The following is a 111139-nucleotide window of genomic DNA, read 5'->3' as shown; positions in this document are numbered from 1 at the left end:
GGAGGCGCCCTTAGACCAGCTGGGGCCCAAAACATCTGCTTAATCTGTTTCCACGCTTGTCCCCCCCAGGCCAGGAGTACCATGTTTCTGTGAACGCCATTATTCACGCCGTTTGGCGCGGCGACAGCTCACAGAGAACCAAACCTCATAACTTATTCTTAGGACGGAAATAAAATGTCTGCCTCTCCGGCACTCACATCAGCCTCACTTTACAGCCGACCACGAGCTGGAGTACCACAGCGACCTCTGCTGAGCAACCAGAGAACGCTCTAGGAAATGACATCCCTGCCCCAAAGAGCTTACAGTCCAAGCACTTTTACCAAATACTCCATATCACACAGTACCATAGAAACCCAGAATCCGCCGGCAGATCGGCCCCCATCTAGTCCCCCGTTTCTCCTGCTGTAACGACTCAAACCATAATCAGTCGTTGGTCTCGTCTTAGATTCAGGAGCCGTATGTCTGTCCCATGCGTTTTTAATACCCTCACTGTATTACCCTCTACCACCTCTGCTGGGACACACTGCATTGCCTAGTGGTGGAACTGGACAGACTGCGTCGCTCCAGTATCAGCACCGGATACACAGCGGTACTGGATGCGGAGGGCGAGAGCTGGAGAGAGTACGTATCTCTAAGTATATGGTGTAAGAGTGTGAGGGTGTTACAGTGAGTGTGTGTAGGTGTGTAAGTGTATTATGTTGGCGTGATTGTGTGTTATTGTATGGTGTTGCAGTGTGTATGTGTGTGTGTTAGTGGATGATTTTAGAGGGCATGTGTGTTAGTATATGGCGTTGTGGTGAGTGTGTGTGGGTATTAGTCTATGATGTTAAACTGTGTGTGGGTATTAGTGTATGATGTTAGAGGGAGTGTGTGGGTATTAGTGTATGATGTTAGAGGGAGTGTGTGGGTATTAGTGTATGATGTTAGAGGGAGTGTGGGTATTAGTGTATGATGTTAGAGGGAGTGTGTGGGTATTAGTGTATGATGTTAGAGGGAGTGTGTGTGAGTATTAGTGTATGATGTTAGAGTGTGTGGGTATTAGTGTATGATGTTAGAGGGAGTGTGGGTATTAGTGTATGATGTTAGAGTGTATGTGGGTATTAGTGCATGATGTTAGAGTGTGTGTGGGTATTAGTGTATGATGTTAGAGTGTGTGGGTATTAGTGTATGATGTTAGAGGGAGTGTGGGTATTAGTGTATGATGTTAGAGTGTATGTGGGTATTAGTGCATGATGTTAGAGTGTGTGTGGGTATTAGTGTATGATGTTAGAGTGTGTGGGTATTAGTGTATGATGTTAGAGGGAGTGTGGGTATTAGTGTATGATGTTAGAGTGTATGTGGGTATTAGTGTATGATGTAAGAGTGTGTGTGGGTATTAGTGCATGATGTTAGAGTGTGTGTGGGTATTAGTGTATGATGTTAGAGTGTGTGTGGGTATTAGTGTATGATGTTAGAGTGTGTGGGTATTAGTGTATGATGTTAGAGGGAGTGTGGGTATTAGTGTATGATGTTAGAGTGTATGTGGGTATTAGTGTATGATGTAAGAGTGTGTGTGGGTATTAGTGCATGATGTTAGAGTGTGTGTGGGTATTAGTGTATGATGTTAGAGTGTGTGGGTATTAGTGTAGGGTGTTAGAGTGTGTGTGGGTATTAGTGTATGATGTTAGAGGGAGTGTGTGTGGGTATCGGTTTATGATGTTAGAGGGTGTGTTTGTGGGTATTAGTGTATGATGTTAGAGTGTGTGTGGGTATTGGTGTATGATAGTAGAGTGAGTGTGTGGGTATTAGTGTATGACGTTGGAGGGAGTGTGTGTGGGTATTGGTGTATGATGTTAGAATGAGTGTGTGTATAATATAGTGTGTTAGGGAGGATTGCGAGTATGCATGTTAGAATGCGTGTGTGTTAGTTATGGGGCACCAAACAAATACTGCCTCCAGGCGCCACTAACCCTAGGCTCCCCCCTGCACTTCATACAGCGCAGTGGTATCTGTTGGCATTACGACTCTATACCCCTGCCCCGCCACACCGGAAATAATGCATTCCTCCTGTAAACAATTTCAATGTGCGTGGGAGGAAAGGGGTTAATGTGTGACATCGCTTCCCTGCTGTGTCCTGATTGGCTGTCTCAGTGTCCCTGTGTCAGCCCATGCCTGCTCCGGAATTCCCCTGTACTGTGAGTCATCCATTAACCCCTGCATGGCCCAGGGCCACATTCTAGTGCTGCACAAAGCAGGGCTGCATCCAGCGCACAAAAGGTTAATCCCGGACTGCTTGCTCAGCCCAGAAAGAAAGAGAGAACGGAAAGGGGCAGTGGAGAGAGGGGAGGGAGAGACAGTGGGGAGAGTGAAAAGGAGGTTAGTAAGAGAGGGGGAGAGGGAGGGGTGCTTGTTTTGCTCTGTCCTACTTATGGGAAGTGCAGTAAATGCTGAGCTCAGACAGAAAGAGACAGCCAGGGTAGAGAGAGACCCCAGAGCAGAGACACTAGACAGACCCAGCCGGCTGAGGGAACTTATTAGGTGGCTAGCCAGATGGGATTTAAAGTTAGGCGGGCGGCTAGCGGGTGAGATTTGGAAGTAGTTGGACAGAGCCAGGTGAGAGTCTTACACGGACGGCTAGCCAGGTGAGAGTTGTAGTTAGACAGACAGCCAGGTGAGCGGGTAAGTGAGGGTGAATCTCCCCAGCGATGTCTCATGACACGGGCTGTGAGACCCCCGCATTTAGCAGCCCCCCACCGCACACAGTCTATGTTCTTGTTGGCTCCAGCGCTGACAGCATCCAGCTGCTCAGGTAAGATCCAGCATCGTACTCACTACTGCTCTATGTGCCACCACAGGGCAGAGGGCATGTGGACTGAATAGCTGGCTAGGTGTGTATCTACCTGTGTGTTGGGGGGGCAGTGTGGGTCTATGTGTTGGGGGGCAGTGTGTGTTGAGGCGGGAGTGTGTGTGTCAGGATGGCAGTGTGGGTCTTTGTGTTGGGGGGCCAGTGTGTGTGTGTGTGTGTCTGTCTGTGCGGGGGCAGTGTGTGTGTGCCTGTGGGGGGAGCAGTTTGTGTGCCTGTGGGGGGGGGCAGTGTGTGGCAATACCCTGGATTTGCTTAGTCATTCAGAAACACCAGAGGATAAAAACAAGTCACCTAAACATGTAGCTAATACTATCCACGCTCAGGGCCAGGGGGGTAATACTATCCACGCTCAGGGCCAGAGCGGGTAATACGCTCTAGGCTCAGGGCCAGAGGGGGTAATACGCTCCAGGCTCAGGGCCAGAGTGGGTAATACGCTCCAGGCTCAGGGCCAGAGTGGGTAATACGCTCCAGGCTCAGGGCCAGAGTGGGTAATACGCTCCAGGCTCAGGGCCAGAGGGGGTAATACGCTCCAGGCTCAGAGCCAGAGAGGGTAATACGCTTCAGGGCCAGAGGGGGTAATACGCTCCAGGCTCAGAGCCAGAGAGGGTAATACGCTTCAGGGCCAGAGGGGGTAATACGCTCCAGGCTCAGAGCCAGAGAGGGTAATACGCTTCAGGGCCAGAGGGGGTAATACTATCCACGCTCAGGGCCAGACGGGGTGATATACTCCAGACTCAGGGCCTGTGTGTGCGTGTGTGGTCTCTATGGTGCTGTCCTTCTTTGAGAAGAAACTAATCCTTCAATTATCAATGACTGATACCAGCAGAATAAAAACAGCTCACACATATTCTACATAGAACCCAGAGTCCCCCTCTATCTGCATATAGCACCCAGAGCCACTACATCTGTATATAACACTCAGCAAACCCATGTATAACACATAGGCACCTCCTCTATCTGTCTATAACACCCATGATACCCTATATCTGTACGTTACCTCCAGGGCGCTATTTGTCTGTCTGTAATCCCCCTTTTTCTGCACATTACACCCGGAACCTCCCCTTTGTCTGCACATTACACCCGGAACCTCCCCTTTGTCTGCACATTACACCCGGAACCTACCCTTTGTCTGCACATAACGCCCGGAACCTCCCCTTTTTCTGCACATAACACGTAGAACCTCCCCTTTTTTTGCACATAACACCTGGAACCTCCCCTTTTTCTGCACATTACACCTGGAACCTCCCCTTTTTCTGCACATTACACCCGGAACCTCCCCTTTGTCTGCACATAACATCCGGAACCTCCCCTTTGTCTGCACATAACGCCCGAAACCTCCCCTTTGTCTGCACATTACGCCCGGAACCTCCCCTTTTTCTGCACATTACACCTGGAACCTCCCCTTTGTCTGCACATAACCCCGGAACCTCCCCTTTGTCTGCACATAAAGCCTGGAACCTCCCCTTTGTCTGCACATAACGCATGGTGCCCCCTTTTGTCTGTATATAACACATGGGGCCCCCGTTAACACCCAGGGCCTCCCCCTTTTCTGTAAATAACACCCGGGGCCTCCCCCTTTTCTGTGAATAACACATGGGGCCCCCTTTTGTCTGTATATAACACCCGGGGCCCGTCTGTGTGATAATGACGGGTGTTACATGTGTCCTCCTTGCAGTCTGAGTCCTCTCCTCCCTGAGTCAGGGATCGTGGAAGACATTGACGTGGAGCAGGCTCTGGTTCCCAGTGAAGACCAGTTCTACCAGTTAAAGAGTCAGCCCATTCCTGCAAGGTGAGGGTCCTCCTGTACCATGGACAGACGAACAGACAGACCACCAATCCTCCGCTGCCACCTGTTACATGTCAGCCTCATGTTTGCGGAAAGTGTTTAACATGTGGGAGAGCCACGTGTAATAATATGCATGGACGTATCTAACGGAAAGCAGCCCCGTAAAGCTGTACGTTTACACTTCTCGACCCGCAAATTCCAATCATTTCCATCAGTGGCTTCCCACGGCCCAGTGCTGCCGGCCAGTCGGCACGTTGTTCTGGTGCTGCAGCAGATGGATCGCCTTGTGGCTAAAATCAGGGTGTCAGCTGGCAGAGGGGGGGCAATTACCTAGTGTTGGGGGGGGCTTTGGGAAACACTCGATTTGGATTTAGCGTGGGATTGAACTAATAGGATGTGGACAGACACGAGGACGGGTGGTGGATTGTGAATGGCTGGGTTTCAGCTAACCATGACATGGCCTTTCGCTTCCACAGTCAGAGCTCCACAGAAGCCCCTGTGGTACCCCTTCAGACTCCCGGCACCATGACATCGCGGGTCCTGCTACGCCAGCAGCTCATGAGGGCTCAAGCGCAAGAACAGGAGCGCAGGGAGCAGGAGCAGCAAGCAGCCCACATTTTGGTAGAACGCAGCCATGTCACGCCGGCCATCAGCGTCAACCCTGCCAGCCGCCCCACCCCGGCACAGGTGCCCCTGGAGGTCCTAAAGGTAAGGTATAGGGCATGAGTGCCCTCTGTAATGTACTGTGCATTCTCCACCATACACAATGCTACTTCCCACGTGGCTTCCGTCATGCAACCCCCCGCCAGCGCCATCCTGCAACCCCCCGCCAGCGCCGTACTGCACCCCCCGCGCCGTCCTGCAATCCCGCCCGCGCCATGCTGGAACCCCCCCCCCGACCCATGCCGTACTGGAACCCCCCCACCCTCACCTTCTCTCCATTGTCTTCCTCTCAGGTGCAAACTCACCTGGAAAACCCAACCAGATACCACATCCAGCAGTCCCAGCGGCAGCAGGTCAAGCAGTACCTCTCCACCACGCTGGCAGTTCACGCCTCTGCTCCAGGTGCCACCACCTCGGCCACGTCCCCCCAGCCTGAGCAGGCTCTCATCACGTCTGCCATCAGCGCCCCAAACAGCCCTCTGGCAATGCTCAAAATTGGCTCCAACTCCGAAAAAGAGGTAAGGAGGGACCAACACATGTTTTTAAGCACCAGGGGAGCCACGATGTGGCTACACAGTAACATCGGGGGTGCTTGCAGATATTGAGATTTTTTTCCCCCCTAATTTAGATTGATGATGTCATTGATGAGATCATAAGCCTAGAATCTAGCTTCAATGACGAAATGATGGGATTTGTGGACCAGAGCCACCTACCCAGCACAGTAAGTCCACAGAATTCGCAGACACACATGTCAGTGGCGGAGAGACACGTGTGTCATCTATATTAGTGGCGCAGAGATGTGTACTAGTGACCTGTACTTACCACGGAACATGCCTCTTCCTGCGCAGCTGCCTGGGAATCTCCTGGATGGTTACTGCACCCACGGGATTTCGGCTCCTACCGTGAGCAACTCCTGCCCGGCCGACCTGCCCAACATAAAGACGGAGTACACAGGTCCGTACTCAGCACCGCTCTATACTCTCCGCTAGAGCCCACGTGAGCCACAGACTCACACCCATGTCCTCCTTTTTCAGATCAAGACACCAAAGTGTTAAACAAAGAGAGACAGAAGAAGGACAACCACAACCTAAGTAAGTGAGGGCTCGGGGGCCTGACGTGGTCTGCAAAGGGCCCCTGTACAGTGACACAGACTAAGGCCCCAATCACAGCCGACCCTGTCACACAGCACCCATGTGGTCCACGCCACTGTAGGATAAACTGGCCACGGCCCCTTCCAGCATGTGACATGGTCACAGAAATCATTCAGTGTGGCTGAGGAGGTACCGCAGCCACGGAAAGTGAGCCACATCCTTGAGGTGACCTCCACCCCGGGGTTTGGGTTACTGGCCTCCGTGGTGGGAATTCCAAGGAAATCCACTGAATTTTTGGGGAAGTGGTCTTATCACCATAGCAACCGACGGAACGGTTTGTTCAGCAAGTGCACTGGACTGGTTGCTATGGTGATAAGACTACTTCACTTAACGTGTCCCCAGCAGCAGGTTTGCATCCTGTTAGCCTCAACACTGTTTGTACTTTAGCTCAAGGCCACTAACAATCTACAAAGATGGAGGGGAGCAAACCTCCCACGACAGCCCACTTTACATGAACCTTTATGTGCTGGGCATCCACGGAGCTGCAGTATGAGCTGTACCTGCCAGCTGCGGTGACTGAGGGCGCTAGAATATGATGTCATATATATCATAAATCAGAGAGACTCAACCACTCCCTGGATGGACTGTGAAGCACGGTGGTCACAGGATGGCGTGGGGTCTCCTTGTTACCCCACTGTTTATGCCCCATTCTTTACCCCCCATTCTTTATGCCCAACTGTTTACACCCCATTCTTTGTGCCCAATTGTTTACGCCCCATTCTTTGTGCCCCAGTGCCAGAAGTGAATTCCCTGCAGATGATTTCAGCATTTTCCCAAATAGAGCCTTCCAAACCGGTCGGACCGGCCCTGCGGCTAACATGGTTTTACAAGAAGTCACCTGCCTGCGCATGCCCGGCACAGAGTAGCTTGTGTTCCCCCGATGCTGGCCTGTGCTCAGTTTCAGCCGTTACTGTTTGGTGCGCCGTGTACCCTGCGCCACGCCGGCTGCTGCTGACTGAACGTCCTGCCTGGCCGGATTCCGGCTAAACACTTTTCTCCGGTTCTGCTGTTTTGGTTCCCCTCTGACTTTGTGTCAATTTAACTCGCTGGGGCATTAAACTTACTGCCCCAAGTAGGGCGTTGGACGTGTGCGCCGGTTGTCCCAGTCAAAGGAACGAATACATCCGGTGCCCCGACTGCCAGCCCTTGCAGAATGGGGGTAATGACCACATTGTGTATGACCCTCAGAGCCGCGACCCCTTCGGCCCGCGGAGCCGCGACCCCTCTGCCCGTGTAGCCGTGGCCGTACTTTTCTCAGATATTCATATAAGTCTCTTCTATCCGCAGTTGAACGTCGAAGAAGATTTAACATTAATGACAGAATAAAGGAGCTGGGGACACTAATCCCAAAATCCAGTGACCCGTAAGTGGCAAAACCCTGTCCTTCACCCCGTCACCCATCCAAACCACCTCTCCCCACCATCCACTATCAATGAGCCTGACTGCTGCTTCCCTTCTGTACCCTCTCGGCTGGTCTCACCTTCCATGTCCGGTATAACATTCCTGTGATCAGCCCCATCGCTCCCGTTTGACCCCTCTGTTTGCCCCAGGGAGGTGCGCTGGAATAAAGGAACCATCCTAAAGGCGTCTGTGGAATACATCCGGAAACTTCAAAAAGAGCAGCAGCGCGCCCGTGAAATGGAGGGCAGGCAGCGGAAGCTGGAGCACGTCAACCAGAGCCTGATGCTGCGTGTACAGGTAACACATACGTGGGTGGAGGAAACACGGGCAGCATGCGTGGCCGGGGCAAGGGAGAATGTCTAACATTTTGCCGTGTGCCCCTCTGTCTCAGGAGCTGGAGATGCAGGCTCAGATGCATGGACTCGCCACCACTCCTTCCATCGCTTCAGACGCTCCCAAGACGCAGTCCACGGCTGGAGACATGGAGAGCTTCTTCACCCAGCTGTCTCAGTCTCTCAACCCCTCGGTGTTAGAACTGGAGACATCCCACTTCTCAGACCCTCTGAGTGACCTGGTTGACAGCAGCCTGAGTTTCCACGTGAGCTTGACAGGGGACTCGGCCATTGAGGACATTCTTATGGACGATGCCCTGTCCCCAATGGGGAGAGCCGACCCTCTACTCTCCTCTGTCTCTCCTGTGGCCTCCAAAGCCAGCAGTCCACACAGTAATTTCAGCATGGAGGAAGATTCCTGACTGGGCTTTGAAAAGCCTAAAATAAATGGACTCGGAAATAATTCTCACCAAATCTCCTCCCGGAGATAACCTCCTGAAACCGACGAAGAAGCAGAATCCCGCCACGATGACACTAACTTCCCTCGCTGCCACGCAATGGGCTTCTCACCCAAGTGAACCCAGCTTACCCACCCGCGGACACTGCGAGTCCACCGACTCTGCGGAGGCCGAGTGGTGATGAGCAGCGAGGGCCGGAGAGGTTATTCTACGTGGCAGTAACAAAATTCTTACAAACACGGGGCACGCATCATACGATGCAACCACAGAACCAGCCATGGATGGTCTGTGCGGACACGTAGCACTGATATGTACCAGAAGGCGGTTACATACGTGGCCAAGCCCAGTTAGGTAACCAAACACTCCTTGTTATCCTTCATACGTGAACTTCCGTAACCATCAGCTGACACCTTGGCATGAATCGCGTGTGCAATGGGGCTTCCCTAAAGGGATCCTAACACGTAGCGGGAGCCACTGAACACCAAGAAAACTGGCCATTTGTAGCTCTGGGGCATAGACTTTTCCTCATGTTCACAGATGTCCCTCAGTGACACCTTTATAGGTAACACCTTCCGATGGTGGTATTTGGGGGGGGGGGGGACAGACTGAATGCCGGACAAAACTGAGACAGCAGATACAACATGGAGTCCATGAAGGAGCTGTGTGGGGAGCCAGAAATCACGGCAGTTACATGTTAACGAGAAAGAGTCATGTGTGACATGCAGTGGTCCTGGGTACACGGCGTGCAGGTTCACTCATGTAGCTTTACCTCTTGATACATTTACAAGGAACATGTCATTCATGATATCTCACTCCTGCCCCAGGCAGAGCCCAATGAAGACTCCTGCCCCGGGCTGCTAGATACGTGATGCCCATCTGGACAGGCTGGGTCCAGCACTGCACATGGAAACACTCCTTACATCTCCATCTGTATGCAGCTTGTTGACCAGTCGGGAGGTCAGGACTAACGCTACTTACGCTACGCCAGGGCATCTTTTGGGCTCATAGGGCGCGAGCCACCTGTAGTTGAAATGGACACAATGCACGATCTGTATGACTCCATTCCCCCGGCCGGTTTATATCAATACTGCAAAATAAAACAAAGCGTAACAACACTAAACCCCCTGACTTGCGTGTTACAAGCGTGTTACATGTACAGACAGATCTGCAATTGCCGTCCCTTGCAGCACGTTGATTGTGACCGAAGAGGGGTTTGGGCAGGTGATGCGGGAATCACGAGGACAAATGTTTTTATTTTTGGGGCAGATTTGGTGAATGTTGGGGCAGAACAGACATGTTGGGGGGGGCAGGCCTCACCCCATCTCTTCACACTTAAGGTTTATGTTTTTCTATTACTTGTAACGCTAATCCTTTAAATAAATCGCTTTATATTGTCTATAAAATGCCGTCATTTTCTTTGCACCAGGACAGAGACTTGCCCCAAAGAAGGGCAGAAATATGATGATAGCCAATAACGCCATTAAAACCGGCATCCAATCCCCTGCCCAGCACAGCCGGTCAAGTCGATACGGCCCGTACCCTCTTCATACGCCCCAAGAATCTGACCCAAGGGTCCCAAATCTTTGGTAAGCAGCGGAGTCTCAGCCGCCCAATCAGAGGGCCGAGCTTTTACCCTTGCCCCAGAGGACCATGCGTTTACACCTGCCCCACAGAGCCGAGCTTTTACCCCTGCCCCACACAGCCGAGCTTTTACACCTGCCTCCCGGGTTACATCCACAGGTAATGCCCCTGGCGTCCTGCAGAGGGCAGCATATCTGGGCTGAGCCGGTTCTCCAGGCTCCGTTCTACTGTCCAGCCGGTGTAGTCTCTATGATCCCGAGTTGCGTTCGGATCTGCTCTGGCCCTGGTTGCGCTTTCTATGGTCTGTTGCGGGCGGTACCCTTGCGCGGTGCTGCAGGAGGGGGGTTTGGCTAAGCGCTGTAGGTGCAGAGATTTGTCCGGTTTCCCCTCCCGGCGAAGGGATGATGGCGCAGGCTCTGTCCGAAGAGGAGTTCCAGCGGATGCAGGTGAGAGAGAGCGGCGGGGAGTGACGTCATCAGCTGTCACTTGGTGTTGATGCCATACTGGAACTGCGTGACGTGAATGCTCATTAGAGAGTTCTGCATCTCCTGGGGGAACATGGTGATATTCTGCCTTTGCAGGGGTGTGTGATGATGGCCTTCTCCTCCGAGGGAATACTTGGCAATGCCCTGCCCTTCCATGGGGATACCTAAGGAACTCTGCCCCCTCATCAAAGAGTACCTGTCTCTGCCCCTCCCCTTGGAAGAGAGTACCTGTCTATGCTCTGCCCCTCATCACAGAGTACCTGTCTATGCTCTGCCCCTCCCCTCCGCTGAGAGTACCTGTCTATGCTCTGCCCCTCCCCTCGGCAGATAGTACCCTCCGGAACCCCTGTTGATGATGTCATAGGGTGATGTCAGGGGATGCGCTGTATGTTATGACTGCGGCTTCCACTTTATTCATCGTGTTTTTCTTTGTGTTTCAGGCTCAGCTCCTTGAACTCCGGACGCAGAACTACCAGCTGTCAGACAGCCTGCGCAAGAACAGCCAGGGTGTGTGAGATACCCCACCTCCCATCTATATAATTACATATTATCTCATACCCCGCGCCCGTCTATATTATTATATATTATCTCATACCATGCGCCCGTCACCCGTCCATATTATTATATATTATCTTGTACCTTACACCCGCCTCCTCTCTATATTATTATATATTATCTCGTACCCCGCGCCTACCTCCCGTCTATATTATTATATATTATCTAGAACCCGCGCCTGCCTCCCTTCTATATTATTATATATTATCTCGTACCCCGCGCCTGCCTCCCTTCTATATTATTATATATTATCTTGTACTCCACGCCTGCCACCCGTCTATATTGTTATTATATATTATCTCGTACCCCGCGCCTACCTCCCGTCTATATTATTATATATGATCTTGTACCCCGCCTCCCTTCTATATTATTATATATTATCTTGTACCCCGCGCCTGCCTTCTTTCTATATTATTATATATTATCTTGTACCCCGCGCCTGCCTCCCGTCTATATTATTATTATTATATATTATCTCGTACCCCGCGCCTGCCTCCTGTTTATATTATTATATATGATCTCGTACCCCACGCCTGCCTCCCCTCTATATTATTATTATATATTATCTCGTACCCCGCGCCTGCCTCCTGTTTATATTATTATATATTATCTCGTACCCCGCGCCTGCCTCCTGTTTATATTATTATATATGATCTCGTACCCCGCACCTGCCTCCCCTCTATATTATTATATATAATCTCGTACCCCGCGCCTGCCTCCTGTTTATATAATTATCTATATATATTTATATAATCATACCCCACGTGCTCTTCTCTGCTCCCGCTCCCATTGCCCGTGTTCCTCTGTAAGTCTGCTGCCTTTTTCTCTGCAGAGCTTTCGTCTCTCCGCCAGAAACAGACCTCGCTGGAGCGAGACTTTGCAAAAGCTCAGAAGGTAAAGGCCACGCGCTCTCACAGCGTTCGCCCCACGTGTAACAAGGCAGGAAATCTGCCCCTCCATCACCTTATTTCTCTCTCTGTGGCTGTCCCAGTGTCGTAGGGCACGCCTCACCACTCGTTTACCCGCTTCTTCTTTCTTTTGTAGGCACTGAGCAAAAGCAAGAAGGCCCAGGTGAGATAAAGGGCCCCAGTACCTGAATTTTAACCCACTGTGTGCTGATGGAGCCACAGACTTGTTTATATTTTCTGTATATTTTTCTTTTGGCTTGAAGTCTGTGCAGGGGAATGTAGGCCGGCTGTGCTCCTATGCAGCCAGGTGGGACCCATGGGGTTTGGCTCCTCCCATGCATTATGTGGGGGCCCTGGGTCTGGCCCCTCCCACATTGATGGGTGGTGCCCCGGGTCTGGCTACTCCCACGGGGATGGGAGTCACGCCAGGTCTGGCTCCTCCTACATGGGTGGAACTCCATGTATGGCTCCTCCCATGCTGATGGGTGGTACCACGGGTTTGGCTCCTCCCATGCGGATGTGTGATGGCCCAGGTCTGGCTGCTCCCATGCAGATGGTTGGTGCCCGGGTCTGGCTCCTCCCACAGGGATGGAATGGAGAAGGGTGCAGTTTTTACTCTGTTCCCCATTGGCTGTAGTCTCCTGCTCTGAGGGACCTCGTCAGGCCCTCTCCTTTTGCCCTCCCCCTGTTCTTTTTTTCTGCCCCATGCAGGAGGTGGAGGCTTTGCTGGGTGAGAATGAGATGCTGCAGGGGAAGCTTCACAGTCAGGAGGATGATTTCCGCCTCCAGAACAGCACGTTGATGCAGGAGCTGTCCAAGGTACTGGCCTGTGGCCGCCTGCAGGGGACGCTGCCTTGCAGGGTTGGTGGTATATTCATGGTTGTTTGCTCTTAGCTCTGCTCCCAGATTGAGCAGCTAGAAAGAGAAAACATGCAGCTGAAGGAAGGTGGCCCGTCCCTGGCCCCGGGGGCCACAGACGAAGAGCTAAGAAGGCTACAAGCAGAGAACACGGCTCTGCAGAAAACCATCTCAGGTGAGGAACGCTCCGCTGGAATCTGTGTTTTTGGGTGTCCGTCTACTATCTCTGCTCTCTGTCTGTCGGTCCCTCTGATGCATCTGCAGACCGTCTCTCTGGATATTGACAGCTTATCTCTCTGTTTTTAGCTCTGAGTGAGCGCCGCGATAAGGAAACGTCTTCCCTCAAGAGTCAGGAATTACAGGCCAATGGTCACCTCGGGGCACAAAACAGTGCTGAGACTTTGCCACTGCCAGGGGCAGATGGACTCACTGGGCAGGTAATACAAACTGCATGCCGAGCTCTCTGTGTGTCCCCACCAAAGCTCCTTATTCCTACGATCGGATACGTACAGACTGGCCGGGATTATTCTCAGAATCGGATAAAAATATAGGTTTTCCACAACCCTAGTTTTCCCCCAGTTGTAGTTTTTGCCCTACTGTTTTCAGGCCGCTGCATATTAGCCATTGAGAGTCCTCGCTCTGTTATCTGATCCCCAATCTACTCAACAAACACACTGCCTCCTTATAATACTGCCTGTGGGTAACAATAGAATGGCTCTGTCTTAACCACCCAGATGGACTCTTAAGACTTAATTAGCATTTCCATAAAGCGTCAGTGGCAATGGCGGCTCCAGGTCTGCAGATAAAGGGAGTTTATTATTATTTATTGTGTTATATAGCGCCATCAAATTCTGTAGCGCTGTACAATAGGTAGACAGGACATAAGTAGTATATAACAAAATTGACTAACAGAGACAACAGGTGAGGAGGGCCCTGAGCACAGGAGCTTACAGTCTAGAGGGAGTTGGGTGTATTACACAATAGGTAAAAGTGCCGTTGTTAGGGATAGACCAGCCAGACGAGTAAAAGTATCGCAGGAGAGGGACTAGGAAAGGTGAGCTATGGGAGTATGGGAGGGCGTTAGTGTGCTATGTTGTATGGGAGGAAAGGGGTTAATGTGCTATGTTGTAAGCATCCTTAAAGAAGTGGGTCTTGAGGGATTTTTTGAAGGAATAAAGGCAGGGGGAGAGCCGGATAGACAGGGGAGAGAGACGGATAGACAGGGGAGAGCGTTCCAGAGGATAGGGGCAGCCCTGGAGAAATCTTGTAAGCGGGCATGAGAGCGAGAAATCAGAGGAGAGGATAGAAGGAGATCATCGGATGAGCGGAGAGAGCAGTGAGGAGGGTATTTAGAGATGAGGGAGTAGATGTGGGGGGGGGTCGCTGTGAAGTGCTTTGAAAGTAAGAGTGAGAATTTTGAAATGAATCCTGAAGTGCACAGGCAGCCAGTGAAGAGACGGACAGAGGGCAGAGACGGACAGAGGGCAGAGACGGACAGAGGGCAGAGACGGACAGAGGGCAGAGACGGACAGAGGGCAGAGACGGACAGAGGGCAGAGACGGACAGAGGGCAGAGACGTTAGTAAAGCGATGGGAGAGGAAGATAAGTCTGGCGGCAGCATTCATGGCGGATTGTAGAGGGGTGAGACGGTTAAGAGGGAGACCGGCTAAGACAGAGTTACAGTAATCAAGACGGGAGATGATCAGGGCATGGACGAGAGCCTTAGTGGCACGCTGTGTTAGGAAGGGACGGATGCGGGCGATGTTCTTAAGATGAAGGCGACAGTTTTTAGAGACAGACTGAATGTAGGGGGTGAACGAAAGGTCGGAGTCAAGGGTGACACCAGGACAGCGTGCATGAGTAGACGGGGAGATGATGGCGCCATTAACAAGGGAATTGATGGGGGAATCTTAGCATTGGAGGGAGGGAAGATGAGGAGTTCAGTTTTGGAGAGGTTGAGTTTCAAGAAACGTGCAGACATCCAGGTAGAGACAGAGGCGAGACAGTTAGATACACGATCTAAGACAGAGGGAGAGAGATCAGGGGAGGATAGATAGATCTGGGTGTCATCAGCATACAGATGGTATTAAAAGCCAAACGATGATACCAGTTTGCCAAGGGAGGAATTGTAAAGAGAGAACAGAAGGGGTCCTAAAACTGAGCCTTGGGATCCCCGACTGAGGGAGGGGAAGCGTTACTGGAGACAGAGACACTGAAGGTACGATCAGAGAGGTAGGAAGTGAGCCATGAGAGAGCAGTATCACGGAGGCCAAAATGAGATAAAACTAGGTTTCTGTCATCGCGACCGACATTATTACTGTATACAGCGCTGGGGGGTTATATTACTGTATACAGCGCTGGGGGTTATATTACTGTATACAGCGCTGGGGGTTTATATTACTGTATACAGCGCTGGGGGTTATATTACTGTATACAGCGCTGGGGGGTTATATTACTGTATACAGCGCTGGGGGTTATATTACTGTATACAGCGCTGGGGGTTTATATTACTGTATACAGCGCTGGGGGTTATATTACTGTATACAGCGCTGGGGGTTATATTACTGTATACAGCGCTGGGGGTTATATTACTGTATACAGCGCTGGGGGTTATATTACTGTATACAGCGCTGGGGGTTATATTACTGTATACAGCGCTGGGGGTTATATTACTGTATACAGCGCTGGGGGTTATATTACTGTATACAGCGCTGGGGGTTATATTACTGTATACAGCGCTGGGGGTTATATTACTGTATACAGTGCTGGGGGTTATATTACTGTATACAGCACTGGGGGGTTATATTACTGTATACAGCGCTGGGGGGGTTATATTACTGTATACAGCGCTGGGGGTTATATTACTGTATACAGTGCTGGGGGTTATATTACTGTATACAGCGCTGGGGGTTATATTACTGTATACAGCGCTGGGGGTTATATTACTGTATACAGCGCTGGGGGGTTATATTACTGTATACAGCGCTGGGGGGTATTACTGTATACAGCGCTGGGGGTTATATTACTGTATACAGCGCTGGGGGTTATATTACTGTATATAGTGTTGCGGGTTATATTACTGTATACAGCGCTTGGGGGGGATATATTACTGTATACAGCGCTGGGGGTTATATTACTGTATACAGCGCTGGGGGTTATATTACTGTATACAGCGCTGGGGGTTATATTACTGTATATAGTGTTGGGGGTTATATTACTGTATACAGCGCTGGGGGTTATATTACTGTATACAGCGCTGGGGGTTATATTACTGTATACAGCGCTGGGGGTTATATTACTGTATACAGCGCTGGGGGTTTATATTACTGTATACAGCGCTGGGGGTTATATTACTGTATACAGCGCTGGGGGTTATATTACTGTATACAGCGCTGGGGGTTATATTACTGTATACAGCGCTGGGGGTTATATTACTGTATATAGTGTTGGGGGTTATATTACTGTATACAGCGCTGGGGGTTATATTACTGTATACAGCGCTGGGGGTTATATTACTGTATACAGCGCTGGGGGTTATATTACTGTATACAGCGCTGGGGGTTATATTACTGTATACAGCGCTGGGGGTTATATTACTGTATACAGTGCTGGGGGTTATATTACTGTATACAGCACTGGGGGGTTATATTACTGTATACAGCGCTGGGGGGGTTATATTACTGTATACAGCGCTGGGGGTTATATTACTGTATACAGTGCTGGGGGTTATATTACTGTATACAGCGCTGGGGGTTATATTACTGTATACAGTGCTGGGGGTTATATTACTGTATACAGCGCTGGGGGGTTATATTACTGTATACAGCGCTGGGGGGTATTACTGTATACAGCGCTGGGGGTTATATTACTGTATACAGCGCTGGGGGTTATATTACTGTATATAGTGTTGCGGGTTATATTACTGTATACAGCGCTTGGGGGGGATATATTACTGTATACAGCGCTGGGGGTTATATTACTGTATACAGCGCTGGGGGTTATATTACTGTATACAGCACTGGGGGATTATATTACTGTATACAGCGCTGGGGGTTATATTACTGTATATAGTGTTTGGGGTTATATTACTGTATACAGCGCTGGGGGTTATATTACTGTATACAGCGCTGGGGGTTATATTACTGTATATAGTGTTGGGGGTTATATTACTGTATACAGCGCTGGGGGTTATATTACTGTATACAGCGCTGGGGGTTATATTACTGTATACAGCGCTGGGGGGTTATATTACTGTATACAGCGCTGGGGGGTTATATTACTGTATACAGCGCTGGGGGTTATATTACTGTATACAGCGCTGGGGGTTATATTACTGTATACAGCGCTGGGGGTTATATTACTGTATATAGTGTTGCGGGTTATATTACTGTATACAGCGCTTGGGGGGGATATATTACTGTATACAGCGCTGGGGGTTATATTACTGTATATAGTGTTGGGGGTTATATTACTGTATACAGCACTGGGGGGTTATATTACTGTATACAGCGCTGGGGGTTATATTACTGTATACAGCACTGGGGGATTATATTACTGTATACAGCGCTGGGGGTTATATTACTGTATATAGTGTTTGGGGTTATATTACTGTATACAGCGCTGGGGGTTATATTACTGTATACAGCGCTGGGGGTTATATTACTGTATATAGTGTTGGGGGTTATATTACTGTATACAGCGCTGGGGGGTTATATTACTGTATACAGCGCTGGGGGTTATATTACTGTATACAGCGCTGGGGGGTTATATTACTGTATACAGCGCTGGGGGTTATATTACTGTATACAGCGCTGGGGGTTATATTACTGTATACAGCGCTGGGGGTTATATTACTGTATACAGCGCTGGGGGTTATATTACTGTATACAGCGCTGGGGGTTATATTACTGTATACAGCGCTGGGGGGTTATATTACTGTATACAGCGCTGGGGGTTATATTACTGTATACAGCGCTGGGGGTTATATTACTGTATACAGCGCTGGGGGTTATATTACTGTATATAGTGTTGGGGGTTATATTACTGTATACAGCGCTGGGGGTTATATTACTGTATACAGCGCTGGGGGTTATATTACTGTATATAGTGTTGGGGGTTATATTACTGTATACAGCGCTGGGGGTCATTACTGTATTGGACTTATACTGTCTGTTTTGCAGGAATCATCATGCTGGCCGCCTGGTGTCGAAAATTTACAAGGTGAGTGCGGGTTCCACATTCATGCCCCTGATATTAATGTACAGCACTGGGGGTATATTATTGTATACAGTGCCGGGGGTATATGATCGGATACAGCACGGGGAGGTATATTAATGTATATTAATGTATACAGCGCGGGGGGGTATATTAATGTATACAGCGCGGGGGGAGTATATTAATGTATACAGCGCGGGGGGAGTATATTAATGTATACAGCGCGGGGGGGGTATTATCTGTCGCTGAATCACTTCCTGTTTTATGTAGGAATGACACTGAAATTAGAGGCAGAAACGGAAGAGAAGCAGCTTTTACGAGAGCAGATAACCGCCCAGCAGGTGAGGGCTGCGCTCCGAGACCCCGTATCTCCCACCTGTCTGAGCAGGACTGAGCTGGCTCTGCCCAGCTACCCCGAGCCATTTACCCCCTGCCCTGTTACCCCCTGCCCTGTTACCCCCTGCCCTGTTACCCCCTGCCCTGTTACCTCCTGCCCTGTTACCCCCTGCCCTGTTACCCCGAGCCAGTTACCCCCTGCCCTGTTACCCCCTGCCCTGTTACCCCCTGCCCTGTTACCCCCTGCCCTGTTACCCCCTGCCCTGTTACCCCCTGCCCTGTTACCCCGAGCCAGTTACCCCCTGCCCTGTTACCCCCTGCCCTGTTACCCCGAGCCATTTACCCCCTGCCCTGTTACCCCCTGCCCTGTTACCTCCAGCTTCTGAGGCTAACATTTTATTTGGTTCTGAACAGGGGAAAATTTCTGTGCTACAGGAGGAGCAGATAAAGGTACGTCCCATGTGACGTGTGTGTGCGTGCGTGTGACATGTGTGTGTGTGCAGCGTGTGACGTGTGTGTGCAGCGTGTGACATGTGTGTGTGCAGCGTGTGACGTGTGTGTGTGCAGCATGTGACGTGTGCGTGCGTGTGCAGCGTGCGTGTGACGTGTGTGTGTGCAGCGTGTGACGTGTGTGTGCAGCGTGTGACGTGTGTGTGTGCAGCGTGTGACGTGTGTGTGCGTGTGTGTGTGTAGCGTGTGACGTGAGTGTGCAGCGCATATGGCTGGCCTTGTATGTAGATATTTTAAGCTTTTCTTGTTCTCCTTTCAGATTGCTGAAAAATTAAAGAAGAAGCATGATAGGTCTGTGTAACGGCATCGCTGCTCCCCATTCACCACCCCTTTACCCTCCCCTCCTGTATATCTCTCTCCTCACCCTCTCCCCTCCTGTATATCTCTCTCCTCATCCTCTCCCCTCCTGTATATCTCTCTCTTTACCCTCTCCCCTCCTGTATATCTCTCTCCTCATCCTCTCCCCTCCTGTATATCTCTCTTTTTTCCCTCTCCCCTCCTGTATATCTCTCTCCCCACCCTCTCCCCTCCTGTATTTCTCTCTCCTCACCCTCTCCCCTCCTGTATATCTCTCTCTCTCTCTCTCTCCTCACCCTCTCCCCTCCTGTATATCTCTCTCCTCACCCTCTCCCCTCCTGTATATCTCTCTCCTCACCCTCTCCCCTCCTGTATATCTCTCCCCTCACCCTCTCCCCTCCTGAACATCTCTCTCCTCGCCCTCCCCCCTCCTGTATATCTCTCTCCCCACCCTCTCCCCTCCTGTATATCTCTCTCCCCACCCTCTCCCCTCCTGTATATCTCTCTCCTCACCCTCTCCCCTCCTGTATATCTCTCTCCTCACCCTCTCCCCTCCTGTATATCTCTCTCCTCACCCTCTCTCTCTCTCCTGTATATCTCTCTCCTCACCCTCTCCCCTTCTGTATATCTCTCTCCTCACCCTCTCCCCTCCTGTATATCTCTCTCCTCACCCTCTCCCCTCCTGTATATCTCTCTCCTCACCCTCTCCCCTTCTATATATATCTCTCCTCACCCTCTCCCTGTTTATTCTCTCTCCCCTGAGATTGAGTCCATGGTCTGTCCTGACACTTTGTATGTTTATCCTGCGCATGTTGCAGCTACCTGCGGCTACAGACAGACAAAGAGGCTTTGTACAACGACAGCAGGTAAGACATGACGTGTCTGTGTATGTTCACCAGTGACACCCCAAGCCCTGTCTGTCCAGTGATATACTGAGCCCTGTCTGTCTGCCCCGTTGGCACACTGAGCCCTGTCTGGACAGTCAGCATTGGCACGCTGAGCCCTATTTGCCCCGGTGGCCCGCTGAGCCCTGCCTCTCTGCCCCGTTGGCATGAACACTCTGAGCTGTGTTGTCTTATCTTGCTTTTTATTTTTTTTATGTGTTTACAAGAACTAAAATTGAAGAAATTCAGCAGAAGAAAGAGAGCGAAATAAAAGCTCTGAACTTAAAGAATCAAAAGATGCAGCAGGAGCTACAGACAGCCTATCAGGTCAGGGGCTCTTTGTGGGTATAAGAGCCGCGGGCACATGAGCCGGTCAGGGGGTCTCTGGGGTATAAGAGCCTCGGGCACCCGAGCCGGTCAGGGGGTCTCTGGGGATAAGAGCCGCGGGCACCCGAGCCGGTCAGGGGGTCTCTGGGGTATAAGAGCCGCTGGCACCCGAGCCGGTCAGGGGGTCTCTGGGGTATAAGAGCCTCGGGCACCCGAGCCGGTCAGGGGGTCTCTGGGGATAAGAGCCGCGGGCACCCGAGCCGGTCAGGGGGTCTCTGGGGTATAAGAGCCGCTGGCACCCGAGCCGGTCAGGGGGTCTCTGGGGTATAAGAGCCGCGGGCACCCGAGCCGGTCAGGGGGTCTCTGGGGTATAAGAGCTGCGGGCACGCGAGCCGGCCAGGGGGTCTCTGGGGTATAAGTGATCTGTGATAATGGTGGCCGGTTCCTGTCATTTGGTGTCTCTACAGAGCTGTACCGAGCTGAGGGAACAACTTCAGAGCCTGAAACAGGAGCATGAAAGGACTCTCCAAGGACTGCAGCAACAGGTAATTACCCCCTTTGCCGCCACTCCTCGCTCCTGCCCCGGACACTCACCTTACATTCATGCCTTTAGTTGCTGAACTCTTCTGCTTGTCTCTCTCGCCTATGTCTGTGGCCGTGTTTGGGGGCAGGTGGCATGGCGGAGCGCGGAGAGCCAGGAGCAGGTGGAGTCCGTTCTGTCTGAGAACAGTGCCCTGCGCACCAGCCTAGCTGCCCTGGAGCAGGTACTTAGCCACCTGGAGGGCACAGCTGGGGCAGTTTAACCCAGTGCCTGCAGAGTCTGATCCCTCCATTAGCGGGCGCAGCAGGGTATAGAATAGTTCTAATGGTTTTATTGTACTGATTAATCCCCGGCCAGACCCTCTGTGGGGATTTGGCTTCATCCAGGACCCCGTTTGAGAGTCGCCTGCGCCGGGAAATTTCTTTCCATCTCGTCCAATTTCCAAAACGCTGTCACTGGAATCCTTTAAATGATTCCATAGCGCCGGGTCCGGCTTGTGTCGGGACGGTGATTGTGCCCGTGCGCCTCGTTTAACGGATTATCCCCCACACTGTCTGATACGTCAATCTTTGGCATACACAGATCCAGACGTCACGGACTCAGGAGCTCGGTCTGCTGCGGGAACAGAGCGCGTCCCTCGCCGAAGAGCTCCAGGAGCTACGCAGAGACAACGAAGCGCTACAGACTCGGATAGAGGATCTGAACACGCAGCTACAGGTGTGATCCCGGCGGCCCCGGCACTCGCTTTCCATCATGGTGGGGAAAAGCTGTAGTCTAAGACGCTGCGTTTTTCTTAGCCGTCCATTTTTTTTTCTTTAGAGGCCGGTAAGGATCTCTCGCCCCGTCTCGTTACTCGCGACTCTGTTCTCTTTCTTTGCAGGAGTCTTTCCGAGCAAACGCTCGGCTGGTAGAGCAGATTCAGGATCAGACGCAGGACATTCGGCGCCTACAGCAGGACCTAGAGGAAGCTCGTAAGGTAGCGCATGCTTTGATTTCAGTTGCCCTCCAGATCCAGTGACCCGGCGACCGACTCGTTCCCCTGTCCCTTGCAGAGTGCTGACAAGAGAAAAGCCATGCTGGATGAGATGGCTATTGAGATGTTGCAGGAGAAGACTCAGCACAAGGACGAGGTGGGAAACATTAAGCTTCAGCATGAGAAGGAGGTGCTGAGTATCAGAGCCAAGTATGAGAAGGAGCTCCGGGAGCTCCATGAAGAAAAGAACCGAGGAGAGGAAGCGCTACGGGCACAACTGCGTGACGAGAAGGTGAGAGGTCCCGGCTACGGCCACCATCCTAAAATCGAATGGGAGCTCGTTCTTTCCTGTAACATCCCAAAACCATGTATTAAAGTCAGAAGTTCACTAAATACCAGGACTGAGATATCCACCCCAAGCAGGGGCCGCAGCCCAACTTCCCGCTGAGCGCTTGTGACCCTATTTTGGGTTTGTTGTGGATAAAAATGGCTGCTTGAGCCAGGACAGAGTGACAGTCACTGTGATTATGGGCCTTGTTTAATTAAACCTACGCAGTATCCCCTTTAGACAATTAGCGGGGATGTAAGTAACGCGAGTATCGCTACCCGTGTGTGTTGCAGGCCCGGAGCCGGGAGCTGGAGGGTCTCCAGCAGACAGCCGAGGAGCTGCGCTTACAGATCCAGTCACTCGAGGGAACCAAGGGATGGTTTGAGAGGCGACTGAAGGAAGCAGAGGTATGTGCAAGCGGTGCTGCTGGGGTATGTGCGAGTGGCGATGTCGGGGGGGGCAGAGGTGCGTGCGAGTGGCGATGTCGGAGGGGCAGAGGTGCGTGCGAGTGGCGATGTCGGGGGGGCAGAGGTGCGTGCGAGTGGCGATGTCGGGGGGGCAGAGGTGCGTGCGAGTGGCGATGTCGGGGGGGGCAGAGGTGCGTGCGAGTGGCGATGTCGGGGGGGCAGAGGTGCGTGCGAGTGGCGATGTCGGGGGGGCAGAGGTGCGTGCGAGTGGCGATGTCGGGGGGGGCAGAGGTGCGTGCGAGTGGCGATGTCGGGGGGGCAGAGGTGCATGCGAGTGGCGATGTCGGGGGGCAGAGGTGCGTGCGAGTGGCGATGTCGGGGGGGCAGAGGTGCGTGCGAGTGGCGATGTCGGGGGGGCAGAGGTGCGTGCGAGTGGCGATGTCGGGGGGGGGCAGAGGTGCGTGCGAGTGGCGATGTCGGGGGGGCAGAGGTGCCTGCGAGTGGCGATGTCAGGGGGGGCAGAGGTGCGTGCGAGTGGCGATGTCGGGGGGGCAGAGGTGCGTGCGAGTGGCGATGTCGGGGGGGGCAGAGGTGCGTGCGAGTGGCGATGTCGGGGGGGGGCAGAGGTGCGTGCGAGTGGCGATGTCGGGGGGGCAGAGGTGCGTGCGAGTGGCGATGTCGGGGGGGCAGAGGTGCGTGCGAGTGGCGATGTCGGGGGGGGCAGAGGTGCGTGCGAGTGGCGATGTCGGGGGGGCAGAGGTGCGTGCGAGTGGCGATGTCGGGGGGGGCAGAGGTGCGTGCGAGTGGCGATGTCGGGGGGGCAGAGGTGCGTGCGAGTGGCGATGTCGGGGGGGGCAGAGGTGCGTGCGAGTGGCGATGTCGGGGGGGGGCAGAGGTGCGTGCGAGTGGCGATGTCGGGGGGGGGCAGAGGTGCGTGCGAGTGGCGATGTCGGGGGGGGGGCAGAGGTGCGTGCGAGTGGGGCGGCGGGGGCAGAGGTGCGTGCGTGCGAGCGGGGCGGCGGGGGCAGAGGTGCGTGCGAGCAGGGCGGCGGGGGGTAGAGGCGCATGCGTGTGAGCAGGGGCAGAGGCGTGTGAGCGGGGTGGCGGGGGGCAGAGGTACCTACATCTTTCACAGAGGCGTAACCATGTTTCTGCAGGAAACCATCGAGAAGAACGAGCTGCGGCACCAGGAAGATGTGGCCGGACTCCGAGCCGAGCACACGGAGGACCTCAATGTAAGTCAAGGGCTGGAAAGCCTGGCTCTGTGCGGCGTAATCACTTATATCAGATATTCTGCCTCATTATACACAGGAGGGGTATATCAGATATTCTGCCTCATTATACACAGGAGGGGTATATCAGATATTCTGCCTCATTATACACCAGGAGGGGTATATCAGATATTCTGCCTCATTATACACAGGAGGGGTATTAGATATTCTGCCTCATTATGTGAGGTTAGGGTAAGGTTTTCCTCCTGCTGGGGTCACCGGGGGGTTTCTCTGATGACCGTTTCTTTTGAATATCAGTTAAAGAGCCAGGAGCTGAATCAGATGAGAGGAGAGCTGGAAGCTTTTACACAAGAGAGAGCAGATCTCCAGCTAACCATAGACCTTCTGAGACAGGTACATCCTGAGCAGCATTCATTCTGATTCAAACCCTAATTCCCTGCGTTTAGCAGCCAAGTTCCCTATTGCCTCTGTAATGCGGGTCACCGGCCGGGCCGCCTCCGGCCCTTCTGTTGCCGGCCATGTTTCCCGCTCATTTTTTTGGTGAGACCGGGGGCCACGTTACCCGACCCACTGTCATCGCGTTCCGCAGCTTTTCTAATATTCTGTATTCCTGCAGGAAGTGAAAGATACCGCGGATGGACAGCGAATTCTGGAGAAAAAAGGGAGCGCAGCGGTAAGTTACGTTACCTAATCATAGACGTATTTAACACTCCTAATACACGGCCCCCGGGATACATACTCCTCTCCTAATACACGGCCCCCGGGATACATACCCCTCTCCTAATACAGGGCCCCCCGGGATACATACCCCTCACCCTCTCCTAATACACAGACCCCAGGACAAGGACCCCTCACCCGCTCTTAATACAGAGATGGGTTTTGTGTCTGTTGCAGCTGAAGGATCTAAAGAGACAGCTTCACCTGGAACGGAAACGCGCAGACAAGCTGCAGGAACGTTTGCAGGACATTCTCACCAACAGCAAAACCCGGAGCGGTGAGTGACAGCCTGACCTGGGCGCGCTTCATTGATCTGGTTGGCAGAGAGTCATGGGATTTGTAGTCCAGTGTAGGCTCCCATGTCAGTAACCGAGTAACAGGCGGAGTGGAGACGTTGTCGAGCGTGTCGTGGCCGGCAGGACTAGCTTCACTCGGGGACCCTGTTTGTATCTGGTAGTAAAAGCCACAAGAGCCCCAGGAGGTGAACACCGCGGGTTGCCCGTGTCGCCCCGTGTCCACCGCGGATGTGGTCTCTCCGTGTGCTTTGTGTACTGTGCGCTACTGTGAGGTGGGGGATTCGTGGCCGCCATCTCCTTCGTGGCCTGCGGGGGGCAGCGTAGGCAGCTGATCAGTGTCTGTAAGGAGGTTGGTTATTGGGGAAGGGCTGGAGGCATCTGGCTTTTGGAGAAATCGTGGACGTGGGTTAGGGTTAGACGAGCTGTTTAATGGCTGCTTTTCTCCACCGGTCTGACCTCTGTCTGGCTGTTTGCTGCATTGCCCTCCAGAGTGAGGGTTTTTGGCTCGTGGCGCATCCTGTGGGTGGCAGCGCCCAGGTGGGGAGGAGGGACACGCTCTCATCCCACGATTCTGCAGACAGAGCCTCCCTGCCGTCCATCCTGCTTCCCCCTACTCCCACCGGAGGCATTAAGCATCCACTCTCAGCAGGGTATTAATATTTAATGGCTGCAATGACTCTTATAAAACTAAGAAAGTGCTGATCACCGGTAAGCGTGGGCGGCCTGCGATCCACATCATCTCACAGCGAGCCGTGGGTTAATCCTGTGTGTCGTGTCTCTATATATATATATATACGTTACACTGTATATAGTACCCCCTCCCAGGGGCGGAGCCTGTATATAGGTTACACTGTATATAGTACCCCCTCCCAGGGGCGGAGCCTGTATATACGTTACACTGTATATAGTACCCCCTCTCAGGGGCGGAGCCTGTATATATGTTACACTGTATATAGTACCCTCTCCCCGGTCCGGAGTCTGTATATACGTTACACTGTATATAGTACCCCCTCCCAGGGGCGGAGCCTGTATATACGTTACACTGTATATAGTATCCCCTCTCAGGGGCGGAGTCTGTATATACGTTACACTGTATGTAGTACTCTCACCCAGGTCCAGAGTCTGTATATACATTACACTATATATAGTACCCCCTCCCAGGGGCGGAGTCTGTATATACATTACGCTGTATATAGTATCACGTTCTACGTCTTCTGTCTCTCCCCTGTAGGTTTGGAGGATTTAGTCTTGGCTGAGATTAGTTCTCCGAGTCGGACGCAGACAGGGGACGGCAGCAGCATCTCCTCCTTCAGTTACAGGGAAATAATGAAGGAGAGCACGGCCCCCAGCGGCAGTAAGGTGCGGGCAGAGGATGAACCTTCCGGTCCCGTGGGGGCGGGCAGAGGATGAACCTCCCGGTCCCTTGGGGGTGGGCAGAGGATGAACCTCCCGGTCCCGTGGGGGGGGGTTGCAGGGTGAACCTCCCGGTCCCGTGGGGGCGGCAGAGGATGAACCTACCGGTCCCTTGGGGGTGGGCAGAGGATGAACCTCCCGGTCCTGTGGGGGGGCGCTCAGCAGGGTGAACCTCCCGGTCCTGTGGGGAGCGCTCAGCAGGGTCAACCTCCCAGTCCCATGGGCTCATTCTGTATGTGTTTCCAGTCTAACACAGGCAGCCCAGCGTCGCAGGCGCAGAGACCCGCCGACCTGTCGGACGAGGAAGTCACAGACCTGTTCCAGAGACTAGCAGAGATCCAGCAGGAGAAATGGCTGCTGGAGGAGAAGGTGCTGCCTTGCGTGTGATCTGCGTGTCTGTCCGCGTTCTTCTTATATGTATTGTACAGTATGTGTCTATATGTAATCCATACAGTGGCAAGAAAACGTAAGTGAACCCTCAAATTCCCAGCATTTATGTATAAATTGGTCTTAAAATATGGTCTTCGTCTAAGTTACAATAATGAACAAAAACAATCTTTACAACTAATAACACAAGTTACTGTTCTTGTCCATATTGAATCCGTCATTCGCAGCATGGCTACGACTTCAACAAAAGCTAATTGGAGTCAGGAGATTTTATTACAGATATATGTAATATACGTGTATCTGTACATGATATATACCGTATTGGCTCGGATATAGGCTGCCCCGTATATAGGCCGCACCCTAAAAGTTTGGTGCTTTTTTTAAAGAACAAGGTTTTTTCTTTAAAAAAGCACCAAAAAAACATGCTGCCACTGCCCCCCCCCCCCGAGATATGCTGCCACTGTCCTCCCCCCCCCCAAGATATGCTGCCACTCTGCCCCCCCCCCCCCCCCGACTTACCAGAGCAGACTCCCGGGTGTCTTGCGGGGCCGGCAGGGGACATCTACGCAATACGCGTATACAACTTCCGGTGCCGGCACTCAGCCCCGCAAGACACCCGGGAGTCCCCCCCCCCCCCGTGGAAAGTGCTGGCAGGGGAGGCTGTCTGAGCGTATCAGAGAGTAGGATGCAGGTCCCCTGCACCGCTGCGGGGGATCTGTATCCTAACCCCGCTGCCATGTCCCAGGCGTCGGGCGCTAGACCCCGAATATAGGCCGCACCCCCACTTTAAAGACATAAAGTGGGGGGGGGGAGTGCGCCCTATATTCGAGCCAATACAGTATGTGTCTGTATACAGGACCCCCCTGTTTCTATACAAATGTTTTCTTCTTCAGGTGAAGCATTTGGAGGTGAGCAGCGCGTCGATGGCCGAGGACCTCTGCAGGAAGAGCGCCATCATTGAAACCTACGTAATGGACAGCAGGATAGGTGAGTGCCGGCTGAGGGTGTTGGGGTATGAGTCAGGGTGTTGGTGCTTCCTGCCACAGCTTGTTTGCCCCTCGTCACCTCTCTGCTCCCCCCAGCTCCCTCTGGCTCCTGTCTGCCCTTGAGCAGCCGCTGGATCTGGTTACAGATTCGCTCTGTTGTTTGATCCGATCGCATCTCGTCCCTGGTTGGTGTCTGTGTCCCGTTCTCTGCTTGTGGTTTGTGGCGGTTGCTCCCTGACTTGTGGGTATATCATGTGGCTGTCATACTTGGTTCTAACCCCTGTGTATTGAGCCAGACCACAATAACCCATTGGGTACATTCAGCAGTTAAATGCAGCCTCGTTGCAACACACATCCTTCTTTTACCCAAGCAAGGTGTTCCTGGCCCGCAGTGTGTTGCCCAGGGCCGGGCCGTCGACGTGGCTGATATCAGCTGACGCACACTCTGGATTTTGAGGCTGTCAGCATGCGCGGTGCAGTAAGGTGTGAATAATTCAGGTGCTGGAAGATTGGCTCATGTTTTATTTACCGAGACATAGAACGAGGAAGCGTCAAGAAATGGAGGGTCAGCCGCGGCTGCATAATCAGCTCGGCTTCCGGCCAATAAATCATCTTCATAGAAACCTCAATCATTTCTCCCTTCGTTCCAGCAGCTGAGAGGTTAAACACGCTCTGTGTTTGTTTTCCGTGTGACACGTGAAGTCACTCGGAGCTCTTTTTCATATTATAGCTCTGTCTGTCACTTTGTTGCTTAACATGTCTCCCGATTCTTCCTTGCGCAGATGTCTCGGCAGCTCACCCTCAGCTGGATCGGAGCAGCATCGGCAGCGTCCTGCGGGATCTGGTGAAACCTGGAGATGAGAACCTGCGCGACATGAATAAGAAGCTGCAGAACATGTTAGAGGAACAGCTCACCAAAAACATGCACCTGCAGAAGGTGAGTGTCCAGCGACCCCCGTTCATTACCGGCAGAGACCCCCACACAGGTTAATGCGCAGTGTGTGAGTACAACGCACTGGTTATGGGGAGACGGGGTGCAAATGACAGGAGCAGACAGGCGCATTTGGGGGGGGCATATATGCTGGGCGCAAGCACGTGAGGGGGGCGTATATGCTGGGTGCAGGCACATCGGGGGGGCGTATATGCTGGGTGCAGGCACATCGGGGGGGCGTATATGCTGGGTGCAGGCACATCGGGGGGGCGTATATGCTGGGCGCAGGCACATCGGGGGGCGTATATGCTGGGCACATCGGGAGGTGTATGATCTCTGCTGACCAGCGACCGCAGCGAGCGGCTTTTCTGCTGCTGGGATTACATTTTCCTTTTCAGTCCATCATTTAATGAGGAAGTCGATCAATATTTGTTGTCACCCGGAGAGGATCATAAACCCCGTCCCCCTCACTGCCTATTTACTTACCACTTCACCCCTCCCACAGTGTCCCTCAGCCCAGAGACCCCTGGGAGTCGGACTGGATGCCCCTGCCTGTTAGAGGCGTTGTTAGGGTTTTGCGAGGAGCCGAGCAGCGCGTTTAATGCTGATGCAGTTGCCCTGAAACTGATGCCGCTCTGCAGAATGGGCCGCGCAGGACCGGCCGCCACGGTGCATTACAGGGACACCCAGCGGGGTGTAAAATCCTGAAAGCCCCCATCACGCAGCTTTACGCATGCTGCGTGGTTTATATGTGGAGCGGGCGCCGCATGGGGCGTGAGATGGAAACGTTCTGTCTCCGATTTGGATTCATTCCCACGGATGCTTCCATCGGCCGCCGGGTAATGGGGGGGAGGCCGCGGGCCACCATATAACCGTTCACCGCTCTGCAGGGTCTCTGAAAGCAGCTTTGGGCAGGGAGCCGGCTCACCCCATGTCATCACTGGCCCGTGAAGCGTGTAACTGGCGTGTTACAGCCTCAGCGTCCTCTCATCCCCTGCTGTCACTTTCACTCAGAAGGTCAGACGGAGCGCGAGTTGCCGCCAAGCATGGAAGCTGCCATTGATTTTCCCACCACCTGGGAATTCTCAGTGAAACGCGTCTCCCGCAAGGGGGGTAGCAGATATCCGCACGTCTCTTTAACCTGCAGTCTCGTACACCTTCTGTGCAAAGAGGTCCATAGTCAGATCTGGGCTTCGATACTCTCTGTATCAGACTGTCCATGTGCCGTGGGACGCGGCGTGGCAGTTGCTGACAGGGTTTAGAATATATATTGTAATGTAATCTCATCCACTTTGCTGCAGCGATAGGAAGGCGGATCTGTTCTGGAACACATCTGCAAGTGTTACGGGAGACCCCATAAGCCTAAGAAACACCCCACCTGTACTGAAATATTCCGGGGTCGGAGTGCCCGTCCGGGAGCGGGGGTCGCAGCGCCGGCGCTCTAATGTCTCTGCTGACCTGGTGTCTCCCTCTGTCTCTGCAGGACCTCGAAGCTCTCTCACAAGAGATCGTGCGACTGAGCAAGGAATGCATCCCACGTCCAGAAAGCCCCAAGACTCGCCCGTCCAGCTGAAGCCGTTTCCGCCCCCCCCCGGCCTCGCTTGTACTTTTATTTTTAGGTTGGGGTCAGGTTGACGTATTTACCCTCGGCCTCTCGCTGTCCCCCCCCCCCCCCCCCCCCCCCCGTTGTCCTTCCAACGTCTACCTGTGATGCCCATTTTTGCCTAACCTGAACGCCCCCCCCCCCCCATGTCTGAATGTTTCTCTTGGGCGGACCTTACAGACCCCAAACGATCACACATTCCTTCAGCACCAAGTACCCCGGGAACGGCTGAGTCCTGCGCTTATCGGGGTATCCAGGACTAGCAGTGATTTGTATATATTGTAACACGTGTCTCGTTCCGAGGACGCCGGCCGCGATAGGGCTGGCTGTGAGTAATGAGAACTTTACTCTGTAGTGGCAGCTCCACTCGCTGGTGGCTGGCGTTATGATGTCATGCATGTCATGTGCCAGCCTACAGGCAAACGTATACGTCACTGGAAATAAAGTGGGAAAAGCCTACGTGTGCTGTATGATTTATTACTCTATGGGGTGTGGAGTGGGGGCCGGGGGTATTTATTCATTAAATACATTAAATGATGCCCTCTCTAACCGACACACAGAACGTTACCGGCCCAGCAGGGTATGTTTGCTGCCTGGGGGTCTGGGCAAGCATGATGCTGATCGGCCCCGCTCTATGGGACGTAATTTCCCGTATGGGGAAGTCCTGGAGCCGGCCGGCGCATGTACTGGGGAGAAAGCACCATTTAGGAACTACAAGCAGACTTATAAAGGCATATGGGGCAAAATACATTACTAGATGCCCCAAAGCACAAACAAGTGGGAAGGGCAGTGCCTGCCAGAGTAACAACAGAGGGATAAAAACTTTATCTATAAACGGACACGATGACAGCAAGAGACACGAGAAGGAATAATAGGAGGATAACGATCCAGACCACAACAGATCCTGGGGCCCAAAAGGACCCCAAAGAGCCGCTAGCAGCCTTATTCAACCAGTCGCTACAGACAGGAGCCGTTCCAGAGGACTGGAATCACTTAACAAAAAGGAAGCTTACAGCCCATTCCAGACCAGTAAGTCTTACTCCAGTACTGGATCCCATCATCTCCTTTCACTTATATAAAAAGGTTTTAGCCCTTTTTGTTACTCTTGCCGCAAAGCCCCCCTGTGTGTTTTGGGGCATCTAATAATGCCTTTTGCCCCCCTAATCTTAGATTTAGAGTTGCTCCCATCCTATTCTGAACCGACTCATAGTTCCTAAATGCTGCCCCCATATTCCGCCACATGTGCAGAGAACCACAGCGGGCCCTTCTTCCTTTTATTCCGATGAACCTAAAAAGAACCCTGAAACCCTGTCTGGGGCCGGCGAGGACGGGAGTTGTGTGGTCCTGGTCCGCATCCGGCACACGGTCTTCAGGGGCATAAGAGGAGCTTGTCCCAAACCCAGCCCAATAAGAGGAGAGAAGATGTGGGGTGAGAAATAAATGGCATCTAGGGAAAGACATCCCTCTTGCCCCTGATGCCCCATCTTGCTGCACTATAAACACGTCTATTTCCTGACAGGACGGCAGAAACCCATCTGCCCCTCTATCTACCCCAGTGATGTCTGAACTGCCCCATCAAGCTTCAGGTAATTGGAACCCGTTCTAGTCGGCTCACGTCCGGTTCCGATACACCCCCCCACACGGGAAGTTCCACCAAAAATATGAACTTGTCTCACCCCATCCCCTCTATCTGTAATCCACCCCATACAGCAGAGAGAAAGCCAATTCTGCCCCCCTAAGGGGGGATATATATATATATATATATACATACCTCTGGGGCTGCCTCTATGCCCCAGCGGCAGAGACATGGGTGCTCCTGCCCCCTGAAGAGGGGTAGGTACGGCTGTTGCCTCTCACTGCAGAGGTGAGGGCACTTCTACCCAACTCGCAGGATCCGGCGCTGCGGTGGAGAGGATAATATTCCTTTACCCCACTTGCAGCCTGCGATGCCCCCATACCCTCTTTCTGCAGCCCCTGCCAGCTCTCTCCTCCTGCATTAACAGCATGACAAGGGGGGAGTGAGGCTGCGGTGGGGGGGGGGGGGGGAAGCGAGGCTGCGGTGGGGAGGCTGCAGGAGAGGGGGGGTGAGGCTGTAGGGAGGGGGAGGCTGGGTGGAGAGGAATCATCTATTCCTGATTCTCGGATGAGGGAGAGAAGCATCCCTGCCCTGAGCTGGACCCGTGGGGGGCATCAGCACCTGCAACGAGAAATTGACAACAGGTAAGGAGTGTGTATGCGTGTGTCGTATGCGTGTGTCGTATGCGGAGCAGTGTGTAACGCAGCGCGTGTGTGTGTGTGTGCTGCAATGTGATGCACTAACTGCAATATTTACTGGTACTCACTTGGTTAAATCTGCTGCGTTGTCGGGTGCTGTGTGTGGCCACCGCCGGTGCATCACATTCAAATTGCGATAGCAGACCCCGCACACCGGACCCCGCAGCCAGTGGGATTTCTAAGAAGCTCTCTGTGCCGCCGCTGCCGCCTCCATGCGTTTTAGCGACACGCTACATGTTTAGTGGGAAATGAAGGGGGCTCTCTGGGGACCGAGTCATGGGGAAGCTTATTACTAATTTACACCAGCGGTTACCCGGGGGGTGGGGGGGGTATTCGTGTTACACAATCTGTGGGGGGGCTGGGTGCGGCGATGCATGGGGGTCCTCTCCATCCAGAAACTCCCTGGATCTTTTTTGGCTCCCTAACGAGCCAATAAGAATGCAGCAACTTTTGACCTTCTCCTAAAGCCTAAATCAGTCTCCCCCAATCCTCCAGCTCTCTCCCCCACTGCCGGTGTCTGTGTATTAGGAGGTGGCGCGTGTCCCAGTGTCTGTGTATTAGGAGGGGGTGAGAGGTCCGTGTCCCGGTGTCTGTGTATTAGGAGGGGGCGCATGTCCTGGTGTCTGTGTATTAGGAGGGTGAGGAATGGATTAGTAATGAGGATCCGTGTTTTTATGATGTCACAGGATGTTGTTCTCGGTGAAGCTGCACTGAAGTCGCCCCCTCAGCATTAGACCCGGAGGAGGCAGAGACTCGTGGAACGTGCAGAAGAGCCGCACATGGTGCTGTGATACACGCCAAGGAACCGCCTGTATCATGCCACAGGAACTGAACCCCTGACCGTGTCAGAAGATCTGGCGTCACAAAATTCAATGTTGCAGGAAAATGGCTGAGAGCCACGGCAAGTTCCTTGCAGGACACTGCGGTGGGACTCTTTAGGCCGGAGACATCTGTGGCTGGTGCTGCTCTGCAGTCTTATGGGGTAATTACTCCTTAAATGTGGACCTCCCACCATTCCTGATACAGCCTCATATCAATTACAAGCCCTGCAGGTCGCTCTCAATTAATCTGGAGCATTAACCCCTTAATGCTCGGCCCTTTTTCACGATTAGATTCTGAAATTGCAGCTACCGAGAGCTCAGCTGTACAATCATGGCGGCAGGAGTGGCAACCTGGCTCCCGTTTGCCCGGGCAGCAGCGGTGGGATGGCTACCTCTGGCAAAGAAGCCAATGCCCAATCCTCCCAATGACAAGAGGAAGAGAAACGACGAGATCCTGGTGGTGAACGTTAGTGGAAGGAAGTTCCAGACCTGGAAGAACACTCTTGACCGGTACCCAGACACGCTGCTCGGCAGCACCGAGAAAGACTTCTTTTTTAACCAGGAAACTCAAGAGTACTTTTTTGACCGAGATCCAGAGATGTTTCGGCACATCCTCAACTTCTACCGCACAGGCAAACTCCACTACCCCCGCCACGAGTGCATCCAGGCATTTGACGAGGAGCTGTCCTTCTACGGCATCATTCCAGAGATCATCGGGGACTGCTGTCTCGAGGAGTACCGAGATCGCAAGAAGGAGAACCTGGAACGGCTGGCCGAGGACACGGAAGCTGAGACCACTTTAGATACCCCCCTACCCCCTGGCAGTACCTTCCGCCAACGACTGTGGAGAGCCTTTGAAAACCCTCACACCAGCACAATGGCCCTCGTCTTTTACTACGTCACTGGCTTCTTCATCGCAGTGTCAGTCATCGCCAACGTGGTGGAAACTGTGCCATGCCGGCCCGAAGCTGGACGCCTTAAGGAATTGCCATGCGGGGAGAAATACACGTCAGCCTTTAACTGTATGGACACAGCCTGTGTACTCATCTTCACCTTCGAGTACCTCATGCGTCTATTTGCTGCCCCGAGTCGCTGCAAGTTCATGCGTAGCGTCATGAGCATTATTGATGTGGTGGCCATAATGCCTTTTTACATCAGCCTGGTTATGCCAAAGAACGAAAACGTGAGCGGTGCCTTCGTCACGCTGCGGGTTTTCCGTGTCTTCCGCATCTTCAAGTTTTCCCGGCACTCGCAGGGCCTGCGGATCCTCGGATATACGCTGAAAAGCTGCGCCTCGGAGCTCGGCTTCCTGCTCTTCTCCCTCACCATGGCCATCATCATCTTTGCCACCGTCATGTTCTATGCAGAGAAGGGGACACACAAGACTAAGTTCACCAGCATCCCGGCTGCCTTCTGGTACACCATAGTGACCATGACCACCCTGGGGTAGGTGCACATTGCTTGTCGGTCTCCTGTTTGTGTGTATATTCTTAAATGAAATGTCTAAATATCCCCTTCAGTACCGTCCGCCACCATAATTCCCCCTGAAAAAGAGACCTCCGAGGTCTCAACAGCTTATGCAATCCTACACTATGATAATCCTACAAGATACTGTCCTCTCTTTGGCCACAGATCTCAAATGTACAAAATGTTAATACCTCACCACCCGCAAATCAGGAAGAACAAATAGTTAAGGGTTAAACGAGCCGTGTGGTTATTTCTGGGTTGTCCACTCTCCGGGCCCGGGGCTTTTTCCTCCTTTATCTGAACGCTCTGGGATTGGTGGCAGCTGGTTGCAGGTTCATTAGCAAAGCCTCCTGATGCCGCCTTATATTGGAGAGTTTGGCACAAGGTCTCGTGGTTAGGATGTTGCCGGAGCCGTGGCCTGTTCCGTGTTCTGTGCTTCTAGGTACGGGGATATGGTTCCCGACACTATCGCTGGGAAGATATTTGGCTCGATTTGTTCGCTGAGCGGCGTGCTGGTCATCGCTCTCCCTGTGCCCGTCATTGTGTCAAACTTTAGTCGCATTTACCACCAAAACCAGAGAGCGGACAAACGCCGTGCGCAGCAGGTACGTGGCTCGGGAGCACCTGCCTCAAAACCCACCCCCGCCATGTCCCTCCCTGCCCGGACCCTGTCCGTGTTTCACCTTGTCACAATGCCGCATGAGAAAAGTGTCCCTCGTGCACTCGAGTGCGTGTCTGTGACGTGTTTTTATTCTACGTCACACAGAAAATACGCTTGGCCAGGATAAGACTCGCCAAAAGTACCACGACCAACGCGTTCCTCCGCTACAAGGAGAGCGGAGGCTTGGAGGTGAGAAGCACAGGGCTGGCCCGGTGGGTTTGGTGAATCAGAAGAGGGCGAGAGCGGGTAGCGGAGGGTGTAGGTAATGGGGGGTGCCGGGAGCAATAACACTGAAGCTGGACCCGCGGGGAGGGCTGCTCCATGATGTCTTGTACTTTACAGGAGGGGAGCGAGATGCACGCGCTGTGTGTGAAGAACCGCTCTGCGTTCGAGCTGCAGCACCACCACCTCCTGCACTGTCTGGAGAAGACGACGGTGAGTGGCAGGCACGGCCTTGGTCGAAAGGCTATTGTGGTGCGGCTCACGCACCTCTTGGCCATGACTAGTCATCATAAATGAATAAAGCTTTCTTCTATATACTCCAGGGTGACCTGCATGAATCCTGATCGCCTGCCACCATATACTTTGTACTGATAGTATACTCGCTTATCAACACCGCACAGGCAACCATCCGTACATTCGCTATCTACCCCTTCTCTATCACGACCCATCTGCCCTGCTCTCTTGCAGTGCCACGAGTTCACGGACGAGCATACTTACAGCGAAGCTCTCATGACCGAATCGATTGGGTACCGTACCAGCCGCAGCACCTCCGTGTCCTCCCAGCAGGGGCTAAGTACCTCTTGCTGCCCACGACGCGCCAAACGCCGCGCCATCCGCCTGGCTAACTCCACTGTGTCCGTCAGCCGTGGCAGCATGCAGGAGCTCGATACCCTGCATGCGCACAAAGGTCTCACCCAAAGGTAAGATGAATCAATCGCTCCCCGCCGCCCGCTCTGTCTCGCAGCGCTCCCCGCTCGGGCCGTTTGCTCTGTCTCGCAGCGCTCCCCGCCAGCCGTTCTGTCTCGCAGCACTCCCCGCTCACGCCATTTGCTCTGTCGCTGCCATGTACCTGCGGCTCCCTCGGACATAACCCTCTTTGCGTCCTGTCTAGTCGATCCAGCCTCAACGCCAAAAGCCCTGAGAACATGAGGCTGAACTGTGAGAGCGCAGACCTGACGGCTGCCATAATCAGCATCCCGACGCCCCCTGCCAACAGTCCCGGTGAAAGCCAGCCCCCCTCCCCCGGCGTTCTGCAGAACTCCAACATCACCGCCCGCTATTACCACGACACCGTGAGGATCTCCAGCCTGTGACACAAGCGCACACGCAACGAGTCTAACCTACAACACTGTGTCCAACAGACAATCAGCTTCCCCGTCCAAACAACACGCGATGTGCCGTCACTGCGTCACATACCGAAAAGGGCAAACACCGTATGCACAAAACGCTCTCACTCTGCACACACGTGCGGCACACGGGGTACACGCACAACACACATTTCACGCATGTTCTGTGCACAGCGCCCATGCAGCATTGACATGAAACACCTCTGCCATCCAACGTGCACACGGCAAGCACACACAACAACATGCATGTACACCCTGACAAATATTTATACAAATGCACAAAAAGGAGAAATCTATGCACACGTAATATATGTAACACGGAAGGTATACGAGAGAGAGGTACACGGACTGAAGCATAACCAGCGCTGTATGTTCTATTAACTATATGTGCAGCACTGAATATATTCATGGCTATATGCAAAGCACTGTATGTATTGGTATACTAATGGTTACGTATACCATAGACACGCAACTAGTACAGCGTAGGGTGTACGTGGAGTGCTGTATACAGTCAACACATGGTATAAGCATGTCATATGTACACAGGGCTGGGTTCAGCCATTATCCCACCAGTCCCGGCTAACGAAGACCGAGAGGTGTCAGAAACGGGAAAGCAACTCAGGGAAACACAAACCTCCGTCTGCGGAGCCGGTCTGGGCCAACTTTCCAACCAACAAGAAAGTGGCCATTGCACTCGGGAAACCTGTTGGTACCGTATGGCCACTGGGCATGTATCCCAGGGATGCCCACCAGTGACTATGCCATTCAGCTGGACGTGTCCCCGTGTGTTAAAGGAATTCATTAGCCTTTCAGACCCACGATGGGTTATCACGCCAGGCCAGTGGGAAGCACACACCGTCAACCACGTTAATTCACCGGGACCACGCGCTGTGAGGGCGTCCACCAGATGTCATATTATTACGCGATTGTCGTGCAATCATTGTGTGGCCGGAAGCATCTGCTCTGTGCTGCCTGCTGCTTGGGCGCAGGGCATCATCGCATTACAGGGGGCTGTTTGGGAATGAGATGAACGCTGCCCTCTGAAGCACTCACTGGGTACTAGAAGGCCCATGTATGCATGCGCTAAGTTACTCATGTAGACTTGAGGCAGGTAATATTATAGGGGTGGGTGGGGGTCCAGTGTTTCACATTTGCACGTGGGCACAATGTTAACCACAGAAAAAAAGCCATAGCGGGAGGGCATGACACATAGCACACTGTACTGTTTGGGTGCCGTTCTAGGTACTTGTCTGAGAGCATCTGGGGTACAGGGGCCGAGGTGGGGTTCAGTCTCAAGGAGTTTTAATGTTAATATTTTACAAATATTAACTTGTATTGACCCCAAATCTGCAGAGCCTTGCAGCCTCCCCAGCCTGCAGAGCCTTGATGCGCACGTCTTGCTCATTGTCCACTTCACTTATGAAGGATCGCTCTCTGTCTGCCACAAGCACTGCAGGAAATCGCTTGCCTGCTTCCTCCCTGTTGGCACCGAGATAGTAAGGCTCGGCAACCCCCAGGATCAGACGGGACCATTTACAATTAGGGGGTGTGAGCTTGTTAACACGAGACACAGAATAAAGTGGCACTTAGTGAGCGGAACGGAGAAATCTTCTCATCTTGTTTAATAAGAACAGTATTGGGGTCTTCCCTCTCACTGAGGGTCTTCTTACTATGTTCTGGTGGAACCTCTATGCAGGAGCCAAAAGTAGAAGCCACTGCCGTGGGTCAGCACACAGTCACACCTGGTACGTCTACAAGCTTTTGGAGTCGCGCATGCTTCCTGTCTCTACGTTAATCCCAAATGGATGATGAGAGAGCGCCCGTGTCCCCCAGAAACTGCCCCTCCGAGTTGTCTTTTATGCATGTCTTGCCATCTTCCAAGGAGAGCCTGCCTGCATCTTAAGTGTTCCTTTAAAAGCTTTTTTTGAGATTTGATGGTACAATTTGGTGCAAATTAAAAAAGTAATAATAAAAAAACAAAACTAATAAAAAAAGGTATCAGTGCATTCATTAAAGCAACCCAAATACCCCCACCTGGGACAATAGAGCAACTCAATATGCAGAGCCCCCACAGAGAGAAAACGTATGGGACAGAGTCACAGGACGCCAATAATTCACGCTGGTGTCAGGCAACAAATTCAGGAAAAGTAACATTAAAGAGACACAAGTTCCACCGGCCCTCCCCGCTGCTCATCCATTTCAGCGATATATATGTATATTCCTCATATTATATATTATATACTCTCCGGCCGTATAACTAATCCCGTCCTTATAACTCTTTATATCCTGTATATTCCTCATATTATATACTCTCCCCCCGTATAACTAATCCCGTCCTTATAACCCGTTACATATCCTGTATATTCCTCATATTATATATTATATACTCTCCCCGTATAACTAATCCCGTCCTTATAACCCGTTACATATCCTGTATATTCCTCATATTATATATTATATACCCTCCCCGTATAACTAATCCCGTCCTTATAACCCGTTATATCCTGTATATTCCTCATATTATATATTATATACTCTCCGGCCGTATAACTAATCCCATCCTTATAACCAGTTATATCCCTGTATATTCCTCATATTATATATTATATACTCTCCGGCCGTATAACCAATCCTGTCCTTATAACCCGTTATATGCCCGTATATTTCTCATATTATATACTCTACGGCCGTATAACTAATCCCATCCATATAACCCGTTATATCCCTGTATATTCCTCATATTATATATTATATACTCTCCCCCCGTATAACTAAACCCGTCCTTATAACCCGTTATATCCCTGTATATGATGTTTCCACCCCCGTGCTTCACCGTAGGTATGGTGTTCTTTGGATGCAACTCAGCATTCTTTCTCCTCCAAACACGACAAGTTGAGTTTCTACCAAAAAGTTCTACCTTGGTTTCATCTGACCATATGACATTCGCCCAATCCTCTTGTGGATCATCCAAATGCTCTCTAGCAAACTTCAGACGGGCCTGGACATGTACTGGCACTGCATGATTTGAGTCCCTGGCGGCGTAGTGTGTTACTGATGGTAGCTTTTGTTACTTTGGTCCCAGCTCTCTGCAGGTCATTCACTAGGTCCCCCCGTGTGGTTCTGGGATTTTTGCTCACCGTTCTTGTGATCATTTTGACACCACGGGGTGAGATCTTGTGTGGAGCCCCAGATCGAGGGAGATTATCAGTGGTCCTGCATGTCTTCCATTTTCGATTAATTGCTCCCACAGTTGATTTCTTCACACCAAGCTGCTTGCCTATTGCAGATTCCGTCTTCCCAGCCTGGTGCAGGTCTACAATTCTGTTTCTGGTGTCCTTCGACAGCTCTTTGGTCTTGGCCATAGTGGGGTTTGGAGTGTGACTGTTTGAGGTTGTGGACAGGTGTCTTTTATACTGATAACAAGTTCAAACAGGTGCCATTAATACAGGTAACGAGTGGAGGACAGAGGAGACTCTTAAAGATGTTACAGGTCTGTGAAAGCCAGATATCTTGCTTGTTTGTAGGCGACCAAATACTTATTTTACCGAGGAATTTACCAATGAATTCATTAGAAATCCTACAATGTGATTTCCTGTATTCTTTCCCCCCATTCTGTCTCTCATAGTTGAAGTGTACCTATGATGAAAATTACAGGCCTCTCTCATCTTTGTAAGTGGGAGAACTTGCACAATTGGTGGCTGACTGAATAATTTTTTGCCCCACTGTACTCTCCGGACGTATAACTAATACCCTGCACTAATGTTTGCACCCTTGGTAAATATGAAAATAAGAAGGCTGTGAAAAATTCCCTTTACGGTTTGATCTTTTCATTAAAAAAAATACACAAAAATACCCTGTTCTCATGGATATCAAACAACTGCAAACAAATAAAATCTGTGAAATATACAGTATATGCAACACAGTTATTGCGACCTTTTGCTATGTTCTTATAGTCATTTTGTGAAACTCAAGAACCTTTTTGCGGCTCATCCCAGCGATATTCCTTGGGTTTACCCATTGCGATGAACGGATAAGGGAATTTATCCGATGTGTTACCTAATATTTATTCCCCCATGAAACAGGAAGTCACGGCTGAACAATTTCCTGTTCCTAGTCACCCAAGTGTACTAAAAATGTATAATATCACTGGGAATATACCGCAAATAGATTTTTCTCATATGAATTCATATATTTAACAATTTATATATATTTTTTTTTTTTATAAACCTATGTTGTGTTTTCAATCGTTTGAGATCCATGAGAGCAGAATAGTTTTGTATATTATTTTAAGTCAAGATCAAAGGGTTAAGCAATAAAGACAGAGCCTTCTTTACTCATATTTACCAAAAGTGCCAATATTAGCGCAAGGCCATGTATTATATGGGCAGCTGTCACCTTATAACCGCTGTAACAGCCAGGTCTCTAAGGAACGGGGTGGCTGTCACCTAATAACCGGTGTAACAAGCGGGTCACTGAGGAACGGGGAGGCTGTCACCTAATAACCGGTGTAACAGCCCGGTCTCTAAGGAACGGAGAGGCTGTCACCTAATAACCAGTGTAACAGCCGGGTCACCGAGGAACGGGGCGGCTGTCACCTAATAACCGGTGCAACAGGAAAGTTGTGCAGCTTTCCCCCAGGAAGCGGTGTCATTAACATCAATAAAAACATTAAAAAAGAAAATTGATTACTTAACGCTGAAACCTCAAACTGTGGAAATCATCGGTGCCATTGTTCACGTGCCAGACTCTGGGCCCCTCCTTCGTTGCTCCGGCGCCGGATACCGGCCTCAGCGCCGTTATTTAGCTGATAGACGCAAGAAATGCTACCATGATCTCCATGGCAACGTCGGCTTAGTCTGCGAGGCTTGGAACGCAAACTTACGCGCCTCGCGCCGCTCAGTCTGGGTCTAAACACGCCCACATGGCGTCTTCCAATCAGCACGCCCGTCAGTTACGCCCCGCCTGCTGCTCAGAACGCGCTGCGTGGTGACGTCTCCGCTCAACCGACAGGAAGCGATCGGAGCGGCGCTCGGGTGACGCATCCTCGGTGTCCGGTGAAGGTGACCGATGACCATCCTCCCGAAGAAGAAGCCACCTCCCCCCTCGGACCCAGAAGATGGGGACCGGGGCGGCTCGGGCGGTGGGGACCCTCACCAGCATTCCCGCCCCGGGGCCCGACCCCGCTCCTCCCCACCCCCGCGCTGGGCATACCCGGGAACCCCGGGGCCTGGAGCTCAGCAGGCCTCATCTCCCCCAGGCGGCGGAGGACCAGGAGGAGCGGGGTCCGGCTCGCTAGGGGAGGGGCTGGGGTGCTGCAGCGGGGCGGGTCCCGGGGGCTGCTGCTCAGGGCCCGGACACAGCAAGAGGAGGAGGCAGGGGGGTGTCGGGCCCGGCGGCGGGCCAGGAGCCGTAGGGGGTGTGGCTGGGACCGGGACCAGTCCGGACCGGGACGACGGAGCCGGGAACAACAGCGAGGACGAGTACGAGACGGCTGCCCGAATCCAGGTCATGGATCCGGACACTGCGGAGCAGGTGAACCCGGGAGGGCGGGGCTTGGGACCCCTGTGTATAAATGTGATGGGAGGAACCTTTGACCCTTGTATTTATGGATAGAGTGGGACTTCTGGCTCCTAATATTATATAGAGGGCGGGCCTATGATCCCTTTACATGGTGGGAGGTGCTTGTATGTAACCCCTGAATCACCCAAGCATCTGATTTCCCTATATTGTGGGGCCAGCTCCCGGTTCGCTCGCCGTTGTAGCCGAGTGTCACGACCGATGGGGCAAACAGGGCAATTACTGAAATGCTGCAGCTTAACCGGAAATGTCCGCGTCTCACACCCCAGGGAGAGGTTTAGGTCATTTGCCTCATCTCCGCCGTTAGCTCGGTGATCTCCGATCCGCATTCTGCACAGCAAAGGCTATTGGAGGCCACACAGAATGCTGAACCCCTGTGCCGGGGCCCGGTATCGGTTCGTTACCCCAGGAACCCGTAAATAGAATCAGAAAGGAATCATGGGGTGACACAAAACACAGTTTATCCCAAGGTCCTGTCTTACAGCGCCCAGCGATGTATCTACATACGACATACCGTCCTCCGCGGGCTAAAAATGGCTTTAGATGCAGAATGTGCTGGGGGGGGGGGCAGTTTGTTAACCCTTTCCCTTCACTGGTTTGGCTTAAGTATCGGGAATTGGCTCATGGTTCGGGACCCCCGACACCCAGGAGGCATCTCAGAGCCCTCGATCCATCCCCAGAGACCTGCCGTTCTGACCCTGAACCCCCTTTACAGGGATGGCGTGAAAGTAATGTGATCCCTGCTTCCCACCAGCAGGAGGACTGTTATCTCAGTAATACCCCCCTGGTATCTCCATCAGTCGGTAGGAGGGGTAATTATTGGCAGTGGGTAGGAGAGTAAGGGTTGGACCCCTCTCCCCGAGACCTGCCGTTCTGACCCTGAACCCCCTTTACAGGGATGGCGTGAAAGCGTTAGTAATGTGATCCCTGCTTCCCACCAGCAGGAGGACTGGTTTGAGAAAGTGCTGAAGGAGAAGAAGGGATTTCTCATCAAACAGATGAAGGAGGACGGCGCCTGTCTGTTCCGAGCCGTCGGTGAGTGTGCCCCCCGTATCTCAGTCTGTGGGTAGGAGGGGGGTAACTATTGGCAATACCCCCTGGTATCTGTCAGTGGGTAGGAAGGGGGTAACTATTGGCAGTACCCCCTGGTATCTCAGTCAGTGGGTAGGAGGGGGTAATTATTGGCAGTACCTCAGTCAGTGGGTAGGAGGGGGGGTAATTATTGGCAGTACCCCCTGGTATCTCAGTCTGTGGGAAGGAGGGGGTAAAATGCATGGAACTTCTGGGGTCCTCCATTAGCCGCAGCGTGGCACACTTAAGACAGAGAGCGAGACACTCGTGTCGTGTTAGTTAAAGATTGTGTCCCACTGGCCCTAAGCTGCCATGTGCTCGTGGTGCGGATCCGCTAACGTGGTTCTCTCTCCAGCTGATCAGGTGTACGGGGACCAGGACATGCACGAGGTGGTGCGGAAGCATTGCATGGATTACCTGGTGAGTGAGGGCCCGGCGGGTCCGTGTCTTCTTCCTCCCATCCGTGTGTTTTCGGTCATGTGAATTCTCTTCTCCTCTGGGTGGCAGATGAAAAACGCAGACTACTTTTCAAATTATGTAACAGAAGATTTCACGGCGTACATCAACCGGAAGCGGAAAAATAACTGCCACGGCAACCACATTGAGATGCAAGCCATGGCGGAGATGTACAACCGGCCGGTGGAGGTGTACCAGTACGGAACAGGTAGGGTAACACTCAAAGAAGATGCGTGGCAGGTGACTCGGTCCTGAAAGGGTTTGCCGTGGGCAGCCCCACGCATGAAAAGTGGGTTATATTATATCCGTTTCTTGTCTCAGAACCAATCAACACGTTCCATGGAATCCAGCAGAATGAAGATGAACCAATCAGAGTGAGCTACCACCGGAATATCCACTACAATTCTGTCGTGAACCCCAACAAAGCCACCATAGGCGTAGGCCTAGGACTTCCATCCTTCAAGCCTGGGGTGAGGTGGACGTGGAGCGTGGTGGGCCACGGACACCGCGTTACGTGAATAACGGGCGGAATGCCTGCCATTTGTATTTAGTTCTGTTAAATGATCAGCAGGAGGGGCCAGGGAGAGCGAGCCACGCCGGCCACGCACACCTGCGATCTCGGCTCTCTTCTGTTATCGGGAGGGGGACGCGCAGGGGAAGTTTTACTGGTTCTAATGATGCCCACGTGTGCCGGCGCTGTCTGTAACGTCCGTTTGTCCTCAGTACGCTGACCAGTCCCTGATGAAGAACGCGATCCGAACGTCCGAGGAATCCTGGATCGAGCAGCAGATGTTGGAAGACAAGAAAAGAGCCACAGATTGGGAGGCCACAAATGAAGCCATTGAGGAACAAGTAGCGCGGGAGTCCTACCTACAGTGGCTACGGGACCAAGAGAAGCAAGCCAGACAGGTGAGGTCACATTAGTCCTTCACTTGCCTGAAACGCCCCACGTTGGGCCCTAGAGCTCTGTCACTGTGTGGAGGGCCCTGTGACTCCATCCTTCGTGGCTATGGAAAGTTGTCTGATCCTCCCCTGTCACCCATTGAGGCCCCCCCAGCAGTTGGTCTAAACATTCTCTGGTATTGCCCTTCCTGTCAGAACTTGTCCCTTTTTCCATTTCACAGCCACGCAAAGCCAGTGCCACGTGCAGTTCGGCCACGGCAGCGGCATCGAGTGGGCCGGAGGAATGGAGTAGTCGCTCCCCAAGGCAGCGCAGCACGGCAGGGTCCCCAGAGCACCTGGACATGCATGGAGAGCACAGTATGAAGCCCCCGTCCCCAGGAGCTGCCCTGGTGCTGGCCAAGCCCCCCTCGCCCTGTGCGCCAGGTAGTTGCCTTTTCTCGGGGTACGTGGCCTGTGTTCTTTGCCCTGATTGGCAGGTTCTGTATGTTGTGGAATGAGTCCCCTTTTGGGTTTTGATCCCTGCTGAGTTCTGTTTGATCTTTCAGTTTAAAACCCTTGGAAATTAATGTGGCTCCGGTGTGTGTGGGGGGGGTGTTTTGTATGCCGTGGCTGCCCGGGGCCAGTGTTGGTCAGGGCTTTTATCTTTTATGTGTGTCTCTTGCTGCAGGCCCCAGTAGTCAGCCATGTGCCGGAGCAGACAGAGCCACGTCGCCCCTTGTGTCCTTATACCCAGCCCTGGAATGCAGAGCATTCATGCAGCACATGTCTCCCACGGCTTTTGGTGAGTATGGGGCATTGTGCCACGTGCCGTGTGCCCACCGCTGTGCTCCCTCCTCACGTTCTCGTCCCCTGTGCAGGGCTCCATTGGGATGAAGATGAAATTTTGGCGAAAGTCTTAGCGGTATCGCAGCAGGAATACCTGGACACGGTGAAGAAGACGTCCCTGCGCAGGGAGCCGTCGCCCGACCACAGCTGATAGCCCAGCGAATGGCCACTAGTGATCGGTGTGCCCTGCCTCGCGTGGCGCACTTGGACTGTCTCCCTGTGTCTGTGCTTGCTTTTCCTTCTCTTTCTGCCCTCTCTGGTTTTATCCCGTCCCTGTGACCCCGTTCTGTAAATGTACCTCCGGCCCACCGGGAACTGTATAGCTGCATGCCACGGCTGCCTGGGCATTTTAATCCGAACCTCCTTCCTTCCCCGTGTCACGGCGGCTCGTCTTCGTGTCCCTGCCTTTAATTTTTTTTCTTTCTTATTTTTGTGCGGAGGGGAGTTTTTAAATTAAGGACTGACGCGGCGGCCGCCATCCACGCCATCCACGCCTCTCCTATCAGCACCACTTTTGTAACTTTTTTTTTGTATTTTATTAAGAGGATGTTCTGATCATTCAGAGAAACTTAAGGGGGAAAAAAACGTGTCTCGACGATGTGCTGCGTCTTTTCGTTTTTGCTCAGCGGTGGGGGGGGGGTTGGAGCCCACGGCGCTATTGCCGTGGAAGGTGCGTCATCGGGCCGGATTTTTACCACCTGCGAGTCCGCGAATCGGCTCTCCATCCAGCTATGGTGTGTTACTGGCTTTCACAATAAAGGTCTTTTCTCAGAGGGGTTGGTGGCACTGGGGGGGGGGGGGGGGGGCTATTCATTAGAACCAAGTCTGGGGCATGTTGTATTGGGGCGGTAGACATGCTGGATGTTGATGCACGGGGAGGGGGCGGGCGTGGGAAGGCTGGTCATGTGATAGCGCTGGCGATGGCAAACAGCATGTGCGCAAAGCGGCCTATTTACAAAAGTACCAACATCTACTCTGGGCTGACCGGACCCCCCCCCCCCCCCGTATAATGTATAGATAAATCAGCGAGCTGGCCCCCATATAATGTAGAGATAAATCAGTGAGCTGGCCCCTGTATAATGTATAGATAAAACAGTGACCGGCCCCCTGTGTAATGTATAGGTAAATCAGTGACCGGCCCCTGTATAATGTATAGATAAATCGGGGAGCCGGCCCCCGTATAATATATATAGATAAATCAACGAGCTGGCCCCCGTATAATGTATAGATAAATCAGTGAGCTGGCCCCTGTATAATGTATAGTTAAATCCGGGAGCCGGCCCCCTATATAATGTATAGATAAATCAGTGAGCCGGCCCTCTGTATAATGTATAGATAAATCAGCGAGCTGGCCCCCATATAATGTATAGATAAATCAGTGACCGGCCCCCTGTATAATGTATAGATAAGTCAGTGACCGGCCCCCTGTATAATGTATAGATAAATCGGGGAGCCGGCCCCCGTATAATGTATAGATAAATCAGTGAGGGGGCCCCTGTATAATGTATAGATAAGTCAGTGACCGGCCCCCTGTATAATGTATAGATAAATCAGTGAGGGGGCCCCTGTATAATGTATAGATAAGTCAGTGACCGGCCCCCTGTATAATGTATAGATAAATCAGTGACCGGCCCCCTGTATAATGTATAGATAAATCAGTGAGCTGGCCCCCGTATAATGTATAGATAAATCAGCGAGCTGGCCCCCATATAATGTATAGATAAATCAGTGAGGGGGCCCCTGTATAATGTATAGATAAGTCAGTGACCGGCCCCCTGTATGATGTATAGATAACTCAGTGACCAGCCCCTGTATGATGTATAGATAAATCAGTGACCGGCCCCCTGTATAATGTATAGATAAATCAGTGAGCTGGCCCCCGTATAATGTATAGATAAATCAGTGAGCTGGCCCCCGTATAATGTATAGATAAATCAGTGACCGGCAGACCCCTGTATAATGTGTAGGTAAATCAGTGAGGGGGCCCCTGTATAATGTATAGTTAAATCGGGGAGCTGGCCCCCTGTATAATGTATAAATGATGTTAAATCAGTGAGACGTGCAATACTGCGCTGTGCAGTGGGGGGAAGCGCGACATGTGGAGCAGTCACCATGGAAACAGAGCATTCTGCAGCAAAACAGAAATGGCGTCATTGTTACGCGTCGCCTTTGCAACCCACTAATCCTTGCGGTCAGCACATTAACCCTTCAGCCACCACAGCTGGAAATGTTAGGCATTGATGGCATTGCTATGGAAACGTTAATAGCTGACCCCCTAGCACGGTTTCTAGCTGCTCTGTGCTCTGTGGGAGAGCCCACGCCTCCCTCCTAAAACATGGGGGACAAACTTCGTCCTGGCAACAGTTTCGCAACAGAAATTTAGCGGCCTCCCGAATGACATACTTCCGCCTGCAGGGACGCTCCCCCGGAAGTGAGCTGGAGCTGTCGCCGTGGCCGAACCGGAAATGCAGCGTTACCGGGAAACATGGCAGCAGGAACAGTGGGTGCTGGGGAGGGAGCGGAGGATGAAAGGGACATGAAGCAGCTTCAGGCGGATATGAGGGAGTCCGGGGCCCAGCTCGGCCGAGGCACCGGGGATAGTGAGTACGGGGGTGTGGTCTCTGGGCAGTATATCTTTTTATTACACGTTTCTGTGTCGAGGGCGTAGGGGCCCCCGAGCGCTGTTCTCATTGATTCAGTTCCTGGTATTTCTTGCTGGGTCTCTACTTCAGACCTGTTCCTGATTTGCCCCCTGCCAAGGTGGGGCAGTTTAGTGTTGCTGGTTACGTGTGTTGCCCTAATGCAGAAACACCTGTGATTAGAGGTGCTGTCCCGGTGCCCCCCCCTCTTCCCCGTGCCGTCAGCCCCCTAACCCCTGTATAAAATGGAGGGACCGGTCGTTAGATTCTGGTCTCACGTCTCTCTCGGTTTCCTTTGTGGCTCAGGAGGGAACCGTCGGCTGAAGTACCTGAGTCTGGCCGTGCTGGTCGTACAGAACGCCTCGCTCATCCTCAGCATCCGCTACGTCCGGACCCTCCCCGGCGAGCGCTTCTTCTCCACCACGGCCGTCGTCATGGCGGAGATCCTCAAGGGAGTCACGTGCATTCTGCTCGTCCTGGCACAGAAGAGGGGTAACCTGACGTTCTCTGTGTAATAAGCCACGGAGTGTGTTCGTATCCCGGCACACAGAAGGTGGCATTGCACGTGTTAATAGTCCAGTACACAGATGTGGCTTTGTGTGTGCGTGTGGTAATATTCGTGTGTGGCATTGTGTGTGTGTAGTGACGTGACACATTTGGGGGTGTGGTAATATTCGGGTGTATGGCATTGTGTGTTTAGTGACATTCACGCGTGTGATAATATTCGTGTGTGGCATTGTGCGTGCGTGTAGTAATATTTGGGTGTGTGGCTTTGTGCGCATGGTAATATTGTGCGCGGGTGTTGACACATTCGGGTGTGTGGCATGTGTCACTGATCCGGTATTCTGTTACGTGGCTCCTCTTAGGAAATATCAAGGAGCTGGTTGTGTTCCTGTACGACTCGGTCATCGTGCAATACGTGGACACTCTGAAGCTGGCCATACCCTCCTTGATATACACTCTGCAAAACAACCTGCAATACGTGGCCATCTCTAATCTCCCCGCAGCCACGTTCCAGGTGAGACGACTCGACACGTTCACGTCTCAGGCTCGATGTACTAGTCACGTTTTAACGTGGTTTGTTCTTTCATGTTTCTCCAGGTCACGTATCAGCTGAAGATCCTGACGACTGCCCTCTTCTCGGTCCTTCTCCTGAGAAAGAGTCTGTCCCGGCTGCAGTGGGGGTCGCTGGTGATCCTGTTTGCTGGCGTGGCCATCGTTCAAGCAGAACAGTCTGGCGGAAAGGAGAGCGTGGCTGCAGGTGGTCAGAGCTACGTGGTTGGCCTCATGGCCGTGGCTGTCTCATGTCTCTCCTCGGGCTTTGCCGGCGTGTACTTTGAACGCATTCTGAAGGGCAGCTCTGCATCTGTGTGGCTGCGCAACGTTCAGTTAGGCATCTTTGGCACAGCCCTGGGACTACTGGCCATGTGGCAACAAGATGGCGCTGCAGTGGCTGAACATGGTTTCTTCCATGGATATACACCTCTTGTCTGGTGTGTCATCTTCAATCAGGCATTTGGTGGTCTCCTAGTGGCTGTGGTGGTGAAATATGCAGACAATATCCTGAAAGGCTTTGCCACGTCTCTGTCTATCGTGGTATCTACAGCTGCCTCTGTTCACCTCTTTGGTTTCCACGTGGATGTTCCATTTGCTCTTGGTGCAGGACTGGTAATCGGGGCAGTATATCTATACAGCCTCCCAAGGACGCCAGATCCTCCTCCCTCCTCCGCCGGTCAGGCTTCCTCCCACAAGGAGATCTTCCTTCCCAAGTCAGTGCTTCCCAAGTGACCAAACATCAGTAACGTGGCTCCATCTCATCCTAACAGAGCTAAAGACGTTACAGGGCGGGGATCCCTCTCCTGGATACTAGGAGAGCGGGGGCGGGGATCCCTCTCCTGGATACTAGGAGCGCGGGGGCGGGGATCCCTCTCCTGGATACTAGGAGCGCGGGGGCGGGGATCCCTCTCCTGGATACTAGGAGCGCGGGGGCGGGGATCCCTCTTCTGGATACTAGGAGCGCGGGGGCAGGGATCCCGCTTCTGGATACTAGGAGGGGGGATATTATGAGGGCTCATTCTCTTGCTGCTTTGTGAGGACGTGATACTTTAAGGGCCCGTTCACACACCTGTATTCGTGGATGTATTGTGTGGGAATGGTGAATAATATTCCACGCGCTCAGTCAGCTGCAGTTTATAAACTGGAAAGGTTACCAAGGGGTTAATAGGTCTTCAGATGGTGAATGAAGTGTGCGGTGTTTAGGCGAGGGGCGGGTTCGTTTCCGTGGCCCTTCAGTTCAGCAGATAACCCGGGAGAAGATGCGGCAGGAAAGCGCATGCTTGGTAGGCGACAGTCACAGCGGGCGGTTCCCTGTATGTCACGTGTGGTGGCGAGCCGCGTGCTGTGATTGTATGTCACGTGTGGTGGGGAACCGTGTGCTGTGTTAGCTTGTCACATGTGCAATAGGAATGGCTGCAGAGCCTCTACTGCCTGCAGGGTTCCTGATCACAATGTTAGTGATGGCTGACTTTTGTATCCCAGAGGCCACGTGTGGTTGGCGTGTTTGGAAGCAAGCGGCCAGGGCCCCGTCTCACAGGTTACTCCTGATGTGCGCGACAATCTGCGAGTGCGTTGAAACCAGCTATTTGTGGGTGGAGGGGGGCTTTTAATCCTATGAATAATGTGGGGACTCCGTTCCGGGGGGGCTGTCAGTGATGGGAGTTGGTGGCTGGAGGGACCCGATCGGCTCTACTTTTGCATGATTACGACGGGACTAAAAACCAAACGTTTCAAATAAAAATGCTTTGTATTTATTTTACTTTCCGTCTCGTCTGTTTGTGCCGATAACACGAGCTTTACTGACCCTTAACCCCTCGCCAGACCCCTTAATCCCTCGAGCCACCGGCCCTGGAGCTCCAAGTACCTGCACCTGTAGGGAGCTGCCAGCAGCCACGCAGAAGAAAATGAAGTGCAGCGGCTCTCTAGCGCCCCCTTGTGCATGCGCATGCTAACCTTGGAACACCTCATGGCACGTCCTAGAAGCTCCCCGCTCCCTCTGACAGGTCTGCGGGCATCCATCCCACGCTCAGACCTCACCAAACGTGACTCGGTTTAGAGGATTTTGGGAAATTTTTTAATTCTGTCACTTTGTAAAACGTCTTCTTGGAGCAAATGAGAAAGAAAGAAAGAAAGAGGCTCCTGTGAGCAAAAAATAACCCTCCTTCTGCTTTACTAAGCCGTGGCTTCCTGATAAAATCATCAACATTTTTCTTTTTTTTTATCTTGCAGGGTCACTTCCAAGCAGAAAGGCTCGTGATGGCCGTCCGGCGGGTACATGGCCTATACTGCCCCCCCACGGGAGCTGCTGCCCCTGTGATCGGCTTCTAGCCACGTGCCAGACGCTCGGAGGGCCCCGCTTCTCCCTTATGCCGTCCTCACTGGCCTGCATGTCTTCTTCACAGCTCCAAGTAAAAGCCTAAACATGGAGCAGGTCCGATGGAAGAGGGGGTACCACAGAGACCCCCTAAGCATGCTGGGCAAAAAAACGTGACCCTGCTGACTCCCAGCTACTGCAGCCATCTTTATACAGCTGGAGGCAGAGTATCCATTCGCACATGTGGGGGCCCCTAGGCAGGTGCCTGATGGATAATCTGCCACTGGGGTGCAAGACCATCCGAGACCCCCATTAACCCAGAACAGCAAACGATGACTGTAAAACCAGACGGACACAGATGCTTTGCTTAAAAAGTGTTGCTGGTGTCGCTTTCAGCAGCTAAATCTTTGTATTAAATCTGTCCGTGGCATTGTTTGGTGGTGTTTGGTTTAGAACAGTTCAGTTCATAAGCCGAGATCAGAACCGGTGCCGTCCGCTCCATTCCCTGACCCCCCCCCCATCCCCCATCAACCACCATCGGCGACAGCGCAGATAACTGAGGGGGGGCACGGGAAACATGTATATTTCATCACCCGCCACGATTTACCACACAAAATGGGACTGAACCTTAAAAAAAAATTCACCGAATAAGGAGTTTAAAATCATTTATTCTGGAAAAAAAATTAAATAAAAAAGCCACGCTCACAGTAACCGGATCCTTGGACATAAAGTGCTAAGAAGTCCCACACGCGTGTGTCACGTGTCTCATCCAGTGGGGTGGATTATGTCTGCTAAGGCACGCTTCATGATGGGCAAGATTTCAACCCCTCATCTGCTGAACGCAGGCGGCTATGTGACCAATCGCCATTTGTCCAGGCAGAAACGGTGTTAACATGTTACCATGGTAACGGCAAAAATGAACAGCTCGTCCAGTGAAATGTTATGCGGGGGGGGGGGGTTGGGGAGGCACAAATATACAAAATAAGTCCACAAATACATATACATTTCTATAGAATATTCACATATTTACAGTCACCCCGGCGGGTCCCTTCCACGGTCACGGAACACATCAAGCACAATTATGGAATGTTTCGTGTTTGGCAAATGGGGAACGTTGGCAGTGGTTCTGGTTGGAGAATCAGACATCGGCCGGCCTGGTGTCAGGCGTGATGTGTGATTCCGTGTGCGGGGCTAGCGTGTAAGGAAAACAAACTCCATGTATAGAACCTCACGTTGTCCGTGTCCTTTCTCAGCACACTGAAGCCGGCTGTGCGTCTGACGCATGCGCACATGATGCGTTCGTACAGGCACCTCCAATGCGCGATGGTACAAGAGACTGCGCATGCGCGGAGGCGGCTCCGCGTGAGCGGCAGACATGCGCAGAGGCAGCGTGTAGTTATTGCTTTTTCTCAGGTACTTTGGTTTGTGTCACAGGAAACGGCTGGGCAGCCGCAGACCACGGGCAGATGTGATGTCACTGCAGGCTCCACCCCTCCAAGAACTGGACTCCACCCACCACCCCCAAACATTTCTTAGCCTGTGCACAGAGCAGCACTCGGGGGTCAAAGAGCAAGTGCCATCCGTGGTTGGGGTCACAATAGGCAGGAATACCAGGCATGACAACACAAACTACCCGCTAGTGTACAGACATGGTACAGACACGCACACGCCTAGCTCCACGCGTGGAACGATTATCAAGCACCGCGCGCAAAAAATAAATTAAATAAATTAAAAGCACAGGGTGAGACGGTGTGGGTTTAACCCCCTCAGTGCCAGGGGTATAGCTACAAGAATTAGGTGGGTATGAGGGGCTTTAACACAAATAAGACCCCCCCCCCTCCTTAACACCCCCACAAGGAAAATCAGCACTGATATTGCATGGCACAAAATCCGAATACAAATTACCCAAATTCAACACAAGACACAGGGGCCCCTCCTACTTCCTACACGCTTAATCACAGAGGCCCCTCATCACACAGCGCCCTCTGCGGGTAATGGGGCCAGCCACGCATGATAAAACCGGGACAGACCGGTGACCGCATGACAAGAGCAGCAGGAGGTGGGGGACGATAGTGCAGTGAAGTTATCTGTGGGGAACCGAGACACGGGGCCCCTCCGAGTCATATGGCTTAACGTGTTACAGAAACTTGGACAAAGCGAGAGGCTGGATCCGAGTACGGAGCGGGATCGGGATCTGCCATCCGCGCAGAAAGCACAAGGCACCCAATGCGCAGGTCTGGAGACAGCAAGTCGCACTGTGGCAGTGCCGTAGCTTCACGTGGCAACCCCTCCCCCTCCCGGGCTTCTTGGGGTAGTTCTCCAAGTCAGACTTTGGCTCGTCGCCGGGTCCCGGGGACACAGAGCTGATCTGAGGGAACAAGGGGTGGCAACGGCCTCTGAAGACTCAGCTGTTACTTGACACCATGTTGATGACATGTTCCAGCTTCTGGCGCAGTTTGTGTTTCCGGCAGTAGGAATCGCGGTCCATCGCGGTGAGAACCTGGAAGAGGAAGCCAAGATATTGCACCAGGCGGACAGCGATATGAGTGAGTGAGAGTGAGAGTGAGAGTGAAAGGGGAACGGGATGAGAGGAGAGAGAGGGAATGAATGAATCATGGACTCAACTGCACCTGGCGACAAACAGCTAACAGCTGTCTGTTAATGGCAGATGTTTGGCCCGCGGGATATAGCGAAGAGATGCCAACACAATAACCTCGACACCCCCCCCCCCCCCCCCCAAGCAAAAGGGTTCGGGGCAAAACTCACCTCCTCGCGGTATTTGTTCACATAGAAGTAGAGTTCACTGAGAGCGCTCAGAGAGTTAAACTCATTGGCGTGAAGCCTCGATTGTTCCACCAGGTAGGCATCCATGTCCTGGTCACTGATGGGTGGCATTTTACTGATGTCTCTGTAGTACCTGCATTTCAAGAGAGAACATGTTGGATTAGGGAGCCCAAGGGGCATCATGAGAGAGACTCTTCAAATTAAATTGTGGGGATATAACAGCCTTTGGAGGCAAATTACAGATGAGGCTCCCAGAAGTCAGCTCGACCGGCGTGGCTCATACATTTTGGGGGCAAAACTGCCCTGTTGAAAAGCTACAACTGATGTCCCTTCTGCGGGGTGGGAGTTGAAAGCCACCAGTAAAGACATTTTGTAGAGTCATTAAATTGTTTACATTCACCAACCGCATCGCGTGGACTTCATCCATGTCTGGAGAAGTGGAACACATTAGGTAACTCCTGAGGGGAGAGTTCCCAAAAACTTATGGGATCGACCTCAAATCATCAGGGAAAAGGACAAAATACTGGATGAAAAGCTGCGTGAACCGGGGGCCTCTGCTCCTTCCTGTCCAGGCTTCTTTACATTGGCCACGAGTAAGGCCACTAAAACCCGTCGTGGCCCATTGACAACAAAACTGGCTCTCACCTCTCCACCCAGGTCTTGTAGTTGGGGATGTCCTTGGCGTAGAGCAGCTTATTACTCGGAGAGTCCTTTCCCAGCCGATGCTCAGAGGTGGAACATGAATCCATGAAGGTTTGAGCCACCACGGAGAGACAGGCGTCTGTGATGCTGCTCTTGTGAATGTCAAAGACAAACTGGGGGTTCTTGATCACATTCACCCAAAATCTCAGTGGGAGGCTGTGATGGAAAAGACAATGTTTACAGCTTCATGTCATTCCCCAAACAAATGGATAAAACCAAACCCCAGAAGAATGGAAGCTGCCACTTACAGAAAATGTGCGACTGAACGGCTTCCAGTGGGTGGGATGTGGGCCAGAGGGGACAGCGGGCTCTGGAGGTTGAGTTCCCATCTCATTCTCAGAATCTCCTCCAGACATGCAACTCCCTGAGCCGCTTTCACCCCCAAGGTCTGGACAATCCCTCCCAACCCTCCCCAGCAGGGAGGCTGGCTTTATCCTGGTGGCTTCCGCTTAAACTTTCCCTGCAGAATAACCACGCTGAGCCCCCACGCCACAAGTTTCTCACCAGTTGCTTTTCCAGGTGTGACGAACGTCCGGATCGGTGATTTGCCGATGATCTGCTTGCTCATCTAAGAAGTCAAACATGTATTTGATGGCGAGAGGAAGGGCGCTGCCCCTGTGCGCGGTGCTGAACACGGTCTCAAAAAGGTCATCGACAAACTTCTGCAGCGTTCCCTGTGGATGGTACCAAGAGTCAGTCTAGAGCCACCAGTAGAAAACACATTCCTTCAACTATTTTTCCCCAGTGTGACTCGCACCTTGGTGGCCAATAACCGGGTCAGGTAGATCTCAGACACCATTTTGCTGCCACGGTCGCCCTCTTTGTGATCAGTGTGGTCGTGATTTTTCACAAGGTGCCACAGTTTGGTGCCAGTCTCCTGGTCCGGAGTAATCATGGGGGCGCGAGAGCGCAAGCTGTCCGGGCTGCTGGATGTCCGCAGGAGACTCTCTAATCGGGAGAGAGCAGTTAGACGTTGGGATGTAGCTCACTTACCGAAACAAGGAAGAATTTGCCCCCCTGTGTGGACGAGGGCAGCGAGGGGTTGATTTTGTTTTAGACATTCAAGTGCCAGTAAAGCCAATGAAGCGGCTGCGATTGGCGGAAGAGCACTGGAAGTAAACGAATGCCCACGGCTCCACGTACGTACCGTATCGGCTGAGAGAGCGCGTAAAGGTGAACGAGTTGGTGATGTTATAGGCAGACACCTGCTTGGGAATTAGAGCCACCGTGGAGCCATCTGTGACCTATGCAGAGACAGACGGCGCGAGAGAGACATCAGTCACTGAATGGAAGGACTTCGCCTATAAGCGAGTGTCGTCTGCGTTACCCCACCTGGTAATGCACCAACGAGTTCAGCCTCTTCCAGTCGCACTCGATCTTCGTGGTAACGTCCTCATCCTGCAGGATTACGCGGGTGATCCGACCCTGACGCCATTCTGCACGGAATCAAGAAGGTTAGGACCCCGTGTCCTCCGACGCCCCACAGACCCTGCACCCCCTCTCTACTCACCCAAGTCCATGTCTTCAGCTTTTGGCCTCTGGGTGTAAGGAATTCCCTTATAGACGGCATCCAGGAGCTTATCCTTAACCTGGGTCACCGTGTCACAGTTCAGGACTTTCACCAGAATCTCGGTCCCGTTTTCACTTTCCGGGCAAATGCAGCTTAGGGTCTGAGGGAAATGCAAAGAGTCACAAAGCGTGTCTGACGAAGGGGCAGCTTCTCGGGGCAACTGGACTCACCAGCACTTTGTAGTCAATCTGTTGCCGAATCAGCTTGTCCTCGCTCAGCGAGTATCGCGCCTCCCCAGTGATGGCATCGATTGGCCCCTTTTCCATTTGTTGTTTGATGGCGCAAAATAGCATGAACAGGGGCTCCCCAGCACACTCCTAAAGGACAGAAAGAGCGTGAGCACTGTGCCACGGGAGCCACGCAAACGTCCACAGACAACTCTCCCGTGGACAGCTGCCTCGTGCGACGCGTCATGCAAACCCCTTGCAGTCCCCTCCGTGTTACCTTCAGAAACTTGTACAGCAGAAACGTGAACCAGTTCGTTAACATCTTCTCTGCCACAGACTCTGTCCTGAGGAGACATCGCAACAGTCACATGCCACACGTGACCCCTGAACTGTATCCCGCTGCAGACCCCCCGGGACCCCAAACTTTGCCACAACCCACGCTATGGGGGTTCTCACCTGCGCAGCAACAGCTTTGGGTGGTTCTTACTCTCCAGGTTCTTCTCGATCAGGTCACTGAGCAGCTGTTTCAGTAAAACCGTGGCATACTCCATGCGTCCTTGTAGTGTGACCATGGTCAGGGATGCCACGTTGCCACGGTCACGCATCGAAAAGCTGCGTTGAGCCTCCAGGGTATGAATAAACGTCAGAAGGAACGTCTTGTTATTCAGGAGCTGCCCAAAGAGGCGAAGAGCCTTCTCCACATTGGGTGGGATCTGTGGGGAGTTTAATGGGTTAATCGTGGGACAGTCGCTGCTCCCCTCGTATCACCCGTCACATTTCACCGTGCCGGCCGGCTGCCATTAACCACGATTTCTATACCGAGAGCTCCCACGAGACGGTCAGGGAAACGCACATCACTCACATCCAGCTCCTTCAGCACTGGGTGATCCTCGATGCCAGGGAACAGGACGCGCATGGCGTAGGTTTTATAATCCAGAAAGGGGATCTTGACTCCGTCCATGTTATTGGTCAGCTCGTTGATGTCCGTCTGGAGCTCAGCGAATGCTGCAGACACGGAAAGGAAAAAAGAGTAAGACGAAGCCCCGCTCCAGCCTGTGGGCCCCCCCCCCCCCGGCTCCAGCCTGTGGGCCCCCCCCCCCGGGGTCCAGCCTGTGCCCCCCCCCCCCGGGGTCCAGCCTGTGCCCCCCCCCCCCCGGCTCCAGCCTGTGCCCCCCCCCCCCCCCCGGCTCCAGCCTGTGCCCCCCCCCCCGCTCCAGCCGACAGGAAAGGGCGTCTCCATTACAGGCTACAAGGGCCCATCTTCTTACCTTCTTTGCATTCCAGAGCTACGCGAGACTCCAAATTATCCATCTGCATCTGAAGCCTTTTGAGGGTGCGATCGGCATCGCGGGTTTTCCTTTTATAGGCAATGAGCACGGCAATAATAGCGAGCAACAGGAGCCCTCCTCCTGCACCAATCCCAACAATGGCCGGCAGGGTCAGCAAGCTGTCGGCGTAGATCCTCAGGGTGCCCGGGGTATACTCCAGTCCCCCAACTAGGACCTAAGAGGAGAGACACAGAGCGTACAATACAGACATCAGGAACTCCCCGCTCATGGGCTGGCGTCGCGTGGCTGGCGCTGCACTCACGGTGACGCGGTGTTCCCCCGTCTGGCTGGGAGAGTCACACACCAGCTGCGTGTCCGACACGGTGAAGGAGCACGGCACGTCTCCGATCAGCACGGTGTAATTCAGCTTGGCGCCTCCGGGGGCAGCAGGCTGCAGGTTCCTTCCCTGTAGAAGGCAGACACAGGGTGAGGCAGACACAGGGTGAAGCAGACTATCCGCCGGGGGGCCCAGGGACCCCACCGCGAGATACGCTCACAGACATGCGCACCTTGAGAATCACATGCGAGCCGGGTTTGATCTCCAAGGTGCCGCCAGGTCCAAAGGGCTCCAGAGTGGGGTTCGGGAAGTACGTGAAGGACGTGAAGTTCAGAGAGCGCAGACCGGTCACATTATCCAAGACAAACCCAAACTCGTCCGGCTGCACCCCTTCTTCTGGCGTAAAGTCCTCAGCGGGGGGCAGGATCCCAGGGGCTTTGCACAGCATTAGGGTGTCATTCAGAATGTGGCAGGTCTACAGAATGAGGCAACATATGAGCTGCGCCACGCTGTGTGGCAACGACACACAGCAACCCAACCCCTACCTGCGCGTCACTGCCCTCTACGCCCGTCCCTAAATATTTACCGCCTGCTGCCCTCTCCGGGCACTCCGCTCCCGCACAGACACTCACATTAACGGTTTCCATGTCAGAATACTTGGCGCGCACGCGTGGCTCCTGGATGGTCAGTAGGTTCGTGCCGGTTACTGTGATTCCGGTACTGCCGCTGTATGAAGGAGCAGATCAGAGTCAAAACACAGGAGAAACTGGGAGAACGTGGCCCCCAGAGCCCAGTCCCGAGGGCATTAGGGAATCGCAATTACCCCAACCACCCAACTTACTTATAAATACTCCATGATGGCTCGAGCCGCAAAATGGTGGGGTCCTCGGTGTAAAGGTAACTGACGTTGGGGTTCCTCACACTCGCTTTATCAATCTTTAAGGTAATGGACGCCAGGCTCGGGCCCCGAGAAGACGGCGGTGAAACGCAAACGATCTCTCGCAGACTCCTCCTGCAAAGAAGTCACAAAACTGACCACAGCCTGTCGGGGGGGCATTAATGGGGTTCCAAGGCAGGACAGCCGGCCGGGGGGGGGGGGGGGGGGGGACTATAGTGGAGGACCGTCACGTACCTGACAAACCGGCACTCAGAATCCTTCAGCAGTATAGACACGGAGCTGCCGGCATCCAGGTTCCGGCCGCTGATGGTGAGACGTGTGCCACCCGCTGCTGGACCTCTTAAAGGGCTTACAGCGTGGAAACCGGGGGTCTGAAAGGAGCAGCAAGACACGGGGTATTATCCCGGCAATCTGCCCTCCCAAAAGCATATGCACTAGCTCCCTGCCCCCGCACATAACCACAGGTTGCCCACCCCTGGTGATTAATGCCCCATGGTTACCACAAACGTATACAGCTGCTCTGACTGGGTCCGGTACTCGGCACTGCAGTCTCCGACACACAGCTCAACTACCCCGGGCGCAGGATTCGGGACCAACGACTCTTCCATTTCACAAACAATTCTAGAGCGGGAAAACATGAATGAGTCACGTGGCCAACAAGACGTGGGCCCTAATAATTATATAACAAACACGCTGGCGACCCACACGTACGGCCTGTAACTATTGAGCCGGGTGTTTTAGGGTGTAGCAGAATGAGGAAACAGAACTTTTCGGTGGCCCAGGACCGGTTCCTGTGACCGACGGCTGCCAACAGAAGCCGAGAATCCACGAAAGGGCAGCAGAGGCACCTCTCGCCACGCCATACAAACCACACATTGTTCTGGGACACGAGCCGGCGCGTAGCTGGAAGCCATGACCCTCGGTTCAGACACATGACTGCTTCTGGCCACACAGGGTTCAGCATTATGTGCCCCACTGTCTGATCACTAATCACATACATGTGACACGCATGCGGCAGCAAGCATGCGCAACAGCGATCTCCGTTTTGCTTGCCACGTACCTTTCGGCGCTGACGTACTGGGCAGGCACAGACGTGCACTGCACCCCGGCCACCTGCACCCACACCTCCCGTGCCAGGAGCCCGAGATTTGCCCCGTTAATAGTTACTGTGGTCCCGCCCTCCCGGGGCCCGGTCACAGGATGGACCTGGGGAGAGAAAAACCACAAAGCTAACCAGAGGGACCACACAGCCCTCCAATCACAGAGGGAAGGCACCAGAGGGACCACACAGCCCTCCAATCACAGAGGGAAGGCACCAGAGGGACCACACAGCCCTCCAATCACAGAGGGAAGTCACCAGAGGTACCACACAGCCCTCCAATCACAGAGGGAAGGCCCCAGAGGGACCACACAGCCCTCCAATCAGAGACAGAAGGTGTCAGACTTACCTCACTAATCCTGGGGTTGGTGCAGCGCGTGTTCCGCTTACTGAGATGCATCCAGTTTGATTTGGGAGTCGGACAGTATTGGCGCAGCAGGCACCTGCCCTCCGACACACACCAGCCACACTCAAAACGTGGATCCGCTTTCAGGCAAAGCCCGCAGCTCTCACGCTGGGCCGGGCACTTGTACAGGAGAGCTGAGATGGAGAAGAGTCTGAGTACAGACCACAGAGCCCAGGACAGGCGTGGACGGGTCAGTGGGGGGTGAGGCCAGGTCAGTCAGGCGTGGCAGGGTGGGGGTGGTTGGGAGCGGAGTGTTGGGGTTTATTACCTCTGAACGTGTCGGGTTTATCGATGTGAAAATGTCCATCCCAAACTATGGAGAATCCCACGGAGAGGTCCCCAGACTCGTTCCCTTCATACGTGTACTGAAAGACACGGGGATTCTAGAACACGGCACATATGACGTGGATGCGCCCAAATTCACGCCCAGCAAGTTTTCACCCTAACCCGTCCCCTGGTGTCAAAGTAGCTGATCAGCTAAATGGTGCACCCCTTAAATCCCTGCTACAGCAGACAGCGATGGTGGTAAACTGGTCTATAAGGCCAGATCCGGAACACGTGTCCACGAGAACAGGTTCCTGGTCCCCAAATATTTTGACTCTTCCCGTTAACAACCCAGTGTACAAATGAACACGATGAAAGGGTTAAATGCAGATATACCCTCACATGGCATCCGGGGCAGTACCAGGAGGCAGGGAAAGCTCTCCGGTTCCTGCTGTTTCCATAGTAACAGATCGGTCACCTAGCAACTTTCATCATCTCTCACTTCATTGAAAATCTCCCTCTGCATCAGGTTGTGGGAAAGACAACAGCCCCTAATTTACGTGTCGAGCGAGGGGTTATTTTTTGACCCCCAGTTACAGAGAGTCCCTTAACGCAACCGGCCTATCACAGGCATGCGGGAGCCGCACAAGCCCTGTCTCATGTAACTGCCCCTTCCAGACCCTCTTATCTACCCCTTTAAACCCCCTAGTGGTTGTGAAGCAGGATGCTGTTTCCATGGTTACACTTACAGAGGTGTTCTGGCACTGGACGCTGCTGCTATTGAATCTGACCGCCGGGACGCGCTGCACCTTTCCCTGGATATGGAAGATGCACTCATAGTTCTTCTGCCCTGACTGTGGCTGGGGTAAGTTCTTGGCTTTGAGGGTAATCGGCTGAACCACCCCGACTGGTATGAGGATCTCTCCTGTGGGGATGATCTCTGGGCAGCCCTGAAACACAGCAGATGAAGAACTATGAGAGGCATGAGGGCCAAAAGAGGGGGGGGGGGGGAGAACAGAGAGAGGGGGGGGGGGGAGAACAGAGAGAGAGAGGGGGAGAGAAAGAAAGAAATTGGGAGCGGTGGGCAGAGACGGAGAGACAGGTACAGAAACACAAGGTGGGACAGAGAGGGAACGCGAGGGGAGAGGCACAGAGAAGGGGGTTATTGTTGTCCGTCTTTAAGACATGGAGCGCCGGGATATGATGTCATATAGGGATATACGGAAACCATTTATACCCCCCAGCAGGACGCTATGTGGCTAGAGGAATCGGCAGCACTAGGGACCAGACAGGGTTAATAAGCTTGTTAATAAAAGCCGCAGCTGATCCGACGCATTGATCCCCCCCCCGTGACACAATTTGGTGTGAATTCTCGCTTTCTTGCACCTAACCGGTGCTGCTGACGGAGGCGGGTACAGAGTGGGGGAGGAACCGGCTGCCCCACCCCCGCAAGGCGAGGAACCAAAACCCAGTAAGTTAACCTTGGGAGGGATCATAACACCCATCACCCTCATACCTCCGTGCTGTTCACGCGGCCCTCTATGAAGAAGCAGTCCTCTGCGTTGTGAGTACACACGTGGCGGTATTTGCACCAGTGGCACGAGTACGAGCTGCTCACGCACGTCAGACACCTGCAGGACCAAAGAGACCGTGAAAATGGAAACACTCCACCCCGCCAATCACCCCTCACCTCCCCCCTCCCCACCAGGCAGCCCGGGGCACTTTACGCGAGAGACGTACGACTGGAGGACGCTGCAGTTGTAGAAAACAAAGTCCGTTTGGGCAAATCTCAGGCCGGTCTCCTTGGATCGGAGCTGGAGCTGGACGGTTTGTGTGGCGCCTGCAACAGAGAAAAGGCAGGTGACGTCCACGCCCGCCGCCGGGAACACAGGTAGGTGCCGGGAACACCAAGCGTTTCCAAATTACCGTATCCGGTAGAAACGGCGGGAAGGTCACGCAGCGAGGGAGACGAGCAACGAATGTGCCCATCCTCCAGCATCGCTTCCGTTTCCGCGAAATCGCCGAAGGAACAGGCGACGCCGGCGGACAGGTCCGGAACGTTCTGCACTGACAAGACCAGCTGGGAGATGGAGAGACAGGGAGACGAGCAGAGTATTATGCTGCAGATACCCCCCCCGCAAAGTATTATGTTGCAGATAGCCCCGCCCCTGCAGAGTATTATACTACAGATTGCGGGGGTGGGGCTATCTGTAGTATAATACTCTGCGGGGGTGGGGCTGAGTATTATACTGCAGATACCTGCGCCCCGCTCCCAAAGATTATGCTGCAGATACCCCTAGAAACCAGCACTGGGGTAGAAGACCTTGTGCTTTACAGTACCCACCAGCTCAGAGAGCGCGCTGTATAACTGTCCCCCCTTCCCATCGGCACAGAGAGAGTGCGCTGTATAACTGTCCCCCCCTTCCCATCAGCACACGGAGAGCGCCAACGGTCTCTGTTCAGTGATTCTTACCCTCTGCTCCGGGACGCTCATAGACGCATTGTTTGGAGTCACGTCGAGGCGAACACATTGAGTGATGTTGGTGGTGAATCGATGAGTCTCCTCCGCTCGCTCACACTCACTCTGCCGGCAGCACCTGCACAACATGTCTTCATTAACAGCACATATGACCGGCCAAACACAAGCGTGTAACAACCCCGACCTGTATGCGGCCTGCAGACATCTTTATTAACAGCCAATCTTCTTCAAGTCCCACGCCTGGGACGCCGCCGACACGAGCCCCCGGCACTGGCAGGCGAGTGAGATATCGGTTGGGGGATTGGTGGGGAGGGTGGAGAGCAGTTTCTGATACGCAGAGGGCAGCCGGCAGCGCAGGAAGCACTTTCATTAAGTCAGTCGTATGAGTTACAATCGGATTAATTGTCCCGCAGGTCGCGGCCGTAAATCAGCCTCCAGGATAATTATACGGAGCGGCTGCCCGGCCATTACAGATCTGACCCCGGACGGCAGCCGCTCTTCATCTTTCTTTGTTCCAGATTTCCAGGGATACGTTAGATTTATTGCGTCCGTCAGATACATCTATGGACCCCACGGACAGGCAGATACATATCTAATGTGTACACAGAGCGGACAATTAAGTGAGGAGGGATTCTGGGGCAGTTACAATAAAGATGCAGTCCTAGGGACGCAGGTCTGGGGCAGTTTTAGGAAGGATGCAGCGCGAGGGGCATAGAGAATACGGTGAGCCGGAGAAGCCAAATATATCCCGTACCAATCCACCCATGAGCCGCCAACCAACATGCCAGGTGGATGCACGGCTGCTGACCGCCCGCTGAATGCGCATCGCAGGAAAGCTGAGCGCGTCACGCAACCTGCCGTGTATGGCAGACACTTACCTGTTGTGAAGGACACACCAGCCGCAGTGCGGGTCCCCTGACCCCAGGCACGATCTGCACGAGTCGTATTTCTGGCAGCTCTCCACAGGCACCCTGCTCACCTACAGGAAGAGATTCATTAGACTCGGAGGGTCTAGGGGCCCCCACATGAGGTCCGTGGGCCTGGTCCATGCAGGTCCCTCACCTGTTTGTCACTCAGAAGGTACACAGCCTGCCAATCCGGGCTGAACACCATGTCGCGCAGGATAGGCCGTCCACCGACAACCGAGATACTCTCATACAGGGCGGCCTCTGAAGGGCTGTCCACTCGGATCTATTGGGGCAAGAAGGTAGCGACAATCCGCCATGTGTGTCCACGGGATCAGACATCAACCAAGCATGGGATAGTACAGGATCAGAAACAAAAGGTGCAGACTATTGCCCCTGTCTTCTGTCCTTTACCCAGGTTATTGCCCCTGCCTTCGGCTCTTTACACGGACCTGGACAAGAAACTGCGCTTACTCTCCCTTTCCCACCGCCCTAGTCGCTAATGTAGGGTTTTCTACTTCATTAGCCTCTCCCCAGCCCATTTCTCTCCCGTACCACCCCAGTGCCACCTTCATAAACCGTCTACCCAACCCGCCCGCCTGCACCACCCAACGATGGCCAACACGTAGACAGGGGCATGTGATGGCTGCAAGGCGAGTGTGGGACAAACCCTGATGGCATCTTTATGGGAGGGTCTGAGTACTGAATGGTACCCCAAAGGCACTTACTTTTTTGAGGGTACCTGCGCGTGTGCCCACAAATACCACGGAGTGCTGGTTATAGCTATATGCGGCAACGCTGGACATGCCATCCACCTTCTCCTGAAACAGCGGCATCCCTTCAATAACTTGCAGACCACCGATGGGCTGATTCAGAGCCAGGCCACAGAAGCCATCGTTAATGAGTATAGGCTGGAGGAATATGGACAGTAAGAAACAACGGCAAAGAGAAACGCGCCAGGGAAGGAGGAAGAAGACGACGACGAGGAAAGGCCCCAGGGGAGGAGGAAGAAGACGACGAGGAAAGAGGCCAGGGGAGGAGGAGGAGGTGGAAGAAGAAGAAGACCAGGAAAGGAGGAGGAAGACGAGGGAAGGTGCGAGAAAGGAAGAGTGATGGAGAGAGACGGCAGCGTGCAGACACAGATGGGGGGGACAGTAACACTATTAGGATGGGAGACCATACGAGCAAAAGATTTCCTGTTTAGTAAACCCAAACGTCACGTTTATACAGACTTCAAGTCCAAAGGGTTTTATAGCCAGCGTAGCACTGAGTATACCTGGGTCCCGGAGCCACGTGGACTGGAATTGTCCTGCCACGTCGGCAATTTAGAAGAATTCTGTGACTATTCTGCCATAAGCCTCAGTCGTGGTTTACACGGGAAACCAGTAATTACAGGACTGGTAATAACGCAAATTTACAGCCATCAGAGATTTGGTCAAAAAGTCTGATCATAAAGGAATCCGACCACAGAAAAGATCCCAGAGTCTCCACCATCTGCCCCGAGTATCTGCCCCTGCGCTGGAGTCTCCACCATCACCCCGGGTATCTGCCCCTGCGCTGGAGTCTCCACCATCACCCCGGGTATCTGCCTCTGCGCTGGAGTCTCCACCACCGAGTATCTGCCCCTGCGCTGGAGTCTCCACCCCCGAGTATCTGCCCCTGCGCTGGAGTCTCCACCATCACCCCGGGTATCTGCCCCTGCGCTGGAGTCTCCACCCCCGAGTATCTGCCCCTGCGCTGGAGTCGACACCATCACCCCCGGGTATCTGCCCCTGCGCTGGAGTCGACACCATCACCCCCGAGTATCTGCCCCTGCGCTGGAGTCTCCACCATCACCCCCGAGTATCTGCCCCTGCGCTGGAGTCTCCACCATCACCCCCGAGTATCTGCCCCTGCGCTGGAGTCGACACCATCACCCCCGGGTATCTGCCCCTGCGCTGGAGTCGACACCATCACCCCCGGGTATCTGCCCCTGCGCTGGAGTCGACACCATCACCCCCGAGTATCTGCCCCTGCGCTGGAGTCTCCACCATCACCCCCGAGTATCTGCCCCTGCGCTGGAGTCTCCACCCGGGTATCTGCGAGAGAACGGGGGGGGGGGGGGGGGGGGTTTGAAGGTTTTACTTCTGATTTTTATTGTAGAGATGGGCAGTTGATGGCCGTGGTGTCTCTGCGTACATCGGGGGTGGGGGAGACTCACCAGAGCAATAAAAAGATAAGATTATAAGGCGAGCCGGGCCCTTCCCTTCAGAACACAAAGCCAGAAGATGAGGTCATGGCGGCGGCCGCTCTTTCCCATCACTCGGGACGAGCCCTCTGCGACCCACCGCCCCAGGGTTAGAGGAGCAGGACGGGGCCACAGCAGAAATAAAACATACAAAGTTACCCCCTCCTCCCCAAAACAAAATATTTCCGGCACATCTGCCGGAGCCATCAGGCGAGAAACATCCAAGAATGGAAGGGAGAGCAGACGCCACGGTGGGCGGGGGGGGGCATTAGGATAGACAGAGATCCCTGCACAGGCTTTACGCTCGGTCATACATAGAACACGCACCACGATGTTCAAGCATTCATTCAGCGGGGAAACGGACACGGACCGTACAGAAGACGCGCATGGATCAGGGTCACACGTATGAAGCGCTCACCGTGTTGATGCAGTGAAGCTCCTTGTTGAGCAGCCAAGGCAGCGAGAGCCGCCCCTCTCCGCGGTAACAGGACTGGATCCGTTCTTTAATGCGCTTATTAATTTGGCTGAGAGTGAAGAGGCAGAGAACGGACTCCCGGGGGGGGTTGGAGCGGTTTTTCTGCCCCTGAGAGAAGACGGTGTACAGCACCTCCTCGTCCTCGGGTATCCCCAGCGCCTGCGCGAGCTTCCGGCCGGGCCTGCTGAGGTACGCGCTCTGGATGAGCCGATACTCCACCCCGTCCTTGGTGCAGCCGACGGGGAACTCGACGTACGAGTAGAACTCGGGGTCTCCGGAGCACATGCGCACGATCTTGGAGGTGAAAAACTTCTCGCCCGTGGCGTCCAGCAAGGTCTGCTGCGTGTCCAGCTGCAGCGTCAGGAAGTAGACGAAGCCCCCGCTGACGAAGCCGTAGACGTAGAAGATGTCGAACGAGGGGTGAAGGGAAAGCGTGTCGGAGGGGACTTTGATCTGCGAGGACACAAACTCGTCCTGGTAGACCAAGCGGAACATCTCGGCGCTCTCCACGTCTCGGACCAGCTTGCGGCTGGACAGCGTCGGGAAATACTCCGACTTGCCGTCAATAGACGTTCCAATGAAGAGCTTGCTCTGCTCCGCGTCCTGCTCCACGATGACCCCGGCCATGGAGTCGGGCTCACGGGCCCCCGATAGGTAATGCTCCTTGCGATGGTGGGGCTCGCCCAGCTTGAAGAGATCGTCTAAACGGAGGAACTGGCAGATGCCCTGCCACACGCTCCCGCAGGCCACCACGCGCTGCCCCGCGTAGTCTATGAGAAGGAGCCGGTTGACGTTATCCGACGGGGACAGCTTGTGGCTGCAGGCGCGCACGCTCGGCGGGGGGTAGCAGCGCGAATTGTCTTCGATGGGACCGGTCAAATGCGAACGAAGCTCTGTCAGATTCTCAGACAGACGGTATACTCTGTTCACAGCTCCCACGTACACGTCTCCGGTATGTCTGTGCACGGCCAGGTGAGAGAGAGACGTGTCCGTCACGTGGAAGCTCGGGAAGGACACAGAGGATCCCCCTCCAAAGGAAAAGCAAAGGAGAAAAGAGAAGAAACCCAGCAGAGGTCCCATGGCTCGTCTTCCCACCATTCTCAATATCTGGCACGGAAAAGAGGCAGAACTGCAGGCATCTGGTGCAGGGTCCCCTCTCTCAGCTGTGGCAGGTTCCTGGGGAGGAAGAACAGAAGACCGGTGACACATATGCAGAAGTAATAATCACAAACATTTCTACTTTCAGGACACAGACCCCCCCCCCCCCCACGATGAACCGCCACGCATCCCCAACCCTCACCCCTATCCTATGCTGAACCTCAACAAATCGCGCCAGCTCCACCGCCGGCCACCATCTCTCATTCTGCGACCACCAGAACTCATCACGTATTTGGGGTCCATGGTCCCCCCTCAACCGCCAAAACTGGGCTCTACACAGGGGGGGGGGTTTAGGGGCGACCGCCGCTATCGCGGGGCGGCACGAACGGCCGCTGCTATCGTGGAAAATCAGTGGATTTAAGCCACGTCTCCCCATGTCCTGTGACAATAAGGAGCGATAGCCAGGTTTCCACGGAGACTGAAGCGTTTATTTTTGGCACCCACCATATATTTTTAGCGGGTGAGAGGTCTGCAGACGCCACGTTCCCAATCAGAAAAATGACACACCAGCCCATGTCCCACGCGGACCCGACGCACACAACCGGCAGCCAATAACAGCCTCTCCGCTTTCAATAAGCCCCCCAATTGCCTTGGGAAGGTTTATTTAGTACTTGTGGACAGAGCGTGAGCCGCACACCACGTTTTATTGTGAGACACCCCTACTCCCATCACACAATTCCGAATAAGATGAAACCGGTTCCCCCTTCATACATAATGGCAGCCACGCCACTTCCCCAAACCCCCCACTTTCCAGTTCTATTCACTAAATACAGCCACAGATCCGAGATCACAGACTAAAACAAGCAACACATATGTGCTCAGAATCTGCCACGTTTGACCCAAGAGAGCAGCCATCCTACGTCCTGTTCTAAGGATCCGCAGGATTATTCCTGCCCATTAAATTACTCTGGATTGGGAAGCGGGTTTTATCCTTAGACGCAGAAAAAGAGGGAGATTCAAACAAATCCACAGAGAAAAGAATTTCACGCCTGGGGCTTTGGTTCCACGTCCCGGGTGGTGGAAGTGGACGGAGGAGCCAATCTGCTGCTATGGAAGGAGAGACCGCTAAGGTCCCCATCGCTCTCTTCCTCTCAGATCAATACGGCACCATCTTCCTTACCGAGGAATTTCCCTCAATGGAGACTTTGGGAGCGGGGGAGGTCAGTGGCAGATGGTGCGGTGGGGCGTGGCCCGTGGGCTCATCATTCGGTGCGAGAGTTTACGGCACGGACCAAAACCAGAATAGCCGGCCACCTGTCACAGCAACTCCCACAACGTTGAGCTAATGGGCAGAGCGGCCACCAGGATCACACTACGAGAGGTTGAATGCAGCACTCGGTAGTGAGATGGCTTACGAGCCACGGTACCACCATTTCCTTCAATAAATCCAAAATAAAGAAGCAGAGGCTCAGCACTCAATTGATAAGCTGAGTTTATTTCACACTACGGCCAACCAAAGGCAGAGCCCTGAAAACACACCGCAGAAGGGCCACGCAACCTCCGTTCCCGGCACGCTCCGCAGAGGGGGCCACGCAACCTCCGTTCCCGGCACGCTCCGCAGAGGGGGCCACGCAACCTCTGTTCCCGGCACGCTCCGCAGAGGGGGCCACGCTACCTCCGTTCCCGGCACGCTCCGCAGAGGGGGCCACGCTACCTCCGTTCCCGGCACGCTCCGCAGAGGGGGCCACGCTACCTCCGTTCCCGGCACGCTCCGCAGAGGGGGCCACGCTACCTCCGTTCCCGGCACGCTCCGCAGAGGGGGCCACGCTACCTCCGTTCCCGGCACGCTCCGCAGAGGGGGCCAAGCTACCTCCGTTCCCGGCACGCTCCGCAGAGGGGGCCACGCTACCTCTGTTCCCGGCACGCTCCATATCTGACACGGGTTATTCTGCTTGGAAAGGTTTATTTAGCGCTCGTGGACAGAGCATGAGCCGCACGCCACGTTTTATTGAGAAATTAATTATACAAGCTTTTTTACCCAAAAAGAAAAAAACTGAAGTTAATCGAATGAGTCACCTGAGGCCTACGTAGCCCCCCCCGAGACCTACACGGCCACCCAGGACCAGGTTATTTCTGTTTCCAGGTGTGCAGACGTCTCATAACAAGATCACAAATAAGGGTCACACACACCAGCCCCTCATCCCTCACAGTACAGGGCCACGGAAAATACCCACAATGTGCCACGTACAATGCCCATTACAATACAGGGCCACGGAAAATACCCACAATGTGCCACATGCAATGCCCATTACAGCACAGGGCCACGGAAAATACCCACAATGTGCCACGTACAATGCCCATTACAATACAGGGCCACGGAAAATACCCACAATGTGCCACGTGCAATGCCCATTACAGTACAGGGCCACAGAAAATACCCACAATGTACCGGGGCACGGTCCGCTGTCACATGGCTAATGCCTTTACAGGGAGCCACCAACCTCCACAGTGCATCATATATGGCGTGGGGTAAGTAAGGTAAAGAGGGGCTCGCCCACAGGTTTACAATCTACAGCCATAAAGCAAGTCATCGGCTACGACACTGAGCAGGTAACCAGCAGAGCTAACACTTCAAGGCAAACCATCAGTGCCACGTATAAAACCAAGCGGCACACCTGCCAATAAAATGGAAACCATGGAAGGTCAGCGAAATGAGGAACGGTTTCTGCTCTGCAAGCAGCACGGATCGAAACCACAAACTCCCCCGTGGCCTCGGAGGGGCGGCCTCTCCATTTCTGATACCACAACCCGTAAGCAGCCGGCAAATTTAGGTCCCACGGAAAAAAACACTCCACCGGTGGGCAGGAGAGTCAGACCCACTAAGCGGACACGCAGCGGTTGTGTTACCACAGATTGCAAGCTCCCGTGGCATAAGCATCATGTGGCTGCAGACGCGTGGGATCTTTGTAATTTACTGGCTCAGTAGCCGGGTTGGGGGTAAAGCACGCTTGGGCAGGTGGGTTACCTGGGCCTTCCCGGAATGGAATGTGGGATAAACGTGGGATCCGAAGAGCCTCTCGGCCACCCCTGGAACCCGGATACAATAAACATTAATAACAGAATATGGATTGCGAGCTCTCCGGCCCAGTCTCCTTCTTCTCACAGCTGGACTCACCAGGGAGGTCAGAGGTCACTCCTCAGCACCATGCGCTACTAACATGGGGGTCTGGGGGAGACCCCCCACATCACATCCAGCAACAACTGATGGGGCAACGTACAGCAGGGGGGAGGGGGCCTTGGGTCTGGGTGCAAACACTCGGACTGACCATTTTAAACGAGCAGATTGCAAGCTCCTCGGTCAAGTTATAAACATTTACTGCGAATACAATACCCCAAAACCTACCCAGCGCAGATTCATCTACCCCAATACCCCGGGACCCCCATCACAAAAAAACAAGCCGTGACCGACCCCACCTACAAAACACTGCCCCCCATCAGTAAAGCCCCCTCCCCCATATACCGCTACCCGCCCTCCCCAGTACCCCACGCCCGAGGCTTACCGCGCGAGGGACAGGCAGGGTCCTGATGCCCCTGGGTGGGGGATGGGGGCGATTGGCACGGGGCTCAGCAGACACCGCGACCCCTCCAGCTTCTGCTCGCACTGAGCCGTTCCGAGCCTCCGGAGACCCTTTAAACACGGACTGTACCATTCTCTCACAGGGGGGACACGCGCGCAACAATCACCTCACTCACCGCAGTGTCCGGCGAAAATCCATCCATCAGCAGCACTCTGATTCTGCGCCAGAGCCAACCGGTGAAAGGGGGCCTGGAATCACGTAGCTGTCGGCTGACAGCCTCCTGTCCTTCAGTGAAGACCCTCACACCCCTTTAAATGCAGTGGTACCGTCCCAGAGCAGGTCTCATCTAACAGATAGTGTGGGAGGAGGGCCCATCACTAGTGAGTGTGAGAGAGGAGGGTCCGTCCGTCTGTGTGTGAGTGTGAGAGAGAGAGGAGGGTCCGTCTGTGAGAGAGAGAGGAGGGTCCGTCTGTGTGAGTGAGAGGAGGGCCTGTCTGTGTGAGTGTGAGAGAGAGGAGGGTCCGCCTGTATGTTAGTGTGAGAGAGAGGTGGGTCCGTCTGTGTGAGTGTGAGAGAGAGGAGGGTCTGTCTGTGTGAGTGTGAGAGAGAGGAGGGTCCATCTGTGTGTGAGTGTGAGAGAGGAGGTTCCGCCTGTGTGTGAGAGAGGAGGGTTCGTCTGTGTGAGTGTGAGGAGGGTTCGTCTGTGTGAGTGTGAGGTGGGTCCGTCTGTGTGAGTGTGAGGTGGGTCCATCTGTGTGAGTGTGAGAGAGAGGTGGGTCCGCCTATGTGTGAGTGTGAGAGAGAGGAGGGTTCATCTGTGTGAGTGTGTGTGAGAGGAGGGTCCATCTGTGTGTGAGTGTGAGAGAGAGGAGGGTCCGTCTGTGTGTGAGTGTGAGAGAGAGGAGGGTCCGCCTGTGTGTGAGTGTGAGAGAGAGGAGGGTCCGTGAGTGTGAGAGAGAGGAGGGTCCACCTGTGTGTGAGTGTGAGAGGATGGTCCGTCTGAGTGAGCGTGAGAGAGAGGAGGGTCCGTCTGAGTGAGCGTGAGAGAGAGGAGGGTCTGTCTGTGTGTGAGTGAAAGGAGGGTCTAATGGGGTGAGTGTGAGTGACGACAGGTGTTGCGCGCAGAGGAGGGCATCCCTGGTATTGATCTGTATTGGAAATGATCTTTTAACCCCGCAGAGGCCGCTCTGTTTGCCGACGTGGCCTCGTAATCCAGTTACCAAGCGATTTGAGTTTCTGGGGCCGTCTCGCCGGAGGCTGCGGGAAGGAAAGTGAGTGCCGAGCAGCCGCTAACCGCATTACGGGCGCATTATGCACCCATTAACCCTCTGTGTGCAGGGCCGAGACGGGGCTCTACGGGCACTCCCGGGTGCCCAGGCTGCCGCCGATTAACACTGGCCAATCGGTAAACCTTCGGGTTAGTGGACTCGGAACGGTCGGGGTTAATCCGGTGCGATGATCCCATCTCCCGGTGATGTCAGAATAATTAGGCGGCCGCCACGTCCTGCCTGTCCCTCTCGCCAATAAGCTCCAGGGATACACGGCCGGGGCATCGGGGCAGTTTGGAGAAAGGCGTGGATTAGAGGGGGGCCCTATTACCCCAGGGGCCACTAATAATACAAAATAAACCAAACTAGGGCTTTTACATTAACTCATGTAGCACCGACACATGCCACGGCGCAGGTTCATTGGGAAAGAGTGAAAAATGAAAACAATGCGTAGGGAGCGACCTGATCCCAGGAGCTTACAATCTATTAGACAGGATTACGTTTTACTCTAATTCCTACGGCTTTGACCCCAGTCCCCCTGACTCTAGCGCTATCTGCCCGGTGCTACCGATCCCTGAAGCAGTTGCCCCTGATTGGGGGATGTCTGGGACAGGAACGTGGCTATGGGGCATTTAGTGGAACGTCTGGTGTAACTCAGGGGTATGGGGGTGCTGAGGATGGGTTAAAAACGGGGTGAGATGAAGACAGGTCGCTGGGAATCGCTCCGGAGACGGGGCAGGTTGGGGGGGCAGCAGTCTACGGCGAGGGGCAGAGACAGAATTGTTTGTTCTCCGTATTAATGGCGAGACCACCTTCCTGCAGCGGGTGAAGGAACTATCAGAATCTGTTTCCATGGTAACAAGACTGTGATGGGAGGAGGCACTCTGTGTGTGTGTGGGGGTTGGGGGAGGCAGGAGCCCTGAGTGTGAGGGGGCAGGAGCGGTGTGGATGGGGGGGTCAGAAGCAGTGTGTATGGGAGGGCAGGAGTGGTGTGGATGAGGGGGTCAGGAGCGGTGTGGATGGGGGGGTCAGGAGCGGTGTGGATGGGGGGGTCAGGAGCATTGTGGATGGGGGGGCAGGAGCGGTGTGGATGGGGGGGTCAGGAGCGGTGTGGAAGGGGGTCAGGAGCGGTGTGGAAGGGGGTAGTATGCCAAGCGCTGTCGGGGTGGGTATGCAGGCTGTTCGTCATCTTTTTTACTTCTGAATGTGTCCACGCCGACACGGAATGGCCACTGGAGATGGAGTTTTTTTTCATGGACGTCACTTCCTGAAGAGCGGACGAAACATGTCGTACTGTAAAGGTGGCACCGTCATGTGATAAACCCCATTCATATTAAGAAAGAGCGTGTAACATGAGCAAACGTGGAAAATACACGTGAAGATACGGTGTCACAGAATGTGGAATCCCAAACATCCACGGTGCACCAAGATAGCTGCCTGTAACTATAGCAACGTGCCGTGGAGCTGCTACTAGCTTTAAATCTGGGGTTATCTAGGAAGACTTCTACCCGGGCCTCTATGGGATCTGTGGCCCCGGGCCTCTATGGGATCTGTGGCCCCGGGCCTCTATGGGATCTGTGGCCCCGGGCCTCTATGGGATCTGTGGCCCCGGGCCTCTATGGGATCTGTGGCCCCTAGCCCCATCTTCCTATTTGTCTCCTTTTCACCAGCGGAGTCACATGAGGCCTCAGGGACCAGGAGCCGAGCCACGTCCCCGCTTCCTTCTCCAGACATTTGATGATCGCACCCTTCAGCTCCTGCCAAGACGTGGCCGCTAATGGCTGCCGCTCTCTCCTTCTCTCACTTTGTTTCTCTCCCGCTCTCTTTCTCTCTCCAAAAGTTAGGAAACGCGCCAGGAGAACTCCGAGCTGCCGCGGGTTTTACCCCAATATGGTCAGCCGGTTACTGGCTTCACGTCTAATAACGGGGGGTATGAAAAGAGCAGAAGCCCGGGGGGGGGCAACACTGCAGCCCCCCAAAAACATTCTAATTCACTTTGTAAAATCAGATCAATCGGGATCAGAGCCTGTTTAACACTCTCCAGAGCACCAGCTGTTTGTCCCTATTGGACTCAATTAACAAGCCGAGAGCCGTTACCTTCCCTCAGAGCCGAGGGGCACTCACGGTACGGAGCGGGGGGCAGCGTAACGCCTATCGGAAGGAAACGCGCACCGACTCTGGCTCCTGGCAAAGTAACGCATGCTGACCGTGGCCCCTGAGGTTTCTAGTAAACGCCTTTGTATAACTTTTTGAGAGGTGCCAGCAGGCGGCCCCCACGGAGCCAGGACGGCGCAGGATAACCACGCGCGGCTGTGAAGGCAAGACAAAGCGTGGTTCATGTCATAGAGCTGACTGCTGCAAGTCCAAGTCACGTCCAAGAGGTTGTGTTGACCACCAGCTTCAGGGAATTATTTAGGGCCCCGGCGTAATCTGCTTTCATCGCTGCCAGACTGAGTTTGTAGCTTCAGTTACAGATGAGGAGATTTGGTGTATTTTCTGGGGTCCCCTTGGAACCCCTCCAGTATTGCCCCTTATGGCAGATGTAGGTCTATAAAATCCTTACAGTCCCATGGCGTGGCCCGCTTCCCAAACCTTTTAGCAAAAGCCGTTATTTCAGCGGACAAGGCGCTGGATCCGTATGCCCCGCTGTGGCTCGTGGATTAACACGCAGCCTTTGTACGATGAGAGCGCCTGTGGCAGGCGCCCCCGCATCTCCTAAAACTCCTGCACCCTTGACGGGGTTAGGAATCTCCAGCAGGACAATAGACACCATTGTACGTCTTCACCGCTCCGGGGGCTCAGCAGCTGCCATTACCCGGGGGGCCACTGACTGGGTCTTTAGTGTCAGAGAAGTGAAAGGGTGCCACGTTAGCGCGCAGTCTACCGGGAATCTGCTGCCTACCGTTAAACTGCCGTGTATTCTGTCCAGTAAGACGTTCGGCTGAACCCTGCTGGGACGCAAAAAGGTTTCTATGAAAACATCACCGGCCCAGATGAGAAGGCATCTTTTTGGGTTTTTAAAGCAAGGCTCTGATTGCAGGTATTTTTTTGGGGCACAGAGGGGCGATAAAGCGACCCTAACCTTGGCCACTAGTAATCAAGAGACATCGTTAATTGAAACAGGGTTTTGCGGAGGGCGACGTGGCAGCGCAGGCGCCTGGCGTCATTCCTGCAATAAATTGCTTTCTGCGAAACGAGTAAAATCCGAAGGAACGATATCCACTGAAACCGCGGCAGGGATTCAGTGCGGATGCTCCGGCTGGCCCTGTGGTCTCGGCAAGGAGGCTCTGATGTGGCCCCCGTGGCTGCGATGTAACAGATGCTACTCCATTAGCATTTGGTGGGAAGTGATCTGAAGCATGCAATTCCCTTCCATCTGCTTCTGTTATACCGGGCGGCAGCGAGGGTTAACGAGGGGTATACTCATTTTCTGACCTTTGCCCTGCACCGCCACTAGAACATTCCTACATTAATTGTATAATCCATTGAGTAAAATGAAGCGCAAGGATAGCAGATAATACCCCTATACCGGGCAATAATCCCCCAAATAACTGCCCCTAAACGCACAGAGGGACGGGACCAGCGGTGCGCAGCAGGACAGATCAGGCGCCCATCTAACATCTCCCAAAATACCACAGAAGAGGAAATGTGGGGTAACGGACATATTGGAAGCCCCCCAATGACCCGGATTAGGTGTGGGTGGGAAATCACAAGCAAACATGAACAGAAGTCGCTACACGTCCCTAAACTTTTCACGCAAACATTATATTCATTGGGGGACTTGGGGCCCCCCAAGGTCAGCGGTTAGGGGGGTTGGATGCTAGACGAGACACCCCAACATTAACGGCCATCAGCAGGGATCCGCCCCAAGTATCACTATTGAGACCAGGAGCGAATAATCTACTCCCAATTGAAAGATGCTACCCCAGAGCCACGTTTTACGGAGCTATGGCTCCCCCTGCAGGCTGTGTCCGGTCTTACAGGAAAGCGGCAAGGGATCAGAAACCCAAAATGACATCATCAGGCTAAAGAAGAGCGACTCCGCAAGTCAGAAGATTCCCAGCAAAACCTAAAGAAGGTGGACGGAACACGAACACAGTAACGCTTCAGCCTTCATAGTGCGCAATCTCACCCGAGCCTCGCAGCATGAACGAACGCCACGGCCAGCGCCGGACCCTCCACATCCGAGCGCCTGCACCACGTCATGCCATGTAACAGCAGGAGCCTTGCTCGGGCTGAAGACCACTTGCCCAGACAGGAGTCGCACCACGCGGTCTAATAACTTTACCCCCCCCAAAGGAGATGGCCCCCTGTCTGCCAACAAATACAGCAGAGGCGATGAGATCACCGGCTACCACTTTACCCCATTACTGATCCCCCCTGTAAGACTTAACACATACAAGGGGGGTGGGGGTACGTCCATGCACTACTGCCCCATGAACAATGGGAGACAGAGTGAGGGTCTCTACGCCCAGACCTCACACCTAATAAACTAAAGGCCATTCCCTGGCCGCACAAACAAAAAAAATAATAAAAGACTCACACAACAAGAAGAGTTACAGAAATTCATAAATACAGAAAACGTTAAAAAAAAAATGATACAGCCCAGGAGCCGGAAGCGTAAAAGCTGCACATCCACGGGAGAACAATTCCACAGTCCGACCTCAAGCCAAGGTCTCCACGATAACGGCAATCCGAGTAAAAGCAGCGGCACAGAGACAGGCCCTCCGGCACCGGGCTGCTCAGCGGATCTGCGGGGAAAGCGAGTGAAAGGTCAGAGTAAAGGGCCGGTACCGGACGCGACCCTTAAAACGTATTTATTTATATAGAGACTGTGAGCTCGGCAGCGCCAATGCAGAAAAGTCAGGAAAATAACTTACAATCACACAAAAAACAGAAACTTCATCCACCCACGGAAAGCTTACCGTATACCGGTCCCACTTCTTCTCCGGATCATACGGCTCCCACCGGCTCGCAGGGAAAATGTGTTTGTTCTTTTCGTACCAGCTGCGGAGAACAACTTTGCCAGCATGAGACTGAAAGACACAAGAGAGAGGAAAGGCGTTATTATTCCCCAAAGAAAGAACAGCCACCCTTTCCCATCCAGACAGAATAAACAGCAGCTTCTAGGCCCACCTCATCCTTTTCTACAGTGGCATCGCTGAGGAGCCGGACATCCTCGTGGACGTCAAAGTTGAACAGAGGACCTGCAACGATGACAAAAATAAGATGGTGGGAAGCGGATTGAGAGGCCGCCATGGAAACTCAGAAGCTCCTAACGACAGGGACTTTATTAACCCGGAACCGCCGCTGGATAACAAATCTAAATCTATACGACTAAGGAGCGCGATCGTCCGCAACCGAGACGAGCAGCAGCCGGCTGAGGGTGATGGGGGGGCACTGATGTCACTCACCACTTTTGCCTCTGGCCTTTGTCACAATGAAGTCATAAAAACTGTGATGCTGAGAAAAAAGGACAAACATTAGATTGGGACGTTCCCGGGACTCGCGTCACGTGAGGCGGTGACATCACCAGAGCGGCAGCAGATCCCGTGGCCCCTGCCGGTACATACTTACATGGGGAATTATGAGATCTTCCTTGATATACATGAGCTGCTCCACGCCGGCCGACCTGTGGAGATTCCACACGTTAACATGTCACAATTCCCAGACAAAGAGAAACGTGGCAGCAAGACCCTTCTTATTCTCCCAAAGCCACATGCTTGGAGATCACGGCGATACTGAAAGAATCACTCAATCCAATCACCAAAAAAGGCCGGAGAACCCCAGCCGCACTCAGCATTGATGTCTCTACTGTAACCTTAATCCGCCGTCGGTCTCGTCAGATTCAGGAGCCGTATGTCTAGAACATGCATGTTTTAAATCCCCATCACCTCTGCTTGAAGGCCTCTCGGTGCTGCCACTACCCCTTACCTAAGCTCACTGAAGTCCTTGCGCAGGATCTCCAGAGCCTTCTGCAGGAACTGCTGCATAGTGTTTCCTTTCTTCATCTAGAACGAGGAGAGACATCTCACAGAGTGTACCCCATTAGTGAGCCCCTGACCCGGGGGGGGGTCTAATAGATGGCACAACCCCCCCCCCCCCATACCATTGATGGAAATTTTTATGGGTGTTCTGGAAGCCATGAACGTTCTCCCCTCTCTGCAGACCCACAAACGTCTTATTGCCCCGGGCAGGTGCAGACTCGTTACAAACACAACCTACAGAAAAGCCACAAGCTGGAGAAACTGCTCACGTGGACTGAAGCTCCACACACGTTACCTTCACGGTTCTCCTGTGTCCGGAGCCGTCCCAGTAGCTGAACGTGATCTCAATTTCTTCACCTAAGAGGAGGAAGGGGAAAAAAAGTGACTCACAGCAGCCCTCACGTTAACAGCCCTTTAAATACCTTGGATTAAGCGTGGCCCTCGGAGCTGCCGGACCCTGGGTGCTCAGCCTCACCTTTAATCTTTTCCTGCTTGCGCTCCCATTCCTGTCTCAGCTCTTCCCGGAGCCGGTTTTCTTCCTCCTGCGAAAGAGAAACTTCTATTCACTAAGACACCACGAAAACACAGATACCATTCCGGCCACGGCTCACCCACCTCCCGGTCTCGGTCGGGGAGGAAACTCGTATCCACGTCTGGATTCTTTCCCAGCTTCTTCTTCTTCTTTGGCAATTCTGACAGATACAAAAGAAATACATTTCAGAGCGGCGGCGAACAGGAGCCAGTCACCCGAAGTGTGTCCCGGGCCAAGAACCTGCCACGTTACCAGCCACGCAGGAAGCAGGTGGCTACTGGGGGGGGGGGGCTTCATTGTGGGAGTTCAGACCAGTAACAAACGTGGGCAGGAAATAACCCCTACAACTCACACCCTACACTCTGCTTTCACTGTAATGCGGCACAAAGTCAAACAACTCACCTTCCTTTTCAATTTCTTCCTCGTCGTCGTCATCATCATCATCATCATCGTCGTCGTCGTCGTCTCCGTCCTCCTCGAGGCTGAAGGACAGGCTGGCGATCTGCCTTTTCTGTTCTTTTTTTCTTTCTTTCTCTCTTTGCTTTTCTAGCTTCCTGTGGGAAAGAATTACAAACATTAAGAGAGCAAAAACCTGGTCCACGCAAGTGCTACGCCCCCCCCCCCCCCCACACACACTTACAGCTGAAGGTCCTTGAAGTGCTCCTTCTTGGCAAGTTGCTTCTCTCTTTCTTTGACTAGAGCCTCCTGCTTGGCTTTCATGTCATTAAGAGTCACCAAACCTGGAGAACAAACACATGCTTGGTCATGGCCCGGCCCACGGCCCACGGGCGGCCCACGGCCCACGGGCGGCCCACGGCCCGCGGCCCACGGGCGGCCCACGGGCGGCCCACGGCCCGGCCCACGGGCGGCCCACGGCCGGCCCACGGCCCGGCCCACGGCCCGGCCCACGGGCGGCCCACGGCCCGGCCCACGGGCGGCCCACGGCCCGGCCCACGGGCGGCCCACGGCCCGGCCCACGGGCGGCCCACGGCCCGGCCCACGGCCCGGCCCACGGGCGGCCCACGGCCCGGCCCACGGCCCGGCCCACGGCCCGGCCCACGGCCCGGCCCACGGGCGGCCCACGGGCGGCCCACGGCCCGGCCCACGGGCGGCCCACGGCCCGGCCCACGGGCGGCCCACGGCCCGGCCCACGGGCGGCCCACGGCCCGGCCCACGGGCGGCCCACGGCCCGGCCCACGGGCGGCCCACGGCCCGGCCCACGACTTCATGCGCGGCTTTACTCACCCACAGTGCTGGATTTCAGCTCGGCCTCCACGGCATCGTAGTGCGCAGAGAACTTCTTGTTGATGTTCGCTTTGACCACATTCTCCTGCAGAAGAAGCACGATATCAATCCCTACACCAGAGCGCAGTACACAGCCCCCCACCTTGGCCCTGATCGGTGGAAATGATCCAAAGTGGGTTCAGGGGCTCATCAAGGGGATCGCCGGGACAGGGGGCTCCGTACAGCAACAAATCGGTCAAATCAACACGTTACACGCACCGCCACGGAAGAGGGCATTATAGTGCAGTCACACTGCTGTGTATAGGGTTAGTGTGTAGTTGAATAGTTGTGTAGCACTCTGGTGGTTGTGTTATAGTGCAGTCACACTGCCGTGTATAGGGTTAGTGTGTAGTTGAATAGTTGTGTAGCACTCTGGTGGTTGTTATAGTGCAGTCACACTGCCGTGTATAGGGTTAGTGTGTAGTTACGCCGTTGCGTTACCTCCGCGATTCTCTGCTTCATCTGCTCCAGCTGCTCCCGCTGCTTCTCCCGTTTCTTCATGAGCTGCATGGCCCTCCCGGCCTCGCTGGCCGCCCCCTTGTATTGCGCCATCACCACGGACAACGAAACACCGAACACCGAAAAACCTTATGAACAACCCGGCGGTCGCAGCCTGAATACGTCACAAGAAAGCGCCGGTCACAGAACCCGCCCCTGACAGCATCAGGAGAAAACGCATCATGGGGGAGGGACTATCTGCGGATAGGGCGGGTATTAGTGATGGGAAGTTCGGATAAGTAAAGTGAATCGGTTCATTTCGAGTGATTCATTGAAATGAACCGATTCATGAACCGATTTATCGCTTCACTCAATGTGACTCACAGCAGTTACTGCTTCCCAGTCACTCCCTACAGTCCCATTGACGATTGGCCCCGCCCCTTTCCTTATGGTTTATGAATCCTTCTGCCCAATCAGGATGATTTGTTTATTTGTATTACAGACCAATGTATTGTAGTCATGTAATATGTGTTAAACACCAATGTATTGTAGTCATGTAATATCTGTTACACGCCAATGTATTGTAAGTAATGTAATATGTGTTACACACCAATGTATTGTACAGTAATGTAATATGTGTTAAACATCAAAGTATTGTAAAGTCATGTAATGTGTTACACACCAATGTATTGTACAGTCATGTAATGTGTTACACACCATTGTATTGTACAGTCATGTAATATGTGTTACACGCCAATGTATTGTACAATAATGTAATATGTGTTACACCCCAATGTATTGCACTGTAATGTAATCTGTGTTACACACCGATTTATTGTACTGTAATGTCAGTGTGCTGTATACTGATGACATGAATACGCTCTGAAGTCTGAATCAGTGAGCTGGTGACTCAGAACTGCTCTAAACAGGTCTTTGAGTCAGTGAATTGGTGACTCAGAACTGCTCTGAACGGTTCTTTGAGTCACCAATTCATGACGGCTACACGCAGAGTAACGTGGCTTCCAGTCATCTTCCTCTGTGACACCGGGAGTAGGATCCATCTCTGTCTACAGATCCTTCCACGTCCAGAGAGACCATGGGGCTAAGACGAGAACGCGCAGCATCGGGTACAATCACGCCGGCAGCCACGTGGATAAAGGTCAGAGACACGACACAAAGTTTCCACTATATTTTTACTTGGTATCATAAAACACAGTACATAAGAATATCTACTGGGTAGGAGATACCCCTCGCAGGGGCAGATAGTGCAAAAGGGATGGTAAACGATGTAAGAAAAGGAACGGTACAGACAGCACATCACAAAGCGGAGACATCCACGCCCGGGGGTATAGCGCGCCGCGTCCTGGGATATAGCGATCCACGCCTGTGGGTATAGAGTACCGTGTCCCCGGGATATAGCACTCCACGCCTAGGGGTATAGAGCACCGTGTCCCGGGGATATAGCACTCCACGCCTGGGGGTATAGAGCACCGTGTCCCGTGGATATAGTGCTCCACACCTTGGGGTATACAGCACCATATCCTGCGGATATAGTGCTCCACACTGGTGTCCCGGGGATATATCGCTCCATGCCCGGGGGTTAAGAGCACCGTGTCCCGGGGATATAGCGCTCCATGCCCAGGGATATAACGCACCGTCTCCTGGGATATAACGCGCCGTGTCCCGAGTAGAGCTGCCCTCGCTCATTCCTCTAATCGTAAAAACCAAATCCACGGCTAATAAGTTAAATAAATTAAACGCTTTATATGTTTTAAGCTGCAAACTACAGCGAGTGTACGGAGCGCACGCCAAGGGACCTGCATCCTGTACATCAGGTATGTGACACGGAACCGGCATCTCTCTGACTGCAGGACCTCTCGATTACCATGAAGGATAGAGGACCGCATCATACGTGGCAGATATGTTTCGCTACGTGTATTGGTTGCTGTGCAGGATCCACGTGTGGAAACGCGGCACACAGAACCAGCCGACAGAATGGAAATTCCTACTAGTTGGGACTCGTGTAACGGCCGAGACCAGCCAAACAAACACAGTGACCGGCCCCTGGGGGCCCCAGCCTCAGACAGACCAGGCACTGCGTTTGCAATCTGCGGTAACAGAAGCATTAATGGGGAGGGTGATGGGGGGACAGGGGCCGTTCGCTTGCCCTCTCTCTCTCCCCCACGTCCTCACGCTGTCCACCGCCCCCCCTCACCCCCTTTTTCCTACCCGTTCCCCCTTTCCATCCCCTCGCCGTTAACCCCTCTGCTTCCAAACATCTTCACTGCTCGTCCTCCCCGAATACGTCATTTTGTTTGCGCTTCATGTTCTCAAAGTCAAAGTCCGTTCCCGTCATTCTCTTGTAGATGTCTTTGATATCGTTGCACGTTGTCTCAAAATGGGTCGTGGCGTCATAAGAACGCGAGCAGAACACCTGCGGGCGAGAGGTACGCGTTAAAAACACAACTGCCACGGCCACCGGAGCGCTTATCGTGCAGGAGCCATAACAACTTGGTGGCTTTAGATACCCCCCATGCCACACTAGCCACAGGTACCCGGTATGTGAAAAAAATCCTTGCACGGCGATCTCTGTGGCGCATCCCTTAACACAGTGAAGGCCACGGGGGCTTTTAGGACTTGCCCCACCCGTTGTCAGGAAAGGGTTACAGTTACCCCGTCCCTCCCAGAAGCCATGTTGGGGCTCACCTGGCTCTCCGCTCCATTGTCCGTTGGCTCATAGAGGTCACTAATCGCCACAAATCTGGAAGAAGAAATTATAGGCGCACGTTTGGTCTCAGTGCGTGAAAACACGTGGGCGCCCCCTCACACTATATATATAAAAATGTACCCACGGCATTTACATATCCGCCTCCTTTACGATGTACGAGTATATATATCTTCCCTTCCACCAACGGCCATATACAAGGACCGGACCCCCTCCCCTGGATTTTATTAATGCCCCCCACTACTACTACTAAACACTTTCCATGCCACCAGTGCCCCCTGTAGGCCGTCTGATACGCTGTGCACCCACTTCTGGTCCACGGGCTCCAGAAGCTCCAGCGCAGGCTCAATCTCTTTTTCCGCTTCTGCCGTCTCCACCGTGGTGCTGATGATTGCAATGTACTTCCCCTGGGCGGCCACGTTATGTGCATAGGATATCATACACACATAGATGTCTGCAAGAGGAACACGGGGGGGGGGGGGGATTTGAGGACACTTAGTCCCATCTGTAGACGACTCCACAGTAAAAGCCCTCATGCCCCCCGCCAGCTCTGCCCCCCCGTCCCACCATCCGCTCACCAGATTTCCTGTTGACCTGATTCTGTGGGATGATAATCTGACACGAATTGGCGTCATTAGTGTTCTTGATGGGGTGACTCAGGACACAGATGACACGGATCACCTGGCCGGCTTTACGAACTCGATCGGGAACGTAGCTGGGGTCGCAGATCAGCTGTTTGCACCTCGCAACCTTAGAAACACAAAGCCAAGCGTCTCTTCATCGTGTAAATGGCTGCCACGGATGGCTCACCCAAGGCCTGTACACAGGCCGGCGCCCGCGCGGAATAGCCTCAGTTGGAATTGTTTGCCCCTTGCCTTCCTAGCTGCGGGTTTCCTGCCCCTGCATCAGGTAAAGGGGTTTCATTTGGTTCCCCCTCCTGTGATATGGTTGGCAGCGAGTAGACCACGTGGGCGCAGGCAGGATACGTGTCCAGCTAATCAGTGGCATGAAAACAAGTTCCACGCCGTCCCTTTAAACTTACCTCTCCCTCCGACTTCACGCCGACCACCTTCCCCTTCTCCATCACAATCTCATCCACGGATTTATTCAGCATGTAGGTTCCTCCGTATATCGCGCTGAGTCTGCAGGAAGGAAAGGCCACGCTTTAGAACGGCCGCTCTCTGCCTCCCCGTCCCTTTAACATTCATACAGACACTCCGGGCCACGTGCGCACCTGGCAAAGCCCTGGGGCAGTTCTCCGAGGCCGTACAGTGGGTACAGATAGGGGCTTTTGCCGTAGCGGGCCAGGGACTCGCTGTACAGCTTGATGCGGCTGATGCTTTCCAGGCACGGCTGCTCCAGATAGCTGCAAAGAAAAGAGGCAGCAATGAACGTTAACACCACTGTCAGCCACGGAAACAACCCCTCGGACCCCTTGCTGCGTTCGTTAGGGGGCTTTCACGGGGCCATTTACTCTTTTAGGTAACCCACGGCAACCAAGTTCTACCGGCCCAGTCATTAAACACTAAATAAGTGTAACAGCCACATATTCATTAAGGTTCGAAACGCCGTGGACGCTATCCACGTGAGAAAAGGCTGCCAACTCCCACAGCCACATTCAGCGAATAGGCCACATACTCATCCGTCCGATACAGCGCCAGCGCGTGGCCCGTAAAATCTATAACGTCCTGGCCCAAGTCGAACTTCTTGTAGACGTCTCTCATGGTTGTGGTTTTTGGATCCACCCCCTCCAGGGTTTTCGGGTCGTTTTCATCAAAGTTTGCAACAAAGACCAGAAATTTGCGGAAACGGCGTTTCTCGAACATGCCCATGAGGTCTGCGAAAGAGACAGTTCCTGAGTGACAGACACGGAACGCCACGCCAACGGGGGTACGTAACACAACCACATTCTGCTGTAAGTGGGGGGACGGGTACGGAACACGATACAGTCCGGACTCGGCTAAGACGAAGGGGATGGAACAGTCCGGACTCGGCTAAGATGGAGGGGACGGAACAGTCCGGAGCGTGCCGTATGCACTCACTGGATGCCAGGGCTTCTGTCTCCGTGGACGGCACCTTGTATATTTTTCCACCTTTATACACAAAACTTCCTTCCACGACCTTGAAGTCCAGATAACGCGTGACCTCCGTGTACAGCAGCATCTTTACCAGCTGACCTGGACAGCAGACAGATTCAATCCAGCCCATTAGGACAGGCTCATTACTTGTACATATATATATATATATTTATATATCAAATAACAGATGAAACTATATACACATATATACGGTACATATACGGTATATAGATAGATATATACACATATATACGGTATATAGATAGATATATATACACATATACGGTATATAGATAGATATATACAGATATATAAGGTATATATAGATATATACACATATATTTGGTATATAGATATACACACATATACGGTATATAGATAGATATATACACATATTTACGGTATATAGATAGATATATACACATATATACGGTATATAGATAGATATATATACACATATACGGTATATAGATAGATATATACACATATATACGGTATATATAGATATATACACATATTTGGTATATAGATATACACACACATACGGTATATAGATAGATATATACACATATTTACGGTATATAGATATATACACATATACGGTATATAGATATATACACATATTTACGGTATATAGATATATATACACATATACGGTATATAGATATATACACATATATACGGTATATAGATATATACACATATATACGGTATATAGATATATATACACATATACGGTATATAGCTATAGATATATACACATATATACGGTATATAGATAGATATATACACATATATATGGTATATAGATAGATATATACACATATATACGGTATATAGATAGATATATACACATATATACGGTATATAGATAGATATATACACATATATACGGTATATAGAGATATATACACATATACAGTATATAGATAGATATATATACACATATACACACACACACATATATATATATATATAGATAGCATCATGCGCTCCCCAGCGTCGTCACACGCTACACGCAGCGTCACACGCTGCCCAACGCATCCCACACACAGGGCGTCACATGTGTCACGCACTACACACGCTGTCACAAACACTTTCCCTTAACTCACCATTTGCCATGAGAAATTTGGGGATCAGGTCCACGTTCCAGTCTCGGCCCCTTCCCATGCTCTCCGGGGGTCCCTCCTGAAGTTCAAATCTTTTATACAGCTGGAATGAAATCATAGGATTAAGAGAGCTCGGAACTCGGCTGTAAGCACACGGAGCCACAACTCACATCTCTCTCAGCCAGAGGGGTAACTCCCGGGGGTACCACAGCCTGACTGTTGGCTGAAACAGACCACAAACTACATAGAACTAACTACAAGAATCGTTCTGACTCCACTGGTTGCTATGGCGATAAGATCACTTTTTACACATAAAACCAAGCGCTTTTCTGCTGTGGCCCCAAACAATCGTCCCCCCCCAGGTGTTTTCTTACGCCTGTCCCTCAAACATCAAGTCACCGGGCTGACAGATCATGGCGGCCAAGTTCTGGGCAGCATCCGGGGGTTAATACGTGGGGTAAGTAGTGGAAGCTTTACCTCCTCTAGGGGGGTGATGGAGGAGCTCTCCCCCCCGTAGTACGGATTCCTGTCCATGTGCAGAACCTTCTTCCCGTTAACAGACATGATTCCGGACAGGATACATTCCTGCAACAGAAAGCAGTGTTATACAGAGGCTGGGGTGCTGGGTACCGGCGCCGTGTGTTATACAGAGGCTGGGGTGCTGGGTACAGGGGCCGTGTGTTATACAGAGGCCGGGGAGCTGGGTACAGGGGCCGCGCGTTATACAGAGGACGGGGTGCTGGGTACCGGCGCCGTGTGTTATACAGAGGCCGGGGAGCTGGGTACAGGGGCCGCGCGTTATACAGAGGACGGGGTGCTGGGTACCGGGGCCACGTGTTATACAGAGGCCGGGGTGCTGGGTACAGGGGCCACGTGTTATACAGAGGCCGGGGTGCTGGGTACAGGGGCCGCGTGTTATACAGAGGCCGGGGTGCTGGGTACAGGGGCCGCGTGTTATACAGAGGACGGGGTGCTGGGTATTGGCTGCTCCTCCTGTGGTTCCAGGATATGATCCGTTGCTGTCTGGCCAGATCCTTCTGCTTTTAACCCATTCAGCACCGCAGAGACCAGTGGGTGCAGACCTTACATACACCACAGAACACGCAGCCGTGTCACAGCCAAACACGCTCACCCCACGGTGCCCAGATATATACACACACTACACACATATATATATATAAAAACACATATATATCACACACACACATATACGGTATATATCACACATATATCTATATATATATATATATATATATATATATCACACACATATATACATCACATACACATATATATATATATATCACACACACACACACACACATATATATATATCACACACACACACACATATATATATATATATCACACACATATATATATACATCACACACACACATATATATATCACACACACACACACACATATATACATCACACACACATATATATATATATCACACACATATATATATATATATATCACACACATATATATATACATCACACACACACATATATATATCACACACACACACACACATATATACATCACACACACATATATATATATATCACACACATATATATATATATATCACACACATATATATATACATCACACACACACATATATATATCACACACACATATATATATATCACACACACACACACATATATATATATCACACACACACACACACACACACACACACATATATATCACATGCACATATATATATCACACACACATATATATATCACACACATATATATACATCACACACACACACACATATATATATATATATCACACACATATATATATATACATCACACACACACATATATATATCACACACACACACACACACATATATACATCACACACACATATATATATATATCACACACACACACACATATATATATATATATATCACACACATATATATATATATATATCACACACACACACACATATATATCACACACACACACACATATATATCACATGCACATATATATATCACACACACATATATATATCACACACACATATATATATATATATATATATCACACACACAGAGTGCAGCAGTGCGCATTCGCAGTATCACACTTTGATCCATGGCACAGAACAGTTGCGAGGCGCGACCCTCTGTGTGCCGCAGAACCACGTCCGGTGTGTCCAATGAGCGTGCCGGGAACAAACCACCTGACTGCCCCTGCCGGCAATATACAACCCCCCCCCCCCCTGGCTTCAGTATATACCCCCAGCATCCTACTGTCAGTATATACCCCCCTCCCGGATTCAGTATATGCCCCCCAGATTCAGTATATACCCCCCTGCATCCTACTGTCAGTATATACCCCCCGGCTTCAGTATATACCCCCCTGCATCCTACTGTCAGTATATACCCCTGTCTTCAGTATATACCCCCTGCATCCTACTGTCAGTATATACCCCCAGGCTTCAGGTATATACCCCCCCGGCTTCAGTATATACCCCCTGCATCCTACTGTCAGTATATTCCCCCGGCTTCAGTATATACCCCCCGGCTTCAGTATATACCCCCTGCATCCTACTGTCAGTATATACCCCCCGGCTTCAGTATATACCCCCTGCATCCTACTGTCAGTATATACCCCCCTGCATCCTACTGTCAGTATATACCCCCCTGCATCCTACTGTCAGTATATACCCCCCTCCAGCTTCAGTGTATATACCCCTCTGTATCCATGTGTCAGAATATACCCCCTTGCTCTCAGTATTTGCCCCCTCACCGTCAGGCCGGTGCCCAGCACGATCACATCGTATTCCTCATCCATGTCTCAGACTCCAAATCAACGAATGGACCAAAGATGGCAACGCAGCACCGCCCTGTGCGCCTCCGCGCCGGCAAATAGTCCCAGGCAGTATCTGTTGGCTCTCGCGGCTCGGCAGCCGAGTTGGACGGCTAGAAACTGGTTTCCAGGAGCCAGATGCTTCTCTGCGGGCACCGGGCCGGAGCTCTGGTCAGAACCGTGAGGGTCAAAGACAAAATCCGGCGGCTGTTCCGTCCAATGATGGAGAGGGTGGGGGAGCCGAGTGACGCGAAAGCAGCGGTATCCTTCCGCGACCGCAGCATCTTCTCCGGGATGGGAGAGACGGAGATGTGGACGTGGACGTGGACGGGGGGGCGGGCTGTTTAATATAAAATAATAGTATGCAACGTCAGATAATAAATAGATATATCATATAATAAATAGATATAATATATAATCCCAGAATATTATAACAATTAATATGATCAAATAATAATCTCAGAAATGACACCGTTATTACCTAATCCGTTATACGCTGAGCCTGCGCAGGCTCCCAGACCCAAAATAGTAATAATAGTAATATTAATATTATCACATAAAAATCCATTATCACATATCTGTAAAGCTCCCGTCTATAGAGACCCTCAGCCCGATATTATTATTATTAATAGCGAGTGAGAGCTGATCCTATAATAAATCCACTATATATCATATAATGTTATTATTGCTCATATCTATAATGCGCCATCTATACACAGACCCTCAGCTGGAGCCGGCCTGATATTATTGATGGTGCGTGGGGGGGGGGGGGCTGGTCTTATTGTGACATATTATATAGAGCGAGGCAGGATAACTACAGCATGTAGCATCCATAATACTTCAGCACAGCGGGAGAAAGGATTCGGGTTATATTATACGGTGATATATGTTCATATCTAACCACATCTAAGGGGAAGTATACCTTCTATCAGATGGTATCTAGAATATTGCTGTCCCTTATATTAGATGGCATCTAGAAAATGACCGTGCCTTATATTCAACAATATCCAGAACATTAGTGTGCCTTATGAGAGAAATCATTTAGAACATTACTGTGTCTTATATGACACGCTTCCTAGAATATTACCGTGTCTTATACCTAACTCTAGATCATCGCCAGCCATTGCATTTGACAATATCTAGAACATGACTGTGCCTTATTTGACACGCTACCCAGAACACGTGCCTTTTATTTAACAGAATCTAGAACATTACTGTGCTTATGTTACATGCTACCTAGAACATTCCTGTTAGACCTGGCGCTCCACTCACAACATGGCTCTCATATCCCACGCGTCACCGTGCCGCGTATCCGACAAGGTTCATGCTATTTTATACTCTCTACACGGGGTCTCGCTGCTCCAAGGCTCCAGCTGCTAATAGTGCTTTCTTGTTTTTAAGACCCTGTTACGGTCATCGGCTGTCTCTTCTCCAAACTTGACTCCAGGGGCCGTGTGAGAATGCTGCCACGTTTCAGACGCATAGGTCGGGTAGAACAGCGGTATTTTATTTGTCAATAAGTTACACAGTGAACAGTTACAAAGGGGTTAACAGGCCCCAGGAGCTCATGAGAAGCGTCACAATTCCTAAGACATACAGCTCAGGAGCCAGCATGACGGCAGGGGGCCACAAATACATACATCGCTCCCGGGACTCCATATGAACATCTCAAAGGATTTCTACGTCACAGCATCGGCCAACGACACTTACACGGGAAAGAAACCAAATCGGGACAAAACACGCGGAACGCGAGCCTACAGGGGGAAAGTCCAGAAACGCAGCCAACGGCGGACTGCTGGGGGTTTATTGTGATGGAATCGGGACCCTCAGACCCAGACCTGTCCCCGGCCTTCCCGCGGACGTGATTATGGCCCAGAGTCGCCGCCAGACAGAGGTAACATGATCACAGCCTTAATCCGGACAGCAGAGACAGGGGGGGGGGGCGCAAGCTCTAATCCTTCTACCTGATGGCATATTCATAGACAGAGTGATGTGGGGGGCACTGCTTCTGGACTGAGGGGGGCTGGGGACAGGGACGGGTGAGGAGCCCGGGGGGGCATTCAGGGTCACTCTGTTTGGGGCACAGATATGGACGGACTTTTGGGGTCATCAAATCGATCCATAGTCTTTAGACTCATCACCATGTGCAGCCCATACGTCAGAATGAAGACAAAAAGCAGGGTGGTGAGGAGCCCCATCCAGATCCCTGGCGAGAAGAAGCCGGCGCAGTCGCTGGCATAAGAGAACTTCACACCGGTCACATTGAAAGCCTGGATCTGGAACAGAAGCAGAGGAAAGCGTCACTAAGCGTGGGCCATTACCAGAAGAAAGGAGGTCAAACAGAAGTCAAACAGTCGCCATCTTTGTTGACGGCCACTTTACTAACTGAAGAGCCAGGAGGATCTTAATATACCTGATGTTTATTGTGGTCTGGCCCAAGCAGACCTGATAAGACCCCCAAGCAAGCGCTACGGAAATGGCCCAACTTATTCCTACCTGGAAATCGGCCACGTGCAGCTGCCACTTGGAGGATGGGGAAGCCTTGCTGGTGTTGCTGACGAGGAGCCCACCGTACACGGAGTAACTGCTCACGTACTGACAGTGGAAGGAGTAATTGCTGGGAGCATTGACTTGCGGAGCGAGGAACGTGGCATTCTGATTGTCGTAATCGATGTCCACGCGAATCAAAGTGAACCAAAAGCGGGCAGACACGGGGTACCACAGGCTGGCGAGCCGGAATCTGTAGAGAAAGTGCTCGCTGGGTTGGTAACTAAACGTAACGGCCAACCTGAAACATTGTCACGTGGACAATACCCTACCTGCGCGTGTGTGGGGGGGGTTACGGGTCATTTATTAACGGACACGAAGGTTGCGATAAAAACATCTTCTCCGTTTACCAAAAAAGCCGAAAACTTACGTGAGCGTCACAGGCTTTGCCTTCAGAGCGTTTTCATATCTGAGCACCAGCCTAAAAACAGAGAACGGGTCAGAGAGCGGCGCTGCGTGTCCCCCCAACCACGATGCAAACCCCCCGGAAACATTCACACCCAAAACAAAGGCCAGCTTTTCTCACGTGGAACGGTTCCAGGAGCAACTGGATCCAGTCAGGTCCAGATCTTTTGCAAGGAATGTTCTGTTGGTCAGGTCCAGCCACACATCATCCACTAACACAGAGACGTTTTTAGCCCAGAGCAGGATACACGGCGCGTTCTGGGTGTCGTTGTAGGACACGGGAGGGTAGCTGGAAGCAGGCGATGCCGTCTCCAGCAACTGACGCCCGAGGCTGCCCACGGAGAACGCGGCTTCACGGATCACCTAAGCAGCCCAGACAGTCAATGGTTAAAAACAAAATGAACCCTCAACGCACAAACACCCCCCCGCTCCGGCGAGACGCGCCATGGGACGTACCCGCGAGGGCCGCAGGGCCGTCAGGATCGCTGTGTACGGGACCCCCTCCGACTTCAGCATGCTCAGGACCTGTCCGATCACCTCATCTGCAAAGAGAAAACCACAGACTATTTCACACGTGGTGCCGATCTAACGGGCAGGGGGCATTTACTTTGCACGTGGTGCATGTTCCACCCGCAGTTCCTCAACGCACTGTGCGATTAATAGAGAAGAATACATTTCTTCCAAACTTAATATAAAAGGCTGTCCAACCTCGGCCCCCACAGATACCAATAAGCTGGATGCACAGTGGCGTTTAGATGATGGGAGGAAGCCACGTAACGCTTACCATTGGCTCTCAGGACGTCTTTGGCCCCCATCGGCCTGGCACTAAGAAAAGAAAAGTCAATAAAAATATTCAATAAAATTAACCAAAATTATCGCAGCAACGAGGAAAGAGAGGGATTTATTTACTAAACGGTGGCGTACGGTGACGTATTAACGCAGCAGCCACTGCCCTGATCATCGGTGAAACCATTAATGAGACCCCTCCGCTGTCGGCTGAGAATGATGGGCAGAGCCCAGGGCAGCGTTTTACTGCCAACATGAGGCAATCGTGACTAGCGCATGGACTAGCGTAACAGCCGCGGAGCCCACGTTCAATATCACGTCATACCTGCTGGCGTAGGGCAGGCTGACCACGAGCAGAGACGGGATGCTTTCGTTTAGCTTTAGTTCCAGGAGGGTCGACTGGTCCACGTGCAGAGGGCTGGCGCCCAGTTTCTCTTTCAGATAGGTGGGGAGGATATTGGCAGCGTACCAGTCCACGGCGGGGAGCACCAGGGAGGAGGGCGATGACTCCATAATGCTCTGCAACCCATTATCAGACAGCTAGTCCACGTGGAAGCCACTCATATGCCATAAACATCTCAAGTCTACAGTGCCAGTTACCCCCTAAGACCAAACTCTTCCTTCCCGGGATCTTATCACTAAGTGTGTCTTGGATTCCTCTCTACCTGGACTCCTCCGCTACACACATGTAAGTCGCGGGCCTACCACGGCAAACACCAAACTGGCCCACGTTCTCTCACCTCCAGGTTCGGGAAAGCGCTGTCCTGCTTGTTGCCATAAACGCCACCGAATGCCGTGAAATCTTCCACGCTCAGCTGCCAGAGGGAGAAGAGACAGGGAAGGCCATTAGTCCCGTCACGCGGGCCCCGTCATCGCTGGAAACAGGCGCTCACACGCTGCCAGGTTCCACGTATCTGTGGACACGCCGATTATTATATATTGGTAAAGCACCAGGTACCTTCTCTTGGAGAAACAGCAGGACATTCTTGGGTCCGGAGAGCAGCGCCGGCTCCAGGTATTGGCCGAGCTGAACGTCCGTGGCTACGTGTCCACTCTGTGCGCTGGGCTGCGACATCCACACGGAGCTAAAGAAAAAAAAACGCCCACGTACAGGACGTCAGACATATTTCTCCTTCCCTGCGTAATGATCATGTGACCTGTATAAGTTTAGCGTCAGAGCGAGCCCGGCGGCGGGGAGGGGTTGCCTTGGAGGAGGTGGCAGCGGGCACAGAAACAGGAAGTTGGGGCATAGCGGATTTACCTCGGCCATTTCCAGACGCCCCGCCTCCCCCGGGGGCCCGGCTCCACCCTCCCCCCCTCATACCCTGGGACTGCCCCCCCTAAACACCAGAGGGATTAACCCTTACCAAACCAGCTACAGACACGCAACACCACCCCAGCTGTATTTACTCTGCACCCCCCCCCCGCATCATCACCACAGAGCCATATGCCCTTCACCCAGCTGCAAACAACCTCTGTTACCCAAACGACAAATTGCCCCAGCCAGTGTTACCCCAGCTGCAGATACCCCCGGCCACTGTTACCACATCTCACCTCTCACTGGACCACATGAGCAGCGGCACCTGCTGTGAAGAGGCACCGAGCCGGAGGCACCCAAGGAGGAGGACGGCCGAAGGGAAGAGAAGTTGCGCCGCCATCTTCCTGTCACTGAGACCGAAGCCGTATCATGTGACCCAGCTATGACCTGTCATGTGACAACAAGGCATGTTCATTGGCTACACTACATATAACGTCATAACAGAGAGGCGGGGCCGCGCACTGCGCTTGCCGTACTGAGGCGATATTTCATGGTGTAGAGCTTAAATACTCCTATAGTGACATCGATGGGTGCATCTGCTTGGTAGGGCTGTAACACCCCGCTACACCCCTGCAGTGACACGGAGGGGGCATCTAACATGGCCACGCGATGGAAGGGCCCCCACCGCAGATCAGTCTGACCTATAGCAAGAAGGAACCTTAAAGATGCGCGCGCGCACATTCACTCACTCACAATGCAACAATTCAAGATGGAAAACTTTTTATTCCTTTTAAAAATACCTAAAAACCTAATAAAACAGCATTAGTCGGGTCTGATACAAACAACATATATCTGCGCCGGTGGTGGGCACATTACAGGGGGGGGGGGGGGGGCGATTGGGGCTACTTCATTGTCCGTGACGGATGGAAAGGGATCTCCTTGCGTGTAAAATGCACCAATCCGGCGGTGGTCGTCGCTCAGAGGTAGTCTGATATGATACACCATTTCCTGCCCAAGTTGGCAGGACCCCCACGTGTCACGTCTGTCCCAGGGGGCCGTGGTGAAGGGTCTCCGCCTGCGCCTTCAGTTTCCGGAACTCGTCCTGGATGTAATCGGTTACGGCCTTCCTGATCTCCACCTCGAGAAAGATAATGATCACGGTCATCGGAACAGAAACACATAACTACCCCCCCCCCCCAGGGCAGAAACAGGGCTATGAACTAAGCCACCAGCAGACACATAAACCAGTTGAGTCTCTTATTCTGACTGCTTTCTGCACAAACATGGAGGCTGCGGAACCCACTCATAGTTCACACAGATCAAACAATCAGAAACCTAGAACCTGCCTCAAACCTTAATCAGTCGTTGGTCTCGTCTTAGATTCAGGAGCCGTATGTCTATCCCATGCATGTTTAATACCCTCACTGCATTACCTTCTACCACTTCTGCTGGGAGGCTGCTCCACTTATCTACCCTCACTGTTCCCCTAAATCCCACTGCACCCGAATACTTAACTTACCGAAGAGCGATTTTCCAGCTCTAGTTGCTTCACAACTTTCTTTGCACTGAAGGGTCTTCCCACCAACACAGTGATCCTCTATAAAGGTTAAAATAAATGAAGAACGTTATTTGGGGTCTTCAGAGACCCCCGAGCTTCGCACAGCCACTCACATAGCGCCGTCATATTCCGCAGTGAGGTCAGATACTTAAGGGTCTATTTAATAAAAAGCGTTAAGAAATCGGAGGAAAACAGAAGATTGTCCCACATTCCACGTGGCCAGCCAGACCCCCAGCGTCGGGGACACTGTTTACGGGAGCCCACGAGACCCAAACCGCATCCGGCAAGCGGACAGCTTTCACAGAGAAGATATTCTGAAGCCCGACGGGGAGGAACAGCCCGACGGCCCACTTTACTGGATCCCTAAATCGTGGCTCACCTGTCCGTAGCGTGGAACGTAAGGAGGATCGTTGGGGAGAACATCATTCAATCCTGTATGAGAGACACACATTACCACAAAGCATGCAACGTACTGAACGACACCCCCCCACAGACCAACCCCCCACCCCTGCCAACCCCCACCCCAGACCATGCCCCCCACCCCTGCCAACCCCCCACAAACCAACCCCCACCCCTGCCAAGACCCCACTCACAAACCAACCCCCCACTTGTACCAAACATACCACGCAGTAAGTCGCCACACGAACACTCACCCACATGCCACAGAGGAAGAAGGATGGGATTCTGCGCGCACTCAGAGATCAGACGGCCGATTCCTGCAGAGAAGGACGCAGACAGTTGCACACGTGGCTCATTTACCCCCAGATGACACGAACCACAAATATAACCCACGGCACTCACCCCACTTCAGCCGCACGAAGTCCTGACTCACGTTTACTTTCCCTACGCGAGAAAAAAAAAAGTATCAGAGCTGCTCCGGATCTCTACGTGGACGGGCTTCTCGATTATACATGCACACTACACACACACTATATACATATATACACATACACTATATACATATACACTACACACACACACACACACACATTATATACATATACACGCATACACACTACACACACTATATATATATATATATATATATATATATATATATATATATATATATATACACACACACACACTACATACACACACACATCACAAATACACACATACACACACACTTCCATACATATACACACGATATTGTGTTACTTTACGTGTAACACACCAACATATTCCAACGTGTTGTAGACGGACACGTAAAGAGATAGCAGCAGAAAGGAAGGGGGCGAGAGCAGACATTGGGCTATTTAATGCCTCTTCGGGGGTGGCTGAGGCGCCACCAATGGCCTGAGCAGCCTCTTAGGGGTCATTACCCTCCGGGAACACGTGGACCCAGTCTCCCCTGTTGAGCCGATCCAGGATGAAGTCCATTCCTCTCTGATACACGCCATCGCCTGCACAGAAACAAGACCATCTATGAGCCGAGCATGGACACAGAGCCACGGACAGCAATAAGTATATAATTTCTGTATGTATACATTATTTTATATATCTACCAGCTGCACACAAGACATGGCCACGCACCTCGACAAACGGGCACGCACTTCCCGAGGCTGAAAAATAGCGAATGAAGTTCTTTGGTGAAGCAGATATCGGCAGCTGTTGGGGTCCTGCGGTGGGAACCGACACGTTAGACACGTCTCTCACTCCATCCGTTATCCCCTCTCTGCGCCCACGTTTCACCTCTCTCCATCCTTTATCCCCTCTCTGCGCCCACGTTTCACCTCTCTCCATCCGTTATCCCCTCTTCCTGCCCACGTTTCACCTCTCTCCATCCTTTATCCCCTCTCTGCGCCCACGTTTCACCTCTCTCCATCCGTTATCCCCTCTTCCTGCCCACGTTTCACCTCTCTCCATCCGTTATCCCCTCTTCCTGCCCACGTTTTACCTCTCTCCATCCGTTATCCCCTCTTCCTGCCCACGTTTTACCTCTCTCCATCCGTTATCCCCTCTTCCTGCCCACGTTTTACCTCTCTCCATCCGTTATCCCCTCTTCCTGCCCACGTTTTACCTCTCTCCATCCGTTATCCCCTCTTCCTGCCCACGTTTTTCCTCTCTCCATCCGTTATCCCCTCTTCCTGCCCACGTTTCGCTTCTCCATGTTACCTGCGCTCCTCCTATTCTAACTTTAAACTCTCACTGTAACGCCACTGCCGCGGGTGGCTTTATGGTCTCCCCATCGTGGAATGAATAGAGCGTCTCGTGGGATACTCACCACCTCATCCTGTGCAGATTCCACACGTGCTTTAATTTCAGAATGCCTGCGTAAAGAAGAAGAAAGCCATGGCTGGTAACACACAGCTAAGCCATGGCGTCTGCTTCCCGACCACGTTTCCGCCACAACCAAGAACCATTTTGTCTAGAAACGCTGCTCTGTCACGTATTGCACACGTGCCAGGACAAGCCTAAGCGTGGGCTCATTCACCCCATACGGTGGCATTATAGCCAGCAGGCGCCAGCGACAGGAGCAGCCTCGGCATTTACTTACCCCACAGGTGGGGATCATCCATGCAGGACTGGTGGTTGGAGATGGTCACGAGCGGAGTGTCCGGCTGCCGGTTTTCAATCAGGTCATACAGGACCTCTTTATTGTGGACGTCCACGTGATTCACGTACCCTGTAAAATAACGGCGGAGAGAATGAAAGGTTCGTGGGCAGCTATTCCTCAAGTGGCACGAACCGCGTCGCTCGGAGGCTGCCCTGGGCGGCACATTCGTCGTACGCAACGGGACCTTGTATCCACGGAGTACACCTGCCACGGGACCACACACGGCCAACCAGCCTTAAACACACAGATCGCATCAACTCTACATTCAGTACCGAGCCAATAACTCACGAATCCAGAGCCAGCTGTATGTGCCCACGAGACCCATGACCACGGTGCCGGTGAGAGTCCGGGGGAGACGCGCACGCTCCGGGAAAGGCCATTTTACCAGAAGGGGCATCTTCCGGGGGCGACAAAGAACCGGATCAGCGAGCTGTTAATGAGAGAGAAGAGCCACGGCGGGGGTCGGTGAGCCACTAAAGCCCCTCGAAGCAGAATGCAAGCCAGCTCCTCCTATGTAAATCTCAATGGCAGTTGTAATGTTCACTTTAATGTAACAACGCCACAGAACCTGCTGGCGCCATTCATTCACTAGCAATGAATCTGCGAGGATCCCTAATTCTCCTTCCCCCTCCCCTCACCTGCCGGCAGCGCAAACGAGGCCGTAAACCACAGCCGAGCGTCGTAAGCAAACCCAGTAATACAGCTGGTGTACAAAACGCCATCTTTAATTCGGGCAGATCCGCCACACACACCATGTCTGGCGAAACAACCGAGACTAAAGAATTACAAACAGAAGCGCCTCAGGGACGGGTGAAACGGGGCCGTGCCCCAACAAGCATGGCTGCCGCAGCGATCACGTGACCGACACACGGCCACGCCCTTACCCGGAAGGGCTCGACTTCCTGTGTGCTGCTGGCGGGAGTCCGCTAGAGGGCGCTTTCCTGAACAGAGCCCTATCTGCTCTCCTGTGCATATCAGCACTTACCTCTGATAAGTGGGCTTATGCTGTGGCAAGCAGTGGTCCATTAGTTGCTGTGGATTTCAGTCCATTTCCACGCAGGCTCTGCATACATGCGCTGCGCATCCAAATTTCCCTTCACTGCATGTGATCATAGCTCCTAACTGCACCGCTTCGTGTGAGACATTCCTGATTTCAGTGGCCAGTTGGGGAGGTTAGAGGACGGCCCCCGAGCATATGCTGAGTTCGGCCACCTCGGGACATATTGAAGGGGAGCACTGTGATGTGGGTGGAGGCTCAGTGCTTCGTCAATAGCCACACCCCACATTCAGTGTTATGCATTATTCAGGGCCCCTCCCCCATCATACATGTGTTAGCGCTATACGAATGCTCATCTATACACATATACATACACATATACATACACACGGGCATACGTGGCTATTCATAGTGCAGAGTTGGAGCCTCTTTAATGAACGGGCCCATGATAAACGGTATTTAGTTTTTCACACATGGCTTCTCCATTTTGGCTTTATTTTAGTGAAATAAATCGTGACCGTGTGTAATATGTCATGTGCTGTTCATCTGCGGTTCTGTTTAGCTTTATTTAGCTAATTTGTAGACCTGCCAAGGAACAGATTAATGTCCTGATCTGTAAAATCATACAATTCATAGAGGTTGTAGCTTCTTTTTCACACGTATGCATAAGCTATAAATGGCAGCAGCGCGGTAAGTACCGGCAGCAGCGCAGTAAGTACCGGCATTGTGTGTTGTGACAGATTCTAGAGCCCGCTTTGTGCTGACTGGGCGCTGACACAGCATCAGCTTGTGACCTCCCGACGCTCTCCTCACAGCATCCCGTGGACATAGCGATCCCCCTCTAACCCATCGCCATCCCGCCTGGCTCTGTGCAGGAAGAAGGTACGTGTCCTCTGCTCCGACATGCCGTGCCGTGCCATGGCTCTGCTCCTGCTCAGCGGCCACCTCGCCGCAGCTGCCTTCAAAATCTGCGCTTTCAACGTCAAAAGCTTTGGAGAAGCAAAAGTGTCCAACAAAAGGGTCCTGGAAAGTCTGGTGAAGGTGGGTGAGGATCGCTGATCTACGTTTACGCGTCTTAACAAAGGCTTCTACCAGCCGTCACGGGCTCGTTATATATGAGCAGCGTACAGCGCCGTGGAGTATAAATAATACTCATTCCATGTGCTTTGGGGCAGATCTTGGCGCGATGCGATATCTGTGTCATCCAAGAAGTCCGAGACGCCAAAGGAGAAGCGATCTCGACCCTGGTGAAGGAGCTGAACAGGTAAACGCCAACATTGTACAGCGCTGCGGAGTATGACGGCGATATATAAATAATAACACACATTGTACAGCGCTGTGAAGTATGACGGCGATATATAAATAATAATAACACATTGTACAGCGGTGCGGAGTATGACGGCAATATATATATATAATAATAACACACATTGTACAGCGCTGCGGAGTATGACGGCGATATATAAATAATAACACATTGTACAGCGCTGCGGAGTATGACGGCAATATATATATATAATAATAACACACATTGTACAGCGCTGCGGAGTATGACGGCGATATAGAAATAATAACACATTGTACAGCGCTGCGGAGTATGACGGCGATAAAGAAATAATAACACATTGTACAGCGCTGTGGACTATGACGGCGATATAGAAATAATAATAACACATTGTACAGCGCTGCGGAGTATGACGGCGATATATAAATAATAACACATTGTACAGCGCTGAGGAGTATGACGGCGATATAGAAATAACACATTGTACAGCGCTGCGGAGTATGACGGCGATATATAAATAATAATAACACACGTACAGCGCTGCGGAGTATGACGGCGATATATAAATAATAATACATTGTACAGCGCTGCGGAGTATGACTGCGATATATAAATAATAATAGTGGATGTAACAGGACACGTGGCCCTTCCTTCCCCTGCGCAGGTATGCCAGGCATCATCTGTACGCGCACCTGGACAGCAGGAGGCTGGGGAGGAATAGTTATAAGGAGCAGCTTGTGTTTCTCTACAGGTAACCCACTAACCGCTATTTGCTTTGGGACGAGACGTGGGACGAGACGTGGGGCGCAGCGTGTGGGGAGCGGCTTGAGGTGAGGTGTGGGGGGCGGATTGGGGCGCAGCGTGGGCCGCTCCGTGTAACTCTCACTAATTGACCAGCAGGAGTGACACGGTTGAAGTCACTGACTGGCATCAGTACGAGGAACACCCAGAATCCTTTGCAAGAGAGCCGTTGGCCGTGCGCTTCCACTCGCCGAGGACCGGTAAGGCTCCCAGTGCGCCGTTACGTGGCACTCATAGACGTGGCCCTGCCCGTAGTGTATGAAGGAGTCCCACCAAATGCAAAGCTGTACATTGGCCAATAGAAGGCATCACTACACGCACCCCCGTAACGGCAGCCGTTCAAGGGTTGGGAGCGGCTCCCCCGGAGCTTTACATTGGGAGGAATCGTCTGGAGGTCACTCTCCTTCCGTTAGTAGAAGTCATTAGAGAGGCACGGACTCGCTGTGTGGACTAACTGAACGTGGACATTTTCTGTGGTTTCCAGTAATGAAGGACTTTGTTGTGATGTCTCATCACACGTGTCCCCGAGAGGCAGCCAAGGAAATTAACGCGCTGCTAGAGCTCATGCTGGACGTGGAGCGCCGCTGGAAGGTGGAGGTAGATGGGAATGGTGAACATTTTACGAGCCGTGGCCCCGAGCACTGGCCTGGCTCAAGCATCCGTGATTCGTGGAGTCCTTTGTGCCGAGATGCTTTTGTGGCCCTGAGGAGTAGTCTGTATAGAGCTTACTTCATTGGGCCCCCTTCCTGCTGTAAAGGTTTTGTTCCGGTGCCACGTGGTTGGCATAGTGTCACATTTACACAATGACTGGATCCTTTTGGTGATCCAGATTCTATAATAAGGACCGGTAGATTGAAAGCTCTTCTCAGCAGGGACCTCCTCACATTCTGTCCCTCCGGATAGTAAAGTGATCTTACATCGTGTTTGTACCTCACTGCAGCCTATGCTGGAGCTACAGAAATAATATTCGTGGGGGAGGGGGGGGTAAGTGGATCGCTTTATGGTTGTGTTTTTATAGAGCGTAATGCTTCTCGGTGACTTGAACGCATCCTGTGGCTATGTGACCGTGGACGAGTGGAAAGGGATCCTACAACGAAGCAGCGATACCTTTCACTGGCTGATCGGAGACCACGAAGACACCACCGTCAGCCACAAGACACAATGTGCCTATGACAGGTAACAGCGGCGGCCTGTAAAGGGTTACGCAGAAACGGGGCCACAGATCCTGTAGAGATCCACGTGGCCTCCTCTTGGAGAAATAAAAGGTTCCTCCTGTAAACCGATTGCAACTAAAATACTTCCTTACAAATATTCTGGCCACGTTTCATGATCCACGCCTGTGTTGGATCACGGCTTCCTACCAAGAGCCTCAAAGCCTTTCCCAAATCTTCTGCATTAAAACACCCACAGATCCACAGGATCCCCACTCACAGCGACTGAGCCACGGATGAAAGGTCCGTTACAGAAGCGCTCAGTGGTGTAACTAACTCCCAGTATCCCACACGGATGGGAAGGTGCAGGCAGGCCACGTATGACCAGTAGCAGGTTTGCATTTGTAACGTGGCCGCTTCCTCTGCCCTTAAGGATTGTGATCCACGGGGAGAAATTCCTGAAAGCGATCGTCCAGGGATCCGCAAAACCCTTCAACTTTGCAAAGAAACTGGGATTATCTGAGAAAGAGGTGAGACGCTCTGACCCGGGGGGGGGGGGGGGGGGGGGGGTGGCGTTGCGCGCGACGCTCTACAGGGTGACATCGTGTCGTGTCTCTCGCAGGCATTACGAGTGAGCGATCATTTCCCAGTGGAGGTTAATCTTCGAATCCATCCCAGAGCGGACAGAGAGCTGTGATCACCCGCAGAGACCACCGAGACACCATCAGACCGCCAGCCGAATACCCAGCTCGTGCACCGGAGTCCCCCAGCTGTCTAAAGCGTTAGCTGGAGCTTCTCAAAGTGCGGATCGCCTCACCCAGCCCATTAGCTGGAAGCCACCGATATACCTATGCATCACACAGGGGGCCAGCCACCAATATACCTGTGCATCACACAGGGGGCCAGCCACCAATATACCTGTACATCATACAGGGGGCCAGCTGACTATACATTACACAAGGCATTGCACTTATCGCAGCAGGACACCCTTCTTACTAAACCCGTTTCGCCCGCTGAGCAGACCTTTGCCCTGGGGAGGGTATTCTGTATAACGTGTTATTAAAACTGATACATTGTGCTGCCAATGCGTCTTATTGTCAGGAAGCAGAGATCCAGCAGCGCGCAGAAACCACAAAAACAGGGAGGGTAGAATGTCAGGGTTTTATTCACTTGAAAACACGGGATTTAAGCAACATGCAGCGCTCTCCACTTATCCAGTGGGCCACGGTTGGGCATGTACTTCACGCCGCAGCCGTCGGGGACCAGGCGCTTCTCGGCCACCATGCCCTCGAACTCATCTGCGTTGAACTTTGTGAAACCCCATTTCTTGGAGATGTGGATCTGCGAAAACAATCACGTTCAGAAACGAGCAAAGCTGGGCGCACACAGTGAGCGGGTGGTAGATAAAGGGAACAGCGTGCCAGCAGATGGGGTAGAGAAGTTTGTGGCTGATTAAGGTTTTCCAGCAGTGCGTTCAGGGGCCAATCTGCCAGCAGGTTTTGAGTTTCTATGGGTTAAAGTGCTAAACACGTTACCTTCTGGCGTCCGGGGAACTTGAACTTGGCCCTGCGGAGAGCTTCGATCACGTGCTCCTTGTTTTGGGTCTTGGTGCGGATAGACATGATAACCTGGCCAATGTGCACACGAGCCACGGTGCCCTGGGGCTTCCCAAAGGCGCCACGCATCCCGGTCTGAAGTCTGGGGGGGGGAGAGAAAGCGGGCATCAAATGGCAGGCATACACAGGCGGCAGCCACGGGCCACAGCAAGCAGCAGCCACCGGCAGGACATGTGTCCGAGGCCCCTTTAAGCGCTCTATACGATACACGGAGCGCATACACAGCCAGGGAGCTTGATGTCCGCAGCCTTTGCGCACCAATCGCTGATTACAACAAACGCTGGTCGGCTTAATAGGCTGCGAGAAGTAAAGGCCGTGGCAGAAACCCTCGCCCCCAGACACACTATTTCCCCCGGGAAGCAGAGTCCCGGCAGGGAACGGACGCCCAGCGCAGGGCTCCTTACCTATCAGCACCGGCACACGATAACATCTTGTTGATGCGGATGACGTGGAAGGGGTGCAGCCGAACTCGGATGTGGAAGCCGTCCTTCCCGCAGCTCTTCACCATGTACTTGTTGGCGCAGATTCGAGCCGCTTCAAGGGCTGGAAAGACAGAGACCCACAGTGACCATTTCCACGCCACGCAAAGAATTAATCAAGGGGCGGCCGGCCACTATACGCCCCACGTACCTTCTGATGACAGCTGCTCACACTCATCAGAGACCATGTGACCACACAGGGGAAACTCATCCACTTTTGCCTTTTTCCGCCCCAAGTCGAAAATCCTGATTTTGGCATCTAGAGAAGAAAGGGTTAATGGAGGGACATATTTAGATAACCGGCCCTCACCGCACATCCAGCCAGGGCATCCATCACTGGGAGCCCGCGGATACCAACAGCAGGTTATCCGAATACCGGCACGGACTCCTACCTGGGACACCGCGGCAGAAGCGAGACTTGGGGTACGGCTTGTTCTTGCAGTATCTGTAACTGAACAGACACACAAAGCACGTTACACGCGTGTCACAGACGTACGCACCATTCCACGCACGGCCCGTTCCCAGTCCCACACCGCATGGGGTCATGTCTGACAGCCGAGGCCCGCCTCGCGTGATTACTATCAGTACACGTCATCTACGGGTCTAGCGCTCGTTTGCGTAAACCACCCTTAAATCAAGAATTTCGCGGGATCGGTCCCAGATCGGACCCTGGCTCCTAGGCCTCGACGCCGCCATATTTGCAGACACATGGCGCCCACTCAGCGAACACTCACCAGCGGGCGGGTCGACGGCCCATGATGGCGGCTTCGATCTGAAACAGACACAAAGTAAAGCTGTGAAAGCCAGAAAAAAAATAAAAAGACCCAACGAGCAAGATCCTACAAACCGGCCCGGGAACACAACACAGCGACCGCCCCACTCACCTCACCGGCAGCTAAAAGGAAGCTACGACGCCTGCGCGCGGCCTTTTATGGGAGCCCCGCCCCAGGAAGCGACGTACCGTGCCAGGACAGCCCCCTGGCAGTGATGTGCGTATAAGGTGTGGGCGGGCACGGATAGTGCTGGGAAGTTCAGATCAGTAAAGTGAATCGGTTCCTTTCCAGTGATTCATTGAAATAAACCAATTCATCGCAGAAGTTACTGCTTCCCAGTCACTCCCTGTAGTCACACAGACAATTAGCCCCGCCCCTTTCCTTATAGTCTACGACTCCATCTGCCTGCCCAATCAGGATGATTTGTTTATTACACACCAATGTATTGTACAGTCATGTAATATGTGTTACACACCAATGTATTGTACATTCATGTAATATGTATTACACCCCAATGTATTGTACAGTCATGTAATATGTGTTACGCACCAATGTATTGTACTGTAATGTAATATGTATTGCACCCCAATGTAATGTAATAAGTGTCCACACTGCTGAGCAACTCAACTCACAGTAATGTACATCACCTTATCTATAACATTCATATCTGGGCTGCTGGAAGTTAGGGGAGGTGGGGGTTAATTTAGGGGCAGTTACGGTTAACGGGGTCTTTAGGGTTAATTTAATGGGGCGGACTGAGGTGTTCATTTTATTAATTTAATAACGTTAACTTAAGGTGCAGTTAGAGGTAAAGGGGGGAAAACTAAGGGGGATCTAAATCCTGGGGGCAGTGAAGATTAACCCCGTATTTAGTTATGAAAGTATCATTGAGTCAGTGTGCTGTATACTGATGACATGAATACGCTCTGAAGTGTGAATCAGTGACCTGGTGACTCAGAACTGCTCTGAACGGTTCTTTGAGTCAGTGAACTGGTGACTCAGAACTGCTCTGAACTGTTTTTTGAGCCTACCTATACTGCAGCGCAGTACACAGGCGTATTTAAATGTTTCTATTGGATCCCCCTCTCTTCTCACCTCCAAGCCGGACATATTAAGATTCTTTCCCGGTAATTCATGTCCTCTAAACCACCTACCATTTTTTTTGCTCTCCTCTGAAATCTCTCCAATGTGTCGATATCCTTCTGGAGATGGGTCCCCAGCACTGTACCCACTACTCTAAGTGAGGCCTGACCAGAGATTTGTAAGGTGGCAGAACCTCCACTCTCTTTTTGCCACTAATGCCCCTCACTGTACACCTGCGCCCTTCTTGCTTTTTGAGAAGCTTCATTGCATTGTCATTAAGTCATTAGAAATAATTACCCCCGAGCCCCTCTCTTCCGTTGTCACGGACAGAAATCCCGAACCTTCTGCCTCCTGACACTCATCCATTGGCTGATCCATTCAACTATTCTGGCATCCAAACCCAAACACTGCAATGTATTTTTACGTCTTCTATGAGGGACGCTGTCAGGCGCTTTACTAAAATCTAGATAGACATCTACTGCCCCACCCGGGGTATTATCTTAGTTACTCAGTTTGACAGGATCTCCCTGCAGGAACCTGAGCTGTTTCTGATCACGCAAACCATTTACTTCCAGATATTTAACGATCCTCTCCTTTGGCTCGGTTCCCAGTTACTGATTTAAGGCTTCGTTGCTCGAGTTTTCAGCCCATGAGAACTGAATGTGAGTGACTGAGTGAGAGTGTGAGTAAACATCCGGAGAAGTGAGTGAATGTATGGGGGAGGTGGTGAAGACATTTAGAAGAAGAATGTTTTTTTTTTTTTTTTTTTAAATATTTAAACAGTTTAATGTATGAAGACCCCGGGAAAGCAAACAGGTCATGTCTGCCCATTAAGGAACTCACCTGCTCGGTGTAACCAGGGATTTTCTGCAACGCAAGCAATCATGAACGATAAGAGTTCTGTCTCCAAAGGCCGTGGAAGTCCGGCTCAGGGAGATCACACAATGACAAATGCTGATAACAGAGAAATAATACACAATACAATGGTTAAATTAATTAACACTTCCCTCTCTGGCTTATATTTAAAGGAACACTTTAGGGACCCACCAATGATAACGCACATCAAAGTACTTTGAAAGTAATTTAATATGTATTCTCTTACCCAAAGGAAGAAGGGAAAACAACAATGCTTGCATACAGGACTGGGTCACTAATTAAATTATAAATTTATAGTAGGGTCACATATCCCTGGTTGATTAGTAATTAAGCCCTTTTACAGCAGTAATTTGTACAAAAACAATGAGAATTACCTCTATAATTTTATATTTATTGATTTGTATCGCGTTCAGTCAGTTCTGCTCTTTGTCCACAGGGTGGCAGCATGTCCCACATACAGCGTGCAATGCTGACTTTCCGCAAGCAGGTGGCACTTATTTTTGATCTATACCTTGAATACTGTGTTTGCCTGAGGTTTTCAATTGATCTGTACATGCAATGCCGTGTCTTCTTGGGTTATGTATTTACTTTATACCTGCAAATAGATGATGGAGGAAAAGAGGTGTGTCATGTGATAGTGGTGACAAAAGGACTCAGGGGAATTGCACAGGTGACAGCTGAAGCTGCCATTCTCTGGTGACCTGCCCCCCTGCCACAAGTGGTGCAGTGACTGCTTGCTTGACTATGCTTATGTATGTGAGCGTGTGTCACTAAGGAAACTCATTTATTAATTAATCACAGTCCATGCCGGTGACAGGGTAGCAGAAAAAATGTCTGGTAGGATTCTCAGTGCAGGAACAGAGCCCTGCATTGGGCAGAAAGGTGGAGGTGCACGTGGATGCATTTGGCTGTCTGCTGCAGCTTTAGGCTTCTTCCTTGATGGCAGAAGAGACTGGCAGATGGCAGCAGAGACTAGGAAACAGTAGCGGAAAATAGGAGACAGTAGCAGAGTCTGGGGAGACAGGCAAAAGACAGCAGAGATGGACAAATTGCAGTGGAGACTGGGAGACAGTAGAGGAGTCTGAGGAGATGGCAGCTGAGACTGGCAAATGGAGAGGAGTATGATGCGACCGGCAAACGACAGCGGACTCTGGGGAGACTTGCAGCAGACAGCTACAGAGACGGGTAAATGGCAGTGAAGGCTGGGGAGACTGGCAGAAGATAGCAGAGTGTGAGGAGACTGTCAGGCGGCCGCAGAGACGGGCAAATGGCAGTGGAGTCTGGGGAGAATGGCAGATGGCAGCAGATTATGGCAGACAGCAGACCAGCAGATGACAGTGGAGTCAGGGGGAGACAGTAGCAGATCCTGGGGAGACTCTCAGAGGGCAGTGGAGACAGGCAAATGGTACCTGCCCGGTTTATCCAGGGATTTTCTACTCACTTATTGCAAGCCATCAGGACCGATAGGACTTCTGTCTCCAAAGACCGTGGAAGCACGGAGTCCGGCTCAGGGAGATCACACGATGACAAATGCTGATAACACAGAAATAATACACAATGCAATGGTTACACTAATTAATTTCCCTCTCCTGCAAAATACTTTGGAATTAATTTAAGATGCATTCTCTTACCCAAAAGAAGGAAAAAACTGTTCAGGCTTCTGAAAAAAAAGTATACTGGGCTGGGACCCTAATTTAAATATACATCATTCAGGGCTGGCTCATTAATTGAACAATACATTTATAGTGGAGGCCAGAGGTTTAAATGTAATTCGGATTATTATTATCTTTTATTTATATAGCACCCACAATTAGATTAGATAGGAACAGCCTCCCAACAGAAGTGGTAGAGGCTAACGCAGTTAGGGAATTTAAACGTGCATGCAAATATGCATGCCGCTCCTGAATCCCGTTTCATTAAGTAAGTGGTTCTGGTGCTGCGGGTATTTATCCTGCAGCCCCTTCATGCGGCCATAGCTTGTAATAATATTTGGCATTCATTTTACTAGAAAAGCTGCTATGGTATTGTTATTTCTTATCCTATAGCCCCCTCGTGCGGACATACTCTGTAATTGCATCCCGTTTTTAAAGGGCAGCAGAACAGAGTGTAGATTGTGTCTAGATTGATGGCTTTTGTGACATTTAATAAGCAGCAATGTCCGGCATATGGTTATTTAGCCGTTATATTCTTACCTCACAGACCCGATGAGTGAAAGAAAATGAATAAGCATATATCTTTTGTTCATGTGGAACGCCGCACTCCATCTTGAAACACTCAGTTACGGTCCGATACATTTGAAAACCCTGTTTCCGTCGGCCATCTTGAAGCACCTCTGCGATCCACCATCTTGGAACACCTTGTTTCCCTCGGCCATCTTTGAACACCTAGTAGCGATCCACCATCTTGTGACACTCTGTTTCCGTCGGCCATCTTGGAACACCTAGTAGCGATCCACCATCTTGGAACACCCGGTTTCCGTCGGCCATCTTGGAACACCTAGTTGCGATCCTCCATCTTGGAACACACTGTTTCCGTCGGCCATCTTGGAACACCTATTAGCGATCCGCCTTCTTGGAACACCCTGTTTCCGTCGGCCATCTTGGAACACCTAGTTGCGAT

General features: G+C 52.5%; 12 protein-coding genes and 1 non-coding gene across 17 annotated transcripts; 6 read left to right on the top strand and 7 right to left on the bottom strand.

Annotated features, from left to right (window-relative positions):
* The first annotated feature begins 5141 nt into the window (after positions 1 to 5141).
* Positions 5142 to 8600, top strand: LOC149271370 (transcription factor E3-like). Of its 2 annotated transcripts, none has more exons than XM_089507511.1 (9): positions 5142 to 5339; positions 5588 to 5812; positions 5923 to 6015; positions 6143 to 6248; positions 6329 to 6385; positions 7733 to 7808; positions 7996 to 8143; positions 8238 to 8334; positions 8404 to 8600. In XM_089507511.1, exons 1-9 carry the CDS (start codon positions 5157 to 5159, stop codon positions 8598 to 8600), a joined length of 1182 nt encoding a protein of 393 aa, XP_089363637.1. In that variant the 5' UTR covers positions 5142 to 5156. The 2 variants fall into 2 exon arrangements, with proteins under 2 accessions (XP_089363637.1, XP_089363636.1); XM_089507510.1 differs by having other exon boundaries at positions 8238 to 8350; positions 8414 to 8600.
* Positions 8601 to 10621: 2021 nt separating this feature from the next.
* LOC149271369 (GRIP1-associated protein 1-like) lies at positions 10622 to 30375 on the top strand. Its single transcript, XM_089507508.1, has 27 exons — positions 10622 to 10663; positions 11143 to 11209; positions 12090 to 12151; positions 12302 to 12328; positions 12877 to 12984; positions 13060 to 13198; positions 13330 to 13460; positions 18204 to 18243; positions 18626 to 19023; positions 19343 to 19374; positions 20199 to 20246; positions 20492 to 20591; positions 21059 to 21136; positions 21263 to 21355; positions 21715 to 21849; positions 22013 to 22108; positions 22185 to 22397; positions 22727 to 22840; positions 23998 to 24075; positions 24370 to 24465; positions 24689 to 24745; positions 24967 to 25066; positions 26317 to 26444; positions 26745 to 26867; positions 27779 to 27872; positions 28654 to 28808; positions 30286 to 30375. The coding sequence occupies exons 1-27, from the start codon at positions 10622 to 10624 to the stop codon at positions 30373 to 30375; spliced, it is 2844 nt and encodes a 947-aa protein (XP_089363634.1).
* A 3456-nt stretch (positions 30376 to 33831) lies between these two features.
* On the top strand, positions 33832 to 36944 carry LOC149271368 (A-type voltage-gated potassium channel KCND1-like). Of its 2 annotated transcripts, none has more exons than XM_089507519.1 (6): positions 33832 to 34946; positions 35410 to 35572; positions 35734 to 35817; positions 35971 to 36063; positions 36319 to 36551; positions 36743 to 36944. In XM_089507519.1, the coding sequence occupies exons 1-6, from the start codon at positions 33832 to 33834 to the stop codon at positions 36942 to 36944; spliced, it is 1890 nt and encodes a 629-aa protein (XP_089363645.1). The 2 variants fall into 2 exon arrangements, with proteins under 2 accessions (XP_089363645.1, XP_089363644.1); XM_089507518.1 differs by having other exon boundaries at positions 35734 to 35831; positions 35979 to 36063.
* Positions 36945 to 42044: 5100 nt separating this feature from the next.
* LOC149271367 (OTU domain-containing protein 5) lies at positions 42045 to 45960 on the top strand. Of its 3 annotated transcripts, none has more exons than XM_089507515.1 (9): positions 42045 to 42509; positions 43496 to 43589; positions 43981 to 44045; positions 44133 to 44289; positions 44403 to 44551; positions 44805 to 44990; positions 45206 to 45407; positions 45652 to 45765; positions 45842 to 45960. In XM_089507515.1, exons 1-9 carry the CDS (start codon positions 42045 to 42047, stop codon positions 45958 to 45960), a joined length of 1551 nt encoding a protein of 516 aa, XP_089363641.1. The 3 variants fall into 3 exon arrangements, with proteins under 3 accessions (XP_089363641.1, XP_089363643.1, XP_089363642.1); XM_089507517.1 differs by having other exon boundaries at positions 42315 to 42509; positions 44805 to 45001; positions 45199 to 45407; XM_089507516.1 differs by having other exon boundaries at positions 42486 to 42509; positions 43499 to 43589; positions 44805 to 45001; positions 45199 to 45407.
* A 25-nt stretch (positions 45961 to 45985) lies between these two features.
* On the top strand, positions 45986 to 51832 carry LOC149271366 (UDP-galactose translocator-like; the record flags this gene model as incomplete). Its single annotated transcript, XM_089507507.1, has 6 exons — positions 45986 to 46005; positions 48744 to 48940; positions 49315 to 49466; positions 49550 to 50217; positions 50987 to 51071; positions 51734 to 51832. Coding segments are annotated over 6 exons (1221 nt in total), but the record flags the coding sequence as incomplete, so codon positions are not given.
* A 2390-nt stretch (positions 51833 to 54222) lies between these two features.
* Positions 54223 to 68479, bottom strand: PLXNA3 (plexin A3). The gene is made up of 31 exons (XM_089507506.1): positions 67343 to 68479; positions 65426 to 65608; positions 64855 to 64983; positions 64671 to 64771; positions 63787 to 63910; positions 63240 to 63393; positions 63054 to 63153; positions 62830 to 62944; positions 62063 to 62263; positions 61318 to 61414; positions 60993 to 61183; positions 60605 to 60750; positions 60045 to 60165; positions 59779 to 59915; positions 59488 to 59658; positions 59279 to 59372; positions 58879 to 59121; positions 58632 to 58775; positions 58310 to 58544; positions 57904 to 58046; positions 57498 to 57754; positions 57319 to 57385; positions 57045 to 57191; positions 56815 to 56974; positions 56637 to 56740; positions 56452 to 56548; positions 56062 to 56252; positions 55809 to 55978; positions 55248 to 55460; positions 54585 to 54735; positions 54223 to 54318 (listed from the first exon to the last, which is right to left on the bottom strand). The coding sequence occupies exons 1-31, from the start codon at positions 68477 to 68479 to the stop codon at positions 54223 to 54225; spliced, it is 5619 nt and encodes a 1872-aa protein (XP_089363632.1).
* A 7015-nt stretch (positions 68480 to 75494) lies between these two features.
* Positions 75495 to 81698, bottom strand: LOC149271364 (protein FAM50A-A). Its single transcript, XM_089507505.1, has 13 exons — positions 81588 to 81698; positions 81108 to 81192; positions 80503 to 80602; positions 80265 to 80416; positions 79946 to 80022; positions 79806 to 79872; positions 79626 to 79687; positions 79278 to 79354; positions 78921 to 78975; positions 78758 to 78806; positions 78480 to 78550; positions 78269 to 78379; positions 75495 to 75653 (listed from the first exon to the last, which is right to left on the bottom strand). Exons 1-13 carry the CDS (start codon positions 81696 to 81698, stop codon positions 75495 to 75497), a joined length of 1176 nt encoding a protein of 391 aa, XP_089363631.1.
* Positions 81699 to 83865: 2167 nt separating this feature from the next.
* Positions 83866 to 90330, bottom strand: GDI1 (GDP dissociation inhibitor 1). The gene is made up of 11 exons (XM_089507512.1): positions 90286 to 90330; positions 87974 to 88081; positions 87500 to 87599; positions 86352 to 86486; positions 85948 to 86146; positions 85544 to 85675; positions 85352 to 85451; positions 84888 to 85059; positions 84619 to 84763; positions 84291 to 84345; positions 83866 to 84018 (listed from the first exon to the last, which is right to left on the bottom strand). Exons 1-11 carry the CDS (start codon positions 90328 to 90330, stop codon positions 83866 to 83868), a joined length of 1344 nt encoding a protein of 447 aa, XP_089363638.1.
* A 2081-nt stretch (positions 90331 to 92411) lies between these two features.
* On the bottom strand, positions 92412 to 95741 carry LOC149271362 (V-type proton ATPase subunit S1-like). Its single transcript, XM_089507504.1, has 10 exons — positions 95638 to 95741; positions 95042 to 95168; positions 94824 to 94898; positions 94409 to 94602; positions 94082 to 94122; positions 93754 to 93839; positions 93419 to 93660; positions 93263 to 93313; positions 92842 to 93085; positions 92412 to 92621 (listed from the first exon to the last, which is right to left on the bottom strand). The coding sequence occupies exons 1-10, from the start codon at positions 95739 to 95741 to the stop codon at positions 92412 to 92414; spliced, it is 1374 nt and encodes a 457-aa protein (XP_089363630.1).
* A 636-nt stretch (positions 95742 to 96377) lies between these two features.
* Positions 96378 to 99856, bottom strand: LOC149271361 (tafazzin-like). Its single transcript, XM_089507503.1, has 10 exons — positions 99748 to 99856; positions 99400 to 99528; positions 99127 to 99172; positions 98436 to 98521; positions 98225 to 98305; positions 97701 to 97742; positions 97553 to 97615; positions 97279 to 97331; positions 96861 to 96938; positions 96378 to 96479 (listed from the first exon to the last, which is right to left on the bottom strand). Exons 1-10 carry the CDS (start codon positions 99854 to 99856, stop codon positions 96378 to 96380), a joined length of 789 nt encoding a protein of 262 aa, XP_089363629.1.
* Positions 99857 to 101359: 1503 nt separating this feature from the next.
* On the top strand, positions 101360 to 104390 carry LOC149271360 (deoxyribonuclease-1-like). Its single transcript, XM_089507520.1, has 8 exons — positions 101360 to 101497; positions 101632 to 101720; positions 102406 to 102492; positions 102642 to 102742; positions 103027 to 103139; positions 103561 to 103718; positions 104127 to 104223; positions 104316 to 104390. Exons 1-8 carry the CDS (start codon positions 101360 to 101362, stop codon positions 104388 to 104390), a joined length of 858 nt encoding a protein of 285 aa, XP_089363646.1.
* A 487-nt stretch (positions 104391 to 104877) lies between these two features.
* Positions 104878 to 106556, bottom strand: LOC149271358 (large ribosomal subunit protein uL16-like). Its single transcript, XM_089507513.1, has 6 exons — positions 106523 to 106556; positions 106181 to 106239; positions 105940 to 106047; positions 105714 to 105852; positions 105229 to 105391; positions 104878 to 105034 (listed from the first exon to the last, which is right to left on the bottom strand). The coding sequence occupies exons 1-6, from the start codon at positions 106543 to 106545 to the stop codon at positions 104879 to 104881; spliced, it is 648 nt and encodes a 215-aa protein (XP_089363639.1). The 5' UTR covers positions 106546 to 106556; the 3' UTR covers position 104878.
* On the bottom strand, positions 105479 to 105612 carry LOC149271359 (small nucleolar RNA SNORA70). Its single transcript, XR_016279762.1, has one exon. It is a non-coding gene; the product is annotated as a small nucleolar RNA SNORA70 (small nucleolar RNA).
* Positions 106557 to 111139: the final 4583 nt, after the last annotated feature.

This window comes from Sceloporus occidentalis, unplaced genomic scaffold (assembly GCF_023333645.1).
Source record: "Sceloporus occidentalis isolate IW3139 unplaced genomic scaffold, rSceOcc1.0.p SCAF_531, whole genome shotgun sequence".
Lineage (NCBI taxonomy): Eukaryota > Metazoa > Chordata > Lepidosauria > Squamata > Phrynosomatidae > Sceloporus > Sceloporus occidentalis.
This window is presented reverse-complemented; position numbering and strand designations above follow the sequence as displayed.

Coding starts and splice junctions, on each gene's coding strand:
- LOC149271358 (XM_089507513.1), bottom strand. CDS start 106,545: ATGGGCCGTCGACCCGCCCGCTG. Junction 106,048..106,180: donor CTTCTGCCGCGGTGTCCCAG/GTAGGAGTCCGT, acceptor TTTCTTCTCTAG/ATGCCAAAATCAGGATTTTC. Junction 105,035..105,228: donor AGTTCCCCGGACGCCAGAAG/GTAACGTGTTTA, acceptor TTGTTTTCGCAG/ATCCACATCTCCAAGAAATG.
- LOC149271360 (XM_089507520.1), top strand. CDS start 101,360: ATGCCGTGCCGTGCCATGGCTCTGCTCCTGCTCAGCGGCCACCTCGCC. Junction 101,498..101,631: donor TCCTGGAAAGTCTGGTGAAG/GTGGGTGAGGAT, acceptor GCTTTGGGGCAG/ATCTTGGCGCGATGCGATAT. Junction 101,721..102,405: donor CTGGTGAAGGAGCTGAACAG/GTAAACGCCAAC, acceptor TCCCCTGCGCAG/GTATGCCAGGCATCATCTGT.
- LOC149271369 (XM_089507508.1), top strand. CDS start 10,622: ATGGCGCAGGCTCTGTCCGAAGAGGAGTTCCAGCGGATGCAG. Junction 24,076..24,369: donor AGCACACGGAGGACCTCAAT/GTAAGTCAAGGG, acceptor TTTGAATATCAG/TTAAAGAGCCAGGAGCTGAA. Junction 24,746..24,966: donor AGAAAAAAGGGAGCGCAGCG/GTAAGTTACGTT, acceptor TGTCTGTTGCAG/CTGAAGGATCTAAAGAGACA.
- LOC149271368 (XM_089507518.1), top strand. CDS start 33,832: ATGGCGGCAGGAGTGGCAACCTGGCTCCCGTTTGCCCGGGCAGCAGCG. Junction 36,064..36,318: donor ACTGTCTGGAGAAGACGACG/GTGAGTGGCAGG, acceptor GCTCTCTTGCAG/TGCCACGAGTTCACGGACGA. Junction 36,552..36,742: donor CACAAAGGTCTCACCCAAAG/GTAAGATGAATC, acceptor CGTCCTGTCTAG/TCGATCCAGCCTCAACGCCA.
- LOC149271362 (XM_089507504.1), bottom strand. CDS start 95,741: ATGGCGGCGCAACTTCTCTTCCCTTCGGCCGTCCTCCTCCTTGGGTGC. Junction 95,169..95,637: donor CTCATGTGGTCCAGTGAGAG/GTGAGATGTGGT, acceptor TTTTTTCTTTAG/CTCCGTGTGGATGTCGCAGC. Junction 93,661..93,753: donor CGGCCCTGCGGCCCTCGCGG/GTACGTCCCATG, acceptor TGGGCTGCTTAG/GTGATCCGTGAAGCCGCGTT.
- GDI1 (XM_089507512.1), bottom strand. CDS start 90,330: ATGGATGAGGAATACGATGTGATCGTGCTGGGCACCGGCCTGACG. Junction 88,082..90,285: donor TGCTGGGCACCGGCCTGACG/GTGAGGGGGCAA, acceptor TTTCTGTTGCAG/GAATGTATCCTGTCCGGAAT. Junction 84,346..84,618: donor CTGGAGCCCGTGGACCAGAA/GTGGGTGCACAG, acceptor TTCTTCTTCCAG/ATTTGTGGCGATTAGTGACC.
- LOC149271364 (XM_089507505.1), bottom strand. CDS start 81,698: ATGGCGCAATACAAGGGGGCGGCCAGCGAGGCCGGGAGGGCCATGCAG. Junction 80,603..81,107: donor GCTGAAATCCAGCACTGTGG/GTGAGTAAAGCC, acceptor TTTGTTCTCCAG/GTTTGGTGACTCTTAATGAC. Junction 80,417..80,502: donor CACTTCAAGGACCTTCAGCT/GTAAGTGTGTGT, acceptor TCTTTCCCACAG/GAAGCTAGAAAAGCAAAGAG.
- LOC149271367 (XM_089507515.1), top strand. CDS start 42,045: ATGACCATCCTCCCGAAGAAGAAGCCACCTCCCCCCTCGGACCCAGAA. Junction 42,510..43,495: donor ATCCGGACACTGCGGAGCAG/GTGAACCCGGGA, acceptor GCTTCCCACCAG/CAGGAGGACTGGTTTGAGAA. Junction 45,766..45,841: donor CATGTCTCCCACGGCTTTTG/GTGAGTATGGGG, acceptor TCCCCTGTGCAG/GGCTCCATTGGGATGAAGAT.
- LOC149271361 (XM_089507503.1), bottom strand. CDS start 99,856: ATGCCCCTTCTGGTAAAATGGCCTTTCCCGGAGCGTGCGCGTCTCCCC. Junction 99,529..99,747: donor ATACAGCTGGCTCTGGATTC/GTGAGTTATTGG, acceptor GTTATTTTACAG/GGTACGTGAATCACGTGGAC. Junction 97,616..97,700: donor CTTCGTGCGGCTGAAGTGGG/GTGAGTGCCGTG, acceptor CCTTCTCTGCAG/GAATCGGCCGTCTGATCTCT.
- LOC149271370 (XM_089507510.1), top strand. CDS start 5,157: ATGACATCGCGGGTCCTGCTACGCCAGCAGCTCATGAGGGCTCAAGCG. Junction 5,340..5,587: donor TGCCCCTGGAGGTCCTAAAG/GTAAGGTATAGG, acceptor TCTTCCTCTCAG/GTGCAAACTCACCTGGAAAA. Junction 8,351..8,413: donor GAGAGCTTCTTCACCCAGCT/GTCTCAGTCTCT, acceptor AGACCCTCTGAG/TGACCTGGTTGACAGCAGCC.
- PLXNA3 (XM_089507506.1), bottom strand. CDS start 68,479: ATGGGACCTCTGCTGGGTTTCTTCTCTTTTCTCCTTTGCTTTTCCTTT. Junction 61,415..62,062: donor TCCAGTGCCAGAACACCTCT/GTAAGTGTAACC, acceptor CGTGTCTTTCAG/TACACGTATGAAGGGAACGA. Junction 57,386..57,497: donor CCAAAGCTGTTGCTGCGCAG/GTGAGAACCCCC, acceptor ATGTCTCCTCAG/GACAGAGTCTGTGGCAGAGA.